Consider the following 119,401-nt stretch of genomic DNA (forward strand, 5'->3'; position numbering starts at 1 on the left):
ACCAAAATATGTCATAATTGTGTGAAAGTAGAGAGAGCAATAATGATAGTGATAATAGCAGTAATAGTGATAGTGACAGTATAGTGACACCGTGGCAAAACTGCTCCAAATGACACAAAAACACAACCTAGAAGAAGACCTACCCCACACCAGCTGTTTGGATCTGCAAATTAAGTAGCCTACAATTTAAACGCTTCAATAGAATCACTATTGTGTTATATGAATTGGAAGTAAACAGGAGAAAAACACTTATTTTTATGGAAATATTGCATCATTGTTACTTTAAAGACCCTTCCTACAGTTGGATGTCTGAGCTTCACTGTGCAGAGTTTGACACTAGAAGGTTGTTTCCACAATCGTCTGCTGAAAGCGCTGAAAGTGGAAAGCTTCTCTGTGCTCACTGAAAAGACGATTTTCAGCGAGCAGGATTCTTGACATCATGAACACTGGAGCCAATCCCTGTCCAGTATTCAGCATTTAAAGCCCTTGTTTGATAACCCTGATTGGTTGCTTTGAAATTTTTAATGAGGCAGAAGGAGAGGAAGTCATTTTAAGGATTTTAACGATTTTAAGGATAATTTTGTTTTCATGGTGAAAACCATAAGAACGCAAATTATTATTCAAAGTAGAGTATTTTATATACACATCTTAAAACATGACTTTAGGGGGTCTTTAAATACTGATGCTGAGGATTAGTGTTGAACGTTTTTGTTATTCATTCAAACTGATGGAGACTCTGGAGACGATGCGCCATGGGTGTACTTTTTTTTGGTTGCGACCAAACATGTCAACTCATGCCACGTCATCATCAGTGGTTATGACATCATCCTTACCGTTACTTTTCCAGTTGACCCTTGCCCGCTGACCTCGTCTCTGTCAGGGATTGGCTGTTTAGAGTGTAGCCCTCCTGGTCATACCAGGCACTCAGTCGAAAGGCCTCAGGTACTGTATGTCTGGGTTGACCATGACTCTTGAGCTGAACAAAGCAGAGATTTCTGCCCCCTAAAATCAGACAAGCGAAACTCAGTAGCGAACTTGCTTGAGTGACATCACTGATGACATATTCACTGATGACATCGTCACTGATCACATCACTCACTGATGACATCACTCACTGATGACATCACTCACTGATGACATCACAATTCCTTGAGTGACATCACTGATGACATAATCGGTGACATCACTGGGGAGATAAATGTGCTTGGATGGATGGACAGACAGTTCTTGATTATAAAGTAAGATTTTGAGAGCATGCGTGTTGCCTGTATAGAGTTGACTACACAAAGTCATGTAATGTAGTGCAAGGCCCATTGTGTACAGAGAAGCTATCCACCTTATTTCTAGCTGCCATGATGCCTGATGGGTGCTTCTTCCGCTTCCGGTGTAATAGACTGTTTTACAGTCTATGGTTTTAACTTGACAAAAAAAAACGTCTATGAGGATTTTACAGCAGAGCCATTCTGCTCTACAGCCGTGTCGTTTGGGTGCTGGAATAACGTAATGCCTTGTGGGTAGTCGGCTACTGTGGCTAATGCTAGCGGCTAACGTAATAGTTACTTTACATGGCAGTAAAACGCCACTGAATGACCAAATTGATTTAACTTTTAACCATTTCGAGTAACACTGTTTCCATACGGACCTCCAGCGTTGGTTAGTTGTTTATAACGTGACTATATTTATAACTTTTATAACGTACTCCCAACTGTTTCCGGTTTATAATTCGGGTCTGCAGCCGAGTATAACAAAGGAAATGGCAAGCTGCAACAATAAGTCACGTTAAACCCGACCTTGTACCCACAATGATTTTTTACAGTGGGGCATTCAAAAATAAGGTGGATAGAAAAAGCATGTCTCCACTCTCTCTGTCCACCTCCTCCTCCTCCCTACCCTATGCCTCTTGCCCCCCCCTCCCCTCCCCTCCCCTCCTGCCTGCCTGGCCGCTGGCAGGCTTCAGGTGCTCCACAGTCGGGCCCTGTGATTAGTGTCATTTGCACAAACGTTGGCGAGCGGCGCACCTGTTGCCCCTGCGCCGCCTGCAGCCGCGCTCCCTCGCCTCGCCAGGCTGACAGGCCCGGCCCGGGATCATCCATTCTTCTTCTCACAAGGGTCCTTGCTGCTTTCCACGCGTGCCGTGCAGGAACAAGGGCATTTCCCCCCCTTCCTGTGTCTCCCTTCGTGTTCTTCTCATAGCCACCATAGCGCTCCTGATGGCTCATTACTGGCCCATTCATAAATATCGCCAGCCAAATCCCCCACCCTGCTGTCCGCCACCATGCCGGGGCTTTTGGAGCTAAAAAGATTTATCTTGGTCTTTTACAGCCTGCTCTTGTTTTCCCCTCACCCCCCCTCTCTCTCTCTCAGCGCTCCTCCACCAACACCTCCAATATACCTGCCAATAAGGTGAGTAAAGCTCTCCGCCTGCTTGGTTGGGGGGGGGGGGCCCGTAGGCCCTCCACATGACAGCCTACCAGCATGCGCCTGTTCCATTTGGATTTGAAACAGTGCCAAGAGAAAATCAAGTGACACAGGCCACACAGAGTGGGGGGGGGGGGGGGGGCGTGCATGTGTGTGTGTGTGTGTGTGTGTGTGTGTGTGTGTGTGGGGGGGGGGGGGGGTGGTGGTGTGTATGTGTGTGTGGGAGGGAGGGAATGTGATCCCACTTGATTGTTGAGAGTTTATATAGCGAGCGATGACAAAGTGCTTTATGACTTTGCAGTGTTCGCTGGGCCGCGATCGAGGCCTTATACAGGCAGAGAGCCCCCTGGTGGTGACCTTGGCTCGTCAAATGTTCTCGTTTTCACCAGGAAGGAAGAAGCCGGTGCTCAATGCACTGCTGAGGATTGGAAAGCTGCTTTTAGAGAGGCAGCTATGGAGAGCTTGTGTGGAGGTGACCCCCCCCAACCCCATGCTTCCCTGTTCCTTTCAGTCAGAGAAATCTCGAGCACTGCCCCACTGAATTCAAAGCCTACAGTTGTATGTAGCATGTAAAGCAACTTTGAAAAACTGCACTTTCACAAGAGAAACCCAATCTAAAATGAGACTAAATTATGATACATTTGATGAAAACATCCTAAAATTACTGATTTTCAATACATAAAATGTTTTCAAAAATAAAGCTAAACCCACAACTATTTGGCATTAAAGCTATAGTGTCACTTGCTGATGACGAGCTACAGTCCAAACATGGATTCCCTTACTGAGTAAAAGGATCTTTCCAGAGGGCTCAGGCACCCAGGGGTGCTGCGGAGGCCTTGTCTGACATCAAAGTGTTGGACTCTGCTGCACGCCACATGTCTTATCTGAGCAGGAAGAGGAAGGAGAAGCGTTCCATCATCAGGGCAGGCGTTTTTCTCTGCGTTGTCCATGACCTTTCCAATGCAAATAGATAGGGGACACTTCCCCTGCACAGCAGCAGCACCGGAGAGGTCTGGGAGCCACGGAGGGTGGAGTTGAATTCTTCTGTACAATTGGACCTTCAACTGCTGACCATAAGGCCATAACCTAACTAACTAACTAACTAACTAACTAACTAACTAACTACCAATTGTACTTGGCCAATTCCCGCTGCTGTCCCGGTCGTTGCTCCACCCCCTCTGCCAATCTGGGGGAGAGTTGTAGACTAGCACATGCTTCCTCCAATACATGAGCAGCAGTCACCAGCCGCTTCATTTCACCTGTCAGCGAGGAGTTTCACCGGCAGGACACATAGCACATTGGAGGATCACGCTATTCCCCCCAGTTCCCCTCCCCCCGCGAACAGGCGCCCCGACCGACAAGATGAGGGATTAGTGCAGCAACCACAACCAGGACTCATACCCCACCGGCTTCCCACCCGCAGACACGGCCAATTGTGTCTGTAAGAACATCTGACCAAGCCGGAAGTACAGTACCACTGCTGGGAATTGAACCCGCGGCTCTCCGCGGTGGTAGCCCCAATAACTCCAATAAATGTGATACGACAACAAAGCTGGACCAGGATCAACTAAGGCGGACTTTGGACTGGAAGGAGTTGGAAACCAGTAGAGGTGGTGTGACTGTGTGTGTGGGGCAGACGAGGGGCCACGGTGGTGGTAGCCCTCTGGCTGGCTGCTCTGAGGCTAACAACCCTCCGCATTGATCCAAGGAGACACTCAGCCCTCTAACCTGCTGAGTGCTCAGTTCCAGCCAACAATAGAGTTCAGAGCGCGTCGATACACTATCCTATTGAGTGCTCTCCGTTTAGCAGCAAGATTGATGAGGTTAAGGCTCCCAACCGGGGAGCCAAACGGTGTCAACGCCAAGGTGTTGCTTTGGACAACTCGTCGGTGCAGAAGCATCGCTGGTTAGTTACCGGCTAACCTCCCAGCTAGGAAGTGTTTTTTTTTTTTTGTTTTTTTTTTGCAAGCGCAACTTTTTTTTCTGAAAGGGTTAAACTGTGGTGGCTGTTGTTGACTGGTGAGCCGTCCTCTTAAGATGGAGATGGGAAGAGGAGACGATGCTTTCTGGGCAGGAATGCGCTACAAATCCCATAAGACACTAAATGATGTACAAGTGCATTTATTACAGTAGGCCCCTATAAATCTAAGGTTGGCCTGAACTCCAGGGAGAGGTTAATGGATTACAAAGGGATGTGGTATCGAACCTGGGAGAAGTTTATACACCTCATCAATATGTGAAACGCTATTGATCATTCAGACCTTGACAAATTAAATTCATAAACTTGACAATGCTTTGCGATATTCAGAATGCCTGGTATGAGGAAAAATGGGATTTTTTTTAAAGTCCAGCTTTTCTTAGGATCCCAGGCTATTAAAGCCTTGAATCAGCAAGACCACATAAAATACTAGATGGCATATTGTGACTGCCAACGCTGGAATAATCAGTGCAGGGTTCCTACACATTTTCCATTTCAAAATTCCATACTTTTCCAGACTTCTCCGTCAGATCATATTTGACATCTGAGTACACGCGGGCGTCACTTTGTGTTGAAAAGGGGTGAGGACATGTCCCCATTGTAAATGACACCTATGGCCACACCACAATTTGGAGGTTTTGGGTTTGAGCTTCAGTGAACGCTCGGACTTTGAAGAACTGCTCAAATGAAGACTGAAAAGCTCTGACAGAAATGACTTGATCATGGACATCCAGATGAAAGACTGGATAAGCTCTGAGATCCAAAAAGGGGCTTAAATACTTTTAAAACAGTACTTTGAAAATCAAACATCAAGAATGCAAAATGCCAGGTTTTCCGATAAACACCCTGCTACTAGCTGTGACTGTGACTGACTAGACCAAAGCAAGTCTGCAGCACCGGTCTGCACCAAGTGCAGAACGAGGTGTTCTGGGCATGCTATGTTATTGTAACAGACTGTATAGGCTACAAGGCTCTGTGTCCCCCCTGAGTTGCCGGTGTTAAATTAAGTTATAACCTCTGAAGCCCTCCAGCCTACATAGACGCACACACACAGTCAACATAATTTTAGTCTCTTACATAATATAATAGTCTGATACACATGATATAAAATACACCTGTCCCATGATCGGTTAGCCTGTGGTACCATGCAACCGTACCGTGTACGAGATAGCGATAGAGTAGGCTATATATATGCCTGGCGCCTTGTGACTTTTCAACGAATGTATAGCAGTTGATAGAGCATGGTGGTCTGAATGCCAGAGGTCAGTGTTTCACCTCAGGTGTTGCAGTTTTACTTTAAGATCATGGTGAAATGTGGTCTAAATGTGAACGTTCAATCAACGTCTGCAAATAGTGGGTGAAAAAACTTTCACTTTTGAACCTTTCTTGTACGTTTTTTCAACGTTGACTCTAAACGTTTTTTAAACGTCTTTTCAACCGAAAAATGCTCGCTGGGGAAGTACAGTTATTTGTGTAAAAAAAAGACTGGTAAAGCAGAAGTACTGATTCAACTTAATTACTCAAGTAAAAGGAAAAAAGTACAGGCTCTGAAATGTACTCAAGTATAAAAGTAAAAGGTTTTCTGTGCAAGGCGAATATAAACTCACGTCATATTAATATAATTCAAATACTATTCAACTTAAAAGGTCCCTTCAAAACATACTTTAATCTTCTAGTGTTAATCACTATGACCCACTAGCTCAGAGAGTTAGATTGCTGTCTAGCAGTTTGGAGCTTGTGGTTTTGAACCTCAGTGACTTTTGAGGTTGTGGGTTCGATCCTCAGTCAGTTTTGAAAGTCGACAGCCAGAGGAAAGAGTCATTTAAAGCCCTGAGAAAACCGCATTCAATCAGTCTGACTTGGTGGCACAGAGAGTAGGCTTGCTGCCTGGCAATATTGAGACCTTCGCCACTTTTGCGGTCGTGGGTTCGAGCCTCAGTCAGTTTTGAATGGTGACAGGCAGAGGAAAGAAACAAGAGTGCCCGGAGAACAGCTGTGAGTGTGAAGGGCAGCTGGTGGTGTGAAGGAATAATACACACAGAGACACCGGGGCCAGAGGTTGTGGGTTCTAATCCCGTTCAGCTGGCACTGCCTGGATCTAAGGGGGGGGATGTTCTCCCCCCCTGACCTCTGCAGAGACATGAGCTGGGGCTTATGAGACAGAAAACCACAGAGAGCTGAAATTTTACTGACATGGGAAGTGCGTTTTATGTCGATTCTGTTTGCGTAGCTGCCGCTAGGCGTAAAAATAACTTTTTGAAAACTTTAGACTCAGTATATGGCATGTCTGGATCTCTTTGCAGTCTGTCCATTTCTGTGGATCTGTAGGAGGTGCTGTGTTGCTCTGTGTATCTGCCTGTAGGAGGCACTATGCTGGTGATGTTAAAGACAGGGCAGTGCTGTAATATGTCTCCATCGGGAATCAAACCAACAGTCTACCTGTCAGACAGAGACAGTGACACAGCCACTCAGCTGACTGAGCTATGAGCTGTTGGGAGTTAAGCTTCTGATTTCTACACACTGTATTCACACTGACAATAACACAGAGCATAAAGGGTGAGAGATTTGTACCAGTGAATTGAGCTAGAGTCAGGGACTGACTAGTCTCCTTCATCAGCTTATTTCTATCAGTGTTCAAACTACTGGTGATGATAAAGAAGGATCACTGCTGCAGCTTATAATGTGAGTACTTTTTAAGAAATTGCCTGAGGCTGGGATTGAACCAACAACCTTTAAAGTTCACATATCACACAACTTCACATGCTTATCTGAGTGAGCTATAACCCACTTTCTCCTAAGCTCTTATCATATTTACTCAACCTCATCCTGATTTTATTTAGTCAAGTTTTCGTCGACTAAGTGTCTAAGTATTTTCATCTCATCTTAGTCAAAGAAAACCGTAACTATTCATTAGAATTTCCAAACTTATTGTAAAGATATATTAATCTGTTATTCTGGAATTGTTTTAAGGTTTGAATGAATTGGTAGTCGACTAACATTTTTCCTCATAGTTTTCGTCTACGAAATCAACACTGCTATGGATGGATGACACACTTTTCCACAACTCCACCATGTATCTGAAACAATGTTTACTTACTGTCAATCTCATCAAAGTTTCTGAAGACCATCTCCACGTGATCCCACTCATAACGCTGCATTTCCCAATGAAGGGCTGGGCAAACACCACATACTGATACATATTTCAATTCAAGTACATGTCACTCTTGTGTTAGAATGAGTAAATGGGCATTGACACTGTTTTTATATAACCCTTGATCAATTCTCATTAATCTTTTATCTTTTCTTTTTTATTTGTCTGTAGGCTACATACGTGCACTGCCAAGAGTAGCGGCAGCATTCTAAACCAGAGACCAGACTATATCAAAAACATAAACACACAGTGGCGTCTTTCATGCATGCTAGCAAGTGAAACTGATGTCTGTCTGACCACAGACTGTAGAAAGAGACGCAGGATAGCCAAGTGAATGTGATTGGATGAACGTTTGACGCTAGGCCAATCACAGGCAGAGAGGGTGCCTCCAGCCTTCGCCATCATCCGGAAAAAAATATCGTGAGCAGGACGGCAGAGATGGGAAGTAACTAAGTACAAATACTTTGATTAGGCCAGGTGGTTCTGTAAGGCTCGTCTACACAGGTGCTTTGCTAGCAGGTACTTTGAAAAGTACTCGCTGTGCTATGCCCATAATTGCCAACCTTTGCAGAAGAGCCACCGGTGCCAATGCACTAAATGAACTTGAACTCATTTTGACCGGTTTTGTCAATTTTATGGGCTGGTCAAAATTGACCACATTGGTGTGACCAATTCCATCAAGCAAAAAACTTGGCAGACAAAATCCTGACAAATAACCGTCCTTCAGAAAGCCCTTTCTAAGGACGTTCGTAGTCTGCCAAACCCTTGAATACTGGAGACTTAATACACTATTTCAGTACTACTGTACTCTACTATACTGTAGGTTTACTCAAACCTTACCTTGTCACTACATTGTCATAAGTCATATGTCACATGAATTTCATAGACACCCCCACCCCCCGCCCGCACACACACACAGACAAACCATTGAGCTTGCAAATTACAAATCTGATTTCACCCCATTGTACTTGGCCAATTTCCCCCCTCTGCCGATATGGGGAGGGCCGTAGACACACGCTTCCTCCGATACATGTGCAGTTGCCAGACCGGCAGGACGTAGCACGTATGTAGGAGGATCATGCTATTCCCACCGGTTCCCGGAACAGGCGCCCCGACTGACCAGAGGAGGCGCTAGTGCAGTGACCAGGACAAAATCTGCCTTCCCACCTGCAGAGTGCAGACACTAGCTAATCGTGCCCGCCCTCATGTCCAAATCGCACCAAATCTGTCACCACTTCCTCGGATCTGAAATTTTGACCACAATCACTCGTCATGATGGCAAAAACTCTGAAAATACAAATAATGATCCTTTAACGTGGAGGATACATGTTTATATGGTCTATTCTGTCCCCTAGATCAGTGGTTCTCAAATGGGGGTCCGCGAAAAGTTTTCAGGTAAAAAATAAAAAAAAAAAGTTTTTTTTTTTTTTTTTTATTAAAAAAAAAAATGCTACGTTACTTATTCCTTCTCAAACTACTTCCTACATGGTGCTAGTCTATCAAAATATATTGGCTGTCATTGATTGTGTTGCATAGTGGTTTCTTGACAAATTGTGATATTGTAAGTCGCTTTGGACAAAACAAAAGCATCTGCTAAATGACGTAATGTAAATGTAATGTAATAAAAAAAAAAATTTTTTTTTTTTTTGCAAAATCTTCATAGTTCAACGAAAATAGTTTATGCTTTAAATCTAAAATGGTTCATGGATTACATTCTAATAACAACCCTATCAAATTAAAAGTCAAGCACGTTACCGTGGAAACAATTAAGCTTAGCCCAAAATCACAAATCAGAATGAGGGGGTCCCCGGTATATTTTCCATCTTGTAAGGAGTCCTTGGCTGAAAAACATTTGAGAACCTCTGCCCTAGATGCTTTGAAATGAATATTAGCATATTGTGATAAATCAAATTTATTACAATTATATACATTCCTGGCTGATATCAGAAGTTCATACAATTACAAGCAGGGTACAGAGGGCCCATCACTGACACTACAGTAGCTAAAAGGCATAAGTGAACACATACTTCATTCGGTAATATTTTCCTTAGCAGCCAACCTTATTCATTCACACACAAATTCAGTTCTGAGGAAACAGAAAAAAGAAAAGAAATAATCTCATTTACAGTATTATGGTGTATTATTATCATGTCATTATTCTGTGACTTTTAACCTAAACTTTAGAATATGAGTGATGTTCTACAGAAATGTTCAGTGCCCATCTACTGTGTGGAGGCTGTGTGATGCAAGTGAAATTACCACGAGAGCGGATCTCCCTTCTTCTCACTCTGCTTTCTTGTCAGCTGAAGGCTGAGTGACTAATTCAATAAGTCAAGTTATGCATTTATTACTTTCCTTTTCAATCATAGGGGCATTTTTTATCTATCTTCCAAGAAATGACCCGCCTCCCCCCCCCCCCCTGCGGTCCACGTCCACAGAGAAGGAAAAAATAAAGTTTTGCAACTTCCATCCGCGGCGGCGGCGGCGGCGTTCGTCGTCTCACACGGCAGTTTAATTACAAAAATATTGGCGCCCGTTTTCCCGTGCAGATTACTCACCGTGGGAGGGCCCTACGTAATTTGGACCGGAGGGTTTGTCAAGCAAAAATAATATAATGCAACAGGGCTTTCAGTATTAGATTTCCGCTCTTAGCCTCCTTGACATTTCAAGCCGCATGAACTAATACATCTGTTATTTGTTGATCATTTGATTATTAACATACTTCACAAAGCAAATCAGCTGCCCTGCTGGAGACGTACAGATGCAGCTGAGCAGACAGCCTGGGCCTCCCTCGCCTCTCCTCGCCCGGCTGCCACGCAGCAAACAACACCGGCAGAGAGCGCAACCATTCAGCCCCTCGGTGAAAGAAGGAAGCCAGGGGAAAGAAACCATTTATCTCGCCCCTCCTTTGAGCGTATGAAGCACTCTGACACCGCCATGGAACAAAGCCCGTCATCACATTCTAATCTCACATTTCAGGGCTTTTATTTCACCCAAATGCCACTCTGCTCTGCTGGCCTTGTGAATTATTGACAGACTGACACCAATGCGAAAGGACACATAAAAGAGGCTCAGAGCCGCGGCCGTGGACGGGCTTGTCCTCTCCTATTGCCGCTAACAGGGGAGACGAGACTCTGCTGCTGCCAACGCTTCTCTGGAACCTTATGGTGACTCTGAAGTAGCAGCGCCTGTGACTTCCTGACCTACGACTGTAGTCTACTACAGGGGGAGTCAGTGCGGTACTTCTTCTTCTTCTTTGGTGTATAAAAGAGACTTAGAAAGAGCCTCTGTACGGTTACAACAGGGACTCCAAGGCCAAGGCAAGCAGGATGTCAGCTGATGAAGTCATGACAATCAACACAGCAGTGAGTGAGTCACGCATGATTAGTAGCGCACACACAGTTTTTCAAAATAACTTTGAGCTGAATATCGCTCAACATTTCTATAATTACCCCCGAAACTTGACAATATGCGACTTGCCTCGACATGCAGTCATTTAGTTTGGCCCGACGAAGAGTCAATTGAGGTAATCCGTGTGTCAACGAGACACACCAATGTTTGTCTGTTTTGCCTCTTCTCACACCACCGCCTAGCGCACATTTTTTGCTGAAGATTAAGATGTTATGAAAACAAAAGTAACATTTAAAAAGGGATGAGAGAGACAAACATGAAACCGGATGATGGGAGCAGAGGGAGCAGGGTGAAACAAAGCCGTGTGGCCGTGCCCGTGTACTGCGGCCTAATCCACCTCGCTGTCATTGCTGGCCCCCTCGGGCCGCCGCAGTAGTTTGACCACCTGTTCGTTAATCTGTCCGTCCCCACCGGGCCGATCCTCTGTCTGGATGCTGAGGACCTCCTCCTCTTCAACGTGGCTGACATCTTCCTCCTCTTCCTCTTCTTTCTTCTCCTCCTCCCCTTGCACCTCCATGCGGACCTGGTCCTTGAGGTCCAGGGGAAGTGTTGCCGACAGGCCCGCGGCGACTGTCTCTCCATTGACGGCGTGCGCCCCGTCAGGCACCCCGAGCGCGTCCTGGGGGCTGTGGTGGCCATCAGGGCCCCCCAGCTGGCCCTGGGGGCTGTGGTGGCCATCAGGGCCCCCCAGCGCGCCATGGGGGAGCGCGTCCTGGGGGCTGTGGTGGCCATCAGGGCCCCCCAGTGCACCCTGGGGGCTGTGGTAGCCATCAGGGCCCCCCAGCGCGCCCTGGAGGCTGTGGTAGCCATCAGGGCCCCCCAGCGCGCCCTGGGGGCTGTGGTAGCCATCAGGGCCCCCCAGTCCATCCTGGGGGCTGTGGTGGCCATCTTTGACGGGGGAGGAGCTGGCCGATTCGTTGCTGACGGGGGAGATGTCGCTGCTGCTGTTGGTGTGGTTGACGGAGGAGGGCGAGGGCGGCTTCAGGGGGATCTGCCATGAGGGGATCTTGGGAATGGCTGGAGTGGCGGGGAACTGCCTCCTGTGTGGGAACGAGGAGAGATCACAATCTCATCCAAAATCTCACTGTGATCACAGAGGGTGAAAGATCTTTCAAAAAGCTTTCTAAGTGGGCAGACAGCAGCTACAAATGTCTATATGGTTTCTTTCAAGTCAGGTATTCAAATGAGAACAGATACTCTATGGTGCTGCACGTTTTAGTCTGCAGTCACACACAAAGCACCTTATGTAATTCTCATAATTACAGACGAGAACATTTTCTCTCCAAAGAATGGCCAGATGTTCGTCACAAAAAGATGGTCTAAGATATATATTTTTTTAATTATTATTACATCCATTTCAGCTTTTAAGATAAAAAAGACAAAGTTGCATCTTAAAGGGATCGGCACTGAGTGGCAAAAAAAAACGATGATTCGGCTCATTTGAAAGGGAAGGGGAAGCAGTTTGGAGACAGATGGCGACACAGGTGCCTTTTATTTTGTGATTTAACCCCTTTTGCAGGGAAAACGATGTGAGAGAGACGCGAGCGCGTCAAGACAGGAAACGACAGAGGGATTACTGCTGATTAGAATGTAGGAGGGAACGCAAAAACACGCTCAACCTGACAGTTCTGAGGCAATTTTCATCTTCGCCGCTTTTCTGATGTAAACCATTACTCTGATGTAAAGCATGACTCCAGGCTTCATTACTGACAGCCATACATAATCATGCCTGCTAATGGGCCTGGCTGAGCCGGGCTGTGCCTGACTACTTTGGGCAACAGAGCTGAAAAGAACAGGGAGACGTCTTATAGCACCTCTGACAACAATCTAACATAGCATTTATCTTGACACCTGCTTTTAACCTGCATCACGGGCAGTCTGAGATGACCCAAATAGTGCTTAACTGCATAAAAAAATCCAGCTATACAATGAAGATGGCTCGTGATTTGATCGCCCAAACCAGCTTAGGAGGCATTTGGTTTGATTTTAATAGCATTTCCAAATCCACTTGCGACATACAGTATGTGTATTGTACTATTGCCTTTATTTTTTGCATTTGTCCTTAAATTTGCACTGAGGAAAAAAAAAAGGTTGCATAATAAGAGCAATTATGCACAAGTAGTTGTTATCTTGCTTACTAACAAAAAGGCGTTCAAATACAGAGGAGCAGCTGATGCCTGCAGTATGCTAATTTGCAAAGGCAAGTTGTGAAGTAGATGAAATGGTGTATTATACAGTACAGTACAGTATACATTATAGGATACATTACAGTATACACAGTACAGTTACAGCCTCTCTAGTGCCCGTGAGATTGTGCTTAAAACACACAGGAGATTAATAATTTGTGCATTAAACTGTGGGAGCAAGTTGTCAGGTTGCTGATGCATGCTTGCATTTGCGAGGGGAAGAGCAATGTGACGATATGTGGAGAGCTGAGATGCATTTTAATGCCAGGTGTGAATGAAATGTGGATCAGTCATCTGGATGCTATCTGGATATGAGTCACATGCTCATAGAGACACTGCGGAGCGCGTCATCATTCAGAAACCACGCCCAAAACGGGGGAAAACAACCCCCCCGCCCCGGCCAATCCTGCCGTTCTCCTATGTCGCGTGCATGGTTGCGTGTTGCACAAAAAGATCGTATATACGGAAGACGAACACTCCGACTTACTTCCTTCAAGTTCCTTGACAGCTACTACATCCACATTTTTCTTCTCACCAATTCTCAATGGCTTCCTTGTTTTGCTCGGGAGTATTTTTTTTTTTAAATTGGCGTGTTGTTTTACATTTGTTGTCTGCGCAGCCCACCACACAACAGCTTTTAGCTGTTGTTTAATTCAAGGACAATTACACTGGTGTATGGGAGTAAACGGAGCGATTTCCCCCATGATGGGCGTGGCCTATTTCATGCAGTGTCTCTATGGAAGGTATTTTTTGACAGTGTCAGTGTGTTCAGTTAATGTGTCCGGGATCTCAGAAGTGCAGGCAAACAGTCACTTTGAGAAATGAATGGGACTTTTGTGTCTAAACAAACCAAACAAAAACACCCACACATTCTCAGCCACACACTCACTGACACTGACTCTCTCACACACTCACACACACACACACACACACACACACACACACACACACACACACACACACACACACACACACACACACACACACACACACACACACACACACACACACACACACACACACACACACACACCTGCATTGTTTGGTGTGGCAGGGGTCTGGATAACTGTGTTACCTGCTGAGCAGCAAGCCCTTCAAAGAGACTATCTCAGCCTTCAGCTCGCCGACCGTTTGGGTGTCCAGGATACGGCTGGTTGCAGACGATGCCTAGGAAGAGGAAGGTTGAGTGAGTGAGTGACTACACAGTTCAGGTCACCTACGGGGTCACAGCGGCACAGAGTCAACGACATCTGCTGCACTTCTCTCAACAGCTCTGTGTTTGCTCACTGTAATATGAAAATGAGAAAACGCTTTGTCAAAAAAAAAAGAAAAAAAAAGAGAGAGACTCAAAGAGCCACATGCTCTTGTGGTGTCAGGTCATCCATCACCACTTCACAACCGCCTCCCTGTGAGCCTTGCTGCGACTGACGATGACTGAGAGGAAGACAAACAGTCATCTTTATGGCTGGCATCGCTCAGAATGGCTAGTGAGCTTGAATCATGCCGTTTTTACATAATTTTCCATACTACCTAGAAAAGATTAGGGGCAGGTCGGCGGTTTTGGATAATGACTATCTCAAACAATGGCCACATTCATGGAGGCAGACCATAGCTTAGCAGTTTGTTTTGTTCTTTTTTCTCTTTTATCAAAGGCGAGCGTTATCACACGCGAACCTGCACAGCGTGAATTTGCTATGGGGGGGGGGGGGGGGGTGAATGATGGCCAAATGCGGTATCCTGCTAAATATTTGAATGGCAAATTGCTGTGGAAAATCCATCACTGCTGCCCTATTTACGATCGGGTTATGCAGTTCAAATTGTCAAGAAGAAATGACAAACTCATGTGAGTTTTGATGGAAAGAAAAGACTGCAGGACAACCAGGTCGAATGCAGTTGAGTGAGCAGGCTGAGATGCTTTGTAGGAGCTCGGGCGAACTCCTGAGAAGATCACACGGGCTATTGGGTCACTTCCAATAAGAATGAGGAACTTGTAGCAGCTCAAGTGGGGGAAGCGCTCGAAAAGCCAGCCTGCAGACACCAGCAGGAGGTGTTCTCAGACGGCCGGTGTTCTAGATGATTTGCACCTGCACTCCTCCTCTCCTCCCCCTGCTCAGTCTATTCCTGAAGAGGAATCACAAGCCTGGGCGAGAGCGCTGGACGCACGGCAGCGGAGGGAGGAGAGGGAGAGAGGACGAGGCGGGGTAAAAAAAGTGGGATAAAAGGAGACTAAAAACTGTAATTAAGACTCTAGCGAGTCACCAGAGGCGGCTTGTTAGGAAGCACGGACCCGCTATCGAGGGGAGAGGGATAACTTGGACTCTTTCGCTCGTAATTAAATCTAAGAGAAATTAATTGAATCACATCTGAAAGGGATCTGACTCATTTTCAGTGGGAAGAGGGAGGTAGAGGAGAAGTGGAGAGAGAGGAGGTACAGTATTTGGCTCTTATCGCCTTCTAAACCTGCTTGATAAGGAGCTGTTTTATGTTCTAGAGGTTTGCGTTGGAGAAGTGGAGAGAGAGAGAGAGAGAGAGAGAGACTAGAGGTTTGCATTGGAGAAGTGGTGAAGACACTCTGATTACTGCCGCCACCTCATTACAACCATCTTAATCCCTCGCCTCCCCAAGGCAGCCATATAATAAGGCTAGATGCTGCTTCTCTCTCATTTTACGCCGGGAAAAAATAATTAATTGCTCTATCGGCGTGAGCTTAAAGACTTCCAAGGCATAGAATATGTCAAAGAAAAATGGATAGAGCCCTAAATTAGTGAGATGTTAGGATAGACTAAACACTCATTTCATGTCACTTGACGTAACAGGAGAAGAAGGCTTAGTATTGCTTAGTATTGTTAACCACAGGCAGCATATTGTACATTATGTGGAATACCTACAGAGCAACATGGAGGAACACCATTGAATTCCAAACAATTGAAACATGTTGATGTCACACATTGTATACAAAAATTCTGTGCAATTTTGAAAATGCTGGCACCGAGCGACGAGACGCATCATTCCGTTTTGTTTCGTGAAAATCCGATCAACGGTGGGCGAGATATTGTGCATGACATACGGACAATTAAAAAAACAACAACGTTGTGGCATCCCCTCACAGGCCAATCGGAGCCATTTTGAAACTGACAGAATGGAGAAATGAGATACAGAATTTGCTCGAGTTTCGTTGAAATCCGATCAACGGCGTCCAAACGTTGCAGCGCCCTCAATCGACCAATCAACTTCCCTGGAGCCGGGTCATGCTCGTCGTTTGACTTCTGCCACACTGCCTGGTCTATGAACGAACGCACACGGTCTATTTCCCTTATGAAGGCCTATTAGGATTCTGCACTGGACATTGCAAAGAAAACTGTGCTTTCTTATTAACATATCTACTGGGCTAGATATATGTGTGTTGTTGTTTTTTTTACAGTGTAAATCCACAGTGACGCTTCCTCCTAACTGGTCTAATAGCAGTGTAACTAATATGTCTCGGGTGGTTGCCCGGGTGTGATAGGGGTCAACCCCTTTCTGCAGCTTAACTAAGTGCCTGAAGAGAAAAAGGGAGAAAAAAAAGATTACACGCGCACACACACAGAAAAAAAAAAAAAAGGACTATCAACTCCAGCAGCACCCAAGGACGCCAACGCATATCCGGCTAAATGAAGATAAATGCCTATGGACCATTAGCAGCGAGATAAGATCTTTAACAAGCCTTGTTTAAGAGTGTCTGAAGGCAAATTAATTCACAGTTACTCCGCCGGCAAAGACAGTGTGTTTTCGTGTAATGCATGTATATTTATGATGGAATTAGCTCGAAAAGGAAGTCCCCAGAGGAGCGCTTTTGAGTGGAAACACTGCTACAGCGCCAATTGATTTCACTCTGTTTATGCACTTTCCCACTGGCAGTTCGTCTCGTAGCAAAGGCAAAGAGACGCGGCTTTCTCATCTTCGATGCGCCGCACGCGCTAATAAAGAGAACTATCAGTGAGTTGTGACGGCGGGGCAAACACTGTTAACTGGCAGATTTGTAATGATAATCAGAGCAGAGAAAGAGACCGGGGCAGTTTAGCATCGGAGGGAGGATGGGAAGCAGCCTGAGGCGAATTCATCCTTAAGCCAGAGCCGTTTAAACACACCAGAGTTAAGACACAGCGACATGGTGGTACTCTTCAAGAAGTCCAGATTACACCGAACAGAACAAATAAGGAGATTTGTCCCGGGCCCTGGAGTCTTTTTGGCAGAAATGTGCAGTGTGTCAACACATGTTGTGTGTGTGTGTGTGTGTGTGTGTGTGTGTGTGTGTGTGTGTGTGTGTGTGTGTGTGTGTGCGCGCGCGCGTGCGGGCGTGAGAGTGTGCACGCGAGAGTCGGTCTGTCTAAACTCAATTCCATAATGAGGTGGTCCCCGGTTTAGGGGACAGTATACGCACGCTGCAATTCCGTGGTTTCCGAAACGATGAGAAATGTTTACTTAGCAGCCGAGGAAACAGAAGTCTCCATGTGTTTCGGGTTAAAGGCACATTTCCGCGTTGAGAGGTATAATTGGCGAGCGTGGCGCAGCTCGCGCGGCGCGGCCAGGCGAACCCCGAAAGCCGCCAAACGGTGCATGATAAGTAGCTCGCCCAGCTCCCGACATGTGTTTCCAATCACGGCCCGCCGACCTGAAAACAATTTCCCAATTTCCCCTATGGCCCGAGACAACAGAGGGCCTTATGCCGACTCACTGGGAAAATTTAAGATCGACGCTATAGCTATAAAGCAGAGTTTATGATTTGTTTAATGGGTGTTTTGATGTGAAATATACTTTTTATACACTACCGCTGTCCAACAAGGCACTCATGGCAAATGAAGTAAGACACTTTTTAATCCAATCTGTGTTTTGGCGATGATGACGAACGAGAAGAAAAACATCCCTCGTCCCTCCACGCCGCGGAGGTGTAGCTCATTGTTTAAAGTGGACCTGCTGCTCGGCTGAGGGGGAAACTTGTCCGACTTCGGTTTCAGATCTGCTCGGGTTCAATTAGAGCAGAGGTTCTCAAATGTTTTTCAGCCGAGGACCCCTTACAAGATAGAAAATATACCCGGGGACCCCCCTCATTCTGATTTGTGATTTTAGGCTTAGCTTAATTGTTTCCACGGTAACGTGTTTGACTTTTAAATGGATAGGTTTGTTAGATTAGAATGTAATCCATGAAGCATTTTAGATTTAAAGCATACAATATTTCCATTGAACTATGAAACTTTTGTAAAAAAAAATAAAAAATAAAGTTTTTATTTTTATTTTCCTGAAAACTTTTCGCGGACCCCCTGGCAAAGTGCCACGGACCCGTGGGGGTCCCCGGACCGCCATTTGAGAACCGCTGAATTAGAGCATCGTCTCCACGCGCACACACAGCTGATGTGGGGCCGACGCCGCGCTCTCTAGCCTCGTTTCGGGAGGAGGAGAGCTTGAAACGCCACAAAATGAGCGATGAGTCATCCGTTCTTGATAAAGCTCGTCCGGGGGAAGAGATTCATATTTTTTCTTCCTCTGCTGAAGCAGATGTGGTCGCATATGTTTTCCTGGGCCATCCAGATGCTGCAGGCAAACACCCATGTGCTTAACAAGCTGTGGACATAAAACATTGTCTAAGATCCTCTCTTCCAAGGCACTTTTTTTTAGGGCCCCCCGGATCATAAAGCGATTTATGGCGGGTGTTGTAAAAAAGCGAGCAACATTTCATCCTCGCACATAAGTTTTTAAAACAATCACTCAGGCCAATGCACCTAAACACTTATAATTCTGGGCAGATTATGAACATGGCCTATAAAAATCGAGGCGAAGTGGAATATGAGCGATATGGTTAAATATTATGGTCCCCACGATGAGATGAATCATACTTTTTTTGCAGCCTGTGTTTTGATGGTATATAATAAGGCTGTCCATCTTAGCTACTTATGAGTCAGGGCAGCGCGAGGATTTTTAGTACATAAGAGGCCTGCGGAACCATTTCTCGCGCCTCATCAGACCAGCGATTCGACGCCGCAATTTCGACTTGACTGTCATTTCAAAGTTATTACCTTTTTCTCGCGCTTTCCTCAATGCGCACTTTTTGACTTCAGCCCAGCACGCCGGTGGAAAAACACTCGAGAACTTGAGGGCAAAAATATATTTTTTTCTACGGTAAACACGGCGAATCTCAGAGGTTTTACCCGAGGAGCTTTGATATTGTAGCAGTGTGAGAGAGAGGGTTGTGGTGAGGAGGAGGAGGAGGAGGGTGCTGCTGATGAGGTGGTAGCTACCTCGGCCGTGGCCAGTTCCTGGGACAGCTCCTGGATTCTCTGCTGCTGCTGGACCAGGAGCTCCTGGACCGAGGCCAGGGTCTGCTGGAGCTGGCTGACTGTATGTGGACACACAAGACTAAAGATTAACGCACGTTCAAGCGGCACACGTCAAAACCCAATTCAGAGGGGGGGGGGGGGGGGGGAGAAAAATGAAATGTAAAAAATGAGAAATTAACACGGGTGGAACTAAGACTTGTGTCGCTGATCAAAGCTGCCCTCCAAGAATTGTAATCAAAGCTAAATAACCAGTAACTTCAGCCTGGGCGTTAGGGGTGGGTGGGGTGGGGAGGGGGGGATAGGATGGAGATATTAATCTCTGGTGTCTGAACTTAAATCAAATAAGGGTCTGTAACCTTCCATTATCCAGCCAGACACGGCCTCTTCTAATGCATCTTAAATCCTCAAACGATCAACAAAGGAGAAAACAAGCCTCTCATTCGGGAGGAGGCTCCCAGACAAAATGTCCCCCTTAATCCCAATAAATATTGCTCTTTTTCCATCGACTTTGAAGATTGAATTAGTTCAAGTGTTGGTGTTGGAAGAGGGTGTATGATTTCAAATAGCAGCGGGCACACACAGTTTGTTGCCCCCTTGCTTCCAGTCACGCGTGTATTACCAAACAATGCATTAAGTTTCCCCCCCCCCCCACCCCCAGCTGATTATATTACAGAAAACCAATAAACATTCATATAAATCACGGGCGTGTAAAGTGTTAAATCAAGCCTAATAGGATTAACATCAACAGATATTGTGTGTGCGCGGGGTCCACTGCGGAGGTTTGTCAGGGGCCGAACGGTTAAAAGCTTGCCTGCACTGCAGCCGCCTGGACGGGATGTAAAGGAGTCTCTCCTCCTCCTCCTCACACATTCACCCAGGCAGGGGCAGGACAAAAGACTGTGTGGAGAGACGGTGTTTTCTTTTGAAAAAACCAGACGCAGACAAAATATTTGATCTTTCAAAGAAAGGTAATATCTTTGCAGTGACACCTGTGTTTAAATGGGTGGAGTTGTATCAATATGGGTGTGGTGCCGCCCGAAAACGTTTGATCTTTTCATGGTTGCAGAATCCGAACGTTTGAGCATGAACGCCGGCTTGGAAAAGATGAAGAAGAAGAAGAAGAAGAAGAAAAACGCAAACAAACCGCTCATGAATTTGTTACTGCGTTTCCAAAATGTGACCAACTTTTTATTGTTTTGTGAAGAGACGGCTATAAAACCCAAATCCCGTTGGCAACCCCGCTTAAGAAGGTGTTAGTAACAGGGTGTGCACACTACACCGAGAGTTGCCCCATTAGTCTCCGGGTGTTTCCACCTCACCGCAACACAACTTCTCCAGATGTGTGTGCGTCAATTTGCCAAACCAGTAATGCTGTACTTAGTGAATTACTGTTGGCACAGCCTTTTTTCAAGCAGTTTAAGGCCAAATTGTTTACAATTCAACTCCTGAAGAGAGAGAGAGAGAGGGAGAAATGCAGAACTTCTTACCCTCGGCTATCACAGATACGAAGCCAAGAATAATGAGGTCAGCGACTTTGGCCAGGCATGAATCAGAGGGAGGCTTTGTAGCTGTGACGCCTGCGCGCGCGCGCGCGCGTGTTGGTGTGCGTGCGTGAGTGAGACGAGTGACAGCGAGAATCGGAGACAGGCTGACGCGCGCGGGGCCCTCGCAGCTGCCGTGAGGAGGGCCCACATTGTGTATTCAGTAAATTATTCAGTAAATACCTCCATTATAATGTACACTACATATGTCCGGGCCGGGTCTCTGTCTTTAATGGCCAGCTGGTCACCAATATGGCTCCACACACGCCGACGACGCCGACGAGTGGCCAAACAGCCGCACAATTCCATTACAGCCCGGGTGTGCTCTGCTGAAGGGCTTCCAAGATCCATTCATTAATTGTCTGTGTGAAGTTGTAGGCAAATGGTAATGGGAGTCAAGGCACCCCAGACTGGAGCGGGGGGCCGGCCGGAGAGACTAATGTAGTCCCCGTTCAAAAGGATACATCACCTCATTGCGCCCGGCACTAGAGAAATACATGAACTTTAACAAAAGGGGGTTCAAGCAATTGGCAGCAGCCAGGCAGTCGGTCGCTATTACTCAGGGCAGTGCAGTGAGGAGAGAGGGAGAGAGAGAGAGAGAGAGAGACATACACAGAGGGAGAGAGAGAGAGAGAGAGAGCAGAGGAGAAAATTCACAGTGTAATTGCAACCCCTCTCCCCAACTGTTAACTACAACAGTCATTAACTACAATAGCAGTGTGGCTACTGCAGTCATAGCAAATTGGCTCCACCCATATTGGCTGAAGGGGAAGACCCTGGCTTTTCCATTGAGTCCTATCCACTGGCTGCAGAACACAGGAGGACGACTCTTATTGTGAAATCCCATCTTTCACAATAAACAGAAACACAGGAGGACGACTCTTATTGTGAAATCCCATCTTTAACAATAAACAAAACAGGGCTGCAGCTTGGCAGATGTCCCAAAAGGCAAAAGTCGAGCGAGAATAGGCAGTAAAATAGCCAGAGGAAATGTGTTTGCATAGTTGGGGGTGGGGGGAAAAAGAGACCATAAAAGAGCACATATTTGTTAATCAGATTTGGGTGCCACGCCTTGCATGCGATCTCACACAATAGTTGCCCTCCACCTACCTTACTCGGGCAGAAAACAATGGGAGGGGTGTGATTGGATAAGGCGATAGCAGCAGCTCTCAGTATGTCGCTTCGTGACAGACAGGCACGGTAAACTCAAACATTTAATTTGTTTGGACTCGGTGGTGTCGGGAAAATGACAAGGGCTGTTTGTGTTTGAGCTGATGAGATGGTCCCGCTGATAGGAGTTAGCGTGTGAGCCTGAGGTAGCCGTACATTAGCTTTAGTTCCTCATTGTCTATCTCCCTATCGGAATCCTCATCAGCACAGTTCCAATGGTCATTTGTGAATTGTGTGTTGCAAAGCCAGGAATATAGTAATAATAATAATAATGATAAAAAAAAATATTCATACACTGAAGTTAATAATCCTATGAAAAACAGGGTGTCCGGGTAGTGCACAGGTTCGAGCCCCGGTGTTACCTCCGGCTCGGTTGGGCATCCGTACAGGCACAATTGGCCGTGTCTGTGGGTGGTGAGGCCGGATTAAGGGTATGTGTCCTGGTCGCTGCACTAGCGCCTTCTCTGGTGGGTCGGGGGGCGCCTGTTCGCGGGGAAGGGTAACTGAGGGAATAGCGTGATCGTCCCACACGCTATGTCCTGCTGGTGATACTCCTCGCTGTCAGGTGAAAAGAAGCGGCTGTAGCATTGGAGGAAGCATTGTGCTAGTCTACAACTTTCCCCAGATCCAAGCAGGGAATTGGTCAAGTACAATTGGGGAGAAAATGGGGGTAAATCCGGGGATAAAAAATAAATAATTATATATATATATATACTGTATATAATATTATTATTATTATTATTATTATTAATAATAATAATAATAATAATAATAATAATAATAATAATAATAATAATAATAATAATCTTCAATCAGGTCAAAACAGACTGTACTGCTAATGAGAGCAAACTTCTTCAGTGTCTCCCTCATTGACACCTCCCTGGATTTTTAATTATATTGACGAAGAGCTAGAAACACATCTCTCTCCCTCTCTCCATCCCTCTCTCCATCCCTCTCTCTCTCTCTCCCTCTATGTCTGACAGCCAGGTTGAGATTCCTCACCTGTCCAACATGGGAGCCGCACCTGTCACTGTGCACTTAATCACACTAGGCCCAGTGCTGAGCCCAGACAGCACGCCGCGCCACAGCACACACACGCACGTACACACACACACACACACACACACACGCACGCACACGCACACACACACACACACACGCACGCACGTACACACACACGTACGTACGCACACACACACGCTCACAAAATTAAAATGAACTTTCTCGCCACCTACGGGGAGGAGGGTGGATGATGATGATGGCAACGGTGGTTCGGGTGGGGGTGAGGTTGGCGCAGGGGGAAGAGGGATGGATGGGGGGAGTGAGCGAGGACGGGCGGGGGGACGGGGGAGAAAAGTTGTCATTTCCCAACCCCTCATTAATATTCCGAGGTTAAGAGCTTTTCAGCGAAACGTAATTAATTGAGCCCGAGCCTGACAGTAAACAAGCAATTTCAAATTAAAGCAAAATGACAGCGGCGTCATTTGTTAAAAACGTGCGGAGGCCCCCCGATTTTTGGCGACAGATAAATGAGGGAAAATGTTGCGGAGGGAAGAGAAGTGATGAAGATATTAATCTTCACCTGTCTGTGTCAGCGTGCCACTCATCGCCGCAATGTTGCTCTCCATCCTCTGCAGATGCTTCTTGTCCTCTCGGCTGCCCGTAACGAGGGGAACGATGTATTTCTGCAATTAAACACATGACACGTTATTACACTTCTCCCCGGGCGGGAAGGAAGGAAGGGACGCCAAGAGGAGGAGAAGAGAAGGCCACCTAGGCTTGGCGGTGACGGGTCAAAGGCATTGTTTTATTGGAATGGAGTCTGATTATGTGCACGTGTTGTTGGCGGCAGAGCAGTGGTTCCCAACCTTAGGGTCGCGACCCTAAGTAGGGTCGCCTGGAATTCAAATAGGGTCGCTGGAAATTTCTTAAAAAATAAATAAATAAAATAAAATATTTTTTACACCAGACACAATTTAATACTACCAAAGATGATTAGGGTCACTTGCGATTGTTATTATTATTATTATTATTATTATTATTTTTAGTTCTAAGTTTAAAGTGATAATCTCTAAGATTTCAGCTTTGTTCTCTTGGGTGACACCTATGGCGATGAGTGGTAATTGCAGGTGACATCCAAAAAGTGTTGCATTATGTGACATTACTAATGTCACTATATACTGCAAAGGCTTCCATCAATGGACCATAGCCTCAATCAACATTGTGAGTGATTTTTTTTTTTTTTATGAAAATATTTGAGATTATAACTTTAAATCAGGATTCTGAGAATAAAGTCAGAATTCTGAGATTAAAGTCAGAATTCTCAGATTAAAGTCAGAATTCTGCAGGGGGAAAAAGAAGCATACTACGTGACATCAGTGACGATGTCACCGATGACATTATCGATGGTGCACCCGGAATTTGAATGTTGCGGGGTCCCTAGATTTTTGCGACGTCAAAGTAGGGTCACGAGCCAAAAAAGAGTGGGAACCCCTACGGGAGAGTGTCCTAGCAACTGGCAGACGTGTGTGTGCAAAACGTCATAGCAGCAGAAGAAATGAAATGAATTCAGGCACACAGGGGTCGGAGTGAAGGAGAGATAGGCCAACAGCTAATAATAGAATGAGAAAACACGATTATAAACATTGAAGAGAGTCCTCCAAATCCACAATCAATGTCATCTTGTTTATCAGCCTTTTGCCAGTGAATAAACAGAACTGTACCGAGTGATGTACGCCCCGACAGCCAAACGAGGATCTTTGTTATCGAGTGTGAGGTCCAGATGACAGCGTTGGGCTGAATCCCGTGCGTGTGTGCGTGGAGCTGAGCTCAGCGTAAATACAAGCAAAGGGCTGTGTGACCTTGGAGGAGGCCATCGCCCAACTGCCTTCAAAATCATAAAGACGGCGCGTCCCCCCCCAGTTTGTAAAACTCCGTTAAAGATCAGTCAGTCCCTTTCAGCCGGTCCGGCGCTCGCTGGCCCCGGACCGGGTTTTCTCGCCAACTCAGGTGGCAACTGGCGACACCGGCGCAAGTAATAAACACTTTTTAGAGAAAAAGATTAAATGAGTGTCAACACGTTGGTAATTAATAAGTGGGCTGCTGGGAGTGTGCTGTTTACAAGGCGCTCCATAGCATAAATAAAGTATGGGGCCAGAAGCCCGGACATATGGTGCGACTGGCGCCACGCTCCGGCGACATGACAGCAACCTGTGCCGTTCCCGCCAGGGATTCCCACCTCCCAGGCTAGCAGGCTGCTGGCTAAACCTGCACCGACCAATAGGCAGCCGGGGTGTGTGAACCAATAAGACAAGCCAGAGTGTGTGTGTGTGTGTGTGTGTGTGCGTGCGCGCGAGTCGGTATGAGGGAAGTGACACAGGGGACAGAGGCGTAAGGGACGGCCAGCACAAATGTGCATACAAGTATGTGGCCCATTGGGTAAAGGGAGGACGAAATGACAAGAGATCTTAAGAGAAGACAATATGTCTCATGGGTTCAGGGTAAGCATTATGTACATTATGTACATGACATGCACAAGCGAGCGTGAATACACTCTCACATAACACACACACGCACACACAGTGAGAGAGGGTTGTCATCTCTAGGCCAATAGCGACTGCTGGAGCTCCTGTCCTTCTCTCAAAGGAGAGTAATGGCTTCCACATGCCACTCTGCCTCCTACTAACAACCACCATGGGATTAATGCTACTGGGGGACACGGGGGCCTCATGGGCTCATGTTCAAGGGCTGCTAAGCCCGATCAAAAAGCAGGGCGATTATTTTTAGACGTTAAAAAAAAATTGTGCAGCGTTAGCAGCTATATTTTTAAGGGAATAAAACGTATATCGAAGAGGAGGAGGAGGTGGAGGAGGAGGAGGAGGAGGAGGAGGAGGGACGGGAACATTTAAAAGAGGGGGTTCCTATGAGATCATGCTCTGACGTCAAGCGGGGTGGCTTTAATAACTCGACCAGAGCGATGTTATTTTAGAGGCGCCTTCGTTCTATTCGAGCGCCATAATTCATCGGCGACTTGATGTACTTTGCAAAAGCCTGCCAACTTAAGGGAGAGGAGGAGGCTGCTGCACTGACAGGTCTCGTGGCACGCTGGAAGACAAAATGTCAAAATGGAAGACAACGTTTGAAAGTGTCAAAACAAAGTGAAAGTGAGGCGATCGGACGAGAAGGTCAGGAGGAGAAGCACGGTGGAACCTTACCCTATATAGATGATGGAAGCCAACGGCCATGCCCACCATGATGACGGTGAGGGCACCGTAGTCCCTCAATCTGTAGCCTGCTGGACCTTGGGACACGGGCAGAGAGGAGGACGACCGTTAGAATGCCTTCAAATGTTTTGGACTGAAATGGTTTGTTGTTGTTTTAATTTCAGTTTAATACGTCCTCGCAAAAGATAACTGCTTTCAGCATTTTGCTATCTGCATCAAGCTGCAAAGATGTTGCAAGATAAGGAAAAAGTGCCTTAAAAAAAAAAGTAACACCTTTTTTTATAAACGCAATGCGCTTCTTTATCTCGGTGTGATATTGCGATATTCTTTTTTTTTATGTTAACGTCAAAAGTCTGAATCAAGAGTCAGGTTGGAGAGCATGAGCAAACATGTACGTACTATCATGCTCTTCTATAAAGCACTCATCCCCCTTCACTTGTAGGTATATAAACCTTCAAGAACCAGAATGGGCAGAAAGGTGTGCGTGTGCGCGCGCGTGTGTGTGTGTGTGTGTGTGTGTGTGTGTGTGCGTGTGTGCGCGTGTTTAGAAGCCGACTGTTTTGCTGAGTGACAGATAGTGTGAAAGTGTGTCATTGTGCAAGCTGTCATCTGGCTAGGCCAACTGTCTGTCAAGGTGGAATTTCCCTCCATGAGAGAAGCATTCAACTGAAAATGTCACTAAACAACAACAGTTGAGTGAAGGAAACAGACTTTTTCTCTCTCTCTCTTATTTACTCAGGTGGGGCCGAAATGAATTGATTATTATAGACTTGGGCCACTAAGGTGCACGTACACCATTGATATTCTATTACAGATCTGATTTCACATGAGGGGTTATGAATATGTGGTGGACATGTTTCACTGGCTTCAAGTCAGTAAACAGATTGATCTTATACCACTTGTGTGATTTGACATGCAAATCGAATGAAGGAGAGACCCACCGTCGTATCGGGCTGGACGGTATCTTTTCAAGGTGAGCGCAGCAGCGATATGATTCTCCTTACTCAAGGGCACGTCGCAGCGCCGCCGCGGCGTTCGGGGACGACCTTTGACCTTTCCCCATTGAGGATTCTGAGTCACTCGCCGTCGTCCATATGGTAACCACATAAATTTGGGTCTTCATCAACATTATGGCTGCGATGGATTGTCACCTATCCCACAATGCCGTGCCTCTGAAAGGGCCTGGGAGTCCTTGGGACGGGCGTTTGACCCTGAGCGAGCCTCACCGCATCACCACCACCACCACCAGGGGGTCTTCACTTGCTCTTTCCCCCCCTTTAGGACCTTCCATTCTTCCCCTCTCTCTCTCTCTCGCTCTCCATTCTTTCCTCTCCCACTTCCCCACACTCGGTGCCGTCGTCGACGTCCATTTTTTTATTTGGTCACTTAAGCCCGCGGAGCTGTGGTCTCCATCCCCCGTTTTTCCAATCTCCTCTCAAATTTATTGGGTTCAGTGGAGGCCTTCCTGTCCTTCCGCCGCGTGGAAATAGAGATCAGAGTATCCATTACTCCGACAGAGATGGATGCGGGTCCCCGTGCACCGTCCCCATAACAAGGACATCAAAGGGAGGTGGCCCCCTCTTTTCGGCGTGACCCCCCGTACAAGACTCCCCGCTCCTCACCTCATTATGCAGCTGCCTTATAGCCGTTTTGATATAAAACCCCCCACTGTGGACGGAGAGCGGAGGCGAGTCTCCCTAACTACACCGCCATCCCATCAACATCACTTTCATTACAAAACATGAGATGCCGCGGGAGTCAAGGACAGTGTGGTAATAAATGAGGGTGGAATACATCTGGAATCATTGTCATCCGGGTTAAGCATTATGCGGACTTCATTCTGCATTGGTAAATCAGTGGACAGCACTCATAACCTCCTGGGGTAATAAAGATACAGGTTGTGCTGCGGGGTCCTGCCGGGGTGACACCCCTCCAAACACAATAGGCGAGGGAGACTTCATGAGCTCGCTGGCGCTGTGCGACGATGTCCTATTCCCTACGTTTTAAACCCCTCACCCAATCAAGGCAGATGTTGCACGGCATGCGGGACTAGAATATTCGTAAAGATGTCCCTAATTGGCGAGCTACCGATGATCCTGTTTGTGGAGTGGACCACCACCAGTGATGTCATTTGTGCCTCGCTGGTCCACGACTTGACTCAAATCGACTTAATTCTCAATAACTGTCAAACTAAATGAATGTCTGCAAAACGGTTTACAGTTTTCGGCTATGTGTGAGATGTGAAACATGTGCAAAATAAATCAGCATTGTTTTTCGGTGGAGTGTCCCTTGAACCAGTGTACCAGGGAACATTGCTAAGGGTTATTCTGTGGTGAGCAGCGACCTAAGTTTCAAAGTATCATTCATGAAATACATTTGTTTGTCTGTTTGTATTTGTGCAGGCCAGATGGTGCACATCATTGATAATTGTATAGACAGTAAGAAGCAGGCATCAAAAGAGGAGAAGAGTGTGTGTGAATGTGTGCGCTCACTGTGTGGTCCGGGAGCGAGCTGGGTGGCGTAGAGTGGGAGTGGGGGTCCCACAGGGCTCAGAGCAAGGACCTCTTCTGTGCTGCCAGAGCGCTGGATGGCCAAGTCCACCTCTTCTGGAGTCAGCCCTGGAAACAACAGACACACCTTTACATGGAAGCCCTGGAAACAACAGACACACCTTTACATGGAAGCCCTGGAAACAACAGACACACCTTTACATGGAAGCACTGGAAACAACAGACACACCTTTACATGGAAGCCCTGGAAACAACAGACACACCTTTACATGGAAGGAAGCCCTGGAAACAACAGACACACCTTTACATGGAAGCACTGGAAACAACAGACACACCTTTACATGGAAGGAAGCCCTGGAAACAACAGACACACCTTTACATGGAAGCCCTGGAAACAACAGACACACCTTTACATGGAAACCCTGGAAACAACAGACACACCTTTACATGGAAGGAAGCCCTGGAAACAACAGACACACCTTTACATGGAAACCCTGGAAACAACAGACACACCTTTACATGGAAGCCCTGGAAACAACAGACACGCCTTTACATGGAAGCCCTGGAAACAACAGACACACCTTTACATGGAAACCCTGGAAACAACAGACACACCTTTACATGGAAGCACTGGAAACAACAGACACACCTTTACATGGAAGCACTGGAAACAACAGACACACCTTTACATGGAAGCACTGGAAACAAGACACACCTTTACATGGAAACCCTGGAAACAACAGACACACCTTTACATGGAAGCCCTGGAAACAACAGACACACCTTTACATGGAAACCGGTCAGTGACTGTGCGGTGGCGGTATTGCTGGTGTGTCGCGAGGATCAAACAAATGGCTCCCTGCCTATCACATTATCTTTGCTTAAATTCTTCCCAAGCTCCCCACAAATCTCCCAAGTACAATTTATAGAAACTATGAGCCATCCTCATCCATATTTACACTCTTCTCAAAAATGTCTGTTTCGTGGACATCTATCAGAACCAGTGGAAAGGTTGGCTCAGTGAAATGTGAAACTCTGCTAGCCTATTAACTGTCACCAAAGGCAAAGAAAATAAGAGTCTGTCCACTTCTCCAGTTATATTTCCCAGGTGGAGATTTCATACACCCCAGACAGAGAAAATGCATTATTTTAATTTCTTCATTGTGATGTAAATGTATTACATAATTTTGCAAATGCCAATATAATTTAATCTTCAGATCTTTTTAATGATTTTAGCGATGATTAAATTGCAAAGGGCTCCCTGATGGAGAATCAGAGGGGAGGAGAGGAAAAAAGAATCTAATATGAACATCTCCTTTTGTGGCGAGAAAGGATTTTATTTCAGGCGCCATATGCCGCCATTGCTACGGGTCTCATCTTTTAATGAGCATCTTAATCCAAACAAAGAATAATAATTACCACACACACAAAAAAAATGTTTCGAGGAAAACCATAGAAAGCTGACAAATGACCAGAATAAATTTGAAAATCCTTTTTGAAATGCACAGGGGACCATAACCAACCGACTGGTATAAAGGTCTCAGATATTGATAAGCATGAAAACTTCAGCACAGTCTACATTGCTTGCTCTCCTCACGTTCCCAAGCGATTTCCCTGAGTGCGTTTCCTGGGTTCACCTGCTTCCTGACAGAACATCTCCTTTGTGAGAGGGCCTTTTACTTGGGACTGCTCCCTTGGGCTTTGGGGGAATTCTATACATGTTCAATATAAGCCTCTTCCACCCTTTGAGAGAGACTGAGCCAACATTGACGAGGGCTCAATTTGCAATGTTTCAAGAGATGGCGCTTCGTTTATACTCGTAGCAACTGCACAACGCCAGTCAAATCCTGATCCCAGTGGTATTATTGACCTCTTGAGTGATCTTCATAACAAACATGTGGAGTGTGTTTATAACACGCAACATCTAAAGCCACAAAACAAACCTCCATTTCCGAAGAATGCCAAGAACAAAGAATCCTGTTAATGGTATAATTAAAATGTCACGCCAACAGCAAAATGTGAGTGGAGCTTAAACACAAGGCCAAACCTAGATCAAACATCTTTGACCTACCCCTATAGTGTATATCGGCAGTCCAAGAGCACAGCGAGACATCCTTTGATTATCTACCACACACAGCTGATGCCAAGAGGAGGTCCCTCCCGTCACACACAGCTGGTGCCAAGAGGAGGTCCCTCCCGTCACCTATTTAAAAGCTCCAAGGACTTCAAATGGCCATGAAAATGGCTGAATAATTGAAGGCAAATATTGGCCGGGCCTATCGTCGACGGGCGGGACCTGAGTGCCAGGAAGTGGTGAGCGCCATGTGCTGAGTTTGTGCAGTCAGACTGCACTGTCAAATAAGCAATAATGTGTCCCTGGACTCTCCTGATTCATCTGACCACAGCAGACTCCATGGTGGCAGACTATTGAGTGGGGAGGGGGGACATGCAGGATCTCCGTTTCACCAAACGGGAAGGAATATAAACGTGTTTCACTAGATTTTCCTTTTCACCTTGAGACGTAAAAAAGGCTTTTCTGACACAACTTTTTTTACGCCCGCTAGCTACCGAGCGTAATGTATGTACATCTTAATGGCCGTTCACGTCTTTGATGATGTTGTTTGTGCGGCGGGAATGAAAGCGTCTCACCTCGCGCGTCAAAATAAAACGCATGGAAATTCATAAAGTCGTTTTCTTGTCACATTACAACTGGGCTGAGCTGTGGTGCGGCTCTGATCTGTTTATTGCCAAGACAACAACAAACGAAAAGGCCCCCCTCAGATCCAAACGACAAGGAGAACAAGGTGAAAATCATTTTTACATATAAAAGGCAAAGACAAAAAAAAGGGGGGGGGGGATTGTGAAATTTATTACAGGTTCCTAGAGAACCTGTGGAATGACCCCTGGACTCCCCCATTTCAGATCGACCTGTGGGGGAGATGAATTTTTTTAAGACATAAATTACACCTAATGACGACACCGTAAAAAAAAGAACAATAATGGAAAGCTATTCTGTATTTCATTATACTGTATTATTTGGTGCACCTGATACACGCGCGCCGCCTGTTTATGAGTCACAGTATTAGCAGATGCTCCGCCAAAGCATTCGCTGTGACCTTGCCATTCTCATTGGGGCATGAAATTACGGTGCTGGCACCTCGATATTACAGCTATAAATACTGTAAACTGCATATCTGGGCTACGTTTTCTATTGTCTTTCAACATAAACCTGATCGGTATTTATTTAAAGGAAAACCCATTGCTCGTCGCGTTATTTACAGCTCTATTTTCAGCGCCTCTTTATTCTCCGGGCGTGTGTGTTTTAGAGTCAGGCGAGCAAGGCTCTTACATAAAATCCATTTCTCCGATTCTGGCACTTCTGAACTTTACGGGTCAAGACCCAGACCGGCCAAAGCCAATTATAAAAATTGCTTACTAAAATATTTTGGGTGGTAAAAGGTGAGTGCCTTTTTTCCACTGTCCTCCCAAGGCCTGAATTATGAAGTTGCCCTTGGGAGTGAAAATTACTTACATTTTGAATATGGCATTAAGAAGGAAAAAGCATGGCAGAGGTCATAAATAGATGGAGGTCAATGGGGGTATTGAGAGGAAGTGGAGTGCAACTTCAACCTGTTTCTCGTGGTGCGCTCGCTGGCACCTCGGGAGGTTCTCCATGTCATCCGGTGTGGTCGGGCGGGCCTGAAAATGGCATGCCCTAAATAATGACCACTCTCATAGCGTATTCATTTATGTATTAAAAAAGGGGACTCTGCTCTCATTTCCCTGCTTTATCGCCTTGTACTGATGACAAAGTAGGCAAGGCCTAGGCTAGGTGGCGCCGTGGAGTAATTTATAACCACATCAATCCCTTTACCTTCTACGCGGGCCTTGGTCATTGTCATTTTTGTCCGAGAGGTGAGTCACACAAGCCCCACTTACAAACAGCATCCTATTAAGATCTGGGGATGATGAACCTTATCCTTCCCCTTACCTTCAGCAGCAGCTATGGTAATGGGACCAGCGGCAGCCTACCTGTGTTCCCCGTGACCCTCGATCACTGGCCCTCTGCTCAGGGTGAAACCTATTAGCATTATTTATTCAAGTCAATAACAACCGGGGACTTCTGATGGGATAGAAAGGAAATAAGTCTCGCCATCATTTATGTCCGACTTGACAAGAGAATGTACCGGGCAACAGTTCACACACCGGATCTTCCCTGTAATACAGTAGCGTATATACGTACTCTGCGCGCGCTTGCACTTTGTCCTAAGCGAGGTAATCTGCCTGGCTGCATCTGACTGATGTCGGCTTTGGGGGCCACGGTCAAAGTGACACACGCTGAAAGATGGAAAATGTTGTTGACTACGTCCCTGAGAGTTTGATTTTTTTTTTTTTTTTGGTGGTAATTATGCGTGCAACTGCTAATTGTCTAGGGCTAAATGGTGGCGCCAAAATGGGGCCCGACGCTCTTTAGTTGTCACATGTGTTAATTGTAGGGGACGCGGGATGGCACAATTCACTAGATGAGAGTGGGAACACATTACATTTCACTCAAATGCACTAAAATGTGCTTGATCTTGGCAAAGGGACAAGTAAAGCTAAATTGCTCCAAGATGGCACTCGTGAGCAAGACAGTTTCAAAGCAAATCACTTTCCACAGTTCTCGGTAATACTGTGAGAGCAAAAGAAAGAGAACATCGTTGTTGTTTTTTTTAAATCTTTGATTTATACGACATCGACGTGACAAAGTTTCAATATTTTAGCCCGTTTATTCAACAAGGACTCGAGAAGGGCAGCGAGACATATTGGACTGCATAATTGCCAATTCATAGCATGAAATTGACAGTTGAAGGAAAACAGAAAATTACATTTTTCAATGAATATTGAAATAAACCAGACTGTTAGGATCTCTTTGGGGGGGGAAAAATGACATGTAACCAGAGAGAGGCATCCTTCAGAGCAGATTAGGGCACAAATATGCACGGAAATAATATGCGCGCGCGAGATTATAGTGTAAAGATTCTGCAACATGCAATCAAAGTGGGCCCTATTTTCCCCTTCATCAGCTGGCCGGCTGTAAGTAGTGGCAGCAAGAGGAATCCAATTTAAATTCCACTCTACCGGGAGATGGTATTGTTTCATTTTATGTGTGCTTTGACATTTCTGCCTGTTAATACAGAGTAAAATCCAGAAGTATTTACATAAATATGACATTAAACTGTATTAGGAATTAAGACTGACACATTTGCAGTGGTGGCAGTGGGGATGAGGAGGGGTGATTGAGTTTCAGGGTCAAAAGGTTGAGAGGACAGTCTGGTCGCCGGGGTACACGTGAAGAAATAAGGAGGTTGTGCGTTGGCTTTTTTGTGGGATAAGACGGAATGAGACAGATATGGAATGAACCTTAATGTCATCGTTTTCATTTCTACAGTTGGGTTTTATCCACTTTTGGGGAATTTGAAAGCACCCTTTTCCTGTTCTCAGTAAGCATATGAACCTTTTCATGGAAAACAAAATCAAAGGGGAATTTATACTAGGCCTTTATGCTCTTGAAGATATGAAGCAGTTATCAAATGCATCTTGAATGACACCTCACACCTGAGAAATGCTCAGAATGTAAGTAAAAGTGAAACCCGTGGTGGCATAGGAGGCCTGTTACTACGGCACCAATCAAATAAACTCATCGTGAAAGTGAAAAAAAAAGGTAAATTCTATATGAAATGCAATCAGAATCTGACAGTATTTGTCACTTTGCCTAGATCACCCCCCCCCCTCTCTCTCTCTCTCTTCAAAACTCACGCAAGTTGCTTAATACTATTGTGACAGACAGGATTACATTGTTCAAGGTGACGCTCAGTCATAACAGCCTTCTGCTGACACACAACACAAGGGCATTTTCTGTAACATGAAAACATTTACAAACATCACCTATCTGAAAAGCAGTGCAGGGCAGGAGAACACACAGGAGAATAACGCCTGGTTCAATAAATAAAGTGCACAAAGTTCCTGCATCAAGCTGAGGGTGAAGGCAAGAGGAGCAGCTTTGGATTCAGTGTCACGGTGCAAAACGGGCAGACATCTGATTCTCCAGGTGCGCCGCCGCTTTTACGGGCGTCATACAAGTTGTGAAACATCCTCTGAATGCAGGACGTCCGATGCCAAAGTGCGTGCCAAACATACTTTGTGCTCAGGGCCGGGTTTCATTACTCTATTTTCTCCCATCTTTACCCTCTCTCTCTCTCGCTCTTGGATCAATGCCCTTATGCAAATCAAGACTTCTTGTTTAGATCGACAGTGGTACTGACTCTCCTAAATAAATCTGCATTAAAAGCGTCATACATATTTCATCGATGTAAAGTGCAGTGAAGAGGGAAGCATCTGGGATAGTGCAACGGAGTTCAGAACAAAAGCAGAAAGTACAAAAAGAAAAATGTGACGTCGACGAGTATGACATCATTTGGTATCGATGAGGCCCTTATTGAATTTGAGATAGCCAACAGTGGATTATGAACATGCCTTAGTTGTCAATAATGAGACACAAAGACAGCGACATTTCAAAAGATATCACGAGTCATTAGAGGCAGATGAGATGTGCGTAGTAGCAGCCGGCAACCATGGATTTGGTTTCGGGTTACCTCCCCCAGTCATGGAGCTTTTAGGCTCACTTTTCACCTCTTCACTGCTCGAATGCCAGAGGCACAGTCCCCTTAGCTTAGCTTAGCAAAGTCCCTTAGTTTAGCCAATGTATTAGCTTAGCTTAGCCAATGTATTAGTCCCCCCAAGTACACAACTGTGTTGCAAAGCAGTGGAAGAAAAACAAAATACTCACTAAGATAGTTTATCTGTCATTGCTCAGTCAGAAAAAAAAAGTGGCAAAACACTGTACCGACCTAATCTGCTGTAGAAGCAGCGAAAACGGAATATTACAGCATGAATATTGCATTGATGTAAATTAGCTCACTCAAGAGTAATAAAGCTGTTTTTCTTAGCCTTATTATACCAAACAATATTCAAATGTGTTAGAAATAATCCCCATCTATTGCAAAGAAACTAAACAGCCATGCAAACGTTTACACCGTGCCTCCCTACATACTAACCTCCCCGTGTCAGGCCTCAAATTTACGATAACAGATAAATTAAGTAAAAGGGTTAAAATGCTGGAAGGTAGTATTGACAATTCCATTGAAAATGCAGAGGGGGGGGGTTTGTCAATATTAATTTTCCTGAACCCAAAGGAGCATCCCAACTGCTGGGTCATTTATTCACAGGGCCTGAATCATGCACTCTGCAGCTAAATCGACCCCTATCCCACCCCCCCAGGGCATAGCTATGGCCACGACCTTTGACCCTCAAAGACCAGGCTTACCAAAAAAGGACACCGGGTGTGCATCTCTGCCCAATTACATTTTATTAACATATACATAAGGTTATTCTAGCCTTATTCGATTTTGACTATATCATTTTCAAGGCTGCAATTATTGTATTCACCAAAGGGCGGGTAGCAACCAAATAATGACACACTACTATTGCAACATATTTTCTCTCACCTTTTTTCTTCAAGAAGGCTTTTCTGGTGGCCAACGGACTCTGGCATACTTTTGGGTTCTGCAGGAATTTCACGGCAGTGGTAATCTGCGAAGAGACAAAATGCGAATAATTAAATTTCTCGCAATGAGATCAACGTGAGAGGGAGAAAACGATCATGTGCGCAGGAAAGACAGAGCGATGCGGCGCAAACATCAGTCTAGACCTTCTGTAAGAAGTAGATTCGTTAAAAATCCAGGCGAAGAAACATAAATGGATTCCATTTGATAGTTGCTTCTAACCCCCCTCCTCACTCCCCCCAGCAGTGAGGCGAAAGACTACCTGACCACTTTCCAGCTAAATCTGGGGAATGACCAAATCAGCAGTTATAAAATTAGCCCATCAAGAGTGCTGGACAAATGGAGTATGGAGCTTAATTTGCTATTACCCTCTTAAAGACAAACTTCCAGTCTTAAGTGCGCGGGGGGAAGAAAATCTATACTTAATGCAGAGGTGATCATTTGTATCTAATAACTTGAGAATCCGAGGCAGAAAACTTCTGTAATTCTTCCAGTTAAAAACGTGGCCGTGATCAAATCACCCGGCCTGGATGTTGTAATGACTGTGAAACGTTAATGCACTAGAACGTTAAATAGCATCAGAACATCCAGTAGTTTTAAGTGCACCCGCGTTCATCGATTCTATTATGTTGTCCTTCGAGATGCAGTGCACCTTAATTTTCCACCCCAGTATGCATTTCCTCGAATTGGAAGGAGGGGAGAAAGAAAAAAAAAAAATCACCCCTCAAATGGCATTAAAACATAAATTTGAAGTGGGCGCCGTGAAGTGGCGCCTCCTAAAATAGATAAACACGAGAGAACACGGAGAACCGGGGGAAACACACTAGAGGGGAGGTTTAGATGACTTATTATCGCACCTGTGGTCCCCGTGATTCAATTGAAAAGTCATCCCTCTAATAGGTTGAAAGGTTTTGATTACTCTTCTTTTCTCTTAGTGTTGAAAGATACAAAGTGATTGAGCGCCCTGCCAGTGGTAATTCGTTTTGGATAATGCATTGCATATACTATGAACCTGTTTCAAATCCAAAAGAATTGCATTTTAAAACTTGTCCAAGGGGGTTAGGTGTGGCAGGGAAGCTGTCTAAAGAGCTAGATTCCAGTGACAAACGCACTGTGTTAGAGGATCGTGGTATGTGAAAGCGACTATGCAACTTCTCCAATTTTACTTCTTAAATTTTCATTCGGTTAAGCAGAACATCAATATGTCGCTTACAGTTTCCACACTAATTAATGTAAGGTACACTACACACACATATGAAAATGCCATGCAGTATCCCAAAGAAGTTCTACAGTGTAGGTCTGCAGAAGTACTAAATGCACTTGCAAGTGATAATCTCAGATTTTAATGTAAATAAATGTGTGTTAAGTCACTACTGTCTGATAGTGACTTAACACAATGGTGATTGAGCCTATGGCCTATTGATGGAAGCCTTTGCATTTTCAGTATTACAGCATTTATGAACGTGGTGTCTGTGGTGACACAGGGTGGGCGGAGCTAACACAATAGACTCACTCTGTAGGTTACTGTAGGTTCACAGGGTGGGCGGAGCTAACACAACAGACTCACTCTGTAGGTTACTGTAGGTTCACAGGGTGGGCAGAGCTAACACAATAGACTCACTCTGTAGGTTACTGTAGGTTCACAGGGTGGGCGGAGCTAACACAATAGACTCACTCTGTAGGTTACTGTAGGTTCACAGGGTGGGCAGAGCTAACACAATAGACTCACTCTGTAGGTTACTGTAGGTTCACAGGGTGGGCGGAGCTAACACAATAGACTCACTCTGTAGGTTACTGTAGGTTCACAGAGTGGGCGGAGCTAACACAACAGACTCACTCTGTAGGTTACTGTAGGTTCACAGGGTGGGCGGAGCTAACACAACAGACTCACTCTGTAGGTTACTGTAGGTTCACAGGGTGGGCGGAGCTAACACAATAGACTCACTCTGTAGGTTACTGTAGGTTCACAGGGTGGGCGGAGCTAACACGACAGACTCACTCTGTAGGTTAACAGAGTGGGTGGAGATAACACAACAGACTCACTCTGTAGGTTACTGTAGGTTCCTGACAACTCTTGTGTGAAGTAGGATAACAAGCTACTTTTTTCCGGGCTCTGCTAGCATTACAGGTGGTTACTATGGCGGAACAGACTAACTAATGTCACATAATGCAACAACACTGTTTGGATCTCACCTGCAATTACCACTCATCGCCATAGGTGTCACCCAAGAGAACAAAAGCGGAAATCTTAGAGACGATCACTTTAATGCATGCAGTAGTAGTGCAAACAAATAGTGAAAATTAATAATTTGATCAAAAATGTATCAATTTCTCCCCAAGAATTGCCTGCACAAATGATGTCGAGACACAAATCTACGGTGTCAGTGTGACATTAGCGTGACCTTTGATGTACATTAGGTTATGCAAGGGGGATGGAATGTCCTGGATCTCGATATGCTGAGGGCTTATTAAAGTCAGTCACCCGGAACCTTCATTGTGACAAGCAGATTAAACCATTTGCATGGAGAACCCCCGACTGATGTTCTGGGCCCGCAGATACTGTAGGAACCCTTTGATAACACGACAATATCACTCAAGTAAGTGAGCCGAACCCGACTAGCTGTGGTAAAGGCCTGAAACCAGAGACAATAAAGCACGCTAAAAAAATCCAATACAACAATACCCATTCCAGTAAACAGAAGAGTGATGTGGGGAGTAAATAACCTAATAGAGGAGGAATATGCTGAACTAGCGATCCTTGTTTACATTTCCCTACATTTTCAATAGCATAATATTGACCCCAAAATATTGTGTCAATGTTAATAGGCATAAGTATGACATCTTAATAAAGACCACAGCTTGCTCAGCGGCAAACTAATAAGGCAAATGTCCATTTGCTTCAAATTGTAGTGGTGGATCTTCAGGGAGAGGAAAAGTGCACTTCTTAGCAGATGACATAGATGCTTTGTGCAAGTTCCACCCAGACATCTCAATCAATTATAACCACATTGCACAGATTTCAGTCTTGTCTTGTTATTGACTTATAGATCATCCCAGTTATAGTGTTGGGTAGCACACAACTGGGCTTTTAGCAGGGTGAGCTGTATGTTAGTACAAGGCAGGCACATTTGCTTTGGCAGTTTAAATATCACCTATAATAATAATAATAATAATAATAATAATAATAATGATAAAAAAAAATATGGGAGTTTCCTGCCTTTCTGAATATTGATGAATAAATGTATGTTACAATAGCAAAGTAAAGCTTGTGGTAAAGCAGGAACTGCTGATGCACCAAAGTGCTCCATGCTAAGAACAATAATCTTTACAAACCAGATAAGCAATAAAGTGTCAGGTAAAGGCAAAAAAAATAGGGTGAAAACTCAATCACGGGAAGGGATAACATTAACCAACACACTTAAAGAGAGTGAAGTTGATGAGCGGACAAGATTACAGCAATGTTATTGAGTTTGAAATTGCACAATACTTACCAATGCACTTTGAAATTGACAATTGCGATACCTTGAATTGTGAGAAATGAGCGCGAAATCCAATTATGTTCGAACCACATGGTTTGGACGCCTACGGGAATCCATGTTACCAGTTGTGTGTGTTTTGCTCTAACTAGTTAACGGCGCCAAACTATCATGTAGGTAGAAAACCTAGGGACGTTTTCCAGTCATACGTTATGAAATGTCAGGAACTGAGCAATTGGGAAACGCTGACTTCCCACACGCTCAAATAGTAACAGATGAGTCTTTTTCTGCTGGTTTCAGTATTTGAAGTGTGTGAAGAAATGAAGTGCAGAACGTTTGAGCCGCAGCAGATCAAAGCGACACCTTGCTCAGTCAGAAATGCTGCCATGTTGCCACCATATATATATACTGTAAAACAAACAAACAAAACTATTTCCTGTGTAGCTATTGCAGAGATCAACAAGGGCTTTTCGAGAGTCTTCTTTTCACTCGTGCTTATTCAGGTCAACTTTACCAACAGCCATCCAACAAGTATTTTGAATTGAAAGAAATGATGCCGCCTTTGCAACCGGCTCTCTTCAGTGTATGCTGCGTTTTGAGATACTTCTGAACCAACTTATGGAACTTTTGATACAGGAGCACTACATACAGTATATTACCTTTAACCTTTAATATGACCTATAACGGTATTTATTTTTTATCTTATTTTTTAATAAAAAAAGTTAATTTCAACTCCTCAATCCATGTCATCTATTCTACAAAAGGTATGTGTGTACATTTGCACTAGAGAGCCAAAGTGAAACGTCACTTCCTGCTTTCTCCCTGTACCAGCGCTGAAAAAAAATATGAATGGCGGTGAACGGAGAATAACGTTACTTTTTTAATCCCGTTTGAATTGTGCCACCGGGTGCCAAGTGCCAACGTTAATTTTGTCAATTTAAAACGTAACTTTGCATGCAAAGAAAGTCGCAGTTTGTCGTCAAACTGAAACGTAGGGGTTAGTTTCGTATAAAAACGACATCGCTCGTGGAAGCTCGTGGCATGTCGCCGGTCTTCAGCTTTGCCGGTAGAGAAAGTGACGTCACTTAGGCGACAGTGTGTATGTAGTCTTTCTGATTTATAACGTATAGTGCAACAGTTTGGCGACAAACTGCGACTTTCTTGACATGCAAAAGTTACGTTTTAAATTGACAAAATTAACGTTGGCACCCCCCGTGGCACAATTCAAACGGGATTAAAAAAAAGTAACGTTATTCTCTGTTCACCGCCGTTCATATTTTTTCCGCGCTGGTACGGGGAGAAAAGCAGGAAGTGACGTTTCACTTTAGCTCTCTATAATGAAGACACTCAGAGGGCATGGTGGAACGAGAAGTCGGGGTGGGGGGGTGGCACAATAGAGGGGGCTAAAAGGAAATCATTAGCAAGTATAGGATTCAGTCTCAGTGTGAATCAATTCATTCCAAATTGCCCCGGCCTGTACATTTGTGGAGAAGTGCCCCTGATATAATAACAGGCTGATAGACATGGGAAAAAATTGTGTTAGCCTAGTCTCAAGTTTCCCCCCCCCCCCCGCCCCCCAAACACGCGTACGGACGACCAAAAGAGAGAGAAAGAGAGGGAGGGCGAAAAATGAAGCTATATATTAATTAGGTGCTTTCATGGCTGATTCGTTATCGGGGCCGGCTGTCTTAAATGACTTAACCCAATACCTTTGTGATACCAGAGCCCCGCCAAAAAGGAATGAACTTTTAATGCAATTATTGTATTTCCTTTAGTCGCCTTAACTGCCCGATGCGGCCAACACACAGTGCTTTTTAATCGTTTTAAAAGAACGGCTTTTAAACGCCCTTCTAATTGTGACATCTCTCCCGCCCCTAATGCGACCTCTAGCTGAGGAAGCAAGGCCTCGCGGGAGCAGCTATAAGGAATTATTGACCCTGAGAGACACACGGGGAAGTGAGGTAGACCCAACCATTTAAGCTAACCTTCGCATCCACACTATAGTGCAGAGACACCGGAGGCCTTTTGGAGTCTAACCATTGCAACAGTGATCATACAACAAGATGAACCGAGTGTTTTGTTTTGTTGCCGTCTTGACGTCTGTGTATGCTGCTGCTTTCCAGAGATGCATTAATATGAGTCAAATCAAATGAGCAGCACGCGTTACTGAAACCCCGACTCCAGCTGCAGTCCAATCTGATCAAGCGGCAGAACTGGTGAAGTGTGGGGGTTTGTTCTGCTACTAATGACACAAACTATAAAGACCTACTTTTACATCTGGTAAAAATGGTAAAGTAAGTAAAAAGGGTTAAGCACAGCGGGTTGGGTTTTCTGTCCCCAAATGTGGTTAATCTTTATTGAACGGCCCCCTAACTTCTGAAAATGAAAGGTCAGAGTCAATGTTTCGATGGATGAAAAGGGTCATGGAAAACTTCATTGACATTTCATTGGTTGGCAAAGGTTTAAAAATAACAGACAGTGTGCTACATCAGTGACAATGTTAGAGCCGTGGGCAAGGCTACAACCATGACATCAACAGCACGTTACGCAATCTTTGTAAAGGGTGGACGGAAATCAGGTTCTTTCAAGACCATCTCACAAACATGGAAAAGTTGATCAGTGATCAGTGTAGTTGCTATGAAACAATGAGGGCTGAAACACATTTGAAGACTAATCCATCCAGCTAAAGACTAGCTAAAGAAGGTTAGGGAACGTTCTACACTTTGACAGATGGATATAACATCGCCCTGGAGTGAGGCTAATCTTAGGCAAACTTTTCAGACAAAGGGGACCCAGGGACCACTTCCACTGTGTGCGCCGCATACCCCCCACAAATTCACAATAAAATAAACTTAGCTCATTTAACCATGCAATATAGCATCAGAAAGATCACGAGAAACATAAGGCTACTGGTTAAAGATTTTGACACACACACACACACACACACACACACACACACCCCTATTAGTCTGTGAAAAAGAGAACCCCTTTGAAAAGGCAAGGCCAAGATTTTAGTCTAACTTTGGAGCGTTCTTTAGCCACCACGTTCCTGACAAGCTAACATGACACATGACATGCTTGGTACTAATCGTGCCTTACAGCCCAAACACACCAGACGCCTACCCTACGCTGAAGCAAAGTGGAAGCACTTTCATTTCGCCGTCCTTGTTAACGAGGAAGAACGATCACTCTGGCCGCAGCACGTTGCCTCGTTTCGGCGTCTGGTCTATTTTTCACGTGAGCAGCCAGGGATGAAGTCAATGCAAGTTGTGCGGGGGCAGGGCAGCGCGGAGCAAAACAGAGCGAGGCGCGAAGCAAAACAGAGTGCTTCTCTGGTGTGAAATGCACGGCTCCTGCTCGACGCGTCCGTGAAGCGCTGCTTCTGAGATGCTTTTGGTGTGAACCAAGGGTTAGGTCTTCTAGTTTCATATGATACTAGAAACTACAGCGTCTGCAAGTTAATTTTCAAAATCGTGATATTTCCCGAATATTGTGATATTTCCAAAAATCGGCCCAAGCCCACTCCTCAGGGTTAATGTGTATAGAAACGGTTGCCTGTAACAAATTATATATATATATATATATATATATAAATAAATAAAAAGGTAAAAAAGTGCAATGCTCTGGCGGACCACAAGGCGGAGCCCCACGGACTACAGTTTGGGAACAACTAGGCTAATCTATCATGAAAAATAAAATAAAGAATGAAAAATGTCCAACTCCTTCCTCCTCTCCCTTAATGACATAAACAAAGCAATATTTTACTATGGTGCAACAAGTTTTTTTAATCTTCACCAGTAATCCACAATTATGTGGTTACATTTTTTTCTTAACCACCATAATACACAAACATATAAAACCTTATGACAAATGTCCTAGGCATCGATTCCTAGGCTCGCCCACTGCGCGGCTGCCCTGCAGCTCACCGAGCTGGCCCTGCAGCGCAGCTCGACCACTGTGCGAGCTCACTTGCTCTTATGACATCACTGCCGCTGATGTCACAATGCCTATGACATCACATCAACATTAACAACAAACATTACCCACATTGCTTTTATAGATAGATAGATAGATAGATAGATAGATGATAGATAGATAGATATATAGATAGATAGATAGATAGATAGATGATAGATAGATAGATAGATAGATAGATAGATAGATAGATAGATAGATAGATAGATAGATAGATAGATAACACTAAACAGTCTGTCACCAAGTGCTCCAAGTGCTCTCTGTTTTTTCTAGGTTGTAAGTTTTCAAAAAGTAATTTGGACCGTTTCAAATTCTGGATAAAGAGTGTTTATTATAGATTTCAGCAGCAACAAACAGAGGTTCAAAAGTCATAGCAGAGCAAATATTTTACAAAGGAATAATAATGCAAAGCCAAAGTGAAATATTGCTTTTATTCCTCGGAGACCTCAAACTAAACAGAAGCATATGGTATCCAACCAATTTCAAAAATGGCCTGGGAGAGATGGTATTAAGCTAAGTCGGGCTTTTCTCTCAGTGTGCCACTGTCAGCATGCTGCCTGCCGGGGGGGGAGGGGGGGTTGCCCCGCCCTCTTTGCCAAACTAGCGAGACAGATGACTGTTTGGATAAGGACATCTCCACCAGGTGCCCGGAGGTCCCCGAGAGCCCCCCCCCCATGACTAAAGACCAGTGCCTCCGTCAGTGACACCTCACTTTCACCCACTTTGGCCAAAAAGAGCCATATCGCCCACAAACTCCTTTTAATTCAGGTAAAAGGCCCCAAAGCAAAGCATGGAGTGTTGGAGGTGCTCTGAGAGATAAGGGTCATCACAGATTAACCCCCGTGGCACTTTAGCAGTGAGGAGAGTCGCAGGCGAGCACAACTAACTACTTAGCCGCCACAAAACATTCCAGGCCCCCTTCTCGCTGGCAATCCAGTAATGGATACTTCCTCAGCTCCTCGATTGGTCAAAATGTTTTCATACAATAATTTAATTCAGAAACACATTTACAAAGCAGGAGTAATCAATTTTAATTAGTTGATTTTTTTTTTTCCATTCGCATAAAATTTAATGTACTCCCATCGATCTCCTTTGTTCTTTAATGCAGTGCCGCTTTCCTGTAATTCGAAGCTTTTATTTATTTCTTTTCTTTTACAGTCAATGATGACATTCTGTGACAAGCGGCTCCTCCGCGGTGCCTTTTAGCAGCGGGGATGATATGAGCAGACATCAGGACACTCAGTCACACACAATGCAACTTCACATCAGTGGAACGCACGCAAAAATGTGTCGATAGTAGAAAGATAGTATTATGCTCATTTTTGTATAAATGTGTTAAACTCGCGTGAAAATGTGGAACCAATTGCTGGCACACAATGAAAAAACAAATGATGGTACTTTTTTTTTTTTTTTTTTTAAGGATAACAGGTAAGTTAAGTTAAGCCATTGGGTTTGCTCACTTCTGCAGACTGGATAGATTTAGATTTAGATTTTGGACATTTAAAAAAAAAAGAAAAGAAAAGAAAAATTCAGTAAATACATGTATAAGCAAGAAAAGAAATACGGAAATGCCAAACAAGAGTAAACAATTGAATTGAATAAGCAGCAACAACTTCTCAGTCAATATCAATTAATATTTCACATACACAATACATGATACACAATATTAAGAAAGTATGATACAATTCAGGTAATAATGTTCTTATCTCGAACTGAATGCAAAGTACTATTTTGGATTACGAACACAAACAAACTGAATTAAAGTGAATAAAAACAGGTAAAAAAAAACCCGCCAGATTTACATTTAGCAGTATGAGCTTTGAGCCACAATAAAGTGATGATCCATATGAACGAGTTGAATGGCCTGTGCGTGAACAGAAACCAGAGAGAACAACTCTGCCTATACTAGTGAGCGACGTGCAAACAAAGCACGACGACGTTCCTTAAGACCGCCGCTGCTCAGGCTCTCGCCCCCCTTCGTAGCATCAGGGCACGCTGGCCCTTCACAACCAATTAGGTGATGGAGGCAAAACGCAAGCGGCACCGGTAGCAAAACAAACGTCGCCGAGCTTAGTGTCCAAGTGACACACCACAGAAGTTGTTCTGTGGTGGCAGGAGAAGAGCCGCCCCCGTCACAAGCGACTTACAGTGACAAGCCATATCCTCCCTCTGTTGATCCAGACGACTCCTCTCACTGCAGCGACACCAGCCCACAAACACGCACGCAAGCAAGGATACGCCAAGTCGACCGCTGCCCCATAGGCAAATAAAAGCCGTGTGGAGAAGATGCAGTGTGTTGCTGGCATCCGCTTTGGAGAGCAGCTCTGCCTGGCCCTGCCAAGTTCACTAATAAACCCAGAATAGAGGCCAGTGACAATAGAGTGAGAGGTGTCCTTTTTATTGATCGGATGGTTCCTTCTTCGGCACACTGTGTGTGAGACACTGGATGAGAGGAAGGAAGCCCACAAAAGACAAGCAGACAGATTGTGACATTCCAGTGACATTATAATCACACGTGGTGGACCCCTCTTCTCCAGTCAATAGCCTGAATGCGCTAATCGTGCGTCTTGGATCAACAATTTCATGGTCTTCAAAAAGGGGGCTAGGAATTGGTGGCATGACCCCTCCGCACGGGGGTGAGACCCCCTCTTTCCTCAGCGAGTGCCACAGAGAGAGGGAGAGGAGACGGACGGTGTGTGTGTCTGTGTGTGTGAGCGAGCGAGACGCGTCGAGGCAGGAGGAGAGCCAGAGAAGATTAACATCGCCATCTACTGGTCAGGAGTGGTACGGGTGGAGTGAGGAGGAGGAGGGGGGGGGGGGTAGGAAAGCCTGGCAGCTTACCACGGCGCCCCTGTCTTCCACTGAGACCTGGCTGTCAGAACCATTTAGACACACTTGCCAAGACAATGGGCCACACATCTCACGGCGGGTGGAGAAAGTCAGTCTGAAATCACCACCAAATGAGGAGGAAACTTAAGGCGCAGACAGCAGAACTCCCCTTTGGTTTTGGCGAGAGAGAGCAGGCAAGAGTCTGTTCCTGATCAAACTAAGTGACAGAGAAAAATGTTGGCAAATTCGCTTTTTTCTGGAGGCCTCAAACGGCCAGAGAGCAGCATCCAACCTCAACAGTAGGACGAGGACGAAAAGCATCCGGTGCTGACAGCAGCAGACAACTACAATCATCAGGGTCAGAGATGCAGCAGTTCTCCTCCTCCTGACAATTTAACCCAATTTGAGACTCTAATGTCATAAGTAATATTCTTCTCTCGGGTTTAACCTTTCTGGAATCAGCCGGACGGCAAACGAGAGGATTCCGGGTTATGAAATGTAGAAAAAACAAACTGTATGGCGGTTCAATCTAGTCCCACAGCCATCCATCATGATGAGAAGTTCAGCCACACTTTTCAGGTTTTGCAACATTGCCAAAAAGAATATACTCATACTGTACAATGACAGTGCCTTCCAACTCTTTTCCATCACAGTGATATAAAAACACTGGGTCGTAGACAATTACATCTGGAACTGTCAACTTGAAATAAATAAATAAATGTTTTGTTTTTTTATTTTGTTTTGTCCCCCTACCCCTCACATGGCGTTGACGTGTTTGTCTTATATGTTCGTTATAGAAAAGAGATGGTGTCTGTATGATCGTAATACTGTAATTGTAATAATATTGTAATATATTATTCGCCATTCTCATTGAAACATTTTCAATAAATAAATAAATGATAGATAGATAGATAGATAGATACCGTAAATTCCGCACTATAAGCCGCACCGGACTATAAGCCGCAGCAGCAAAATTGACTGTTTTTTACATATATAAGCCGCACCGGACTATAAGCCGCGGGTGTTTTAATGTTTTTATTTTTTTTATTGTGTTTTAATGTTTAATTACCATATGTAAGGGTTCGTGCACAGAGGGGATTGTCGGGAAAGAGATGGCTGTTTGAGGAAGCTCCCATTTATTAACATTTCAACAAAACAACATAACACAACACCACCTGTGTTTTTTTTTACAGTGCACACAGTGTCCGCGGTGTGGTGAAAAGAGGGCAAGAGAGGAAATTAAAACAGAAGTGGAATTATAGTTAGAAAGAGTGCTAAAGAAGAGAGAATTCAGTTTTTTTTTTTTTTTTTTCTGAAAAAATCCATAGATAAGCCGCACCGTTATATAAGCCGCAGGGGCCAAAAAAGGCCAAAAAACGGGGAAAAAGCCGCGGCTTATAGTCCGGAATTTACGGTAGATAGATAGATAGATAGATAGATAGATAGATAGATAGATAGATAGATAGATAGATAGATAGATAGATGGATGGATAAATAAATACAATTATAAATAAATAAATAAATAAATACAGGACTGCCTTAAATTGAACTGGTAAAATAGTTTTTAAAATAAATCGTCCATACTTAATATAGAATCAGTTATATTTCCCAAAGAGGCATTCATGGTTACTGTATTTGTTCTGAGAGAGCGAATAATTATTTTGAAGAAGCTCGGGTTTTCACCTCTGTCAAACCTACGCCCGTAAAGTCGGTGGAATTACTCAGATCTCCAAATGCTCGGGCTGAACAGAAAACACAAGTAAAAATAACCCAACCAGAGCGAAACGCTGCGTGTCACTGCTACACAGCAGTCGCACTTGTCGTGACCGCGCGACAATCGGAGGCAGCCGCTGCGGCGAAAGTTCAGGGGTCAACTCCCATCATGTGACCTCGACATCGACAGAGAGAAAAAGACACGCTTTAGCGGTGTGGCCTGGGAAAGAGTGAGGAGAGACGAGCCACAGTGAAGCAGGAGAATGTCACCCAGGGTCAGGGTGGCATGTTACAGCAAAGGGGCTGACTTGGCAAAGCCGCTCAGCAGCAGACGCGCACCTGTTCTGACATTTTCTGTCGACCTTGACACAGAAAACACATGACAATGCCACTCTGCATTTCAAAAGCACAGGGCCGTTTGACTTCCCCTTTTCTCGTCCCCCTGATACCTAAAACCACTTTCCACACAACGCTAGGTGGGGGGCGAGGGGTGAGGGGGGCATGACGTACTCCCATAGATATGGGGGAGGGAGGGAGGGATGGACAGGAGACCAGTCGTGCTGCTAGTGAGAATAAATAACAGGGGAAAAGCAGCGAGTTTGTTTTCAAATACAAATATAATTAAAATAATAATAATGAAATAATAAAGTAATTGAGTCATATTTTCGGGAGGGGGGGGGGGGGGCATCTTTGACACAGGATTGCACGTCGCCAATATCTCTCCTAGACAGAATCCCGCACATTCTAGATCAGTGGTTCTCAAAGTGGGGTCTGGGGGACCCCCAGGATTCCTTGAGTGGGTTTCCAGGGGGGCCCCCTTCAGAAAGGAGAAGAATAATCTATTTATTTTTCACTGTAATTCCATCCAGAAGTAACACAATGACAGAATGTAGGACTATTTTGCTCACGGGTTTCACACACGTCCTCTAATAAAACATCTAAAAAGCAGAACATCTTATCAGATGGGGGACTAGTCTGGGACAAGATCTTATTATCAAATGGGGGGGGGGGGGGGGGGGGGTCCCATCGTGGTATAATTTGTAGCAGTTTAGGGGTCCGGCTTGAAGTGGGAAAAGTTTGAGAACCACTGTTCTAGATGAACCAATCCCTCAGTCTCTTTTCTATTCGCTGTAATCCTGCCGTCATAATTATAACTTGTTTAAGTTCAATACTATGTATCCATCTATCTGCTACTTTAATCAAAGAGAAAGCTGAAAGGAGAGGTGCCAGGAGAGCCGCAACAGAAAACACAAACGCAGTGGTCGTGTTTAATCAGTGCATTAACAAGAAGCCGACAGTGTTGAGGCCGGTGCCAGGGGGAAGGCAGCCAGTCCAGGTGTTGGCTAATTGTCAGTTGTGCCAGTGGCTTGAGCAATGGCTGCCTGTGTTGTTTTTATTGTGCCAGTCTCTGGTTCACTGCTGGTAGAGACACTCGTGCCTCACCTTAATGATAGCTTTTAAAGCCACTCTTCTCTGCTCAACACTGCTTACAGACACAACAGAACAGTTGGCAGGGCATGCTGCTGACTGTTAGTGGACTCACTCTCTGGATTCTGATCTCTCTGCTTTTTCAAAAAGGTGCCTCAGGAGGGGGTGTGCATGGAGCTCAAATAATAGGTCCAAAACACACCGTGACAAAATACAACCGAAGCTTTGGAATGTTTCTGAAAAAGCAAGTCCATACGTTGTCATTCTGGCAAACAATATTAAAAACAGATTAGATCGGGGTTGGGGGGGGGGGGGGGGACAACTTGTCGGGACAGAAACGTGTCAAAAACGCCTGGAGTGTTTCTGTCTTTCGGAACATACCCCCTCGGTTACAGGTGAGGATAACGTCATTCTGACAAGAACGGGCAAAAATGCGAGCAAGGCTCAACTTTTCTGCATGACACACTTGGGAGTACTTTATGGTCTGTTGTCAACGCACTGCTATATCATACGCCCCACATCTAAGGCTAATTAGGTTACAGCGTCTTCGACTTAAGTATTCTATTTAGTAGGTTTCGAGATGAATGATCTCAGTTTCTGTGTGTTCTGTCCTTTTCATTTAGGCCTTGAGAGTTAGTCCACTATCTCTTTTCTTCTGATTCGCCGGATAAAGCCACAATCGCAGGGCGCCACACGCGGAGAAACGCCGGAATCCCATTAGCGCCTCGCTTTCATTATTTTTCATCAAACCCCGGAAAACTGACACATATTAATTAATATCCATTAGCAGTTTGTTCACCCCTCTCCCACAGAAGAACATTGAGGGGCGGGGGGGGGGGGGGGGGTAGAAGCAATTAACTTAACAAAATAATCAAAAAAAACGGTTCCAGAAATCCCTGATAAATGCCATGTGAGGTCCCCGTCTAAACGTAAGAAGTGTCATACATTCTTGCTGTCATATTCCATTAAACTGCTATTACAGTCTTGATAGAACTATTAGTCACTACATTATTAATAACATTAATGTATTTACATTTTTGGTGTACAAGCCTGCTTTCATGCAATAATTTATGAACCCGACTTCAGATATGTTATAATGTTCCCCCATCTAGGCTCTTTTGTGTTTGTTATTGATCGTGAAAACAGTCAAAATTCCAAGTGAACCCTCCCCCCCTCCTCTGCCCCCCCCCCCTCCCCTCCCCCTTAATGTATTGGAGTGGGCTGTTTGCATTAAAGGAGTGAAATAAAGTGCATTTACATCTGAAGCATAACTTCATAATTTACATTCCTACATTTATTAGAGGTGACAAACGAGCGTTTGGTCCACTCCTGCTTCTCCACAATGCAGCACTCATTCAATCCATATAAATTACAGCGGGGCGAACCGAGTGCAACTGCAAATTATTGTATTATATTTATGCGTGTTATGAGTCTATAGGGGGTTACGCAGACAAACAGGGAGCTACTTGATTAGGGCCGACTGCGCTTAACAAAGACAGAAATATGCGATAAAGGGCCGGACCACTCAAATTTCAACATTATTTTGAATGTTTGGCCCTAATTGAAATGTATAAAATGCACAGAAAGCTGAAAATGTACATAGGACTGGTGTATTTGCATTTGTTGGGCAAGTTACTTTCAAAATGTAATATACTACATATTACTAGTTACTTTCATTTGAAAGTAATAAGTTACTTTACAATATTACTGTCTGTGTAGAGTAACTCATTACATATTACACTACTTTTGCATTACTTTCACCAAAATAACTGCAGTAGCACAATGACATCGCCCCGGAACCATCCCGAAAAATAATTGATACCATCTTCAAGTCAGTGTAAAACATCTGAAATTCTAAAATGTTACCCCTTTGTTATTGTCGTTTGTTATTGTCATCTATAGTGGTTATTTGCACAACACAATTTGATTAGGAAATGATTGTATATTTTAAATATGTGCTTTGAATTAAAAAAAAAAAAGTAACTCAATTTGTAACTTGTGTTACTTGACAGAGTAACTGGTATAATATTACAGAAATCATATTGTAATGAGTTATATTACTGAGTTACTGCTAAAAGTAATATACTACATGTAATGTAATGTTACTTGTGTAGTGAGTTACTCCCAACAACTGTGTATTTGTGTAATGAGGCCTGTGAGGCGGGTACATAAACTGCAGGCTCAAGACAACTCGATGTTAGCTAAGTTATAATACAGTAGGATACTGTGTCCATAGAGCAAACAGAGCTCTTACTGTTCCACTACAATACTGTACCCTTAGCTAGAACTAATATTATTCCATTAAAAGACACTTGCCTAAAAGGCAGTATTATATTACATAATTAGAGGCGGCAGCGGTTTTCAGAAGTGTAGCTACAAATGCACTGAGGGGATCCCAGTGTTTGAACAAATATCTGGCGCTGTAGGGGAGCTGGCAGACAAATTAACAGCTAATAACTTACTGGGAAGCCAGATAAAGAGGGGGAAAAAAATGTTCCCCAAAGTGTCAATTACAAATAATTTATTTTCATCTGATTTCCACACTTCTCAAAACGCGATGTGCTAAACAGAACCGGGGAGAGAGAGAGAGAGAAAAAAGAAAAGAAAAGCATTTCGACTTATGTGCCAAATTGTTTCTTTTTGTTTTTATCGATATAGTTAGTATTCATTTGTGATCACACTCGATCAATCCATTGAGGGGGGGGGGGGGGGGAGAGAGACTTTGAGGATGCTCTCGACAGTCTGCTCAGAGCAACGAGAGGAGGAGAGAGAGAGAGAGAGAGAGAGAGAGAGAGAGAGAGAGAGAGAGAGAGAGGGAAAGAGGGGCGATTCAATCAAATCGGCGTTCATTAAAATCAGAGGACATCGCAAAAAAAAAAAACGAGAAAGATGCTGACAAATCAAAAGGGGTCTCAGTACCTGAAATTACCATATAGTCATTTACTTCTTACAGCCGGGGATGCTTCCTGTCAATCAGCAGCCGTCACATCGCCCATTTGCGGTCGGGAAGCGGGCGTAATTGCTTCTCATACTAATCAACACAACTTGTGTAATTATGCCTTGAAAGTGACATTGGGAGGCTGAGAGCGATGCGAGCGGTCCTGACAGCGGAGGAGACGTCTCACAGTCATCGGGAGATTTCCAGCCTTCGCTGTGCAGACACACGCCGCCCCTCAGAACCAACTTTACTCACTCCTGCAGCTTTACGTCCATAAACACAAATAAAATCTAATAAATCACAGCCCGAGTAATTACAACGCAGAAGAGAGCGAGTCGAGAGGAAGCTCGTCTTAATAATAAGGCCACTTTCCCCCCCAAGTATATCGAGGCACAAACGACGACGCTGTAATTAAACCGGTGTCGTATTTCTATCATTTCTTAAGTAAACACATTATGACAGTTCAACTAAATTGTGGGAGAATAGGAAATTACAACTCTTGTGCGTCGCCATGCTGTTTACATTAACGTACTCGCCGAAGACGAAAATCCCTACGAATAAAACCCCTAAGTATTCATTAAATTTGATTGGATTCTGTTTAATCACAGGCTTCAAATATGTCTCCGAAATGAACTTGGCTTAAAAGTGGCTTAAAGACATTCTTCTGCGCATTAAAGAAAACTCGATCCAAAACCAAATTCCCAGGCTGCATCTGTCACTAGTCACACTGTGGGCTCAGCGGGGGGGGGGAAAGGTCAGAGCGAGGTCAAACTCAAATCTGACGACGACAAATCTGGAGGCGTGGCCCACGACCAACGAAACTTTATCTCCAGTTCATTAGGCGCATTATTGACGTGAGGTGACGACAGCCACTTCTTCATATACCGTGGTGGACACTCTTGAACTTTACGGTGAATTAAGTGATTTCCAATGTTTGTCGAGACGAGATAAAAGCACTCTTGTGTAAAGGCCGCGTTGCTGCCTCAAAGCGGTTGGCAAAATGCAGGATCTAGTCCAGCTAAGCACATGAGGGGGAAAAACCACGAGGAGAAAAAAACAGGGGGGGGGGGGGGGGGGTAGGACTCATCTCTGCTCATCGTTTTCAAAGAGGTGGGTGGAACCATCAGGAAAAAAGAGTCACCAACATCATAAAGAAGTCAATTGATAATTCTGGCATATGAGGGGGGAAAAGGCCTCAAGTTTTCATCTGCAAACAGACAAGAAGACGAGAGATTTATGGCTTGTAAAAAAAGTTCAAACGACCAGAGAAAAAGGAAAAGCCAAAACCCTTGTCTGTGTCATGCCTCACTCGACGTCGTGACCTCCGAGTTTGTGCAGATGTCGAAAGACAGAGTCAAGAAATGCTCTCTTCTTGTGGCGGCGTTTGAGAGGAACACGAAACACTTTTTACTGTCGAGAGAGAAAAACACAGGCTTTTTACAGGAAAAGCCCTGTGTGGTTGGTGGTGGTTCACCCCCCCCCCTGTGTTCAACTCTTAATGAGTCAAAACGTGTGTGACCTGCACTTAAACAAGGAGTCAAAGCCAGAGAGAAGCTGTAAACTCATTTCCCCCCCCCACCCCGTCCGAGCCAGCAAACGTCGGCAGGACCTGGGAAGATGTGCTCGGAGCATGCACGATAAATCTGACGTGAAATCATAATCATAAAAGCAATTAGCTGACCCTGCGCCACTCGTCCTTGGACGTGACAGTGAGAATTCATACGGAGAGGAGAGTCCTCTAAGGAGGGCTGGTTGCCGGGTTGGGCGAGGAGGGGGAAAAAGTGCAACACAGCAACAATAAAATGGAGACGCGGCGGCTTGCTGTATCATTAACCAGCGAAGCAAACAGCGCATGATGCACAATGAGAAACAGACAGCTGAACCTGTGTGTTTCTCAAAGACCATGGAAACAAACTACATGATGCACAATGAGAAAACAGACAGCTGAGCCTGTGTGTTTCTCAAAGACCATGGAAACAAACTACATGATGCACAATGAGAAAACAGACAGCTGAGCCTGTGTGTTTCTCAAAGACCATGGAAACAAACTACATGATGCACAATGAGAAAACAGACAGCTGAGCCTGTGTGTTTCTCAAAGACCATGGAAACAAACTACATGATGCACAATGAGAAAACAGACAGCTGAGCCTGTGTGTTTCTCAAAGACCATGGAAACAAACTACATGATGCACAATGAGAAACAGACAGCTGAACCTGTGTGTTTCTCAAAGACCATGGAAACAAACATGATGCACAATGAGAAAACACACAGCTGAACCTGTGTGTTTCTCAAAGACCATGGAAACAAACTACATGATGCACAATGAGAAACAGACAGCTGAACCTGTGTGCTTCTCAAAGACCATGGAAACAAACTACCGGTACATGATGCACAATGAGAAACAGACAGCTGAACCTGTGTGCTTCTCAAAGACCATGGAAACAAACATGATGCACAATGAGAAAACACACAGCTGAACCTGTGTGCTTCTCAAAGACCATGGAAACAAACTACATGATGCACAATGAGAAACAGACAGCTGAACCTGTGTGTTTCTCAAAGACCATGGAAACACACTACATGATGCACAATGAGAAACACACAGCTGAGCCTGTGTGTTTCTCAAAGACCATGGAAACACACTACATGATGCACAATGAGAAACACACAGCTGAGCCTGTGTGTTTCTCAAAGACCATGGAAACACACATGATGCACAATGAGAAAACACACAGCTGAGCCTGTGTGTTTCTCAAAGACCATGGAAACACACTACATGATGCACAATGAGAAACACACAGCTGAGCCTGTGTGTTTCTCAAAGACCATGGAAACACACTACATGATGCACAATGAGAAACACACAGCTGAGCCTGTGTGTTTCTCAAAGACCATGGAAACACACTGTACATGATGCACAATGAGAAACACACAGCTGAACCTGTGTGTTTCTCAAAGACCATGGAAACACACTGTACATGATGCACAATGAGAAACACACAGCTGAACCTGTGTGTTTCTCAAAGACCATGGAAACAAACATGATGCACAATGAGAAACACACAGCTGAACCTGTGTGTTTCTCAAAGACCATGGAAACAAACATGATGCACAATGAGAAACACACAGCTGAGCCTGTGTGCTTCTCAAAGACCATGGAAACACACTGTACATGATGCACAATGAGAAACAGACAGCTGAACCTGTGTGTTTCTCAAAGACCATGGAAACAAACTACATGATGCACAATGAGAAAACAGACAGCTGAGCCTGTGTGTTTCTCAAAGACCATGGAAACAAACTACATGATGCACAATGAGAAAACAGACAGCTGAGCCTGTGTGTTTCTCAAAGACCATGGAAACAAACTACATGATGCACAATGAGAAAACAGACAGCTGAGCCTGTGTGTTTCTCAAAGACCATGGAAACAAACTACATGATGCACAATGAGAAAACAGACAGCTGAGCCTGTGTGTTTCTCAAAGACCATGGAAACAAACTACATGATGCACAATGAGAAACAGACAGCTGAACCTGTGTGTTTCTCAAAGACCATGGAAACAAACATGATGCACAATGAGAAAACACACAGCTGAACCTGTGTGTTTCTCAAAGACCATGGAAACAAACTACATGATGCACAATGAGAAACAGACAGCTGAACCTGTGTGCTTCTCAAAGACCATGGAAACAAACTACATGATGCACAATGAGAAACAGACAGCTGAACCTGTGTGCTTCTCAAAGACCATGGAAACAAACATGATGCACAATGAGAAAACACACAGCTGAACCTGTGTGCTTCTCAAAGACCATGGAAACAAACTACATGATGCACAATGAGAAACAGACAGCTGAACCTGTGTGTTTCTCAAAGACCATGGAAACACACTACATGATGCACAATGAGAAACACACAGCTGAGCCTGTGTGTTTCTCAAAGACCATGGAAACACACTACATGATGCACAATGAGAAACACACAGCTGAGCCTGTGTGTTTCTCAAAGACCATGGAAACACACATGATGCACAATGAGAAAACACACAGCTGAGCCTGTGTGTTTCTCAAAGACCATGGAAACACACTACATGATGCACAATGAGAAACACACAGCTGAGCCTGTGTGTTTCTCAAAGACCATGGAAACACACTACATGATGCACAATGAGAAACACACAGCTGAGCCTGTGTGTTTCTCAAAGACCATGGAAACACACTGTACATGATGCACAATGAGAAACACACAGCTGAACCTGTGTGTTTCTCAAAGACCATGGAAACACACTGTACATGATGCACAATGAGAAACACACAGCTGAACCTGTGTGTTTCTCAAAGACCATGGAAACAAACATGATGCACAATGAGAAACACACAGCTGAACCTGTGTGTTTCTCAAAGACCATGGAAACAAACATGATGCACAATGAGAAACACACAGCTGAGCCTGTGTGCTTCTCAAAGACCATGGAAACACACTGTACATGATGCACAATGAGAAACACACAGCTGAACCTGTGTGTTTCTCAAAGACCATGGAAACACACTGTACATGATGCACAATGAGAAACACACAGCTGAACCTGTGTGTTTCTCAAAGACCATGGAAACAAACATGATGCACAATGAGAAACACACAGCTGAACCTGTGTGTTTCTCAAAGACCATGGAAACAAACATGATGCACAATGAGAAACACACAGCTGAACCTGTGTGTTTCTCAAAGACCATGGAAACAAACATGATGCACAATGAGAAACACACAGCTGAACCTGTGTGTTTCTCAAAGACCATGGAAACACACTGTACATGATGCACAATGAGAAACACACAGCTGAACCTGTGTGTTTCTCAAAGACCATGGAAACACACTGTACATGATGCACAATGAGAAACACACAGCTGAACCTGTGTGTTTCTCAAAGACCATGGAAACAAACATGATGCACAATGAGAAACACACAGCTGAACCTGTGTGTTTCTCAAAGACCATGGAAACACACTGTACATGATGCACAATGAGAAACACACAGCTGAACCTGTGTGTTTCTCAAAGACCATGGAAACAAACATGATGCACAATGAGAAACACACAGCTGAACCTGTGTGTTTCTCAAAGACCATGGAAACACACTGTACATGATGCACAATGAGAAACACACAGCTGAACCTGTGTGTTTCTCAAAGACCATGGAAACAAACATGATGCACAATGAGAAACACACAGCTGAACCTGTGTGTTTCTCAAAGACCATGGAAACACACTGTACATGATGCACAATGAGAAGCACACAGCTGAACCTGTGTGCTTCTCAAAGACCATGGAAACAAACATGATGCACAATGAGAAACACACAGCTGAACCTGTGTGTTTCTCAAAGACCATGGAAACACACTGTACATGATGCACAATGAGAAACACACAGCTGAGCCTGTGTGTTTCTCAAAGACCATGGAAACACACTACATGATGCACAATGAGAAACACACAGCTGAACCTGTGTGTTTCTCAAAGACCATGGAAACAAACTGTACATGATGCACAATGAGAAACACACAGCTGAACCTGTGTGTTTCTCAAAGACCATGGAAACACACTGTACATGATGCACAATGAGAAACAGACAGCTGAACCTGTGTGTTTCTCAAAGACCATGGAAACACACTGCGGTCTGAAGAAAGTTCACGTGTTAATCGATAGTCGTGCTTAGAGAAAATCACTGGAAACAAGAGACAAATGAGGCGTCATCTGTCTGTACATGATGCACATAGGATTACGGAACAAGCAGTGGTGATGTAAGCATCACCGCTGCTTGTTCCATAAACGAAGAACAACTCTTCAAAAATGAGATAATCTGAAAATGACTACAATGTGAAGCACAGATGCGTTGTTGACAACTTGACTTTGTACCGTTAGCGCCGCAGGGCATGTAGCTCGCTTCTAATCAGTGTGACAGCATGCAGAATCTACTGGCCGCCAGGTGCCAGGTGATCAGGTTTATCGCACTTTTCTCTTTCAAGGAGTGTGCTACTACCACCTGAGAAATCTCTCTCACACACACACACACACTCACACACACTCTCACACACACACACACACACACACACATAACGCACACACACACATAACGCACACACACACACATAACGCACACACAGTCTCTCGTCATCACTCCCCACCCAGTAATTACGGCGAGGCCGGACTAGTGGCTGCCACCTAGTGACCGTCTTCTCCAATAATCATGAAATATCTCCGTGGCTCGCGCCCCCGCTCGCACCATAACTCTCCTTTACTGCAGACGGCTCCAATAAAGGATTACAATTACAATTAAAGTAATGAGCAGAGAGGAAAAAAAAGGAAAAATCTCAGAGAAGGTTCCCTCGACTAACTAAATGGTAGCCTAGTTCCGTGACAGAATGGCGTTAGCATATCAGACTCATTACTGGCTACCGTTTCTGCTTCGGCCCCGATAATTAATTTGTGTTGAAACCGGGAGTCCCCCAAAATTAAAGTAATGGGTTTGGAAGTGACGAATGCGAAATGAATTGAAAGGTGAATATCAAATAAGAGATCAACTTCCCTGTTGTTTATGGTTTATGGCTTTAAGGTGGTGAAACGGTTCAGATTATTTTCAAACGCATGCTTGTTCTCGATTTTTGCAACTCGCGCAAGTCATTAACCCGACGCTGCTCAATACCGCCCCCATGTGGCGGAGTCAGGTTAGCAAGTCATACAATCACGAGGGGCAAAAACATCCCATCAGAGTAGACGAGTGTAAAACAAAGTCAGATCTTTCCACAAACACATGATGATCCACGGGGAAATATTTAAGGAGGAGACTTTAAGTTGGCACATAAAAATGACTGAGTCAAGATCCTAGGGGGGTACTACTACCACTGACTTCCTGATAGAGCTGTGCTACGCCCACGCGTCAGAGAGAGAGAGAGAGGAATCAGATGTGTTTTCACAGCTAACATATGAGCAACATGTGTCTGCCTGGGCCTCATGGGGCCTGAGTGACAGAGCAGCCATCAGGGGGACAGAGTTAAAATGAGGAGAAAGCGAGGGGGGACAGAGACAGCGCGGTAGTGCCTCCATGATGCCACTGGCTGCACCCATGACTGTTGGACATGTCCTCTGCCAAGCAGCCAGGCCAGGTCCCCCTCCCTCCCTCCCTCCCTCCCAGGCAGCCCATCCACATTAACACACTGCTCTTTTTCCCCTCTGCCTCTCTCCACACAGTGTGATGGCCATAGCAGAGCAGAGGGGCTACGGAAACTCGGAGACTGCTGAGCCAAAACAGATCACTTCAAAGCGCCTTATTTAACGCTCGCTAAATTTTTCATCACAGTCGCTTAATATCCTGGGGAAGGGGAGCTTTTGAAGTCGCTGTGAGACCGGGGATGTTCTTCTTACTGCTCTCCCCCCCCCCCTCCTCCCATTACCTCCCTCCCTCTGTACCACAACCTCAAACCTAAATACACACACACACACACACACACACACACACGTATCCGCGCGCGCACACTTTTTCATCTGGGGCCAGTGATTTTTTACAGTGCGCTGAGAGCAAAGGGTCGGCTTAATGCCACCAGGGGCGCCCAACAGAATTAGAATCCTATTTGGTGGTGAGGTGCCGCCTCTCCTGTAGATCAGCTGCACACCCACACACACACACATCATGTGGAGACACACACACACACACACACAGACATCATGTGGACATACCCACCCACACACACACACACTGACACACATCATGTGGACACACCACACAGCCCCCCCCCCCCCCACACACACACACACACTGTAACAGACCCAAAAAATCTGTTCCTCATTGAGTGGCAGAGGTTATCCCTCTTACGCTGAATGTTCAGGGATACGATATTTGGGACAAATTGACTTGGGGGGAAACTCAGAGCTGTCAAATAATTCAGCCGATCAGTATACACAGTATATGAATTTGGTTTTCAAATTATTTCCACCGTTTTCACGCCTGTGTGCCGTTAAAAAACATTGGACCTTGCTTGGTTTGTTGTCGGGTGATCAAACAGATTTGTACTAATTAAAGGTGTGGCGTTGGGAAGGAGATGAGGACCACATGATAGGAGGAGGTGAAGGAAGAGTGCTAAGCGTGTGTGTGTGTGTGTGTGTGTGTGTGTGGGGGGGGGGGGGGGGGTGATGACCACAAGGAGAGAGAGAAAAAAACTGTAGAGAGACACCAGCAAGAGATTGGCAGGGGTAAAAAAATAACTTTACCACTATTCCTTCAGAAGTTGTAGCTGTCATAGATTGTGTTGTATAGTTGATTTCTCTATTGTTGACAAAGATGTGTTATTGTAAGTCGCTTTGGATAAAAGTGTCTGCCAAATGACGTAATGTAATGTAATAGAGAGGCAAAGTGACCGCCTACTTCCTGCTTCAGCACTGTACCAGAGATTTTCATCCGCCATTTATTTTGCCATAGACATTTCGTAAAATGCTTATAGAAATAGTTGTACTTGTTCAAACCAAACGGTTCAGATATATTTAGAAACAGGAGAGACCGCGTAACATTTCACTCGGACCAAAACGTAAAAAAATTGCAGATTTAAAGAAAATATTTTTTCAATGCAGTTTTTTTTAAGTGTTCGTCTGAGTAAAATGTTCTATGGTCTCTCCCGATTCTAAATATAGCGGAACCGTTCGGTTTGACCAAGTACAACTATTTTTATACGCATTTTACGAAATGTCTATGGGAAAATAAATGGCGGATAAAGATCTCTGGTACAGTGCTGAAGCAGGAAGTAGGCGGTCACTTTGATGATGAGTGGAACGTGGCTGGGGGCGGGGCTTACTACAGATAGCGACCACGTAAGAGGGGCCAGAGCGAGCAAAGGGGCAGCCCCAGACTGAGACAACGGCAGTGGCTGGCAGCGACTTGTCCACCAGTCAACACACTCTCACAAACTCTCTATCCCCCCCCCCCCCACTCTCTCTCTTTCTCCAGGTCCAAACCTGCCCCTCTAGCCTGGCTGGATGGTGGCAGAGGCGGTGGCCCACTGGCCCCCGGGCTCGGCCCTCTTGCCACAGAGGAGAGCCCAGCCAGCCAGGGCCTGCTGTGCTGATCTGGGCGAGGTGAGTCAGAACCTGTTAACATGACTGGTGTCCCCGGCCCGACACGCTGCCTTGTCTCTGACATGCACATGTGCACATAAATGTTATACCAACGTGGGCGCTCTCTCTCTCTCTCTCTCTCTCTCTCTCTCTCTCTCTCTCTCTCCTCCATCCCTCCCACCCCCTGCCAGCACTCCCTTTCCTCTCATCCAGATAAAATCCTTTCAGACACAAATTTCAATTATTCACCTCATCCAAATAATGCCATGTGACAAGAATTATCCCTACTGTAATAATCCACTTAACTGGGAAAGAGCAGCTCATCAAAAAGAGAAAGGAGGAATAAAGAGGGAGGGGGGGGGGGTGGGAAGTGGGAAGTGGGGGGGGGGGGGGGACTTGTCAGCCAGTCTTGAATCAGGACCGTCGTCATAACAAGAATGTCTTCTCTTTCTGAGGAGGCAGTCTTGAAGCGCACTGGGATGATGAAATTGAAGTAAATTGAAAGAAAGCCTGGGAGAATGCTCCCACAATCAATAACCCCAGGATTAAATTAGCCTTGGCATGAAGGGATGATGGGGGGGGGGGGATGAAGAGTGAATGGTGGTGAATGACATTGAGACATGTAGGCTGAATAATACTGCTCTCTTAGAACTTGCATGCCGTGGTGTCCATACAAGGACAGCCAAAGTACCTGAGATGTGTTCCGTTCCACCGAGCAATAAGACATGCTTTGCTTCTAATCATTGTCATCACTTGGGAACCGCCGTGTATTACATGACATATTCCTTTACTGCTAACCAAACCAACTGATAATTAAAAAATTTAATCACGTTTTGGCTTCTGCATTCACACACAACAGACTACTGATGAGAACTGTGGTCTGCATATCAGGGTCCCTGAAAAAAGAATGGGTTAAACGTTTAAAGACCACAAAGGTACCTGTAGATCAGGGATGGGCAACTTTGATGATAGAGAGGGCCACACAAAAAATGTCCTGGCTATCAGAGGGCCAGATTGTGACCGTGCACTTCCACCAGTAGCCTACTGTAACACCACCACTCCCAATTATAGCTACTAATTTGATGAAAAGGACTGGTAAGCAAAGTTTATTATACCAACATTTCTATTTTTCATATTCAAATTTAGTAATTCTTCCATTCAGATGACACCAGAAACTTTGCTCTCGCTTTAAAACAGCCCGCTACAGCAATTTGATGGGGTACATCACCCAAATATGTCATATTAATCAGATCAGTAATGTTGCATGTGCAATGGGCATCCTGGATATAGTTTGTTACAATAGCGTTAGCGCAAATGCTAACGTTAAACAGTATGTGGATGGACAATGCTAATGCCATTAGCGCCATGTTCTGGGTTGTACAGTAAAATAAAAACACAGATTTGGGTGGTCTAACCTAACCAAAAACGTCTGGCTTGTAAAAAAAAGAAAAAGAAAAAACAGGGGCCCAGGGGCCACACTGAGTGAGGTCGGGGGCTGCATGCGGCCCGCGGGCCACCAGTTGCCCACCCCTGCTTGTAGATGGTCAAAGTTTTATTCTAAAAACCATTCAACCAACTGTGGAACCACTGTGGCAAACAGCGTTCAAACAGGCCTCTCAGTAGAAGGCTTGGAGACAATCAGTGTGGTGCTAAAGTGACTCACCCTCCTAATTGGAAGCCTTAAAGTCAAACTGAACCGGTTCGTCACGTGCATAATGAGTCCGTTTCAGACTGAAAACATAGTTTGTCTAAGATGACAGGTTGAGAGGCGGGTCATAGTATCATGTCGATGATTTTATTTGACAATTCTGGGGACTGGATTGGGCTTTGGCCAATCCTGGCGTGTTCCGCCTCCAAATCGAGTGGGATTCAGTGTGTTGTGGCGCTCCCCTCGGGAAGAGCCTTTTGACGGGAGGAGTGGAGCTCAGCGAGCCGCAGGCAGCCAGCTGCCTTCGTTTTGCCGAGCGGAGAGTGCAGCACGTCGGCGTGGAATCTCCGAAGTGCGACCCCTGACAACCAAGCTCTCGGATGCGCGCGCCATTATCGCTGCTGTAAATACGATATCCCTGGAATGCGCGTTTTAACGAGCCAGTTACATTTCTTTGCATTCTTAGAGATTATAGTTTTTGTTTTTTGTTCATGTTTCTAACAATTGGCCAAGTTAGTAGTTAGTTTATGGGATAGGAATTCTGCCAGATGACAGGCATTAGGCGCCATTTTCTACTTCATTTGGAAGAGAAAATTATCCAGAAATGAAGATTTGATTGACAGCTGCATGTCGTGATATGATTGGTTGAAATGGGGTAGAAATTTGATAGTACTACTAGGTGACGTCAGCAAACTGTACATTACTGTTATCAATGAAATCTTGAAAAATGAACTTTTGATGTGAAAAACTAAAGAAATTAGATTGTTGTGATTTTGTTTGCATACATTATTAAATAGGTGCACTGCATACCCAGGTATTTGAACTAAAAGAAAAGAAAAGTCATTTTTGGGTTCAGCTCGACTTTAACACTTTCTCTTGCTGGGGAATATGATCTCATCTGATCAGCCAAAGATACTAGTTGCTTGATGAAAGCGGTCTTTAAGTCACCAGATCACTATGTACTATGAATACAACTAGTCTGTGTTTGTCAACCATCACTGCCCAAGAGCATCCAGGATTTCATTCCAAAAAAACTAATTCAGACACCTTCACTGAGAGAAGGGGGACTAACCAGTGCAATCAGCTGCTTCAGTGTTTGGCCAGAGTGAAAATGTGCATACCTAGGCATCGGTGGTATTGTGCAAGGTTGAAAACCACTGAAGTTATCAATAGTTGAAAATTATGTACGTGACCATAACGTATGAATTCAAATATGGTTCTCTTGATTAAATTGGATTAAATTACACTTTATTATCATTTGATATCTGCTGCTGCTGCCTATGTCTATATTTGATATAGACGTATATCAAATGGTCATAAATCAGTGCTTCTGTAATTCTATTTAGTGAAATAATTTGTAAGGAACAGAGAAGAAGAAGAACAGAGAAGCCTTACCAGCGCTTCTCTGGGGGGAGCCACTGCATTATCTCCAGGTGGAAGGCCAGGCTGAGGAGGTAAACAAACAACTGTATGAGAGTGCCATCTACTGGACGCATGGAAGTCCTGCTGGTTTATCAAGACAGCAGTGTTGCTTCAGTAGATTGTCCTGGAAACAGGATTCTATCTATCTATCTATCTATCTATCTATCTATCTATCTATCTATCTATCTATCTATCTATCTATCTATCTATCCATCTATCCATCTATCCATCTATCCATCCAATAGATGTGTGGCGATGAAACTCTATTGCATACATACATGAAAGCTGTCTTAAATATAAGCTTAACCAGATAAGTAGTCTAGAGCAGTGATTCCTAATCAGCAAATAAGATGTTTATCTGTTTATGTGTTACATACTACTAGTATTTAGCCTTTCTGATGCTTATTGTATGGTTAAATCAGTGATTTTGTTTTATGGAGGAGAAGAAAAAGTTGGTAGCCACAGTGGGAAGTGGTACTTGAGAAATGTGGTTTGGTGCATGTGGTACTTGGTCTGAAAAGTTTGGGAACCTCTGGTCTAGAGAATAGTAGAGCAGAGTAACATATCTGGCACTTATTTGTATAATGCTAATGATTCCAATATCCATTATTTAGGGGAAGAGAAGAAACCAGTAAAACCAGACATTTTACATTAAATTATAGTCTAGCCCAGTGGTTCTCTAATTTTTTCACATCAAGGACCCCTAAACTGACACAAATTAGACCACACGGACCCCCATTTGATACGATTTTGTCCCAGGGTCCCCCATCTGATAAGAGTTTAGCTTTTGTGACGACCCTCCCACTTCTCCTGGCCCTGTCTTGCAGGAGCCTGGGCTCAGTGCATTAAGAAGACCTTCAGACCATTCAGTCTGTCTCCCTCCTCACCCTATTCTGTTTGTTTGTTGTGTAACTAGACAACACAAACCACATAAAAACAAAAAGTGCATCTGTGAAGACTAAAGCAGGAGGCAGACTGAATGGTCCTTAAGATCATAAGCCCAATGACTGCACCCATATAAGCTTAACAACACCAAACACCAGGCTCCTGCAAGACAGGGCCAGGAGTGGGTCTGGAGGATCGTCACAGTTTTAGATATTTTATATTACAGAAAGTGTATGAAACCCATGATGACCAAAAGCCATACATTCTGTCAATGTGTTACTTATGGTTGGAATTATATTGAAAATAAATGATTACCCTTTCTACTGAGGACCCCCTGGAACCCCCTCAAGAACCCCACTTTGAGAATCACTCTAGGCGGGGTACATGTACCCAGGGGTGTAGTGCTGTGCACCACACTTTACCTCCAAGGGGTGTTTTTACAATAGTAAAGTAGTGGGGGTGTTGTTGTTCCTCATATAGGTGCCTCTGTCCAATATATTATATTGCTGTTTTAGTGAAGGAACACTTTATTTTGTTGACTTTCAAGACACAGTTTGGGTTCTGCATTATATAACGCTAGATAACATGACCATAATATAACCAAATAACAAGAAACACAATGGCCTATGGTTCATAATCATAAATGTCAAAGGGCATGGGGGACCAAACATGTGTTGCTCATCTGAGTTTCTCGTGTATTGGCTGATGAATTGTTTTCGAACTGTTGACCTGCATGTGAAAAGTCATGATGAGTTCTCTGTACTGTAGCTATTAGTGAGACAGAAGAATGATAACTAGCAAAGAGCCACCTGGTACACACCGAGGCCAATGACCTTTCCATAAGGAATACCGTTACCTGCACATAAGATGACGCTACATGGCCAATGCTAGCTAACTTTTGGGTAATACTATAGGAAGCTAACTAACGTAGCGTTAACGTTAGATAATGTAACGTTAAGCGAACCACATAAGCCATTATAACGTGCACTTGGCCCTGTCTTTCCACTTGTCAACACGACTACGTCAGAGGCAACTTTTGTAACGTTACGTCGTTAGCGCACCTTAGCTAGCATGCTAACATTAGCAAGCTAACCATTTGGATTCTAGCTTGTCGGTTTAAAAGTACAGTTAACCAAACAGTTGCCAATCAAGACATACAGCTTATAAACGACCGTTTGTCCTCGCTTCTGGACTTTCGGAAGTAGCTAAGCATAATAAATGTAGACCTGTGTTAGTGGATCAGGTTGATCAGTGGATGCCATCTTCCTGTGCCTTGCTGCTCGAGTGAACCACGATCGATTACTTTTTCTGAACCAGGGCACCGATCAATTTTAAATAACAGGAAAATGTGGGATTCTATGGTTTCGACTTAGTTGCAGCTACACAATCCTATTTAGATAATACGTGCGACACAAAAATAGTAATTTGTTTCCTCACTGGCGTAACGTAACACTAGTTTAGGCAAAGAACTTTTATGGAAAGAACTGAAAGCTCCATATTGCCCCATTGCAACATCAGCGCCCAGCAGCCTCCGCCATTTTTTATTTTTGGAAGCGTGACAGCGCCAAAAGAACCTCGCACAGGCTCGCAGTGGTCAGCTGCGGTAGCACGGGCCCCAATAATCAGCCTCTCTAAACAGTAACTCAACGGGAGAACACTCTAAACTTTGGGGATTCACATCTTTTCCGGGCGTACTGCAAATCTTGATTGAAGTGGTGTAGTGCAGGGATGTAAAACAACAACCATATTGTGGAAACTAAGCAAAATTTTTCGTTTTCTTTGTTTAGTTTTTTCAAGATAAATAGCTAATGCGGCTGTCGTCCACTCCGTCAGAAGTGCGTTGCCGTGGTTTTAACCTCGGGTCCTTTGCATTTACTATTTATCTTGAAAAAACTAAAAGAAAAAAAAGAAAAATTTTGCTTAGTTTCCACAATATGGTTGTTGTTTTACATCCCTGCACTACACCACTTCAATCAAGATTTACAGTACGCCCAGAAAAGATGTGAATCCACGAAATTTAGAGTGTTCTCCCGTTGAGTTACTGTTTAGAGAGGCTGATTATAGGGGCCCGCGCTACCGCAGCTGACCGCTGCGAGGCGCATTCTGTTTCCAAAAATGGCCGGAGTTTCGTCTCTTTCCTTCCATGCTCTTTGGTTTAGGTCAGGTCAGGGTCATGTTCTACATAAAACTACATGTCCCAGAGTGCATAGCGTCACCAGGAGTTCCGTGTTCGAAAGAAGAGTCGACAGAACTGCTGCTGTCACTTGACTTGTGTGAATCTTGTAAAGTTTGTCTAAATAAAGTGTAGGATGACAGAAGTGAGACCCTGTAAGGTGTGCAATTTCACACGCCAAAAATCATATGGACTGGTGGTTACCTCTTTAGAACAGCTGAAGATGAAAGGTAAGAAGAGAAACGCTAACGTTGTTAACGCTAGCTGAAGATGTGCTTGTCAAATGAGTGCGTTGACGTTAACGTTAACCGTAGCAGTGTCTTTTATACAACTAACGAATTGATTTATACAATTAACGTTATCTGGGTTTTCTGTGTTTGCCGTGTGAAATGTTCCTTGTGAGTCGCAACATCACTAACGTGATTTGAGCGTTCTGTTCATTCATGCTCATGTTAAGCTGTGTCTAGCCACATATTTACATGCTCAAACTTGTATGAAACTGAAAGATAGTCAGGCAAGACAAGACCCTCCCTCCTGACCTGCTCATTCCGAGAATGCTAGCCGACAGGCGTGGCCCAAATAATCCCCATACTTTACCTACGTACCTACCTAGACCTGTGAGCAATTGGACACGAAATGTGCCATTCGAGGGTTATGGGGAAACGTCCACTACAAGCTGAGGTCATATTTCCAGAAGTATTCATTTACTGACTGCTCCAAAATTTGCCACAACTGAAACATGGCTGCTAGGCAGCTGTATGTACTTTGGCATAGAACAAATCAATCTTACCTTAGAAGGGGTGGGATAACTACATTTCCCCTAGCCTAGTAGGGACATGCATTTATTTATTTATTTAAAAATAAAATGAACAAGACAATCAAACGGGCTCAAACACAGGAAAAGGGACATGCACTTATTAAATGATTACAGCATGTTCTTTCAATCAATTACCCTTTTTTTCCGATAGCATTTCAATTGCTTTGTTGCATTTGCATTGCATTCATATTTTCCCCCTTCCCCTAATTGTGTGAATGTTTTGGAATTCTATTATTTGCTGTCAAGTCACTTGAATCACGTTAATTCTATTCATTCTCTGTTCTTCCCCCAGGGTGTGAGTTTCTTGGTCTCAGCCCCGATGCCCCTGTCTCAGTGGTCCTAGAAGATGACGGGACGATAGTGGAGGATCAGGCCTACTTTTTGTGCTTACCCACAAACACTAAGTTCATGCTGTTGCATGAAAAAGAGACGTGGTCAGCGCTTCGCAGGAGTAAGCATCGCCGCCCTCTGTCTGAGCTGTGTCCCTTCTAGTCATTCCAACTGTACCATGACGTGGCCACCATGTGTTGTTTTGGTGCTCATTTAACTCTCCTCTGTAGTTGATGGTGGTACGGCCTGGATGACCAGGGACTCTGTGGTGCTGGATGTAGTTGACTCCGACAGTGGAGTGGAGCCCTGGCAGATCCTGGCCCAGCAGCTGAAGCAGGACCTGGCCAGCATCATCCTCATGTCTGAGGCAGAGTTACAGGTACCTGCAAACAGCAATCCTGACACATTCAGCCAACAGTATCTGCCATCAGTCAGTCATCAACACGTCTAAAAGATCCATAATGACTCACTTTATTTTGTTTATTCAATTAGATACTTTAGAACTAGGATATAATAATAACAATAAGGCATTATACTACGACTGAATTACTACTGAATTATTTTCCCCAAGTTGTCAGGATCAGCTTTTTTCGATTTTTGTGCTGTGCTAGAATGCAACTTTTCGCCTTGAGGCAGGAAGTGCATTAGCTCTGCCTGCAACCCCCTCAGTTGGACTCAAGCTCCAGGGTTAATACTTGTCAGTCTTCTCGATGAGCTGTCTGCTTTGAAACAGCAGCTATCCTCCTGACTGAGCCTGATGGAACAGGCATCCGCAAGGAGGACACCAAGCAGATGGTGAACACAGACAATCAAAACAAAAATATACAGTGCCCATGTTCACCCATGCGAGTTTCTTACTACATTCCGCCATTGTTGTTGCTGTGAGTTTCCCATGCTTGTTAGCCCCAAATCATCTCACTGCTGGCCATGCCCAGAGCAAAAGATGTTCACCCAAAAACATAATTGAAATCCAATTCAGGCAAATGGGTGAATTTAGGTATGTACAAAAAAATATAGTCTTTATTTATTGCATCAGATCAGCTTTAAGTGATATCTGTGTCCTGTGCGGTTCCAGGCCTTGGTGGACATCCCTTGCTCTGAACTGGCCTCTGCACTGGGCTTCCAGGAGAAGAAGGCTGAGCAGCTCCAAGAGACACTGCAGAGGGTGCTGGACCGCAGGGAGGAGGAGAGGCAGTCCAAGGATCTGCTCCAGCTCTACCTCAAAGCTGTGGAGAGAGAGGACACACAAGAGATGGAGCCCAGCCAGGAAGGTAGGGCTGCATTATTAGTTAATAATCCTAAACTTTGGCAATACTATTAAAGAAATATGACTTTTTATTCTTGGCTTGCGCTTTCCTTCTCACAGTACAAGTAATGTGATGAGTTTCTGCTCCTTGCCTGAAAACCCCATTTTGCTTTAGCATTTTAATTGTGTTAAATAAGCTCCACCACAGCCACACTCTGGTACAGGGAGACCTATTACTTCCTCATGAAAGAATAGGTGCAGTCCTATAGGGAAATAATCATTTATAAAGATATGGTCACATCTTCTAGATTATCTTCTCGGCAGAACTATCACAGCTTCTGATGTAATCAAGGTACAGTTACTTTGTTTTTCTCCTGAGTGGAAACGGCCATCAAGCAACCCTTTGTAAGAGCCTGTTAGTACTTACTTACTTGCTGAATTGTATACATTTTATTTGTTAATTAAGAAAAATCTATGTAAAAAAACAATATCAACAATTGCACAAGAGTGAAATATTTAATTTGATTTCATATGTGATGAACCTGTCATAAAATAACTAAATAATCAAGATGATTATATGAAATGCCAAAAGTGCTGTAAAATAGTTTTCATTCCTGAAATCAATCAAAACTATGGGTTATTCGGAGTGAAAGTGAAATGGGAAAACACATCCCTGTGAAATATACATACATGCCTCATGCAGACAAGTTGACATCTACGGAGCGTTCATCTACTCGGTCTCTTTTGTTCTATTTTATTCATTTGACTTCTGTTACTTATTTTTTACAATCTCTCCTTTTGTACCAGTCAGTATTTCGGATGTGCAGCATACATACAATATCTCCTTCCTGACTTGTTTTAACAAAGTTAATAAGGACAGAGCTGTGCCTGTGCCTTTTGGTCACTAGGGGGAACCATTGTTGCTGCTAAACAGTCCCATCTCATGTGCAGTGGATTTGTTTTACCCATTTGGTTTGATTTTATTTATGGATCAAAAGCAACAAACAAAGAAATCCAAAGGATAACATGTTCAAGTGAAACTCCTATTTCCAACATGGTCCTGTTGTGTCAGGGGCTGGAGACACGGATATGCCGGATGGGATCATGGAGGTGGACTCGGCGTCTGGATTCATGAGCAGGACCCTGATGGTCCTCAAGGGCAAAACGAGACCGGAGACCAGGCTGTCCACTGAGGAGCTGCAGGTAGTCCACACAGACAATATGACACCGGGCAGGTAGTGAAGCTGAGAGCCAGTCTGCCTCAAACCTTCTGCAGATAGACATGTCAAACTTGGCCAACCCTGTTGGCGGAGGCAATAAACAAAACATATCCCGGTAAATATTTTTAAACTTTTACTTAGTTTGCAAATAAGACAAAGGACACCGTTGATCTAGGAACCTTGTGAAAATAGTACATTTAGACAGGCCTGAGTTTCAATACCAGGGTGTATTTACATGTCACTACAGCATGGGGACGCTCTTCCACTGACTCTACTTCACTATATTCTGTGGTCTACTACTTCAACAGTGATGAATCTGAGCAGGCCACAACACGGTCAGGCTGGTTACTCTGTCCACAAATAACAGAACAGCATTCTGCATTCTGGAGCAGGGCTTCTGTCATCCAGTACTCCATCAACTCAGTCATACCCAGCTGAAAGGCTGATGAAGCAGCTGCTGTACATGAAATTGCAAGTCATAACACAACACGTGGATATTTGAATGTTGACACATAGTTTGATCATACAATCAAAAGCTCAAAGCTCAAGCTAAAATACATTTTACAAAAAACTGAGATAAAGAGAATATGTTCATTTTCTCCCCGATTGTACTTGGCCAATTCCCCCTCCTGTCCCGGTCGTCGTTGCTCCACCCCCTCTGCAGATCTGGGAAGAGTTGTAGACTAGCACATGCCTCCTCTGATACATGTGCAGTCGCCAGCCGCTTCTTTTCACCTGACAGCGAGGAGTTTCACCGGCGGGACGTAGCGAGATGAAGAGAAAATGGTTACGTCTAAAATGCATGTTTGATGCTTTCATACGTATCTCATTAATAACAACACCTTCATGAATGTTATTTTGGAGACCCTAATTTACCTGTTGGGCCACAGACTAAAGAAAATGACCGCTTACAATACTATCAGTTAATCCGACCAGCCTGGTGCTGTCGGGTAGATTTGGTTGATCTAAGACGCGAACACAGTAGGCTACATAAAATAACAAGCACAGTAGAAATGTCAGATAGGTCGGACCACAGTGTTTATACAGTATATATCTAGTATATACAGCTTAGAAGATAGTATATATCTATATAACGCTACAGTTTCGGCTGAAAATAACAACAGAAATAAACAATAAACAAGATTGCCAATATCTCCGCAATTCCAGTCTGGGAAATCCATCGGTTAAAATAAATAAATGTATATATATATATTCCTCTGGGGTTAAGCATGTTTCAATACCAGAACTTAACTCCCCCGGCTGCGCCTCTTTACCAAGCGCTCGCGGTGTTATTAGGGCCGTTATTATCAGAATTTTCTCTGATCATGCTGAAAATCTGTCTTGAGAGATTACCGCAATTCAAATCAGTCGCCACTCGCCAGTTGTCTACCTGGAAGTGGCTGCTCTTGTTAGCGTGACGTCTATTACAATTTGTCTATTACGTCTATTACAATTTTATGTTGACCATCTCCATAAATCTGTCCTATATTGGTTGTAAATGTTTTCTTTCACAGTTACTTTGTAACTTTTATTTAAGTACTACTATGATGTCAAATAATGAAGGCATCTAATTATATCCTTTATTACACACACACACGCACACGCACACGCACACACACACACACACACACACACACACACACACACACACACACACACACACACACACACACACATATATCCCCTACACACACACACACACACACACACACACACATATATCCCCTACACAACACACACACACACACACACACACACACACACACACACACACACACACACACACACACACACACACACACACACACACACACACAGTTATAAAAAACGATAACAATGAAACATCTGGCCTCATTGTTAAATGAAAACAAGTCAATATTGGACAGTTATAGCACAATGAGCCCATTCCACCAAGTAAAAATAAACAGCATTTTTCAGCTGCTAATGGTACAGATACTGAACCCGGGATCCTAAAACTGAAATTACATCCACACAAATTATTGGCAAAACACCCGAATGGACGATCAACATAGTTTTTAATAGAATAACCACATCCTCCGTGGCCTGTTATACATGTTCATACCTTATCTTAGCCTTACAGTATAATCGCCAGTGCATGTGAGAATTGTTTCAATTGTTGGGTTTAAAATAAAAGAGACACACTGCTCGATTTCTAAAGCACCTTGAGATAACTCTTATGATTTGGCGCTATATAAATATAAGATTGATTGATTGATTGATTGATTATCCTGTGTGTCTCCAGCTGGTGGTGAGCAGGGGAGTGGAAGCCATGGAGCAGGTGCTGGGCTGGGACAGAGAGAGGACGTCGGGGCTGCTGCAGGCCTGCGAGGCGGAGCGGAGCACACGGCTGCAGCAGGTCCAGGGCATGCACTCCCTCAGCAGCCACACGCAGGCCAGCGAGAAGAGCCCCGCCGACGACCAGGACAGCCAAGCCACGCCGGCCACAAGCAGCAAGTAGGCCAACGCTTCACCTGAGTAGAGACTGATAAAGATTCACACACTACCTGCCCCAGGGTCAGTAGAATGGGATCATGTCCGTGTCCGTAATGCTGGAATCCATGAATGTCGGTGATGTTGACGCTTGCATCGTATTGTAAATCTCACCCCACCACGGGCAAACCACCGGAATAGTTTTGCCTCAAGGGGAGGCAGAGTTTACTGGACCAAATGTGGAAATGAGCCACTTGCAGCATCTGTGCATTGGGTACTTTTATATTTTGGTGAGGGGAGTGCTGTGAAAATAACCATAGATAAAAAAAAACATATTCATGCTGTTACTGTTACTGTTTGATCGACAACCCAGAATTGCCGTCTTACCTTCTGCTGATGTTCAAACACAGTGGGAATGAAGGCAAAAGGTACACTTTGACTGCAATTTACCGGTAATTACGTAAATATGCTTTATTTTTTTTATAATGTTACTATAGTTAAGGAATATTATAAAATATGTGAGACAACCTTGTGGATCTTTAGCAGATAGAAGTGAATGACTTCTAAAGTGCTTTATTTTGTTTCTGTTGGCAATTAGTTGATTATCTGCCACTGTTGAAAAGACATTCCCATGGTGAATACACTGTAGGAGTGTCAGGGAGGTTTGAAGCAGCTACACTATGGCTAGGGATGGGTATCGTTTCATATAATGAGGCACATAAATCTGGGTTGCAATTCGGTACCGGTAGTATTGGTTGTAAAAGTACCATATTGGTACCTTGTTTCGGTACCCAACCCTAGCTATGGCCCGTGACTTGCTCCTGTTTGCATGTTGTCTTCCCCCAATGCTTCCCACAACCTCACTCCATAGTTTCTACCACCATCTTGTTGTTGTTTTTTTGCATTGAGATGTCAGTAAAGCTGCTTAAAAGCAGTTGCACACATTTGATTGTCTACCAACAGACCCATCATGTCAGGCAATTACTAATAAAAACGGCTAATACTAAAGAAAGCTTTTACCCTGCCTGGACCAGGCTTGAATCGAGGGTAAAGTTGTGTGCTTGTCAGATAAGCATGAAATTGTTTGTTAATCGCACGCCAACTTGCTGCTTTCAGCTCTTGAATGAGGCAATTTGCTCTTGGCCTGCAGCCTTAATGAATCTGGGCCCCTGTCAACTTGTGTTATTATTGATTTACAGCCAGCATTGAAGACATTTCTGTGTGGGGAAAACGAATGGTAGAAACTAAAAGACTTCTTTACACCACGGTCAGGTTCCATTATGCACAATGGCAAATAATACCAGCATGTAAGTAAGACCATACCCCTTTTCTTTGGCGTGAGCATACACATCGTGGATGTGATTGGTCGAAAGAATAATAAAGGCATGGAAAAACACCTTGCTGGAGCTCCCTCTTCAGGCCACCCTGACAAGTGGCCTCTCCTGGGCACTGCCTGGTGCAGCAGCACTACTACATCTGTGTGACGTGAATGGTTTAGATAAGCCAAACGGGCAGGATTAAGCTGAGTGCAGCGGTGCTCAACTCGTCAGGCTGCATAGGCAATCTCTGGGGGCTCTTCTATCGGCTTTTTCAGTCTGGGCCGTGCGCTTCCCCCAACCTGTTTCCTATAGCAGGCTATGACACACACTCTCTTTTACGCTCCTGGTAGAGCACCTCTCCCTGCTGCTGGAACTGGGCCTTGGCAGTGTCTCTGGAGAGCGGGGCGTCGAGCTTCAGGATGTCTGCTTCCAGACAGTCCAGCTGGCCCTGGAAGGACAGACTCCCCCTCGTGTCAAAGACACGCTTGTGGAGTCGTTTTCAGTCTCTCAAACTGGGGATGATGCAGTCAAGAACCCGCATCTAGCTACTTCTGCAGTTGACTTGACTGGTGCACTGTCGGGAATGACGGTACTACTGTAGCAGGAGCAGCGACTTTCTCCGCCCCAGGGGGCGGGCTCTCTGTTTGATTGACATACAGTCCTGTCCTATGAGCCTTTCTTACACTTAGTGTGACCATTTCTTTGTAAGACACTGCTATGCAAATTATGCCAAATACCATGTATATTTTGCGTTAAGGCTGACCTTACATGAGTAAAATGTGTTTATTTGGAGTACACGGACAACGATTCTAACAAAGAGTTGGACAACAAATGTTAGACAAGGAATGCTTTTTCATAGGAACACATTGCTTCGGTTTTGAGTCGCATAGAAAAATAATATCTGTCCATACAAGTGTTCATTAAAGACTATTAGGCTTCATATTATAGGTTTCATATCAGCCTGCCCCTGAGTGGTTGTGATGTAAGACATACGACGGTGTGTCCATGTGACTCAGAGATCTAGTACTAGAGGGCCTTTATCACTCCTGTCATCTCAGCATCCAAGTCTGTCTCATGAACAATGACAATACGATCCTTATGCACGAGCATGATGCTAGCTTTGTATCTCCAAAAAGATTTGTGTGTGTGTGTGTCATGAGATGTCGTCATGTTCTTTTACTTGACTGTTTCATTTCCCAGAGGGACCAATTTATTCACCTTATGCAGCCCCGCCCACTTGACCCATTGTATCACGACGTCCTGTTGAAAACGCCGGCTGTTTTACCTGCTCAAACTAGTCTGACTCACCTGGTCAAACCTAGTTTCACTCACATCATGAGTCAGACTAGGTTTATGAGTCACAGGAAGTGTAAATACAATCGGAACTTCCGATTGTATTTACACTTCCTGTTAGTCTCTCAAGCCAGCTGGTCTCTTCTGCATAAGGTGAATATAGCTGCTTGTCTCATTTACATACAGTAGTCATGTGATGTCATGGGACATCACATGAGCCTCGGCACATTACTTTCAGTTTCACTCAAACTCTGCAGTTTTATACTGAACCTTGTTATCCTAAAAATAAACATGAATTGTAAACTGTGTAGAAGGAATCTCTTGCGCTACAGCCCCTCCACAAAGGGAGGTCGGTGCTCTCAGACGAGGACAGAATACTGGAAAGGTAGAATTGACTGGAGCACACGAAATCACTGGCAAACAAATTTAATAAGCTACCTTATTAAATTAAATTTAATAAGCTACCTTATTAAATTTGTTTGCCAGTGATTTCGTGTGCTGAATAATGAACTGTAAACTACTTTTACTTTTTGAAACTTCCTCCACACATTCCCTGTTTGAAATAAATGTGTACATTTGTGCCAAATGTTGCCATGGGAAGTTGTACAGAATTGGATGAGATTTATAAATGCGCGCGCGCACACACACACACACACACACACACACACACGAACGAACAGTGAGTGATGCATGTGTTCTAACAAGTAGGGTGGATTGACTAAAATAAACTAGCCCACACATTGTCACATATTGTTTTACCCATTAAATATTAAATGCATAATTATAGCATAATACACAAGCTGAGTGACACAGAATCTGGAAGCTCTCGAGACCTTCCTCCTCTGAAGACAACATAACTACCAAGTGATGAACATGACTGTATAGTGTGTCAGTGAACCATCTTAGTTTCACAGGACAAATGTACTCTACCTTACATTGCAAAATGATCATACTGTGTTTATAATGTGTAGCTGGGAGCTATTCTCTCTGCACAGAATGGAATAAAATAGGAAGGGGGGGGTGTGGATGAACCACTTGCTGCCGGTTAGTTAATTGCTGCCATGGGCAGAAACGCTATGAATAAAGGAAACGCTGTTCAATTTTTGACACAATGAACTTCCTTTGTATCCGTTGCATACAATACGTTCACGCTCAAGAAGACACATGGCACTGGCAACAAAATAGTGATGGGCATATCAGGGGGAAAAAAAGCGTGCTGGCAGCATGCAGCTACTAGATATGTCCCCAAAGTTAGTGAATGGTTCCATGGCGTGCGTAAATCCTGTGGAACTGCCTCCGACTAGGCTGAAGCGGTATAATTGAGTGGCGTATGGGAGCAGTAGATTGTGCACAGTAGATGTTTCACAGCATCTTGCTAGATTTAATATGGACTTAATAGTGCTGCTGCATACTTAACTATACTATAGGTGTCCCCCTCTATAGCCTGAGGTGCTGTCTACTGTAGATATGACTATGCTATAAACCAGATGATTTTCAGATACGCCAGTGAAAGACTACATGGCGATTGAGGGCAATATAATTCTGTTCAGCTGAAAATGCCGAGATGGTGTCGTGCTATGGGTCAGTACATAACTTACAAGGAGTTGTAGTGGCGTTCACAACTATGACAAAGTCTGTCTGTGGTTTCTTTAAGACTGTCGAAACAATTCAAAGTTCACATACTGCGGTTCAAAACAAGTCGATATTTCACCGGAAAATGTCAAAGAGGAGGCAATTTGATGAGGCTGAAGAACCCTATAATGACTGTTTTGATACCATGTGCCACCTCTTAAGACAGGAGACACACAAAAGCCTGCTGATTTGACTTTCAGACGACTGAATTAATGTGTTTCTGTTAGGACATTACAATCCATCTACGGTCTCTCTCTTTGGCGGGGTTTAGCCAGACAGAATAATTGTTTTGATATGGCTATTTTGGGGAATAGTTACAGTATCTATCACTAAAGGGGCTTGTCTGGTCACAACACACTGATTAGACTTAACATTTGATTCAAAGGAAAAGAAAGTGCTTGGATCCTGTCTTTGTAGCACTGGCACCAGTGTCAACGCTATCAAGGTATCAAAAGGTTAATGCCTCTACTAGCCACTAGGGGTGGGAATCACCGGATGCCCCACAATACGATATTATCACGATACTTAACTCACGATACGATAGTATTGCGATATGCTAGCATTGTGATATTGCAATATATAGTGATTTATTACCTTTTTTCAACTGAAAATTCTCCCCCCAAATGAAAACAGTTTGTCAACACCTGTTTTATCTAATGAAATAAAGTTTCCAGTCTGTTCATCTCACTTCAATCGTTTTTATTGCAGCAAAATAGCAAAATGGGATTGTCAAGCAGACAGACTGACCAACACTGTCATAAAAACCTGTCCTAAATGTTGCATGCACTTGACAATTTGTATAATAAAAAATCACGATACTTGGCATTCGTGCGATACGATATATTGCCACACAAAATATCACGATACTATGCTGTATCGATTTCCCCCCCACCCCTACTAGCCACAAAAATCAAATTATCACAGTAATCTAGTCATCACAAAAATATATATTTATATATATAGATTTTTTTGAAGAACAAATACTTTAGTTTCCACAATGTCATAGTCACAATTTCAAAATGTCAGACATGTTGACATGCATTACAATGCACAGGCTAACAAGTCATCAGTGAACCTTGTTACTTAAATGACAGTGAGGGCTTCATTCCTGCTACTTGTGTACTTAATCTTCCATCCCTTGTTTTTCCCAGAAAGGTCAGACCTGAACGTAACGTGCACTTGGTAACTTCCGGTGTCAATCCGGCCCGGTGGCGACGATCCACAGAAGGGTCCGTACTCCTGTCCCGCTGTCGAGATCTTAGTGTAGAGGAGGAACGTCAAATAAGGAACCGGGACGTTGTCTCATTATCAGTGTTGGGCAAGTTACTTTCAAAATGTAATATACTACATATTACTAGTTACTTTTGTTTGAAAGTAATGTTACTTTACAATATTACTGTCTGTGTAGAGTAACTTGTTACTTATTACACTACTTTTGCATTACTTTTACCAAAACAACAGCAGCAGCAGAATGACATCGCTGCCCCGGAACCATCCCCCCAAAAAAATTCAACCGCCTTCAAGTCGCAATGTAAACAATCCAAAATTCTAAATGTTATTCTTTTCCTTTGTTATTGTCATCTATAGTGGTTATTTGCAATCAAAAATTCATTAGGAAATTATTGTATCTTTTTTAAATATGTGCTTTGATTTAATAAAATGTAACTCAATTTGTAACTTGAGTTACATTACATGTAATATGTTACTTTTGTAACGCGTTACCCCCAACACTGCTCATTATATGTCTGACTGATTGATCTCCAGCCAAACTGAAAATATGCAGCAAACCGCATGGCCGTATATCCCCCCCACAAGGGGGACAACTCACAATGATAGACTGCCTGACCAAGCATGAGGAGGAATACATTGCTTATTCATCATCCTGTGTGTGTGTTAAGTGTGGTTCGCGGCTCTGAAGTCACGTGACTAACCTTCAACGCGTCGTACGGACACGGGACGCCTGGGTGTCCCTCTACATCGAAGGGCTCCAGGAAGTCCAGGATCACTCTGTGGCCCGCCGGGAGATGGATGGTGTGGTCACACTGACTCATGGGCGGGTAGGCACTCGGGTACCCGGGGCTGGTCAGAACCCCCGACGGCGCGGTCAACACCTGGCTCTCGCATGGCACTGCGGGGAAGACTTACAGCCTCATTAAAATCCCACTCAGACACACAGGCACTATACGCGGTCATTTTTCCTCTCGGTTACATGTCATTGTCCGGTCCTCACTGTTCAGTCCGTTGAGGCCCGTGTTGCATGTCTATTGGAAAACATAGACTGTATAATTGGTATACTGATGAATAAGCCTTCAGAATCTAGCCAACGCTGAGTTATGGGTTATAAAGTGCTGCTAGGTATTGAAAAGTTTTTTGATTAAAAGAAAATAATTTTTCACGTCAATTGAGACGTTTAAAAAATGGGATTCGTTTGGGTTGCGTTATTGCACTGGCAAGTATGCAGATGTTACAGACAAAAACAAATGAATATCGCAAAGAGGCAGAGTTGCTGTAATTCATATAATTAGCAAAATCTGTGGGCAGATAATCATTTTTCCCTATTCATTGCATAATTTGTTTTGTCACCCTGCTTCCTCTGGCAAAGAATAATAATTTAGGCACAGCCACTCTTAATTGTGATTAATTACGTACCATCAGTGCACTATTAGTGCTGCAAACAGGTATCAATTTTTAACGCCTTTTTGAAGTCGCTTTTCCCTTAGGAATCGACTGTAATTAACCTCGCCTTACACCGGCTGGCAGAGATCAACTAATGCATCAGTATTATGATCAGTATGCCTTCTTTTCAGTAGGAAATTTGTTAGCACACACCTACAAAGTGAGATTGAATTCCAACCCCGCAGTAACCGTGTGTGCTGTCTGGAAATGTCAGCAAATTGTTTTGTGAAGATATGCTCTGTATATTTAGAAGATTTTAAAATGCAAATGGTTTCCTTCTTCTAATAAATAGGTGCAGTGATAAGTTATCACTGCACCTATGTATTAGAAGAAGGAAACCAATAAGCTTACAATACAATCATCTACCCTCATTATCATTTACCCTTCCAAACCAAAATCAAAAGGTAAACAGGCTGCACAGTACAATGAGATGTTTTGTGACATCATCGTTTTGTGACATCATTTGTCATCAAAAACGGCAGTAGAATTGAAATATCTTGTAGCCAAATGTGTCAGACAGCGGTCAAATTACGCTAATGAAAATCCCTGTGCTTCATGGTCACTGATGCCTGCCATGCTATGATAGTGAGGAGCTAGCTGAGCGGCGTTATATCAAGCAGCACAAACATAATTACAGAAATCAATTGACAATCAAACGCAAAGCTCTTTGCTCTTCACTCACATTGATTGCTGTAAGATAAAACATGTCTTTTCAGATTTGCTCTGCATCGCTCTCACCTGTGCAGGACCTTTTGTTGTCATGGAGAAGGTATCCAGGCCTGCAAGTGCAGTAATATCCACCAATGTAATTGTGGCACAGATGATCACACGCGGTCTCCCCATCTACCATAGACAAACACTCATTGATGTCTGTGAAACAGAAAAAGGGAATGAATGAATGAATGAATGAATGAAAGCTTTATTTCGGACAAATAATAATAAATAATACAAATCAAATCATAATACAATGCCAGCGGCAAAAGTCCGAAAAGGAGTAGGCTGAATTACAATGTACTTATATAGTCCTACCCCCAAGTCCATAATTCATTAATATATATATATTCATTAATGTGATGATATAATATACATATAATATATATCATCACTATATACATATACCATATATCATATAACACAACATATATAAGAGACAATAGGCCTACAGTAAATTCTGCTATTTATTTTTTTCCACCCATTCACATAAGTTTACTTTAAATGGTGAAAGTACAATTATCTTTGGATGGATGCTTTGTAAATGCTTAAATTAGCCTCAGTATTTTTAAAACATTCATACAGTGTGCAACATAATCCCGTTATTATCATAGATGATTTCTCTAGATTAGAAACTCCATTAAGATGTGCTCTATGGAATTACCACCAACAAAAGTGCGTCTGCCTTTTCTGGCAACACCATGCCAATCCCGTGTCACCTTCGGAGGCGTAAAACGCTTGGAAGCCGGTGAATCGTCCCTCGTTAGAGTAGTCGCTCCTAAAGACCACTGACATGAGGTCCCCCGCTGACAGGATGACAGTGTTCCTCGGGGTGCTTTCGTGGTCCTTCTGTTCTTCACCGCAGAACCGCAAGGTTTCATTACCCTCTGCCAACACCTGGTTTGACAAGGTCAGAGGGCGTTTTTTTAGCAAGCGAGCCTACCTAACAGAGATGACGCTAGTTGTTGTAGTTCTCTACTTCTCCAACGTATACCTGAAGGTAATCATATTCACAGTGCTGGGAGGGTTCCACGCTGAAGTGGGTGAAGTAGAGTCTGACCCTGTGGCCTGCTGGGACAGTGATGTTCCACACGGTGTGCTGGTTGTCGGGGTACGGCTGAGGGAAGCCGGGGGAGGTGAAGCCGCCGTGCGACCCTGTCATTTCCACACTCCGCGAGACACCGAAGAGGGAGAAAAGGACAACCACACTGCCGGAAATGGGGTGTGATGATGACAGCGGTTTCAAGGATTATTCTGCAGAAATAAACAATAACAGACGCTTACCTGTTCATGTTGGTTTGGAGAGAGTCCACAGATTGTCTGTTTAGTGTTTTTTAATGCTTGACTGGGAACCTTTCCCCCCACAGTGATCCTAGGGTCAATGAACCCACTGTCCTGGCTGGCCCACATTTGAGTCAACAAAGTGAGGCGGTCACATGATCAAGTTGCTTCCACAAAACAAACAACCATAAGATCAAAACAGCAAACAAAGTCAACAGCATATATCAAGCAAAGTCATAATAATGCAGTGTTTGTGCTTTGGCAACTCATTACAAAATAGAGACAGAGAAGAGAAAGATAGACAAAGACATACAGTCAGATCAGTTCAGATAGTTAAGTTTGGTTCCACAGACAGGTCCCTAACCCTATAGTGGAGCAGATGAAAGAAAAATCATTCACATCTGGAAAGACCCTACGCACCCCTCGAATCTCGATTCTCTACCACCTTCCTATCCCTAGCTACATCCCTTTCCCCACTAACCCGCTAAAAGTCCATGACTGACTGAGTTAAAGACTGAGTGACTGTCCTGACTTTTCCATCCCCTGACCCCGGCAGGCCCAGCGCCATGGTAAAAATCGAGCTGATAGAAGAGAGGGGGAATTCTGCATATTTTTGCAAAACATAAAGCTTACAAAGTTGGGTGGGATAAGCAAATTCCCAAATGATATTGCAATATACTGTATGAGGTACGGATAAATTAAGCTATAATAGAGTTGACAGACACTTGGGATTAACCAAACTTCGAAATTTGCCGGTGATGCCTATAGATTTGGACATTTTATTGCAAACAAAATGAATAGGACTCTTCTTTTAGAGTTTCATCAATCAGAACTCCAAGGAAAAATTTAATTAAATCAACTTGCTAGATTTTTTTTGTTGCCTTTTTGTCAAATTCATTCATATTAGAATCTAAAACATGTCATCATTTGCATTGAAAAATGACACAAATAGAAAATGCCTATCACTGTTTCACACATCTGTGCCCTGTGAAAGTGTTTAGACAGTGATGCTGATCAAACCAGACTCATGCAGCTAATTATTTCTGACCTCACGCTCATGATTGCTGGGCAGGCTGGCTTCAGAAAAACACATGCACTATAATACTACTAGCCCACAAATTCTTCACCCATTCATTCCCTTTTGTTTACACTTAATTACCGTATGTGGGCTTAAAAACAATCAGCGATGGATCGACTAAAGTTCCCGCTGAATGAAACCAGATTGCATCATGGGGGTTGATTTTGTCCCTTTGAAAAGCCTGCATCTGTACCAATCGCTTGAAGCGCAGCGCAGACTTCATTTTTTAAAATGCTTTTGTAATCAGAGAATTACAGTTTATTTATGCAGTCTATTTCGACGGGATACGCGTATCGTACTGTAGATGTTATTCAGAAGTGATGGGTCCTTTCAACTAGCAACAAATGTACGATAAGTACGCTTATAATAACCACCAGCCCCATTTCCCCCTAACACTGCAGCACTAATGGCTAATATTTGGAGTGAATCACAATAATTATCCACATGAATGTCAATGGTAATTTCCCTTGGCAAATGACCTCTACGATTGTGCGTTTCTCAAATGGTGCCATTGGGGCGGCTGTAGCTCAGGAGGTAGAGCGGGTTGTCCACTAATCGCTTTGGATAAAAGAGGTCAGTGGTTCAATTCCCGCCTCCTCCACTCTGCATGTCAAAGTGTCCTTGGGCAAGATAGTGAACCCCAAATTGCTCCTGATGGTGTGCCAGCACCCTGCGTGGTAGCCTGCCGCCATCGGTGTATGAATGGGTGAATGTACCTACTGATTGTAAATGCAGGCCATTTACCATTTACCATAACCTCTTCTTCCTCCTCATGTGATTCTGGACCGATGGGGATGTTCAGCCACAGTGGAGCCCGTGTTGATGGCAGATCTCTTCCTCCTTGACATCATCCTGTCTCCGTTCACCTTTGACCCAACAACAGAAGGGACCATCTCTCCCAATGTCTTCCTCTTAACCTCATAATGAAAACGATAAATACTGAGAAGCTCGTGGCTATGCCACTGAAAGGGATGGAATTAGCCAAGCGTAATCCATCGGGAGCCATGCAATTTTGAGCTGCGATGAAATAACGAAGAAATCTCTTGGCATATCGCTTGCACTAAGTTCCACATTTGCCACCATTGCTACGTATCTCCTCAAGAGATTTGCCAACTAGAGTTCCTTCCCTTCCCCTTAACACTGAATTCACACCTCTTGCATCTTTTACAGCTATTTCACACCTTTTGGTTTGTCTGCCACCTGACTTCCCAACGCTAGAATGATCTGCCACGGATTCATTTCCCGTCTTCCACTTGTAAACTAACTGTGAAACAAACACTTTGCGTCCCCATCTGCCCCCTGAGTCACATCACTCCGTCCCATATCTTCCTCCTGCACTTGCTCTAATCTGTCTTGTACAAAAACTCTTCCCCTAGAGCAGGCACGTCCAAAGTCCGGCCCGGGGGCCAATTGCGGCCCGCGGACAGATTTTAAGTGGCCCCTCCGCTTGTCTCTCAAAATATACTATATGTGGTCCTCTTCCATACAGTATTGGTTAATCAAGCAAGTTCAATTTGCATTTTTTCCATTCACCTAACGATGACAGCACTATCATACAGTTTGTAGAAGCACCAGGTAGGAACAGCACATGCAGAACTAATGTTTTCAGATGGTGTAAAAAAAGCTTTCTCTCCTTTTTTAATACACGCGCACACACACACTCACACACACACACACACACACACGCACACACCCCTTCACACTCACGTCCGATGATTTCATTTTCTGTGACAGACTGTGCTATTTAAATTTACTTAATTTCCCTTACATTACTTGCCATTTATGCATTTATGCATTTTGTAGTATGCCGTTTGCCTCTTTATTGTGTTTGTTTGCCATTTACTTTCTCTTATGCAGTTCCACTTATGCCTTCATGAATTTTTATGATTGTTTTGAGGTTCGATATTTTTAATAAACCCCTTGTATCTTTTTTTATTATTATTATTTATTTAACATGCTCAGATTTGTATTGTGTTAAAAATGGGGGGGGAAACTAAACCAACTCAAATCAGTTTTAAAAGAACTGGGAGGCTATTTGGATGGACATTCACAGTCTGATATATAATGAAAGTGGAAATTGTATTCTAGTAGCACCTCCTGGGTTTGGCTGGAGGCTGGTTGGGGATGGAGCACAGAGGGTGAATAAAGCCACAGACGTAGGAAACACTGGTCACGGTGAACAATTTAAACTAACCTGTCATGCAATTCATGTTCACAACATACAGTACAGCTTTTCCAAATTTATCGGTTGAACTAAACAGAAGAGATCGTGTTCGACCCCAAATCCATAGGTGACCACTCACCAGGGGTTATCCAAGACTAGAACATAGCCCAGGTTGATTCTTATACAGATACACATTGACAACAAACTGACATGGAGTGTTCAGGTAGAACGTATCTGCACTATAGGGTCCGACAGCGGCTACACTTCCTTCGTAAGCCAAGGGTGTTTAGTGTCAACCAGAAAGTGTTGCTCCTCTCCAACCATGCCGTAGTTTGAGAGCATGGCATCTCCACCTGGTTTGGACAGCTGAAAGCCCTCGGCTCACAGAGCCATGACAACCATGGGAGTCTGATTCAAGATTCAAGACGTTTATTGTCACTCCGTTATACAACTACACTCATGTGACGTTCTTCAGCCGGGAAGCTCCAAAGGACATAAAATATAAGACAAGGTGCAAAAAGCAACAGTATATAAATATTTGACAGAGCATAGAAGAACAGAAAACACACAAGAGCAATAGGAATATAAATATGAAATAGAAGGAAAAGAAACAGGAGCAAATGTCAGTGCAGGGTCCTACGATGGCAATGAAGGTGCAAGTGGTAGTAGTAGCCTACAGTTATGGTGATTATCAAAATAATCACCATAACAATGTGGAACATAATCAATGTGCTCTCTAGGAAAAACAAAGTATAAGTCAATAAAAGGGCTATTACCCGATTGTAGAGGTTTCAAGGACCTTCCATGTGACTAAGGCATGTATTCCATTTAAGACTATACCTATTGACCTGATCATTTATCCTGAATGACAATTTCTCATAAGATGCTACAATTCCCTCCATACATAGAGAACCATACATTTGCCGGAGGTAAATCAACAGATTTCCACTCGCTGACAATGATCTTCCGACCCAACATAGTTGCTGTATGAATCCAGTCTGCCAGAGGTGTAGGGAGGTTACTCAGGGGCGGTGGATCCCCTAGAAGAACATAGGAAATCTTGGCCTAGAATCAGTTTTATATTTTCATGAATATAGCACACCATAAAGTTTGTACTTTAGGACATTCCCTTAAGCAGTGAAAAAGTGTACTCTGATCCTCCCCACATCTCCAGCAAGTCGGACTGGGCAACATCCATCATAAAGAAAGCCAGAAACGCTACAGAATATGAATGATCCAGAGGCGAATACTGTACTATTATGTGCGTCATGAGCTGAACCCCATTTGCCATAAATTACCTAAACTCAGTGATTTGTCTGTGCATGGACCATAGATAATTAGAAACACACACACACACACACACACACACACACACAGTTGGGCATACAGTAAAAACGTGCATATTGCACAGAAGCACAGGGCCTTGTGATTTCAGCATGATCAGATCTGGATCAGATCTCTTCATGCGTAAGACAGAGCTGGTGTGGCGGCCGGCGCTCTCTGGAGCGTGCAGTAATGAAGTGCTTCCTCATAAGAAGTCAGCCAGTCATCACAGAGAGACGAGACTGCATGAGATCCACTGAACAGAAGAAAGTAGCGTGACAACAATGTTCGGTAACACTTCATAATACTGTAACACAAAAAATGGGTAGTTACTGAGGAACGAGTAAGGAACGAACCATTCGTTCATGAATAGTTAATGATTAGTTAATGAGTAGTTGATAGGTAGTTCCTTAATGGTAGTTACTTAAGAACTGACCATTAGTTACCATGTTAACGAACCAGTAAGTAATGATTACTTCCCTAATTTTTTTTTTTTTATATGTTTTCATTCACTAGTTCATTAATAGTTAATGGGTAGTTCCTTAAAGATCTAATGTTCTTATGTGCCAAAAAAGAGGGTAAACAAAACAGTGATGGAGAAACAAATGTGATATTAAATGGTAGAGGAAGGTAAATGAATAATAATAATGATGTTGTTGTTGTTGTTTTTTACCACAATTGACGACTCTCTGCTGACCTTCGCCAAGCCGCTTGCACAGTATTGTCCTTCATGTGTCGTTAAAGGAACAGCTCACCATAAAATCCAAAATACATATACTCCCTCTCAACTGTAGTGCTATTTATCCATCTATATAGTTTTGTGTTAGTTGCTTGAGTTTTGGAGATATCATCCACAGAGTTTCTGCCTTCTCTCCAATACAATCAGGGGCGTCATGCAAGCCAAAAATCTGAGGGGGCGAACTCTGGCGCCGCCCATAGGGCGGCGCCGAATTTTTGGCAGCGACGAATTTTTTCAAAGAAAAATTGGGGGGTTGGAAGCCAGATTTAGATCTCATTTTAAATTAACAGAGTGAGCAGGTGTAACCATAAGGCTATTTTCCAAACTGCTCTCAGCCTCCTGGAAAGATCCATAATCACCAGACTAAGTACATTGCCACTGCCCAGGCTCAATGGACTTGACAAAAAAGGGAGACCACACGTTTCAAAGCAATGTAACACAATGTTTATTTTGGCTGGTATTGCCTTTTCAGAAGGTAGACATCTTTTCTCTTCCATTAGTCTCATCTAGTGTCCTCTAGAGCAGGGCTTCCCAACCATTTTTGTGCCAAGGACCGGTAGATACATGGAAAAAAAAGTTGCGGACCGGTTGTCAATTTTAATGGTTTTAGTTACATATATATTTACTCACCAGGTGGTGACAAAGGGTAAATAACAGCCTTTTGTGTTGTACTGTATGTAGCCTATACAGTATTTATGTTTTTGTTTTAACTACAAACATAAATAAACGTCAACTTGAAACTATGTTTCAACTACCACACACAGCCTATAATATTATAGCCTATGTTTATTTAAAAAAAAAAAAAATTTTTTTTTTTTTTAACCTCTCAAAAATCTGAGGGGGCAATTGCCCCCTCAGTTACAATGGGCATGACGCCACTGAATACAATGGAACTGGGTGGTACTCTGCCTGTGGTGCTCAAAGTGCCAAAGAAATGCATTTGATCGACTCAACAGCAATGTCTCTTTCCAGAAATCATGACCCCGTTACTCAAGATAATCCACAGACACAGTTATGAGCAGTTTCATGGAGGAACTATTTTCTTTTCACCGAACTACACCCGCTAGCTGCTAGCTAGTTCCTACATGAGACTGCAAAAGAAAATAGTTCCTACATGAAACTGCTCACAACAAAGTCTGTGCATTATCTTGAGTAACCAGGTCATGATTTCTGGAAAGAGACAATGCTGTTGAGTTTTTCAGATGTTTTTTGTGTGTGTGTGCTTCGAGCACTACAAGCCGAGTGCCATCCAGTTCCATTGTATTCAAGAGAAGGCTCATCTCCGCGGCGATATTGCCAAAACTCAGGCAACTATCCCAAAACGATATAGATGGATAAATAGCACTACAGGTGAGAGGAAATATATGTATTTTAGGGTGAGCTGTCCCTTTAAGAAACAAGTGTCCCCAATTTTTATTTTTTTTACCAAATACAGTATTGTCTAATCCTGTCTTGGGCAAGAAACAAAATGATACTCTTGTAAATGCAAATATTTTAAGTTGTCAAGGGATAGGCTTTTGTGAGTTTCACCATTACACCGTCTTGGCGTCTTTATCCTCTCCCTCTCTCTCTCTCTCTCTCTCTCTCTCTCTCTCTCTCTCTCTCGCTCTCTCTCTACCACAGTCACAGCAGTCTCAGCCACCCACATGCTGTAGCCTAAACTGTAATTAAGGACTTGAATAAGTGGGGATGTGTCACTTGAACTGAATATGAACAACGTATTTAATCCACTGTAATTTGCGTGTCCACTACACTTATGTAAAAAAATATACTGTGTATAGGCCTGTGCAACACACACGAGTCCAGATACACATCTGACTCAGGTCACATGACCAAATGGGTTTTTTGTGTCACACACTCAAACTCATCAGTGTCTGATTTCCAGTCAGTGAGGTCAACCCTTTTCACACCTATACATAAATGCAAAAAAGGCTGCAACAATGTCCAAGTTTAATTGACAGAACAGAGAAAACAGCTTTTTAAATGGCATATTGCCTCTGGGAGTTGCAGAGTCTGCCTCTGTTTTCAAACCCAAAGAATTGCCGTGCCTCAAGCCCCGAGGCCAGATGTTTCACGAGCTAAACAAATAGAAGTGATTGAATGCCGTCAATGTTCTTCCAACATTAGCATTTCTTTGCTGTGCGGGGACCAGTCATGTTCACTTTAATGTTTCCATTAGCATGGCCATTGTTTTCGCTCATTGTGCGTGGGCGGAGAGAGTAAGGTAAATGGCATACAACAACAAATACACACCTAGAAATGTCTCCCGTGATTTGTTGCTCACTTCACTTTTCAACATCAAGTTTGTCCACCAAGATCTTTACTAAAGGTACAGGATGGACTTGTGGATTTCTCCGCATTTTTCCCATCCTGGCTCGTCCTCCTCCATGGTCAGGCCAGGAGCGGTGGGCAGCTGCAGTTCCAACTGCCGCTGGTCAGACGGTGATCTTTTCGCATGTTTTAGTGGGGGTTCATATTGATGTTAGAGGAAACCCAAGGAGGAGGAAACCCTATACACATGCACAATAATATATAATCTATCATATAACTCTGCATATACCAACTACTTGAAAAGCCTCTTCTCTTGTCTCTTGCCAATTGTATGTGGCAAAGGTGTTGTGAACTGTGATTATGGTATGGTAGCATCCCTTAAATACTTGCATCCAGGGGTGTAGCTAGGCCCACCCCCTTCTTGCCTAGGCCCATCCTATCACAACAACCTCTTTCTACCATTGTTCACGGCCAACAGAGGCTGTAGCGGGCTCATTTCTAAGAGTGAGGATACTGGTATGATATCATATGAAACTAGAAGACCTAAGGCATCCATGACATGCTAGCTTGTGGGGAAGGGTGCTAAACAACACTTTAAAGTTAGGCAACATTTTGGTGAGGGGCAAAACTGGCTGCTGGCATGGCCATTTTCAAATGGGTCCCTTGACCTGCACTTGGCTACTGCACTGATGAAGGGTTAAGAGCCCGAAACGTTTGCTGCAGGCAATAAAAAGTTAACTTGGAGTGCTATCCTCTTCTCTTTTAATCTTTCCCTTGACCTCTCACCTTGAGATATCTGAATGAATGAATATCAATCTTTCTGAGCTACTGGAAATGTATATACCTTGTACCGCAAATGTTTTACTTTTAAATGACGATTCCTTATACTTAACCTGACTATAGCCAAGAAAAGAGTGTGGTTATCTGGTATTAACTCAGCAAAAATAATCTTAATTATGAGATGGAAGCCTCCTCATTTACTCCATATCAACCAGGGTTCATTCATAGATGTCCTTTCACTGGAGCTTTCAATAGCCCGGATGAATTGTGCCAAGGAAATTACAATCGATGCCCTCTCAAAAGCATTCGAAAAAGTGAAAGTACTACCTTGTGACTCAGTTTTGACATCTTATTTATATGAAATGCACAATGTAATTTTAAATATTTCTGTGTTTGTGTGTATGTGTGCTTCTTCAAGCTCACCTGATTTTGTACACATACAACCCTTTACGTACTGACACATTTTTCTGTCATATTGTAAGTGCTGAGCATCTGTATGAATCCCCTTTTTAAATTTGTATATTTATTGGGTCAGCCTTGGGTGTGTGTAACTGTGTATATGTGTGTGTGTGTGAGTGTGTGTGTGTGTGTGTGTGTGTGTGTGTGTGTGTGTGTGTGTGTGTGTGTGTGTGTGTGTGTGTGTGTGTGTGTGTGTGTGTGTGTGTGTGTGTGTGTGTGTGTGTGTGTGTGTGTGTGTATATACTGTGTATATATATATACTCCACTTCTGTTATAGCATTTCAGTCTGGAATATGGAATATCTTTCAATAATCTATGATTTAGCTGCTAAATTGTCAAATACCGCCGTCTGCTCGCTACCCAGGCACTTATGTATGTACTTAACCTAACTAACTATCCGGTGTGCACAACATTGTCAGACTAAACTCCGGCTGACACCCCAAAATTAAAACCTACAATCCGCTAGAGAAAAATTGATATTGTTTGTTTATTAACTGGCCCCTGGCCTCCTATCATTTCACGAAAGTGGCCCCCTGGGCAAAGCAAGTTGAGTATCCCTGCTTTATGTTAATAAATGTTAATCCCATGCAGTTTTTGTAAAAAAACAAAAACAAAAAAAAAACGTTTTTTGTATACAGTATAGGCTAAGTAATGTTATTTTCACAGATTTGAATATTTCTGCATACTGGGGTCCCTAAACAATATTGGAATTGCAGAAATTGGTATGACTGACATTGTAGTGATATTCGAAAACTTGACCTCACTGTATAAAATGACTGATAGGGAAAATTTAAATCATATTAGCCTTTATTTGGACAATCACTTGTTAATATATTCATATACATTTTCATTTAGAGTCTCCGCATGGCCACCGGACGCAGCCGGCTGGAGTCACGCGAAACGCTCACGACCCGGTGAGACACAGGTGAGATCCAGGGGGGCAGATAAAGGGGACTCCAGAGACGGCGCAGAATAGGATGTGGGTCTGAAGTCCTCCTGGGATGCTGTGTGCTGATGGGACAGGGTGGTCCAGGCTGGTCCAGGCTCTCCTGGGACAGCAGAGGAGTGTCTGGAGTGCCTCCATATACCGTACTCCCCTTTGAACTGTGTGTAAGAGGACGGCTATTAGTGAGGTTAGAACCTGTGTGTGTGTGTGTGTGTGTGTGTGTGCGTGTGTGTGTGTGCATGTGTGTGTGTGTGCGTGTGCGTGTGTGTGTGCGTGTGCGCGCGTTCGTGTATGCGTGTGCATGTATGTGTGTCCACCTGCAATTTAATTTCTGGCTATGCCACTCCTTGCATCAGGGAATAATCACAGTAAATACCATCCGCAAAGGTATTATGACTTTTATACAACTCTTACCAGCGCTTGTGTACATGTGTATGATGAAATGATATTTCTCCTCCAAAGTAGCACACTGTACATAAAAGTAAATTGAAAAAGCGAGAAAGACCAGTAACTAGCTGCCTCACCACATTTTGGTATAGCAACCGAAAAAGCACTATACCAGTCATAACTTATTTATTATCCGTTCATCTTCTTGTCAAGCTTATCAACCGTCTTGCATGGTTGACATCACATCGTGACCAGTCAGACTGCTCGGCTATACCCGCGCTTTAAAGCTAACCGTACCACACCAGGGTGTGTATGATTCCATCAGCGAGAGTGTTAAACTCCAGCTGCATCCTAGCACCCCCTTTTTTAGCCCGGATGCTAATGAAATGCCTCCTGATGAATTGATCCTGAGGCTTTTTTGCGTTGGATTTCATTCCTGACGTCAGAGCCATTATTCTTCCAATTTGGACCTGTATGCCTCTTTTTCACCGCTAACAAATACGCTGATTCCCTGGCTGATTCAGCCAGGCCACAGCATTAGCGATCCAGCGGACCGCCATGAGGCAGTAAAGCAGTCGATGACGCTGGCGCTCCAAAGCAATGATGAGAAATCGCACACAGGTGCGGCACTCTCCATGGCATCCTTCCCTTCATTACCGTGCGGCACTGCCCTCCTTCCTTCATCATAATTCACACAGCACGCCATTACCAACGCGATGAATGATCATGTAAGGCCAAGAGAGGATGTGTAAGTTACAAGAAAGCCACGTATCCGTCCACACTACCGTTGAGTTCATCCTCACCTCCATCACCGTCTGGTATGCTACTGCTGCCCGCAAGGACATCATCTCCAGGCTGCAGCGCATCATCCGCCGAGCTGAAAAGGTGGTCGGGTGTAGCCTGCCATCCCTTCGGGGACCGACCCAGTGCCAGGACGCTAAAGCGGTCTCAGAGAATTATGGCCGACCCTTAACTCCGATTTTAAGGGAAGTCTTAACTTAAGGTGCTTTGTGCAACCGGCTCCAGAACCTCCCGTCACAGGGACAGCTTCTACCCAACTGCTATCCGAGACTTGAAAGCCCCCACAAATCAGGACTTTGTGTCTCCCTCCCCCCCCTGAGCAAACCGGCTGTGCAAAGACTGGGATGCCCCCATGGACATTATCCCATGGACACCCCCCCCCCCCCCCCCCCATTATATATCACTTAAGGACTTAATCCAACAGTCACTTTAAAAGTTCTTGCATGAAAGTGAGCAACAAAGAATACTCCACTTGCAATAAGTTACTACAATGACTAATTAGTAACATAGCCATATCATTGAAATGAAATTATATAATAGTGCTGACAGACCATGACTCAATAACTGTAATAGGAATATTAATGGGGGTTTGGTTCTTGTATAATTGATTGCACATTTTCAGGTCTGTTAGGTTTGAGAGAAATGACGGTCACTCTGCACATTGCACATGGATTTCCAATATGAGTGATGGCACGACTCTCTCGCTGGCAACAGTGAGGACTTCACGCGGCGTTATGAAATGAAAACCATTACTGTCACCTACGTTGACATTTAGCATCGGAGTGGCTCACATCACTTGTTTTGTCTCTCGATAGCAGGCGGAGCGTTTGACACGAGGGGGCTTTTCGCGTTGTTCGAGCCGCCGCAATCAGGTGGATCATCATCCCACAAGGGGCCCCATTGTCCTCAAAAGAGTCATCAGCAGTGGTGCCTTCTGGGAGAACATAGCGTTACTTGAGTTCCTCATCTGCCGCCGTGGCAACAAATCGATTGCAGGTACAGTGAGACTGAGGCAAACAGCGCTAGTTGTGCTATAGCTAATGACACGAGTGTCACCCTTGTGATTAGGGACCCATAGTGTACACATCATAATACAGGAAACTGCAGTGCTTAAACAAGATGGTCAATATCATCTTGTGGTACGCTTTTCCCTCACGGTCATCCTCTGAACTAATGATGCTGTCAACATGAGAGGCTCTTAGTCCAACCAGGTGAAAGGCTAAAGAATGGACTGTGAGGGTAGCACTGCACTGGTGTATCGACTATTCAAGTCAGACACAGTCTGCTATATGCTATGCGACTATATGACCTGGGTTTTGTTCAGTGTTTTTTTTTAGGCTCAATATTGTATGACTGCTGAATAAAACCTATATAACATAAAGTATTTCCCTAACCTTGACCCTAAAAACTGTTTCAAGGGGGCACGGTGGCGCAGTGGTATCGCTGTCGCCGCACCGCTAGAAGGTCCTGGGTTCGATTCCCACCTGGGACGCTGTGAGCGCTGCGCTGAAGGAGTGCGTGCCTGTCCGCATGTCCTCGAGTGCCCACCGCCCGGGTGGGATCTTCAAAAGGGCCTTTCTGTGTGGAGTTTGCATGTTCTCCCCCGTGCCCCGTGGGGGTTTCCTCATATAGGAACCCCCTCACCAAAACATGCAATATCCTGGTCGCTGAAGTGGTGCCTCCTCTGGTCGCCTGTTCGGAGGGAGGGAAACTCGTTGGAATAGCATGATCCTCCCACGTGCTATGTCCTACCAGTGAAGCTTCCCCTGTCAGGTGAAAAGAAGTGGCTGGCTACTGCCCATGTCTCGGAGGGAGCATGGAGCCAGTTTCGGCTCTCCCCAGATGGGCAGAGCGTGGAGCAGCAACCAGGATGAATAAATTAAAATTAGCACTAATAGGGGATAAGAATGGGATAAAAAAAAGGTTTCTTAACCATTACCACCCCATTGGAAATGGGTCTTGATGGGGACCAGAGCCAGCTGAAGGATTTGACCTTTGGATTTTCCTTCACAAGCCCGAGAGACACAGGCACTAATAACTTGATTGGATGCTGTTTTATTTCCTGCATGAGAACGCAGAGCAGATGTAGCCGAGGATCAGTGATATGAGATGACTTGTCAGCGCAGAAAAAGTAATTTAGTTGGTCGATGAAACACAGCAATTCATCTTTGCATGTTTACATGTTGTTCTTACTACAGTACAATCCCAGGTCGATACTGCAGTACATTTACTCCACTGTATACAATGTCCCTCTGCCTTGCTGTTTAAATGAATATGTAGAGGAAAAGAAAAGCGAAGTCAGACCAGGCAATTGTAAAATTATGTATGTAAAATGAATGTAAAAATGTCCTGAAATAGGCTAATGTGTGCAAAACTGTTTATAGTTTTTGCTTACAGTTTTGGGATATGTATGAGATCATGTGCAAAATAAATCAGCATTGGTTTTCGGTGAAAAAAGTGATTATCATTCTCATGCAGTCACTTCGTGTGTGTTTATAGTCTTTTGGTGTAAATCAACCTCTACCTCTACTTTATGTTTAGTTTGAATATTCTGGTATGAATAAAAAATAAAAATAAAAATAAAAGCTTCCTTAGGAGGAACAGCCAATACCTTTGGCCACTGTGTTCCTACTCAAAGTGCTTGTATTTAGCAGTAGCAAATCCCTGCTGTGCTGTACTGAGCAGAGTCTTTACAGGGGGGGTCTTCGTCCACTCCCAGTCAAACCAAATCCCCGTCACTAAAGTCTATCAGCAGAGCAGAGCAGCCGACCTGCCACTGCCAGGACAAGAAAGAGAGAAAAACTAGCCTCATTAATACTACCGTAAATTAGTAATCAGTATAATTAGACTATTCCCATTGCAAGCGAAAAGCATTAGAACAAACGACTATTTCTCTGTCTCTGTATTGCAGCTGTGTGTGCAGCAGTTGAGAAAAGCCAGTCAAGTTGTTTTCAGTTGAATGCTTCCTCCACGAATATAGGCGTACTATTAAAACCACAAATTTGGTCCGAACGGAAGGGACAAATACTCCATAACCATAGAATTTGAATTGATGAATGGCCATTCTCATTCAAATCTACACTCTTGAATGATAATTTGGGTGTTACACTTTACAATGGCTGCCATGGAATGTTTGATAATGTTGTCACGGAAACAAGTGTTGATTTGGAACATGAGTCCAATGTGTTACCACGACGACGGCATCATCATCCGGATGAGCATTCTAATAGAATTTGTGATGAGTATTCAAACTTTCTGAGTCTCCTGTTTTTTCACATGAACACTCACATGACAACATAATCAAATGTCTATGGAAGAAGCCATGTAAGTGTAGCAACGGAAATTACCATAATACACCAGGAAGTGTCTCTATCCATCGGTGTTCAAAACAATATGGTGTTCGGACTCGGGAACATCTAACCTGGGTGTCACAATAGACTGAAACAATGTGTTTACTCTGGCACCATTGATCTGTCCAGCTCTCTAAAGTAATGGCCTCTCCACCATGGGCAGGGTCACTATAGCGACCGGCGTGCTGCATCCCTTCCTCATGCTGGTGACAGCTCATTTTGGGAGCCGTGTGTCTTTAGCACTGAGAGAGCAGAGGGGCTGATAATGATCAGCTTTTAGCCCTGGCACCGTTTAACTCTGGCACCGGGCAGCTGAATCATCTGACCACAAGCCATCAGCCACCATTAGAAACAATCTCCCCGGGCCCCAGTGCTCCCAAACACAAGAACTCTTTGGGAGAAATACATTTGAGACACTTAAACCAGTAGGTGCTCCACTGCTTTGGTCTATTCCAATAGGGATCTTTCAAGGGTCAGGGGTCAGTCCATATTTCTCATGTTGGAACGATGCATGATCCCTCTGCAACTTCTGACTGACAATTGCATCTTTGAGCATTAAGCGTCTTTGAGTATTATTACGCTTATTGTATTATCCTCCTTTATAAAAAGGGAGCAAGTGGGCAATGTTTGTCTGTTTCAATTTTTGTCCCACTGATGACGTCACAATGTCTATGACATCATCAGTGATGTCATCAGTGACATCATTATTGACCAAAATCATCTTATGACATCACTGATAATGTCCTATAGGCACTGATGATGTCTTAGGCATTGGCATTGTGACATCATCAGTGACAGTGATGTCATCAGTGATGCGAAGTTGGGCAATTGTGCACTGCGCATGCCAATAGAGATCTGCATGAAGTGAGCAACAATCTCCCACAATTTGTCACTAAAATCAACGACAATCTTGATTTAAAAAGAAAAGGAGACAGTGAGTGACTGAGCAACAATGGGAAGACGTGAGATCAGAAAACTTTGAGCTGAATAGGGCAGCTCGCCTCTCTGCTCTTTTGACTGACGCGAATGATCTCTCAGCAAACCGATGCATATCTACTGAGTACACAGACAGACAGGTCCATTATTGGTCATGGGGCATGCTCTTTCCTTAGTAGAGAATTTCTATATTTTTTTACTTCAAAAGGTCTGAATGAGTCAACCACACTCCATTTGCTCAGCGCTCCGGAGACAACCTATCTTAAAATGTCACAACTAAACAAATTGAGCACGGCTGACAGAGATGAATAAGGCTGCTGCCTGCAGGCGCTGTATCCAGAGTCGCTGGGTTAATAAAGTGCACGTACACGTCTACTGACAGGGGAGCGCCTCCGCCTCGCTCTCTCAAACAAAACCTCCACACCTGCTGAATACCATGCAATGCTTATTCACTCATTAAGTGTGGCTTGGGTATTCTCCTTGCACTTATCTCAGATGTACAGGCTGTGTGCTATTTCCCTTTTCATCAGTTTGTGGATTGCAATTCTATTATGAATGTGTCAAATGCAGCAACCTAAACTGGATACAACATTTCATTTCAAAAAACCATTTCCCTTTGATGTTAATAATTTCTTTTAGCATCATGTCATTCTTTGTTGATTGTTGATGTGGTTTGTACACAGGAGAGGACATGGAGACAGGACATGGCCTCTTTATCAGCAACAAACTGTTACACAACCTGCCTGTTCGCACCTTTAATCAAATCAACAGCTGTAGAATGAGGTGTTAATTTTCTTGAGTGATCAAGGCCGCGGGTTAGGGAACCGTTTGACGTTAGCCATTTCAAAATGATCTCTAGAGGAGAATAAAAATAAGCTCTGACACAGGCAGCTGTGAAGTACAGACGTCAACAGAGTGATTGTGTAGAATCCAGAGAGCCGCGCTTACATAGCTTACCATGTATGATGGTATAGCAGGTAACATCTTTACAGGTAGCCTTCACTGAGTATACAAGTGCATACAGTAAATCAAATTGCTGTGAACTAAGGGTGGGCGATATGGCCCTAAAATAATATCACGATATTTCAAGGTATTTCATATGCAAAAACGATATTCTTGACGATCTGACAAAATACTGAAGAATATCTTATTATTCATTTTAAGAACATACAATTGCAATGATTTCGAGGCGTAGTCGTGGTGGGGGGGGGGGTTGCAGTTCGGTGGGCTGAGGATCGCATCTCTGCATTTCGCGAACAATGTGGTCCTGATGGCATCATCGGTCTGGGGCCTTCAGCACTCAGCCGAGTGTGAAGCAGCTGGGATGAGGATCAACACCTCTAAATCTGAGGCCATGGTTCTCAGCAGGTGGATTGTCTACTCCAGGTAGGGAATGAGTCCTTACCCCAAGTGAAGGAGTTCAAGTATCTCGGGGTCTTGTTCTCGAGTGACGGGACGATGGAGTGTGAGATGGGTCGGAGAATCGGAGTGGGAGTGGTATTGTGTTTGCTTTACCGTACCGTTGTGAGGAAAAAAGAGCTGAGCCACAAGGCAAAGATCTCGAGCTACCGGTTGATCTTCGTTCCTACCTTCACCTATGGTCATGAAGGATGGGCCATGACCGTCAGTCATGATGCACAACTGCATGACTCACACCAGTCACATTCCCTAAAGTTTATAGCTATTTTCTCTGTTCATGTCATCATGGCGGGTTCACTTTGAGGTTGTTGTTTTTTTAATCTCCTACTGTAGGAGCACCAACAAAACCAATTTCTTTATTTTTAAACCTAAAAACCTTAAAGCACACATGAAGTTACATTTAAATTTGAATGACACAGTTAAGCCAGAGCACTCCTTCAGATCAAAAGGAAAGCCAATCAAATGCTCTGGTGGTTGCAGGCAATCAGCTTTGATGTTGCTCCTCTGCTTGCTCATTTGAGCCCTGGAGCATAAAGTAGTGGAGTGGACACCACCTCTGCTGACATCAAATTGTTTTGTGTTTCTAATTTCAGTTCCACGGACACTGATTGACACATCAGACGTTGCTCTTTGGTATGGAATATAAATAATTCAGCATTGAACATTTTGTTTTCATCCGTGTTTTTTTTCCTAGCATGGCATCATAGAAATGTTCGGTAACGCTTTTTACTAAGGTTCTATTAATAAGCGTTAATTAATAGGTAATAAGGCTCTTATAAGGTGCTTATTAACACTATTATTATGTTAATAATACTATAAAAGTGTTAATAATCGCATTATAAACATATTTATTGGTAGCTTATAAGACATTTATAAGCACTTTATAACCACCTTTACTAGCTGGTTTTGTTACTTCATTAAGCTTAATAAATAGTTTGTTATTACCTTATTAGCAGTTAACTATGCACTTATTAACAGGTAACTATGCTTTTTGCAGGTCCCTCATGAGCCCATGCTCACTTCCTGGATAAGCGATGAACATTTCATTTCATTTATGTTATAAAGTGCTTATAAATGTCTTATAAGCTACCAATAAATATGTTTATAATGTGATTATTAACACTTATATAGTATTATTAACATAATAATAGTGTTAATAAGCACCTTATAAGAGCCTTATTACCTATTAATTAACGCTTATTAATAGAACCTTAATATAAAGCGTTACCAAATGTTCTCCCACAAGTTGAAAACCTTGAAAATGTTTTATTCTGATGTTTCTTTGTATGGCAGAGAGAATGAAAGACATGGAAAGATGATCTGTAATCACATCAGGGCACAACAGGCCTTTGTCTATTCAGTGCCAGTAAAGAGAGTGACAGCAGTGCACAGTTCCCTCTGCAGAAAGCATATAATTACATGGCGGTGATGTTTCAGGTGCTGTCTGCAACTGATTTTGCATTAACTCCTATTCATCCAGTCCTGTGAGAAACAGCTGATGAGATAATATAACCCAGATGAGTGAGAGGAGAGCTTCCCCTTCCCTCTGCCTCAGGTCTTACATGCAGTAGCGGTTATTTTGGAAGTCACATACATTTGCAAATCTGCTTTCATTCAGGCCATTATCCAGTGTCATCTCTGTTGAGCCAGTGGCATGTGACTGAATTACTGCAGCAGGAGAGATCAGAGAGAACAAACACCAGGGACTAACTAGTTGCCTAAATTTAGTTTTAAATTGAATACATTTAAATTAGATTTTAATTTTAATAAATTAAAATTTTAACACTGATCGAAGCTTTACGCTTTAAGTCAAAGTCAGTCTCAACTCAGCTATTTTTTATGCCGCAGCTTATGCAACCGGCTTGTCTCCTCAGCAGCAGGTGAAAATCCATATTGATAAACACATAAAGGTTACATACATTAATAAAGCATGCAGTTTTATACATGCGTATGCAGCTACATTATACATACAAGTACATACAGTACAGTCGCTGTATGTATGATAAAAGCATGTTTCAAAGCCATATAGCCTGTGTGTGTTTTATGGATGGTAGGTGATGCAAGATAGCAGCCTGTCCAGCTGGCCATTATACCTCCCAACAGGCTCGCACAGCCCACAGCGACATCTATCCATCACACAAACATACACTGGTTTATTTATTACCACTCATACACATACTGTCATAGAAACATGTAATAATACATATTCTGTCTCTGTCTGGTTGCTCTTAATCTGTTCCTCTTATAAAGATTTGAACTTGAACAAAATGCCCCCTCCAATATATAAATATGCTACTGTATTTTTATTTTAAGCATTTTCTGAATAGCTAATGTAGCGTTACAAGCAAAACTGTTTGAGGAAATGCAAAACACAAAGACATTGTCTGCACAATGCATTGCCCCTTACGTGTCACATGTTGACATTTACCCCCCAGCCTCCCTGCCATGTGTGAGCAGAGTCTCGTGCAGTGCAGACAGAGCTGCACTCATAGAAAGCTGAAGGAAATCTCCCTGCGTTGATCAATAATGCATCAGATTACATTATATTGTAACAATCAGCCTTTCTTTTTGTGGAATATTAAGTTTCACTGTTTCAATTGTCAGTGGCAGCTTTTTGCTGAGCAGAGATCTCTAACGCCTTGTTACGACAGATTGAGACTGACATAAAGTCAAGGTGAATATACTCATAACGAGTGTATTCACCTTGACTTTATGTCAGTGGTGATCATCATCATCATCATCAGTAGTAGTATATAAATGGGAGCTAGGGCTCTGTCTGTCTGTCTGTCTGTTTCTCTGTCCCACTGATGACATCATCAGTGATGTCATAAATTCCACTGATGACATCATCAGTGATGTCATTCTCTCACACACACAAGGCTATAGTTCAGTGATGATGTCAGCCAACCCCATAGCAGACTTCTCCAAAACAACTGAAGTCAGTGGGGACCAGTTTTTCAGAGTTCCAAAAATACTTATTACACCATAATTTAGTGCAAATCTTAACTACAGCTGTTTGATTTGCAACAAATAATGGTGCATAGGTCTGTCTATTCACAGTGTAATGTTTGGCTGTTTTGCAATGTTTTCCAGTCTGTGTCTGATACTGGTCTATGTTGCAGTTATATGTTTTGCCATTTATTTCATGATTTCTACTAAAACAGTTGAAGTAATAGGCTGAAATATCTTCTCGTATGAACTGGCTGATCCAGCAAATTATGTTTTCAACTCCGCATTTCAACGATACATCAATGGCAGGGTTATAATTACTGTACAGCACAATGACATTTACCTCATGAAATACATCAGTTCACTACTATGAGCTGGGGTCACGACTCGAAAGTCGATGGCTGTGGCCATTGTCTACTCTGTGTGCAGTTACAAAGCATACATGCCATTATAGAGCCAGAAGGGCTCTGAGAACATGCTGTAATTGTAGTGTGATGGATAGGCCTCCAGTACCCGACACAGCCTCCTGTTTGCTGCGGGGATCGAAAAGCGGGTTGGCGGGGGTCAAACAGGGAACAGTTCATTATCTCAGCATGAGCGGCCACCCTGTCTGTCCACACGGCTGCTGTAACTAGCTTAAAGACCCCGGCAACCAAAACCCGGAAAAACCTCCTAACTGTAATTTAGTCTTATGTGCATAATTGTAAGCATCTAAAGGTTTGTAGACATTAGTTTCAATCCAAATCCTAAATATTGCAATTTTTCTGTTTTTCCATCCATCCATCTTCAACTGCTTATCCAGGGATCGGGTCGTGGAGGTATTAGCGTTCCAGCAGGAGACCCCAAACTTCCATTTCCCTGGCCACATTATCCAGCTCTGACTGGCGTTCCCAGGCCAGCGTGGAGATATATCTCTCCACCTAGCCCTCGGTCTGCCCCGTGGTCTCCTCCCAGCTGGACGTGCCTGGAACACCTCCCTAGGGAGGCGACCAGGTGGCATCCTTACCAGATGCCTGCACCACCTCAACTGGCTCCTTTCTATACATGGAAGAGCAGCTTTCTATCCAAAGGAGATTTTATCACGTCATAAAAATTAACCAAGCTTATAGAAGCTCTCAGTTGTCTGTCAAAGCTCAAAGCGGAGATATTTTCTTTTTATTTCTTGCATTTGTTTTTTATTTAGATTTGTTACACTAGCAATCTCACGCGCTACTAGGGTGGAGATGAGGCACCATGGCTGCAGTAATGGAAATTGGCCGCTCCGCAGGCTCCCAAAATCGTGATTGACAGACACCGCCCACCCACCTAGGCGCCATCGTGCAACTGTGCGCCATCAGCTCATACGACATTGCTCGAGTGACATCACTGATGAAATCACAGTTGCTCGAGTGACATCACTGTAGGGAAACAGTGGATGGATAAGGCGGGGAAGAGAGAAGAGGACAATGGAAAGGGATGGAATGTAGGGAAACAGTGGATGGATGGATCTTGAAGGAGGCGGTAATGCAACATAAAGGATGCCAACTAGCCAATTTTAACTAAGATGTATTGTGATAAAAAAAAAAAAAGTTTGGTTTCCAGGCACTTTACTACTACTAACTATAAACGCTCCATGCGATGTGATTCTAATACAGATTCACACCAACACTAGATGTCATGCCTCGTCTCGACTGACAGTGATCTTGGTACCTCTCTTCATGAAAATAAATCTTAATAGTATGTTATATCACCTGTGCTGAGCCAATCTGCTGTTCCAAATAGCTAAAGGAGGGGTTTACCACCTTATAGGCTATGTAACTATAATCCTGCCAACTAATGATATTATTCTGGAGTGAATATGGGGGAAGTATGATTTACTTACTTTAGTATCCTCACTGACACGTTTAATGAAGCATCTCCCTCAACCTGTGACTATGAATTAATAAGGACCACCTGGGAACTCGTAAAACTAGAGAGGTAGAATCCCTTTGCATTTCAAAACCTATTCTCTATATATTTGTATCTATAGCATAAGTAAATGGTTATGGATAAATTATGAATACTTGTTCAAAGATCTATTTATGGCACTGTTTTTATTTGTTTTGTTTCTTTCATTCATGTATGTAATCCAAGGGGCAACATTTCTCACATTATACCAATAAAACAGACTTTTAGGGCAGAAATGTAAGTTGAAAGCAAGCTTCTCACATTATGAATGGCTGTTGCCTCCTTATTGTATGGATTTTTAAGAGCAGTTCTGAAGAAACACAAATACCGTAAAATAAAACATTGATGCCCCTTAATAAAGAGAGACACAATGGCTCTGACAAATGGTGCCTGTACATTAATTGTGTAATTTCATTTCTACTGCTAACTTCTAATCCGAAAATATTTGCACAGAATTATTGTATTCAATTTGGCTTTAAGCTACAATGAAAACACACCAATCATTTTTTGTATGAAAGATGAGAAATTGTGCATTTATGTTGGACATAATTCGCAAGCTGGTGGAAAAGATTGCTACAGTAATAATTCACAATTCGTGTGACCCAAATTTTTCATTTTTCATTTCAATTCTTCGTGCAATAAAAGCAAGGAACTCTTACCTCAAATGTTACATCCATGCTTTATTGTTGACCCTGACATAAACTCTTACATACATAAATACATACATACATTGTATACATAAATAGATAAATAAATCGTCAATATTCAAAACTGACAGACTGTCTCAGTGAAGTCCATTGAAGCTGCGTGTCTGACAAATGATATTATGTACAGCTGAGGTCTACTGTACTACAGTTCATGTTGAGTCGGGCGGAGGAAGGGGGGCCACAGTAGGCGGGGTGGAGCCGGACGCTGTGGGCACTGTTAGCAGGAGGTGAAGGTTTTCCAGAAGAAGTTTTTACAGGGCGCTTTGCGGTCGCGCTGAGGCAACGATAGCCTGTTGTAGAGAGCCCTCTCCTCCAGGCGAGACTCCAGCGGCTCCTCTAGATCCAAAGGTGATGCTTCCCCCGGCAGCATGTTTGTTTCCAGCGATCCGTCCAACAAGCCCGACACCAGCTTCAGGATCAGCTCTTTGCGCTCTTTGCTCAGCTCCTGAGGAAGAAACCCAAACAGACAAGAGCTGATTATTAACTGGATGTGAAATCAGTATAGGGTCACAGAACAATGTGGACATTTAATTTATAGCAGATTATGAGTATGAATTAATTGGGTGATCAATTAGGTGTAAAAAAAACCATATTATTATCTCTCTATTGAAATTTAATTGAATTTAAAATGGCAAAATGTTTAATTAATTCTGTAAATGAGCATTTAAAAATCTGCATCATCTATTCAACAATATTTTAGTCGATTTTACCGATCTTCTAATCAAGGCACAATATCTATTCTGTTGATTAAACCAGAAATCTTAATTGTAATTTCAATCATTATATTTAAAATTCAACTATCCAATCGTAAAACAAACAACAGAAATGGACAAATCTATAAAAAACAAACTGTTGTTAATTAATTGTAAATTCCTCATAAACTAACAGCTGCAAACAAGCAATGACAATCTCCTGTTTCTCAAAATTGTTCTTGTTGCTCACCCTGTTTGTTGCATGGATGGAGCTCCTGTCCTCCACAGGAAGCACGGCGGCTGCTCTCACACTGGACAGAACCCCCAGGAGAGCTGCTAACAGCACCAGGAGCGGCATGCTGTGACAGGAGGGCAGGGGACCGAGAGCAGACGAGTCACGGGAGCAGGAGGCTCACAGAGAGAGAGAGAGGGGAGAGTGCCTGGCTGAGTGGGTGAGAGAGGGGGGAGCGCCTAAAGCCTGCAGACTGCTCAGAGATCCAGAGGAAAGAGTGCTGGAGAAAGTGCAGCGCAGTATACAGTAGGTTGGAGAAACGCTTGCCGTCACCAGATTTGGAAGCTTCTTCTGCTCTACCCCCCCAAAGACGCCCACTCTTTTATAGCCCTCTCCCCCTGTGTGCCACTGACGTAGAGGGTGGTGGTGGGTGGGTGTATGATGGAGGGTGGTGGTGTGTGTGTGTGTGTGTGTGTGTGTGTGTGTGTGTGTGTGTGTGTGTGTGTGTGTGTGTGTGTGTGTGTGGGTGGGGGTGAGATTGAGGGGTCAGGATGAAAAGATGCAGCCATTGAACAGTGACGCTTTTTGACAAATTGTGAGACAAGTGCTCATGTGGTTTACCAGGAGGCTGCATCAGCCGTGGACGACTACGTCACCGGGCTAAAAATCGTTCTGACATCAACATCTAACGAATATATTGATAGTTGTATGATGGACAATCTCAAACTGTGGACAAAAGACTGCCTTAAGCAGGTGACAGCCGATTCCTGAACTCATCAACTGTGGGAGACATCGCAGGACTTCAACTGAAAGTAGTCAAAATAGAACAGGTCACTTCCCTGCAGGCCCTATCTACAAAACTTTTTCAAAAATGAAACGCAGACTGACTCATCGAATTCCTGTCAACCTCAATGTGCCTCTTTGACACCTGCAGATTGAACAGTCTGACACCCAACATGACTCAGTCTCAGAGCACTATAGCTTCATGTGAGGGTGAGGCATATAGACCTTTAAGTCAACCTAATAGTTGTTAGCAAAAATTTAAAAGCTTTGGTGACAGATGTATGAAGACCATTCATTTGACATGGGTCTACATTAATATGGGCAGTGTGGCTGTTGGAATCCTTTCTACTTTTATTCCAATGATTTAAAAAAAGACGAAAAATAACTGTTCCCCTAGCCCCACCCCCTTCGCTCATCATGCCCATCCCACCACCCACATCCCCCTAGCCACTCCCCCTAACCTCCCCTCGAATCTCTACATCCTTCCTATCCCTAGCTATGGGCCCTTTTCCATAGCCCCGAACCCCTTACTGATCACACCCCCTCCCACCACCCACATCATAGCCACTCCCCCAACCCACCCCTCGAAACCCAACTCTACGACCTTCCTATCCCTAGCTATGGGCCCTTTTCACCAGCAGCCATTTTGTGTCTAAAAGGCACGAAGTAGCACAGGTGCAAGCAAACATTCATGAGGATTTGCAACTTCCAATCTATTTAGGTGTTCCAGTGCCAGGGCCCACCTGTGTTGCTTCCTGCCTTTTAGACACAAAATGGCTGAGGTGAAAAAGGCTAATGGCCCCTTTTCCCTAGCCCCGCCCCTTTCACTCACCACATCCCCTCCCACCCCCCACTCCCCCTACCCACCCCTCGAATCCTGACTCTCTACAACCTTTCTATCCCCCCGCCATGCCCCCTTTCCTTGATGGAACAGACAGACGTGAGGTCACAGTAACCTTGAACTTTGACCTTTGACCATCAAAATCGAATCAGTTCATCCTTTGAGTCCAAGTGGATGTTTGAGCCAAATTTGAAGAAATTCCCTAAAGGCGTTCCTGAGATATCGTGTTAATGAGCATGGAACAGGCGGTCGTGAGGTCACAGTCACCTTGAACTTTGACCACCAAAATCTAAAATCAGTTCATCCTTGAGTCCAAATGGACGTTTGAGCCAAAAACAATTCCATCAAGGCGATAAGGAGATATTGTGTTAACGAGCATCGGACAGCCATATAACCTGAAAACGTAATAATGCCTCTGGCCACGGCTGGTACCGGCGGAGGCATAAGAATCTATAATTCTATTTTAGATGTCATGTTGTTCATTTATGAATTCTTGAAAAACATTCACGAGGAAAATGTAGTTGGTATGTAACTGAGTAAATTACTGTTAAGTTGTTCTCCTCAGCCTACAAAAATATCACTGAGATATCACAGTTAAGTTTACTGTAACCTCTATTATAGAGAGCTTCCTGCGGATAACACACACATGCTCCACTATGCCTTGGATGATAGGACATAGGATGTTCAAATGGATTCTGTCCACTTTCAAAACAGAGTTGTGAGGGCATTTCCTCCCAACAGTGCTGATCTGAATTAGCCTCGGCCTGAAGCCAAGCTAAAGATAGCTAAGCGGACTCTTGAAATGGATCTATTGGCGATGCAGTGTGTTTGAAGAATTTACAACAATTGGCCTCCTCAAACGTATGTGCAGCCCAGCCTGTAAGAGCCTTCAAACACTGTCACATGTCAGCATGACAACCGGAATAGGTCCTTCCAAATCTTTTTAGTGTGCGCGCCGTGCCTCCATTTTCACTACGTCCGCTTCATATCATTTGGCTTCCAGCAGCACTTTGGCAGCCCTCTAAAGAGATCACAAAACTGCATCTGTTCAAAGTTCATACAACCCTCTGACTGCCATTTGTTAAAAAAAGGTCAAACTGTGGAAAATGTGGCTACAACTGCAAAGGCTATATTGTTTGTTTTAAATATAACTTACATTACATTTTTGAAATGGCATAATACATTGCTGAGATTGCACCAGTGATATTACTCAAATTAAATATTTATACATGCTCCTTTAAAGGTCTTAAGGAAGGTTTCATTTTCTGTTTCGTGTGCTGCAACTGTACCATAACAGCACTATGACAATAATGTCCTGCATTATTTGCAATAATGTCAATCCATTTGAAAACCACTGAGGTCTTGCACAACAATAACTAGATTTGACGCAATTGAAGGCAACAGTGACACTTGCAGAACATAAAGACTGACTTGAACAATATGGGAAGGAGGAGCTTGACACTCACAATCCATAGAAACCTATAGGATACAAAGACTATATTGCTTTTGGTTAGTTTGAACTGTATACAATTGAAATGCAGTTCTAGATACCTGTGTGTATGCAACAGGCCTATTAAAAGAAAATAAAGTACGCCATCTTGTGTCTAAATACTAGAATCACACTTTGACAACCTCACCTATTGTGAATCTGCAGCATCATTCAAACGTGCTTTCCTTTACGGCACTTCCTCAGTGCTTCATTCATTATTTGTTCATAGGTGATCAGTAGCTGGAATGTATATCGCACATTAACATACATTTGGTTAGAAAGTGACGATGCAATGGTAGAAATTATTCCAAATCATGAATTGGTTGTAATCTTGAGAATTTGCAAGTATGAGACAAGTTGTGGTCTAGTGGTTCGAGACATCCTTCAACATGAGGACCGGGGTTCAAGCGCCTACTGAAGTGTCCTTGAGCAAGTCACTGATTCCTAACTATACACTGCTCTGTAGCTGAGCAGAGCAAGACATGCAAAACAATTTGCCTACACACTACACATTAATTCATATTATTGTAAAACATAGAAATCTGGAGCCACACTAATAAGAGTGCAGTTTGAGGTGTATTCTGTGCACTGTTGCAGCTCTGAGCAGTGCAGAATATCAGACAGCAGTGAAGTCAGAGGTCAGACAGACCATGTCTGAACTTCAAATGTCATCTAGTGTGAAGAGATCATCTTTGTGTTATTTATTGAAGTACACGGCGTGAGAAATTCTCTTGGAAGCTGAAAGCAGACACGTCTCACATACCCCTTTTGTCACGATTTATTAGTTCATAATTCTTATAAAAACATGATTCCATTGCTCAGGTTTGACACTATTTTCCGACATAGATTCAACGTGAATTTACAACAGATAGATAATAGATCTGTGATACTTCCATTTTCAGTACTTCACAACAGCTATTCTCATAACAATGCCATTCCCTAAAAAACATCACAATTCATCAAGGTACAGTCTGGAAGCTTGTAAGGCTAATAGCTCAACAAAGAAACGTACCACCCTGAACAGAAGGGCATCCATTCACAAAGAACTTCGTGGCATCACACAGTAAACCTTCAGCGTATATGTATAGGCTTACCATACCAGCTAACTTTACTGCAAAGTATGAGGTGATACATCAACATAATATGTGAAAAAGTCATTTGTTGGATTATAAAACTGCCAACACTACAGTTGTGACCTCAATATTAGGTGCAGCCATTTCAATACTATAATAGTAAAGTCGCCCATATCTAATTGATAAGCAATGTAGAACATCTGAATTCATATATGGTTTTAAATGGATGACGAACACTGACATTTTAAAGGGAGGTTTCTCAAATCTTGAGACCTGAGCATTCCACTAGATCTGCCTGGTACAGTATGACGGAGACACAGTATTTTCTCTCTCTCTCTTTCAACAATGGAACAACCAATCCCAGGCACTATTGGGTTCGTGTTTTAGAGGACACATTAGTACTCTTGCTGTACATTTATGACAGAGGTTAAGTTTGTATTTCCCTATGAGCAAACACTAATTGAAATCAAACTTTGACCAATATAAAGGGTAGCAATGTGTTACACTCACACTATGATTAAATTATTCTAATTGTGGGTTAACAATGCATTGCTTTAGAGGGTAAGGGTTTGGGTGTGATGGCATTGCCCTTCCCCACTCAGCCCAACATGTTCTCCACGAGAGCTCAAGAGATGAGCGACAAGATAAGACTGTTACAGAAGAAAAGAGGAACAACCGGAGATACCTGAAAAAAATAAATACACACAAAAAGCATGTAAGACTGGAAGGAGGGAACCATTGGAAGGAATTAACACTTTCTCTGTAGAACTCATCCCCCCCCCACCCCTCTACTACCCACTAAGAGTTTGTTGGCCCCTCCTCATCAAATCATCACTGGGTCCTCTCCCCGGCGGAGGTGGACAGGACAGGGTCCTTTCCCCGGCGGAGGTGGACAGGACAGGGTCCTCTCCCCAGCGGAGGTGGACAGTGTCGAGGGTTAAGGAGATGCAGCAGCTGGGGGGAACGAGGTGATACTTGTGTAGTCAGAGAGCCAGGTCCAGGATGAACAGGGAGGTCCCTTGCTGCCAGTCACGCTTCACTAAGTACCTGTCAGAGAGAGACAACGTGCAGCACGCAGCAGATAAGAGATACTTTAGTGTCATTATACAGTCAACTGGGGACGGGGACGAATATGGGGTTCACGATTCAATACGATTTCATGAATAAAAAAGTGTGCAGAATTATGTTTATTCCTCAGCCACACATATTTCTAGCAATGGAATTGGCTTGCTAGAACGTAAAACAACTATTGTAAAATGCCATTACAAAGTGAAAATCCTATCATTTTGATAGAAACCTTGTGAAATTGTGATGGGCAAGCGGTTTCAGTTAATATTGCAATTCATGTTATTGCCCCACGATACCTTTTGTCACATGGTTTTGTATCGTGATATACTGAATTTCGATATATTGTCGCATCTCTAAAGTCAACCAGTCAATAGAGAGTCGTCATTTTAATGATGTTTACCTTTCTTGCAAACTCAGGGAGGATGAATGATGCCCCGTGGATTTCTGGGTTGTAATATTTAAGGTTCATACTTTCCACCTCGTCTTTTGACAGTTCCCTCACCGGTTCCCGGAAATTTGTTTCCTATTTCAAAAGCGAAGAGGGTGACTTTAGTCATTCCATAGACATTGCCGAGAGCCAAAGAGAAGCAGACATGGCATTATAATGCCATATATATATATATATATATATATATATTATATATATATATATATATAAATAATGCCATATTATAATGCCATGAAATAGAGAGGCAAATTGGAACGTCACTTCCTGCTTCAGCACTATACCAGAGATTTTCATCCGCCATTTATTTTCACATAGACATTTCGTAAAAAAAGCGTATAAAATAGTTTTACTTCGTCGAACCAAACGGTTCAGCTAACGCTATAATCGGCAGAGACCATAGAACATTTCACTCGGACCAAAAGTAAAAAAAAACATAGAAAAAATATTTTCTTCATTTTTTTTTAACGTTTTGGTCCCAGTGAAATGTTATGCGATCTCTCCCGTTTCTAAATATATCTGTACCATTTGGTTTGAACCAGTAAAACTATTTTTATACGCATTTTACGAAATGTGTATGGGAAAATAAATGGCGGATGAAAATCTCTGGTACAGTGTGTGAAGCAGGAAGTAGGCGGTCACTTTGCCTCTCTATAGGATTTCAGTTGAGCCATTTGGCATATTAGGCAATCCAGCAAGAATGAGGTGTGTGAGGGATGCCAAATGGAGAATGACAAGTACACTCACTGGATTTTGACTGCAGAGCATGAAGCCAATCTGACCACTGGGGTAAGTGGGGATGGTGCAGTAAGCATAGTCCACCACAGGGAATAGGGTCTTGCAGAAGGTGCGCATCTCTTTTATCAGCTCCAAATGGAGCCATTGACACTCTCCTGTGGAACAGGAAGAAGAGCACAAGAAACGGCATGTTCATTTCCTGTCAAGCCTTTTTTTTTTTGCATTATTCTATCTTAGAAGTACCGTAGGTGGGAGAGACAGACTTGGAGAGACAGACTTGGGAGAGACAGACTTGACAAATGGAAACGTAACAGTTACTTGGAGTTAATAAAAGCCATCAATATTTAACAAGTCTGGTAACACCACCAGTGCTGTTGGCCAACTCGAATAGGGACCCCAACTTGAATATCCCAGAAATCAATAGCACAGGATTCAGCTAATGTCAATAGCATTTGAATCACACAGTGGAGGAAGGAAGAAGTGTTATTATATACACTCACTGTATATGACACACACACACACACACACACACACACACACACACACACACACACACACACACACACACACACACACACACACACAGGTCCAACTTAAGTGACTAATTGCTACAAAGTGATAGTGATATATGACATTCACATAGCAAGTATAGTGAGTAACAGCATCAGGGTTCCCACACAGTCTTCAACATCAAATCCAAGGACTTTCAAAGCCCAATTCCCCAAATTCAATGACCCAACACGGCCTAGTTTGACATGGATCAACAACTGTTACAACACTGAGTTTTATAATGAGAACTAGTCTAGCAGGCTTCACAGAAACAATTAAAACAGGGAGAGGCTTGAATGTGTGAACACTTCTCAACTGTGCCGTTAAGAGGAAAAACCCTCAATTCAAGCACTTTCAATGACCAATGTCTATTTTCAAAAATAGCAGCATGGCTGCTGATAAACTATGTCCCCCTAAGTTCAGCTACAGACACCTTTCCACAGAAGTCTTAGGACTTTCTTGCGCTAATCCTGGTGTATTTTAATAATGTATGCTTCTGTGTATTGTATTTTATGATGTCAAATAAAATCATTCATTCATTCATTTTAATGGGGGTAGTGCGTTAAAGGCTGGTGGTGGTGGGCGCTGCATGGGGATTGCGAAAAAAACAACAACAAACAAAAAACGTAACAGCCTGCGGTGGGATTTTTTTTTTAACAGACTCAAATTTTGCAGTGGCCAATCACGTAGACGCCAACCCACACAGCCTCTGCCTGTTTCACTCTCTCTCGTTCTCTCTATTCCAGTCACACTTTTTTCTTCTCTACACTCTCTCTCGCTCTCTATACCAGTCCAGCGTGTCACATTTTGTACAGCATAATTCGAATTATCTCCCCAGTCCCTGTTTACCAAGCAACTGTGAAGATGGAAGAGACTGATCTCCACCAACAGCGGTTATTATAGTAGATGACTGAATGATTATAGGAATATGATTGGCAGAAGAGTGTGGCTGCGTCCTTTGTTTCAGCAAGAGCCGGCATCAGAACGAAACAAAACCGAAAAGAGAGCGCAGAAGGAAGAAGCTGCTGCCAGAGCGAGTGGAGGTTTGTGGGGTAATCGGTTCTTCTAGATAGCGAGGCGCATGTCCACGAATGCATTTGCAAGTAAGTTTGTCATTTACCTTGGCAACAAAGAATCCCACCCTTTCTCAAAGCGGTCTTCATCAGCTGATAGTAAGACTCCTTGAACAGACTCTCAGCAGGGCCTGCAGCAGACACAAGAGGATTTAGATCGCAGAGTTTTAATAGTTAGCCAAGAAAGATATTAATAACACAAACCATAACACTAGCACTGACGAGAAAGATATTAACAACACAAACCACAACACTAGCACTGACCGATGACGACTTACCGACAGGGTCTGACGAATCTGTTATAATGACGTCGAAGGCATCCTGGTTCTGCTTCATAAATTCAAAGCCGTCTCCGACATTTAGGAGGAGCTTGGGACTGAAGTACCCTTTGGCCATCCCTGGGAGGTACTTCTTGGACACATTAATGACGTCCTACACAGCAAATAACATTGAGATGAACAGGCATCGCTCACGCGCCGTATGGGACAAACCGCTTTTTAATTGGTTTAGATTCTAGACTGCTGAGAAAAGTCTGACTCCTTGTTGTCAGTGTTGTCACACACACCTCGTCTATCTCACACTGGACCACTGACTCAACCAGGGGATGCTTCACTACTTCCCTCAGCACACCGCCGTCTCCACCACCAATGATCAGCACCTGCAGAGGGATGGGTGACAGCTAACGTTACCATGAATGAACACACACAATCATAACTCATCTTTGTCAGGTGATGGGAGTTTTGATTCTTGGATTCTCTCACAATAAATGTGTGAGTAAATACCTTCTTGGGGCAGGGGTGGCTGCAGAGAGGAAGGTTAGCAATCATCTCTTGGTAGGAAAACTCGTCTCTCTCTGTGCACTGTATAACTCCATCCAGCACCAGGACGTTCCCATAGGTTTTACTGTAAAGTACAGCACAGTATATGCGCGACTGAGTTGAGACTTGGTTAACCTCTTACTGGCTAACGGTACAGATTGGGTGACGTTAGCATTTGTTGGCTGTGTAGCACGTACATGAATGTTAGCCACTGTTGTTGTTAGCCTGTCATTAACGTTTAACGTTACTGTTTAACAAGCCTGGCGAGACCCCCCCTATAATGTCTGTTGCCAACGCGAGCTCATTGACAGAAACTTGGGCCAAAAGGAACAAATCACAAGTATTAGCAGCAACGATCAACTTTACAGTTAGCTGACGCTATGGTCAGGCTGCCCATTGCTAACTAACGCTAATAGTTAGTTAGCATAGCTTGGTAGCCAAGTTATCTAGCCCAAGTAAGGATACTCACCTCTTAAAAACCATAACATCTTGAAATTTTGATTTCTTGTGGTAGAGGACCTCTTCCACTTGGAGACTCATCGCTTGCCCAGGCCACAACGTGCATGTTTCCGTAAACCATCCATCTTTTATATTGTCCATAACTGCGACCACGGCCAGAAAAATAAATTAACGTGTTTGCAAGTGGCAATGTGATTGCAAAATCTGACACTTGGCTTGGGGCGTTTTGTGACACCCGCAGCTGCTGATTCGTATCCCGACAAATAGGATAAAGGTTATCTATACGAACCAATGGCATTGGAGGATATGCGCGTACATATATAGTTTGTTTGACTTCACACAACCTTCCCGTGTTCCATATGGACACCCCACGTGAAACTGCCTGCAGCGGGCCGGGTGGGCGGGATGCACACGCCTCCCTGGCCAATCGTCATAGTATCTTACCGATTACCGAATCGTGCTCCGGCTGTAGAAAGGACGGAGCATCAGCATTTAGCATAGTTGATATATCTATGGTTTACCCCACACACAGATCATCTGAGAGATCCCATCATCCCACGTGTTCCAAACACCGACATTTTCACCAGCAATTTCGTTAAATGCCGTTACTGTGCTTGCATGTTATCAAGTCAGCTAACAACCGGTAAAGTGTTCAAACTGGGTCGGGAAACGTAGACAATGATTGATAAGCCAAGAGGTAATATTGTTGGGCAGGTCAGCTCCCGACCAAAGAGACTTGTGCCTTTTTACGGCCATTGGGGGGCGAGGCGTCTGCTGTAGCACAGAATCAGATCCCCAAAATGCAGATTTTTTTTTAAATAATAATTTTTTATTGTTTTTTTTTATTGATTTAAAATTTTTAACATAGAGGACGAAAAACATAACAACCACAAACATCTAGCCTACATAATTACAAAATACATACACAGATTCACACAGAACATAACCCCCCTCACCGCAAATGAGGATAATGCAAAGATTTTATGGAAAATGTGTGTGTGTGTGTGTGTGTGTGTTTGTGTTTGTGTATCTTGTCTGTAGTCGCTGAGTGAAGCATCTGCCCACAGATGATGCAGCAATTTTTCTTCTTTGGAGATGGGGTCATGTTCTCTCCTCCCTTGGACTGTCTGCGGCCGGAGCTGTGCTGTTTTAAGTCCAACCACTCCTCATCTTCTCCTCAAAGGGGCATGGTGGTGCAGTGGTAAGCGCTGTTGCCTCACAGCTCGAAGGTCCTGGGTTCGATTCTCACCTGGGACGCTGTGGGCGCTGGAGTTGTGACCCCCCCACATCTTCAGTGCCTACTGCCCAGGTGGGCTATCTCGTCGGAAGGGCCTTTCTGTGTGGAGTTTGCATGTTCTCCCCGTACCCCCCAGGGGGTTCCTCCGTACATAACCCCCCCCACTAAAAACATGCAGAAGATCATCATCCGACCAGTGACGACAACATCAGTTGGTCCAATGATGGTCCAATGAAGGTCCCCGGGCGCTGGAAAGAAATAGCAACCACTGCTCCCGGCCTGCCCCCTGGAGGAAAGGACAAGCCTGGATGGGTCAAATGCAGAGGACATATTTCACCGGCCACCGTCAGCATGAGTGTGTGTAGTGGCCGCATGCATGTGTTGTAGTGTGTTCGTGTGACAATAAAGACGGGCTGCCGTCTGAAATCGTGTTTAAATCATTTTAACATAGGCATAGTGGCCCTGCAATGCTCTGAGTTCTTCGATCAGGGCGTCGTTCTTGCTCTCTAGAGAAGCCACGCAGAATTCCAGACTTTTAATATAATCCTTTTTCTTCAGGCGACTTTCACGGGCTGCCTCTTTGTTTTTTGCACGCCGCACTTCCCTCCGAGACGGTTCCACGCTAGAGGTCCTAACTCCGGCCTGAGGCAGGGCGCTGGATGTGGGTGCTGTGGCCATCACGATCTGGTATGTTTGATGACCATCTCCTGCACCTTGTACGAGCAGTTGGCCGCTGGGCACCATCTGCTGGCCCTGGCCGTCAGGTGTCTGGCCATACTGATGCATGGTGGGGCTTTGCAGGGCTGCATAGTTGACCGTGGTGAGAGTGTGTCGTCCCTGAATGCCTTCGGTCCATGGAGTGGCCAGTTGCTGTGCCCAGTACTGGCCGCTGGTCTGGTAGATTGGGGTTGTGGACACGGTAACACCTGTCACTCCTGTGGAGGCAGGGTTGTCGTTGTCTTGTCCCTCAGTGTGTGATTCTTCCATAGTCACTTTCAAGTGCTCTGTCTTGTCACAGTGTGGAACTAGTGTGGTCTTGAGTATAGACTGACTTCTACAGCATCATATATGCACCCCATGCTCTACACGCCCCTTGTGGGTGTGTAACTCGTTAGTGACATCACTGATGACATCACAATTGCTCGAGTGACATCACTAGTGACATCACAACGGCCCCTTTCTCCATTTCCCAATATTCAATCAGCTAAGGACATCTCTGTCTCTCCTGATCGGCTGAGCCAATCACCTAAGCGATGGTGGTGGTATATAGAGCCCTTGCTACTAGTGTCCTCTAGTAAGAGAGTGGCGTCAGCGGAGGACCAAAATGCAAGAATCATTAGCCAATGAACAGCCAGGAATGGGTCTCGCGCTACTTTTGCATGCTAAAATAAAGCCGATAATGTACAATTTGATTCATTTCAAGGGATGAAAAACCCTTTCAAAGTACAACACTGTCTATTTTGATGCAACTCGACAGTGCTGCTTTTTTTACTGAAGAGTTCCACTTTCTACTTCCTGGAAAAAAACTGGTCCATTGGAGTGAATGGAGATGTCGGAACTCTTCTATTATACGGCTCTGCTTGCTACTACGTCAGTGATACTCAACGTGCGGCCCGGGGGCCAGATGCGGCCCGCGATAGGGTGCAGAGTGGCCCCCTGACCATTATCTAATTCACAATGAAAACTTAACGTTAAATAAAGTTTGACTGAACTCCAGCTAAATTGTCAAATAGCACCGCCAGCTTGCCGCCCAGGCACTTGTAAGTGGCCCCCGGGCAAAGCAAGTTGAGTATCCCTGTACTACGTCATCCTCATTGAAACAGTGGATGGATGGATCCAGAAGAGGGCGATAATGCAACATTGAGGATGCCAACTGCCATAAAACACCAAAAAGAAGTCATCCTCATTGCTGTTCATCATCACTGGAGCAGTTGTCTCGTCCCCCCCACCCCCTCCCCTGATCACCACCAATGTGTTCATCATCACTGGAGCAGTTGTCTTGTCCTCCCACCCCCAGCTCCCCTGATCACCACCAACGTCATGGCTCCTGTAGAAATCCCTATGGGGGGATTATCTATCCTATATACGTCACTGATGCCCCCCCGTCATATCATAGAGTCATACGCCACACAGTGAAACTGGTTATTTGTCTAATAAAGTTTATTAATCCTTCCTACTCTTGTGATTGAAAAGACGTCAGCTAGAAATTACGTCGCTGGGCCAGGTGCTCCTTTTATTGCCTACAGCCCGCCTATGCCATAGTCACTATGGAGGTGTGATGTCATAGTGGCGTCTGGCGGGTTCCTATGCTGCGTTCAAGACAACTCGTAAGTTTCAACCTGAATTCTGAGGCTGGTGCATATCTCAGTGGTTCTTCCAGACAGCATTCCCCCTTTATTATCCAGCCATAATAACGTTTACAATGCTTTAGCCTATGTACTGTCAGTTGGTACTGTACTTTAGCCCATGTACTGTCAGTTGGTATTGTACTTTAGCCTATGTACTGTCAGTTGGTACTGTACTTTAGCCTAGCCTATGCACTGTCAGTTGGTACTGTACTTTAGCCTATGTACTGTCAGTTGGTACTGTACTTTTT

General features: G+C 43.8%; 5 protein-coding genes across 5 annotated transcripts; 1 reads left to right on the top strand and 4 right to left on the bottom strand.

Annotated features, from left to right (window-relative positions):
- Nucleotides 1-9,481: 9,481 nt before the first annotated feature.
- Nucleotides 9,482-67,283, bottom strand: pex14 (peroxisomal biogenesis factor 14). Its single transcript, XM_083641355.1, has 9 exons — nucleotides 67,151-67,283; nucleotides 65,013-65,063; nucleotides 36,447-36,531; nucleotides 28,882-29,007; nucleotides 26,381-26,466; nucleotides 23,749-23,851; nucleotides 19,417-19,514; nucleotides 14,220-14,311; nucleotides 9,482-11,998 (listed from the first exon to the last, which is right to left on the bottom strand). The coding sequence occupies exons 1-9, from the start codon at nucleotides 67,184-67,186 to the stop codon at nucleotides 11,287-11,289; spliced, it is 1,389 nt and encodes a 462-aa protein (XP_083497481.1). The 5' UTR covers nucleotides 67,187-67,283; the 3' UTR covers nucleotides 9,482-11,286.
- An 878-nt stretch (nucleotides 67,284-68,161) lies between these two features.
- Nucleotides 68,162-76,820, top strand: dffa (DNA fragmentation factor, alpha polypeptide). The gene is made up of 6 exons (XM_083641730.1): nucleotides 68,162-68,327; nucleotides 69,207-69,365; nucleotides 69,475-69,623; nucleotides 70,320-70,515; nucleotides 71,563-71,693; nucleotides 73,974-76,820. Exons 1-6 carry the CDS (start codon nucleotides 68,234-68,236, stop codon nucleotides 74,187-74,189), a joined length of 945 nt encoding a protein of 314 aa, XP_083497856.1. The 5' UTR covers nucleotides 68,162-68,233; the 3' UTR covers nucleotides 74,190-76,820.
- masp2 (MBL associated serine protease 2) lies at nucleotides 75,797-83,084 on the bottom strand (the record flags this gene model as incomplete). Its single annotated transcript, XM_083641237.1, has 7 exons — nucleotides 75,797-75,928; nucleotides 79,498-79,662; nucleotides 80,337-80,533; nucleotides 81,820-81,951; nucleotides 82,512-82,689; nucleotides 82,787-82,961; nucleotides 83,077-83,084. 7 exons carry the CDS (start codon nucleotides 83,082-83,084, stop codon nucleotides 75,797-75,799), a joined length of 987 nt encoding a protein of 328 aa, XP_083497363.1.
- A 22,441-nt stretch (nucleotides 83,085-105,525) lies between these two features.
- LOC310781842 (somatostatin-1B-like) lies at nucleotides 105,526-106,358 on the bottom strand (the record flags this gene model as incomplete). Its single annotated transcript, XM_083642474.1, has 2 exons — nucleotides 105,526-105,753; nucleotides 106,251-106,358. The coding sequence occupies 2 exons, from the start codon at nucleotides 106,356-106,358 to the stop codon at nucleotides 105,526-105,528; spliced, it is 336 nt and encodes a 111-aa protein (XP_083498600.1).
- Nucleotides 106,359-110,122: 3,764 nt separating this feature from the next.
- Nucleotides 110,123-115,883, bottom strand: srm (spermidine synthase). Its single transcript, XM_083640903.1, has 8 exons — nucleotides 115,579-115,883; nucleotides 115,074-115,194; nucleotides 114,857-114,949; nucleotides 114,570-114,723; nucleotides 114,339-114,422; nucleotides 112,679-112,824; nucleotides 111,887-112,009; nucleotides 110,123-111,465 (listed from the first exon to the last, which is right to left on the bottom strand). The coding sequence occupies exons 1-8, from the start codon at nucleotides 115,707-115,709 to the stop codon at nucleotides 111,448-111,450; spliced, it is 870 nt and encodes a 289-aa protein (XP_083497029.1). The 5' UTR covers nucleotides 115,710-115,883; the 3' UTR covers nucleotides 110,123-111,447.
- Nucleotides 115,884-119,401: the final 3,518 nt, after the last annotated feature.

Source organism: Poromitra crassiceps (genome assembly GCF_964638095.1).
Source record: "Poromitra crassiceps genome assembly, chromosome: 8".
Classification (NCBI taxonomy): domain Eukaryota; kingdom Metazoa; phylum Chordata; class Actinopteri; order Beryciformes; family Melamphaidae; genus Poromitra; species Poromitra crassiceps.

Bases quoted from the DNA above. Each gene is read 5' to 3' on its own strand.
- pex14 (XM_083641355.1), bottom strand. From the start codon at position 67,186: ATGGCATCCACTGATCAACCTGATCCACTAACACAG. The intron at 29,008-36,446 runs GTGAGAGAAAAT...TGTTGTTTCCAG, and splicing joins AGCCTTCTTGAAGAAAAAAG to GGCTGACTCCAGAAGAGGTG. The intron at 14,312-19,416 runs GTAGCTACCACC...TCCTCTTCCTAG, and splicing joins AGGAACTGGCCACGGCCGAG to GCATCGTCTGCAACCAGCCG.
- dffa (XM_083641730.1), top strand. From the start codon at position 68,234: ATGACAGAAGTGAGACCCTGTAAGGTGTGCAATTTCACACGCCAAAAA. The intron at 69,366-69,474 runs GTAAGCATCGCC...TCTCCTCTGTAG, and splicing joins GTGGTCAGCGCTTCGCAGGA to TTGATGGTGGTACGGCCTGG. The intron at 69,624-70,319 runs GTACCTGCAAAC...GTGCGGTTCCAG, and splicing joins TGTCTGAGGCAGAGTTACAG to GCCTTGGTGGACATCCCTTG.
- srm (XM_083640903.1), bottom strand. From the start codon at position 115,709: ATGGACAATATAAAAGATGGATGGTTTACGGAAACATGCACGTTGTGG. The intron at 115,195-115,578 runs GTGAGTATCCTT...TGTACTTTACAG, and splicing joins GATGTTATGGTTTTTAAGAG to TAAAACCTATGGGAACGTCC. The intron at 112,825-114,338 runs GTAAATGACAAA...CCTGTTCCACAG, and splicing joins TGGGATTCTTTGTTGCCAAG to GAGAGTGTCAATGGCTCCAT.